General features: G+C 37.4%; 5 protein-coding genes, 2 long non-coding RNA genes and 1 pseudogene across 8 annotated transcripts in view; 3 read left to right on the top strand and 5 right to left on the bottom strand.

Annotated features, from left to right (window-relative positions):
• LOC132095466 (uncharacterized) overlaps nt 1-4,709 on the top strand; it is an 8,011-nt gene extending 3,302 nt beyond the window's left edge. Inside the window, exons 7-14 of the mRNA XM_059500501.1 lie at nt 1,317-1,497; nt 1,633-1,722; nt 2,871-2,948; nt 3,137-3,197; nt 3,572-3,610; nt 3,693-3,880; nt 3,997-4,181; nt 4,329-4,709. Coding sequence (XP_059356484.1) covers nt 1,317-1,497; nt 1,633-1,722; nt 2,871-2,948; nt 3,137-3,197; nt 3,572-3,610; nt 3,693-3,880; nt 3,997-4,181; nt 4,329-4,709 — 1,203 coding nt within the window. The remainder of the gene's footprint in view (nt 1-1,316; nt 1,498-1,632; nt 1,723-2,870; nt 2,949-3,136; nt 3,198-3,571; nt 3,611-3,692; nt 3,881-3,996; nt 4,182-4,328) is intronic.
• A 3,935-nt stretch (nt 4,710-8,644) lies between these two features.
• LOC132098011 (uncharacterized) lies at nt 8,645-10,807 on the bottom strand. The gene is made up of 3 exons (XR_009422818.1): nt 10,745-10,807; nt 9,532-9,600; nt 8,645-8,792 (listed from the first exon to the last, which is right to left on the bottom strand). It is a non-coding gene; the product is annotated as an uncharacterized LOC132098011 (long non-coding RNA).
• A 1,629-nt stretch (nt 10,808-12,436) lies between these two features.
• LOC132095462 (uncharacterized) lies at nt 12,437-13,869 on the bottom strand. The gene is made up of 5 exons (XM_059500485.1): nt 13,707-13,869; nt 13,139-13,292; nt 12,944-13,030; nt 12,520-12,690; nt 12,437-12,471 (listed from the first exon to the last, which is right to left on the bottom strand). Exons 1-5 carry the CDS (start codon nt 13,866-13,868, stop codon nt 12,437-12,439), a joined length of 609 nt encoding a protein of 202 aa, XP_059356468.1. The 5' UTR covers nt 13,869.
• A 7,745-nt stretch (nt 13,870-21,614) lies between these two features.
• LOC132098005 (uncharacterized) lies at nt 21,615-23,777 on the bottom strand. Its single transcript, XR_009422815.1, has 3 exons — nt 23,715-23,777; nt 22,502-22,570; nt 21,615-21,762 (listed from the first exon to the last, which is right to left on the bottom strand). It is a non-coding gene; the product is annotated as an uncharacterized LOC132098005 (long non-coding RNA).
• A 1,629-nt stretch (nt 23,778-25,406) lies between these two features.
• On the bottom strand, nt 25,407-26,839 carry LOC132095460 (uncharacterized). Its single transcript, XM_059500471.1, has 5 exons — nt 26,677-26,839; nt 26,109-26,262; nt 25,914-26,000; nt 25,490-25,660; nt 25,407-25,441 (listed from the first exon to the last, which is right to left on the bottom strand). Exons 1-5 carry the CDS (start codon nt 26,836-26,838, stop codon nt 25,407-25,409), a joined length of 609 nt encoding a protein of 202 aa, XP_059356454.1. The 5' UTR covers nt 26,839.
• A 57,363-nt stretch (nt 26,840-84,202) lies between these two features.
• Nucleotides 84,203-130,061, top strand: LOC132109476 (heat shock 70 kDa protein 12B-like; annotated as a pseudogene).
• LOC132109467 (uncharacterized) lies at nt 118,717-123,189 on the top strand. 2 transcript variants are annotated; one of them, XM_059515559.1, is made up of 2 exons: nt 118,717-119,956; nt 122,151-123,189. In XM_059515559.1, exons 1-2 carry the CDS (start codon nt 118,858-118,860, stop codon nt 122,675-122,677), a joined length of 1,626 nt encoding a protein of 541 aa, XP_059371542.1. In that variant the 5' UTR covers nt 118,717-118,857; the 3' UTR covers nt 122,678-123,189. The 2 variants fall into 2 exon arrangements, with proteins under 2 accessions (XP_059371542.1, XP_059371551.1); XM_059515568.1 differs by lacking the exon at nt 122,151-123,189 and adding an exon at nt 120,137-120,706.
• Nucleotides 130,062-131,350: 1,289 nt separating the features above from the next.
• On the bottom strand, nt 131,351-137,309 carry LOC132109460 (T-complex protein 1 subunit eta-like). The gene is made up of 11 exons (XM_059515545.1): nt 137,174-137,309; nt 136,045-136,198; nt 135,818-135,924; nt 134,749-134,927; nt 134,479-134,650; nt 133,981-134,145; nt 133,504-133,692; nt 132,795-132,892; nt 132,525-132,657; nt 132,075-132,281; nt 131,351-131,974 (listed from the first exon to the last, which is right to left on the bottom strand). Exons 1-11 carry the CDS (start codon nt 137,177-137,179, stop codon nt 131,741-131,743), a joined length of 1,644 nt encoding a protein of 547 aa, XP_059371528.1. The 5' UTR covers nt 137,180-137,309; the 3' UTR covers nt 131,351-131,740.
• Between the last annotated feature and the right edge of the window lie 6,870 nt (nt 137,310-144,179).

Below are 144,179 nucleotides of genomic sequence, written 5' to 3'. Positions count from 1 at the left end.
ATAGCATAACCCTAATTATTATAAGCCAAAGTATTATTATTATTATTCAGTCACCAAATATGAACCTCTTGGAATGTACAGTATATGGGAGATTCCAAACATTACAAAATTTTTACTTTACCACCCTTCCATAATCTTCACTATTATAATAAAATATGACAAAATTGATTAAAGTATTGAATTTGATGCTGGAGATTGTTTGTATAATTTTTTTCACTTTTCCTCAGCAAAAAGTGACATCATAATAATTTTATTTTTAAAATAGATTAGCCTATCCCCTGTATGTCATCGATGAGCTACTTCGAAGGTGTGAGGATAAGAACATATACCTGCGAGTGGTCTATGACATTGCCTGTGTTGTTGCCTCACATTTGCATGTAAGTACTTTCTTTTTTCTGTGTAAAACTAAATTATTGTTTTGATAAGACATTCAAAGATAAAATTTACTCAAAATTATGCCATACTGTGTTCTGTCAGAAATCGGGGGAGGGCATACCACACAACATCTCCTTGGCCATACCAGCATTTCATGTTTATGGACACAAATTGCCCTGCCAGGTAATTTATTTACTTTATAGAGACATCAGGACCTCATCATCACACATCATTCACTCCCTGTTTGGCCACCATTTCCTGTCTATCAACTGCACATCTGAAATTAAGTAGATGTGCCTAAAAGTAATCTTTAATCTAGCATTTTTCCTACCTGGTGTTTGTCTAAACTTGTTACAAAGATGCACTGTTTAGGACAGTACAGTGGAAAACAGATGATTGATATAACCAAATGTAATTTCTTTGTTTTATGCAGATTACTATCTAATTTGTACAATTCTTAAATTAATATAAAGTAATAAAATGTAATATAAAATAATTCAAGCTACACCTAGGCCCTCTCCTGCTGAATGGTTAAGGTGAAAGCATAACACTGCACTCACGTAATATAGAGTAGGTCTACCTGCTGCTTTGAGAGATCTGGGATGATACACCATAAAAGACAGCAGTGTGAGTAGAGGAAAATATCACATGACTCGTAACTGCGCATAGCAAGTGCGCGTACACACACACACACACACACACACACACACACACACACACACACACACACACCAAACACACACAATATGAACACAGTAAGTGGACTACTTGATTACTATAAACAAATTATTTTACACATTTCCAAAGGAATGATTCTGTCCCAAGCTTTTTGATTCATATAAGTGGTTGATCACTGTAACCGTGATCACTATGAGCACTTTCCACTGTAGTAGGATCATGCTCAGTGTCTGTGATATTCTACCACTTTCCTTTATTAACAGATCAAGTACAGCACTAGGCGGCTTGAAGGGTTTGGGCTCACAGACGGGGAAGGAATGGAAAGGCTGTGGTCATTTCTCCGAAGATTTGCCAGAGTCACAAAGGAGATGACTCCATCTCACCGCCTAGACCTGTTGACTGATGCCCTTTTGCATTATGGACGGAGAAAATCAACTGACCTAGGTTTGTTCACTGTCTGATGCATAACCTGTCAAAATTCTTTGCTGGTGGTTTACTGTTTATACATTTTATATTTTGTGGAGTGAAGCTGATCACTCACAAATTGGTCACTTTAAGTCTATTAAACTGTCTTTGCAGAGATGCAGCTCCTGCAAAGACTAGACAAAGCAGAGAAAATATCGATTCTCGCTCAAGAAGACATCTCATCTGTCATCAGAGAGGCACCAGGTAAACAATGCGCATAAGAAATGGGTAACAATAGTTGTAAATGGGTGAATTTTTGATTCCATTAAAGGGACACTCCACTTTTTTCGGAAATAGGCTCACTTTACAACTCCCCCAGAGTTAAACAGTTTACTTCAGTTTTATTGTGTTCTTATCCATTCAGCTGCTCTCCGGGTCTGGCAGTAGCATAGCTTAACATAGATCATTTAATCGGATTAGACCATAGCATCTCTCTCAAAAAAATGACCAGTTTCAATATTTTTCCTATTTAAAACTTGACTCTTCTGTAGTTACATCATGTACTAAGACTGACGGAAAATGAAAAGTTGCATTTTTCTAGGCCGATATGGCAAGGAACTATATTTTCACAAGGAACTGAGAAATTGCCAACAAATGCCCGAAATCACAGGCAAATCGCTGCTCGTTTACGTGAGTGACAATCACGCAGTATGAATGAGCAAAGACGCAATCTGAGAGAATCGCCGACGCCCGTGAGATATTTGGCATGCTAAATATCTGGAGCTGTCGGCGATTCACAATCCTGCTGTGTGAAAGTGTTCTGACTGAAAACTACATCGGCGATGACCAATATATGTATATAAGTTCCTGTTTGTTAGTTATCCCTCGTCGGTCAATGTCTGAGCATAGCTCACTGTTTCGTGTACCTTAGCTATTGGATTTAAACCACTTTGTATCTTCGAGTTCGTATAGGCCTAGAAAATAGCAACTTTTCATTTTCCGTCGGTCTTAGTACACAATGTATCGACAGAAGACTCAAGACAAGTGTATTATTTTTAATTTAATACTGTGAAGCTGCTTTGGGGCAATCTGCATTGTGAAAAGCGCTATACAAATATACTGGACTTGACAAGTTTTAAATAGGAAAAATTTAAACTCTTAGATCATTGTTTTGAAAGAGATGCTAATGGTCTAATCTAATCAAATGATATATGCTAAGCTATGCTAAAACTGGTACCAGTTGACCCGGAGATCGGCTGAAAGGATACAAAAATGGTCAAACTGAACTGTTTAACTGGGGGAGTTGTAAAGTGAGTCTATTTCTGAAAAAAGTGGAGTGTCCCTTTAAGCGCATTTTGCACAGTGCATGTACTATTGATGTTGTCTTGTTTTCTGTTATTTTTGTTTTCTAGTGTTGGTTTCTGAAGAAGACATGGAGAAATGGAAAAAAAGGGAGATGGAGCTAGCCCAACAGAAACAGAAACCAATAAGTAAACAACTGAAGTGAATGTGTGAATGTATTGAATACTGTATGAAGGTCATGAATATTTTTAAGAAAGAATATTGCAAATATTTTATACTTACCTTTCCGTGTACAGTAATGAAATACAGTAAATTACAATTACATGAAATAAAGCACTTTATTAGAGAAGTAGTAATGTCTTTATCTGTTCTCCAGACACTGTCTGTAAATGGAAAAGGGACTACATTATCAAACTGATTCAGTTCTACAAGTTCAAGTAAGAGTTTAATGTGTTTTTTGCAGCCTTTTTTTAGTGCCTAGGTGTGATCACAGTAACAGCATAGTTTTAAAGGAAACTCTCACAATGGTTATAAATTAAGAGATGAAATATAACTGCAGTAGTTTAATATGGTGTGATTTAGTAATCAATTATCACCAAGGCCTCCCTTATAGCGTATTATATATATATATATATATATATATATATATATATATATATATATATATATATATATATATATATATATATATATATATATATATAATAGTGTATGTAATAGTGTATATACTACTATTATAGTAATAGTACTATATTACAACCGTAATGCTTGGTAGCTACTGAATATTTGTGCTGTGTGTGTTTTTATATAGATCTGGGACTAGTGAGTCGTACATGGAGTGTGAAACAGAGTAAGCAAGCAGTAATCTGTAAGTTTTTTTCTGAGCAAGTGTCTAAATGACAATTAATTAGATTTATTTGCTGACATTGTAGAATTGAGGACTCTTTGCTGACCATGGAAAAAAAACACCGGATTGGGAGAAGATGGCAAGAATCTGATTCAGACTTCCAGGCTACCCTTAAAGATGTTGACTGTGAGCTCAGAGGCCAACTAATCTGCAAGGCTAGAACTGAATCAAGGGAGAGAGCTGTCCTCCTCCATCTGAAGAAAAGATATCCAGGTAAAGAACTGTGGATAACTAGAGACATAAAGATATTTTGATCAACTTTGAAAAGGACCATAATACAAACTAATAAATGTATTTCTCTGCATGCGTGTTTTCTAACTTTGCTACAGATGGGCAGGGCATTGCCATTAGACTGTCCAAGCAGGTAGCCAGCTCCAACAAGAGAATGAGACAGGCAATAAAAGAATACAACAGCATTCAGTGGCCACCGCAGATGAGCATCTTCCCTGCAGCAATTGATTTTCAGGAAGCATGCGATCCCTCTTGGCACGTCTACTTCTGCTTTGATGACACCGTAAGTATAGTTACCTAACCCTAGTAACCACACAGCAGTCAGTCTGTCAAATCTGACAACCACTTACTAACCATAGCTACCTGCCCATCATTTTTCTAAACCACCTGGTAACAAGACTTAGCACTTTTTATTTCTTTTGTCTTCCAGATTGAAGAAGATAATGTTTCGAAGAGTCTAAAAAGGCGAGGGATTGATGCCTTACATATGAAGACTCGAGCAGCTGAGGAAAAGTGCATGATATACCAGGAAATGAGAACTGTAACAAAATACCTCCATGCGCAGCATGCCTTTCTGTGCTCTGCCATCAAAGACACAGATCAGCCTGGTGCAAAAGCTGCTCTCACCCAACGTCTCCAACAGCTGGAAAGAAAACGACATCAAGCCACTGTGATGTTTCACCCACATGTACCAGACATTGTTCCTGTAGACAACCCTTACTTGTGTCAGACCCACCCCATGTCAAACATAGAGACACTGGTATACAATGATGAGGATGACACTGAGGATGATGATGATGATGATAACTAGGACTGTAAGCACTGGTATGACAGGACAGGGCCTTTATTTACAAAGTTTTCTCCTTCTCGGGAGAAAAAAAAAGTCCAAACTGGCCTAAAATCCTCAAGACTGTTATTAGGCTGATGTGTACAAGCACTTCATACACTTTTTAAATCCAAAGAAATAATCCTGATCTCTGTTAAAAGTCTATTTTTCACCTGGTGGTGCTGAGTTCAACCTTCCTGTGAACACAGGAGATTTACATTTCCAATGTTGTTTAATATCATTCTATTTTTTGAAAATAATATAAAACACCATATTGTGATATTACTTATTGAAATGTACAAATGTGTTCAATGTGTATGATTTTTTTTTTTTTAAATGACAAAGTATTGAATCTTCTGAAGCAACTATCTTTGTAAGACTAAAAGGGAACATGCAGGTGTATTGATTGACTCTACAAACAGCTTTCCCATAATGAGTAATAGCCATATTTTTAGCCATTGTCATAGCACTTATTCACTGCACATGTAAAGTCAATAGAAAAAATTAATTTACTTATTAAATTACTTACTGGTATGTATATGTAGCCTATATATTATTTATGTAGATATATGAGTTTAAATGTTGGTATGTATGTAGGTATATGTGCATATGAATATGGGAGATGGAACAGTTAATTTTTTTCATATTGTGTTAGTGTGTGTGTATATATATATATACTGTATATAGTGCATGTATATATTCTTTTACTTTTTTATTGCTCAAAATAAACTGCAATCAAAATCAAACAACAAATCATGTCATAATCCTCTAGACAGTGTGCCACATACAGTAGGTTTTTGATAACTCAACCATAAGATATGATCATGTTAAGGTTAACACTTCTAACAATTTCTCCTTCAATTCTGATAAATAGGGAACAGAACTGCATTGTGTTGTGGGCGGAGTTTACGGGTTTAATCCTGTTTCTGATCTTAAATCAACATATTTAAATTTTCTTAACCTAGGTAATCTAGATGTAGGGTAATTAATAGTTTAGCTGTACTAGATATTTGATATTTGATATGTTCAGTAGATATATCATTTTACAACCCAATTTGCAAGAAAGAAAACTACAACTGTAGTGCTGATTTGTATCAAGCTGCATTGCTTTCCTACAGGGAATTGTAGTTTTTAAAACATTAGTGTTTTTTTTTTTAGAATTGGAGGTTGTAAATAGTGAGTTGAGAGTACAGTGAAAAGTTTAGGGGTATTGTAAACACATCTATGTAAAAAAATTTAAATGTATAATTAATTGAACCTTTAAACATGCACCAATGTGTTGTTTAAAGGTCAGTATTTCAAAACAGGATCCATGTAGACTCTACAAACGTACATATGTTACTCTCCAGGTCAAGACCTTTCTAACAATGTATTTTGTTTAGCTCTACAACAAAGTTGTAATTTTCTCATTTCATGTACACAAGCTATGCCCGGGTGTAGTTACAGAGAGTACTTTGAAGGCTAAATAAGAGTAGCCCATATATAATGAAGATTTGTGTTTGTTTCTTACTGTGTAAACAAACGTACAACTCCACAACATGAGGAATACCTGCCCCCCCCCCCCCCCCCCCCACACACATTGTTGTACATCTATCTTCATGAGGACATTCATTGACACAATGTCCAGCCGCTTACCTTAACCTTAACTAAGTACCTAGCCCAAACCCGAACCCTAATCTTACCCATCACAACTAAGTGCTTAACCCTAACCTTACCCATCACAACTAAGTGCTTAACCCGAACCCTAATCTTACCCATAAGTGCTTAACCCTAACCCTAATCTTACCCATCAAAACTAAGTGCTTGACCCTAACCCTAATCTTACCCATCAAAACTAAGTGCTTAACCCGAACCCTAATCGTACCCATCAAAACTAAGTGCTTAACCCGAACCCTAATCTTACCCATCAAAACTAAGTGCTTAACCCGAACCCTAATCTTACCCATCACAAATAAGTGCCTAAACCGCGAACCCTAACTTTACCCATCAAAACTAAGCGCCTAACCCTAACTTTTACCCAAATCCTTACCCTAAACCTAATTGTAACTTTATCCCTACAACCAAGTTTTGACACTAAAACAGGCCTTTAAAGGGGTCTCAGACAAACTGGTCCTCAAAAACATAGTTTTACACACACACACACACACACACACACACACACACACAAAGATAGTTGTTGTACAAGCACACTCTCTCTCTCTCTGTGTGCATTTATATTCGGGACACACATGGCTTATATCAGTGGCGTACGTTTGATTTTGAATTGATGTAGGCCTACTGGCGCTCGTTGTATGTGTGCATGCAATGTATTTTTTCCCCTCGGGGCTTGCCGTAGATGCTGTCGCGGGATTTTGGAGTTAGTGATTGATGTGTGGTAATAAAGTGGAGAAGGGTTCAAACTGCTATCGTTTATTATTTTATTATTTCTGTTAGTATAATGTGAAACCTGTACGAACGTTTGGTTACATTAAAGATGATTAAAACCATATTAAAGTTAAAATCTATAAATATATTTTAAGTTCTCCTCTTAGGTTATTAACTATTAGTAGTATTACTTTAACCCTTGTATGGTGTTCGGGTCTGTTGGACTCGTTTTCATTTTTTATCAAAAGAAAAATGATACAATTAATTATTTTCTCAAACTGACTCATTGGCCTTGGCTCATTTTCTGTGAGAAATCAGAACACATTTTCAATGAAAACACACTGTACACCCCCCTACACATTTATATTACACACAGGATGTTCGGGTCCACTGGACCAGGGGCTAATACAAGTGTGGAAATTGTAGGTCCTGTGTACCTTTACTCCTCCTCCTGTCAGGGCCTGCTGTTAGTGTGTGTGTGTTCTTGTATATGGTTTATGAGGACACAAATGCGTATAATGACATGGGTATTACAACGTAAACATGGTTTATGATGACATCTGTGTCCTCATACTAAAACGTACTAAATGGTGTTTTTTGAAATTCAAAAAATGGCAAAAGTTTTCTGTGATTGGTAGGTTTATGGGTCGGGTTAGTGTAGGGGGATAGATTATACAGTTTGTACATTAGAAAAACCATTATGCCTATGGAGAGTGACCGTACACCACATATCCAAGTGTGTGTGTTGTGTGTGTGTGTCTGTATGTATGTGTGTGCATGAGTGTGTGTGTGTGTGCGTGTGAGAGAGAGATTGTGTGTAAGTGTGAAAGAGTGCAAGAGTGAGTTTTGTGTTTCTACTCCTGCCATTCCCACACGAGGTTGCAATTCTTAAATGTGATCTAACAAAGGTAAAGAGAAAATATTAACCATATATGCGGTTTATATTGCTTCTAATTGGGATGAAGTAAACATCTGTTGAGTATTTTAACATAACATTTTTGATTGTGTCGAATTAAAAACCCAAAAATGCAGCGGGTCCAACCAGACCCACGAACACCGGCTGAGTAACAAAAATATGAACACCACACAAGGGTTAAGTAGACTATTAGGCCTATTGTTAGTCAATTTGTTCAACATTGAATCTACACAAAATGGAAGCAATGCCAACTAGGTGGCTTCAGTGATAGCAACGTCCATAAACCATTTAAAACATGTTCAACTGTATACCAAAGTTTCCACAAATATCACAAACCATCTTTTCAATTTAATTTTTGCCAAGCATCTCCCAGTGACAGCAAGACTGTTAAACATGTAAAGTTATGATGAAGGTTAGGTCCTTGATAAAACTCAGCCCTACTGAACCAATGATGAAACATATATATATATATATAAAAAAAACAAGTAGACTCAATTCAGAACAATATAACTTTATTGGTCCCTTTATTTTTGTGTGTGTGTATGTGTGTGTGTGTGTGAATGGGTTGGGGCCGTCAAGACAGTAACTACTCAAACAAGTAACAAGTTATCTTCAGGGTGTTTGCATGGTGTTTTGACAGTGAAGGCACATGTTTTTTTTAAAGCTACATGCCGTGTGTGACCATGATTGGCACACTGTGCACTGGGACCATGAACGCCACTTCTTTTTAGCATTTTTCATCTTATCATCAAAATGGACACGGCAGATACAGCACAAATTGCCTCCATCTACCAAAGGAAAAACACAAATAACCAGTTAGTTGAAATCATACTCATCACAAACATCTCAAAGGCAGCTTGTTCATTTTTAACTGTTGCCAAAGGAATATGTGGGTATTGCACATCAATTAATCTCAGATCTTGCTGGTAATCAATCAAGATAAAAGCAGGTTTTCCTGGGTTCAATTTCAGAAAGCGGCTTTAGTATTTCGGGTTAGGCACCCTGAAATAAGGAAAACTCATGACACAGTTCTTCAGCTTCTTTCAGAGCTTAACATTGTTGCAGGTTTATGATTACTAATTGTAAGGTCATAACTGATACTGAAAAATTTGTTTTGTAAAAGAATATCCTAGGCAACATCCTTTGCACTCTCAATATATTTATACGTTACAGAGATTGGAATAAGGCTGTTAATTTCTTCTGTAAATTCTGCCTGCAATCTGACCCTTGAAAGACTTAAAAGTAAATCTAGTTAAATGCTGTTTCATCCTAAAAGGATTGGAGACCAATTTGTCACAGTCAAGTGTTTTTTTTCCCCCTTTTTAAAAGGTCTTAGTCCATGCTTCTGTTTCCATATCTATTCTTAATGTAGTATTGTAATCTGTTGAAACTGCCTCTTTTTGTAGATTCATAGATTATATAGATTCACTGCTAGTCTTGGCCAGGTCTACTACGAGGAAGAGCTCATTTGTCTCAATGGGACCGACTGTTAAATACAAATAAACACAATGTGGAAAGATACAGTACCTTTATCTGCAGTCATAACAATGGCTACAGTAGTGGCTGTTTCTAAGGACTCTTCCATCTGCTGTACACCTAAAGTACATAAAACACAACAACAACTTAATTACAAATTCATAATTCAACTTGTCAGCATTAATACTGTCAATAGTTAATTAGTAAATCATTGATTAAAAATACAGTTCCATTATTTGCATATCAATTCAATTCAGTCAATTCAAAGTGTAAAATTATCAGAATATCAACCTTATACTGTTTAATGTCACCTGGATAAATACTGTATTTATAAATTGTAATTTTCAAACAAGTGAGCTTTTCTCTTTGTGTCAAATGTCAACGGCAGACTTCTCAGAACAATAGGCCTTTATCACACTTCCTGCTTCCGGAACGCGGAGTAGGGATAAAGAACTTACGGTCAATAGTATTTCTCTATAAGGATTTAAATATTCAGCCTTAATGTCTAAACCATCCCAGGTAGCCTGACTACGAGCTATGAAGTTGTGAAACGAAGGTTTCTGCTCACTATAAGTTAGTATGAAATCGATCTTGTTTTAAGAAAAACAGGTTTTATCCGCAATCTTATGGAAAAAAACTACACTACCCACAATGCTAAGCGTAGCAGGAACATCTGCTGATTGGTCCAACTTGCTGTTACCATGGAAACGTTTACCTTACTGACGAACCAGGAACTGTCAGAGCGAGGCAGCGAGCTTGATACTTGATACTTTTGCCTTCTTGGCCGTTTTAAAAACTTTTTGTCGACTTGGTCCCAGACTTAAAACTCTTTATAAAATCAATTTGTAGGTCACGGTTTAGCTCTATTACAACAATGGCAGGCTACACACGCAGCTGTTGTAGTGTACCGGGTTGCTCTACATCAGGACGTAGACAGCCAAAACGTTACCTCAGCTTTCACGCTTTCCCGAAGGAGGAAACACTCCGCAAGTCTTGGGTTAGATGAATAAGTTTATTATTAGATTAACCACATCGTCATAGGTGACTTCAGGCAGGTTGCAGATAGACTTGGTCAGGCAGTAACTATCGGACTCCACCATTGTAAAACGCTAACCGGAAGAGTCGTATCCCTACTAAAAGACGTACTTCCGGTCTTCAATTGTTGCGTGACATAGGCCTATTGTTTTAACTAAGTTCGAACTTAAGCAATACCAAAAACTGATTTGTAGCATTTGGTAAAATGTCTAACAAATACAAAAAATACCATTTTCACACATGGCCTCTAAAATTTCCTCCACTGCCTTCGTCTGGATGCCATCTGCTGTGTTTGGTGATATGAAAACATTAAACCATCATACAAAGGTGAAAATTTAATCTTTTGATTTAATATTATTGAAATAATGTATACCATGGTTAAATGTGCTGTGCAATGGCCAGTTACATATCTAGTAAACTATGCTCCTTAAGCTTAATGTTATACATTTATTTAAAGATAAAATAAAAACAACTCAGCGTACCTTCTGCATCAACATGCTCGGACATTCCCTCTGCCATGTCAGTGGGGTTGCATTGTGCTGCAAAAATGCATATTTTGATTTAATATTACTACAGTAATGTATACATTGTTTAAATGTGCTGTGCAATGGCCAGTTACATATCTAGTAAACTATGCTCCTTAAGTTTAATGTTATACATTTATTTAAAGATAAAATAAAAAACAACTCAGCGTACCTTCTGCATCCACATGCTCGGACATTCCCTCTGCCATGTCAGTGGGGTTGCATTGTGCTGCATCTGATGTATATTTTTTAGGAAAAAACAAAACAAAAACAACTGTGTAATATGATCATAACAAATAATTAGACTTCCTACTGGAAAAAATAATAATCACACAGCAGTATCAATTAAGGAATATTATTTGCAGAAGTTATATTATACATAGAATTTAATTAGCATGAAAAAAAATGAAAACCATTGACAAGGGCCAGTCACTAGTCACATTTAACTAAAAAGCTATAGATATTCTGGAGATGTGCCTTTTTAGAAATTATGTTGCATTATAATGACAAAAATAGAAATAGTGTCACATCCTTTACTAACTGTCAAAGACACATACATATTCTGTAACCAGAATCATTTTTAATTCAATTTTAGTTATATAGCGCCAATTCATAATAAAAATTATCTCAAAGCACTTTTCAAGCAGAGTAGGTCTAGACCATACTCTTTATAATATTATTAACAAAGACTCAACAATTCCACTACTGTAGGGGTTAACTAATGTTAAAGCTGCCATCTGTAGGATTTTTTTTTTGATCATATTCAGTGAAACCGACACTATGCTCCAACAGAAAAACATAAATCAGCCGGTTATAGAAAAATACCCGCGCTTCCACCTCCACCTGGAGCCTGTTATTTGTTTAAAAAAAATACACTGCTCCCGGTTCTTCTAGTCCAATCAGCGCAGGGCTGTGTGAGAGCTGTCAATCACAGTTCATGCCCACGCCACAGATCCCCCCTCCCCTCTCGCGCACGTTACAATATCACATGCAGTCGCCTGAAGTTTGCTGGTGTGTTGGATTGTACGAAGCATGATGGCGGAGAGAAAATCTACTTACAAGCTTTCAATTCCTCGGTTAAGCTAGGAGCTAACCAAAGCTAGGAGGTCCAACAACCCAGGAAAAGAAAATTATGCTTCAATCTATGCTGAAGAGACAGGCGCGTTCACAGAAAACCAGGTACACACACCAGCACGAACTCCATGGGAGGGTGCTCATGGGAGTGGGGGAGGGGCATGAGAGTTGTTAACATTCAAAAACAATTCTATGTTCACTCAATCTTCCAGGGTTGCCGACTGCAGCTTTAACATGTAAACTTATCAATAAGAGCCCCATCTGATGATGCAGATGACCAAGCTGATTGATCAATGTTGCCAGTGCGACTCGACCAGAATGTATCAGATTTTCACCACTTTGTATAGAGCCAAATGGTCTGCCAAAACACAAGTGGAGAAAGACAAACACTGGTAATTTCACTTACCTATTTCAAACGTAATCTCCTCTGCTGCTTGCAATATTCCTACCAATTGGTTCCTTCCATAAAAGGAAGGCTTTTTCAGGGTAAGGCTATTGGGCAGTCCAGAAACTCTAATGACCAAGCCCTGATTCACTAGGGACTGGTAGGGGACCCTTCCAGTACCTCCGGCCTCCTCTTAAAGACATGGGCACACATATGTTAAACAATGTTACACAGTTGGACAATTGTGACCCTCCCTTCTAGTTGTTAGCCAGTGTAAAGGCTGCAGACAGTCATTTTGGTGAGGTGACAATCTAATGGTTGATGGGCAAACATTAGATAATTTATTTATTTGATAATAATACCATGGATTCATGAAGGTATAATAGGTTATCAAGATAAGCAGTTTCTTTACATCCTTTTTAAAAGTATTTGAAATTATGCTTACTGTATTTTTGGTTGAAGAGATCTTTTACTTTTCCCACCAAAACAGTGACGTGTTCTCTGGCACTGGGCATTGCGGCTGAGGAGCTGGCTACAGATGCAACAACAGACAACAATTAATTTCATAAAACTGTATTATGTAAATTTGCACTATTATGGGCCTGAGACGATTTCTGTGGATTTTAATATAAACCAATACCTTTGAAATGCAGTGCAAAGTTGTTCACTGTGTCAGATTTATCAAGGAAATCAGTGGCTCCTCTGCTGCTCATTTCAAAAACCTCTAATGAGGACTTTTGACGATCAAAGGACAAGATGGCTGTTTCCACACCCAACTCCTCAAGCTTGGACACCTTTTGGAAACAACTCATAACAGGGCTTGGCAATATATGAAAACAGTGTTGTCACACATGGCAAATAAGTGGTCAGGGACCACCAGGGTTACAATAACTATACATTAGCTGTGTTTTTATATGCAACTAATAATTTGACTCATAGACATTTGTGACTACTAATGCTTCAATTGACCACCTTGATCTGAATAGACTAGCCTGTGAGAATATTTGATGTTGAAAGCCTTGTAAACAAAAATCAGATGGAATATTAATTTGGAATAAACTCATTTGAAATTATGATAAAATCTACAGATAAACAATCCAGTTGTCTAAAACAATGTTCTGCACACATTACAATTGCTGTTGATCATCCTTCCATCTAATTATGTAAGAATATCACTAATGCTTAGTAAATGAATCCTCTTTCCAAACCTCTAACTTCATCTTCTTGAGGTGCATTTTTATCCGGGCATCCCTCATCTCAGGGCTTAGGTCCTGTGCCTCCCCATGTGCCCTCAGTGCTGCTGCCTCCTCAACATACTTCTTTTTTTCTTCTTCCCCCAATGTGGCCCACCTTCCCTTAATATCATTCATTGTTCCTGAGGAAAAAATAGATGCACAGAAAACTTAACACAAAGTCAGCATCTTCTTTTTAAAGTAAATTTACATGACGACAATAAGTCGAAAACACTGGTTTTGGGTTGTGAAAAACCTACTTCTCTGTAACAACTCTGTAAAAACAAAATAACGTTAAATAGATCAACTGATGATTCTTTTGCAACTTGCGTGAGTGAAGTACTTGCTAAATACTAAAATATGTTTCATGACCTTTCATAACCCTCATGAAACTGATTTCAACAGGTTGTACAAAAACAAACAATTTAGTATAAAAATTAAAAGCAGTCGTTAAAGATGCTATAAGCGATCTTGGTTGGCGTACCTCTTGTTGATGTTTGAGCTAACACACAAAACGGAGGCTAGCTAGACCCTCTCTCCTCATCCGTGCAATAACCCCCCAAACCCACCCCACAACATTCTTGTCGGTTATTGGCTGGAACAGTTTGTTATGTTTTGTGCTGCTGGTCACTCTGTATGTTGCTCAGTTTGTTTGTGCTGCAGTTTGTGGAGCCTGGGATGTCTGCAGAGACTGTTTTTTTTTTTTTAACAGTGTGTTCAGTGTGTTGCGATATGTGAAAAATAAAACGTTTCGGCCTAAAAAAACGTGCAAGATTGCTTATAGCACCTTTAAATTGTGTTTCTCACCTTTGTTTTTCAATATATCTCTACAAAAAAGATTATAAGGCGACAACTCTCGAATGTGAGTTTTGGCCTTTGATGGCCGGGGCTCAGATGAAGCATTATCCTTTTCTGACCTTTTGTAATTACCAATCCAGTTCTGAAAAACAAAAAACAGCAAAAGGGCATTACATCAATTAAACTGAATGTTAAAAAAACACTTAATTTATATATATATATATATATTTGACATGTTGTTTGTTAGTGTAGCACTAAAGTAAACCTTACTTCTACGACACTGGTGTCCAAACCAGTAGCCGATGCAGCTCTAGGAATTAATTCAGAACCAACTCGTGTCATTCCTTTTTCAAAGAATGACCTCAGGGTTTCCTTCTGAATTCCATTAATGGGAGTTCTCTCTTGTTAAATAATAATGAAGAAAGAAAAGGCTAATCAGTAATAAATCAGTAATAAAAAAAGACAGTGTTGCAGATCATACAATCGTTTTCAGACACTCTTGCCTAATGCTTCTAGATTAGCAACTGTAAGGCTTACCTCTCTGGGCCATCTTCAACCTAAAACATAAACATAGACTGGCACAAGACAGCTTTGTGGACAATGAATTCCAAACAGCCCAAAACCAAATTTTATATTGTTCAACAAAAACAGAGCATGCATGGTAGTAATAAAAACAAACTTACCACAGAAGTTCTTGTAAAATTAAATGTATGCTGTAAAGGGAGACAAAAAGTTAGGTAAATAGATATTAATGTGACACAGGCAGGCAGAAAAATGTTTAGACAGACCTGTGCATTTGGGTTTTATTTTTCAAGTTCAGTGTCGAGGACACCAATAAATGGGACACAGACACCACAGTATATTTAACGTTAACGTTACTTCTAATAAATTGTCAGTGTTCCTCTTTTGCATTAATTTGTAAGCTTCCTCGTGTGGGATCAAATAATGCAGCCAAGCTTTGTTCAAACCCACAGAACTTTATTTTACATTCTAGTCAATATTCCAAGGTTTCCAAACAGCCATAAAATACGTCTTGGGTTTGAATATTTCACTCAAGTCAGTATGGGTAACGTTGGGCCTATGATATGGCTTCAGTGAAGCGTTATCGAGCATACACAATATTTGGAATAAGCCTTACTGTCAGTGTGTAAAAAGCAATTTTTACAGTTTAACTTTGCGTTTAACTATAAACTAAATTCCCCCATTAGCTTCAGAAATAAAAATATGCTTATTAGCAAATTTAATGCTCACATACAGCATGTAAAGTAGAGACAGGCTAATAACGTAATATGGCCTAGCTATTACGTTTGCAGACACATATCGCAATGCGCGTATTTCATGCAAATGTAGTACTCAGAAATATGGAAAGATTATTAAAATTAAAAAACGAGTGCTGCAAAATGATGGCTCCATTGTCGTTTTCCTTACTCAAAACCAATATAATAAATGGCAAAGCAAATGCTAAGTACATTACATTATGCATTTCTCATCCCACATGTGGCATTTACAAACGCATCTGGGATATTAATCACATCTTCATTATGTAACATCGTATCTGATGTACAGTACTGATTAAGACGAATGCAATGCATAATTAATTTAACATACATGAAGGGTTTAAATTACCCAAATGCACACATTTCAGATAGGCCTATACTAAACTCTGAGACAACATTCTAAACACTCACTCAAATAATATTAACATACGACGATTTATAATGCTACCACTATTTGGTAGTATAATAATGGATAGGAATATTATAATACGATATAATATTATTATAATATATAATAATGTATATTATTATCAGCTTTTGTAATGCTACCATTTACCCATGCTAACCATGTGCGCTCAGGCAGACTACGTTAACGTTAAGTTTAAATTATGTCATGATATTCATATAGTAAAACAGACAGTATTGCATCAAACATAGTTTATACTAAAACGTAAGTTTGTTGTGTGCACTATGTGTTGCATTTACCTGGAAAGAAGTAACTTTTGAAAAAGATTATTTAAAGATTAATAAAAACGAGGGCCGCAAAATTATGTCTTCCTCTTCTTTGCTCAGAATGAAGCGCATGACGTCGGATGACGACATGACGCAAGTTTTCCCCAACTAATTCATATGCATACAACGTTCTTTTTTAACATAAACACAAATAAGAAATTAAACAGTATTTGAAAGTATTAGACAATTAACATTTTACTATATTATAAAGAAATGCACAAACATACACGGCTATGCCTAGGCTACTCATATTACATCAACAATCATGTCACGCTCACGCAATACGATTTGTATGTATTGTTTTCTCTTATTGGCTAATTAATTACAGCTTAAAGGCTTAGTTTAATCATTTTAATGTCTTACCTGAAGATATCAAGCTGGAAATGTCGCAACGTTACCGCGTCGTCCAGTAGATTATTTGTGAGTGATCAACCATGTGGATGGATAATAACAGCCTTCTGAGCCTTCTAGTAGTCCTGCTCTTGTATATTTGTGGGTGATTAAGCATGTGGATGGGTGATAACAGCCTTCTGAGCCTTCTAGTAGTCCTGCTCTTGTACATTTGTGGGTGATTAACCATGTGGATGGGTGATAACAGCCTTCTGAGCCTTCTAGTAGGCGGAGGAGCCCCCTTCTGGCCCATATATATCAGCTGATAACCGCTGATAACGCCCATTCAATCGTGTGATCACAATCGAATCGGGTGCAATGTTCAGTGCAAATCTTAACAAACTGAAAGATGCTTATGTCTTATGAAATACAATGTTTTTGCAATGCTGTAAGACAGTTTTTAATGTGTTAGAAGTGATATGCACAAAAACTTATGTTAGAGCTTCAATCCTCAAGATTGTCAGTTTTCAGGTTTCTGAGACCACTAATGTTGAAATAGTGCTTCTGTTCAAATGAAGTGAAATCTAGCCCAAATCTGCTCAAAAGCTGCTCTCTCAATTTGAGAAAGCTGCTTTATTCAATGTTCAGTGCAAATCTTGCCAAACTGAAAGATGCTTATGTCTTATGAAATACAATGTTTTTTGCAATGCTGTAAGACAGTTTTTAACGTGTTAGAAGTTATATGCACAAAAACTTATGTTAGAGCTTCAATGCTCAAGATTGTCAGTTTACAGGTTTCTGAGACCAATAATGTTGAAATAGTACTTCTGTTCAAATGACAGGGCCTTTATTTACAAAGTTTTCTCCTTCTCGGGAGAAAAAAAAAGTCCAAACTGGCCTAAAATCCTCAAGACTGTTATTAGGCTGATGTGTACAAGCACTTCATACACTTTTTAAATCCAAAGAAATAATCCTGATCTCTGTTAAAAGTCTATTTTTCACCTGGTGGTGCTGAGTTCAACCTTCCTGTGAACACAGGAGATTTACATTTCCAATGTTGTTTAATATCATTCTATTTTTTGAAAATAATATAAAACACCATATTGTGATATTACTTATTGAAATGTACAAATGTGTTCAATGTGTATGATTTTTTTTTTTTTAAATGACAAAGTATTGAATCTTCTGAAGCAACTATCTTTGTAAGACTAAAAGGGAACATGCAGGTGTATTGATTGACTCTACAAACAGCTTTCCCATAATGAGTAATAGCCATATTTTTAGCCATTGTCATAGCACTTATTCACTGCACATGTAAAGTCAATAGAAAAAATTAATTTACTTATTAAATTACTTACTGGTATGTATATGTAGCCTATATATTATTTATGTAGATATATGAGTTTAAATGTTGGTATGTATGTAGGTATATGTGCATATGAATATGGGAGATGGAACAGTTGATGTTTTTATATTGTGTTAGTGTGTGTGTATATATATATATACTGTATATAGTGCATGTATATATTCTTTTACTTTTTTATTGCTCAAAATAAACTGCAATCAAAATCAAACAACAAATCATGTCATAATCCTCTAGACAGTGTGCCACATACAGTAGGTTTTTGATAACTCAACCATAAGATATGATCATGTTAAGGTTAACACTTCTAACAATTTCTCCTTCAATTCTGATAAATAGGGAACAGAACTGCATTGTGTTGTGGGCGGAGTTTACGGGTTTAATCCTGTTTCTGATCTTAAATCAACATATTTAAATTTTCTTAACCTAGGTAATCTAGATGTAGGGTAATTAATAGTTTAGCTGTACTAGATATTTGATATTTGATATGTTCAGTAGATATATCATTTTACAACCCAATTTGCAAGAAAGAAAACTACAACTGTAGTGCTGATTTGTATCAAGCTGCATTGCTTTCCTACAGGGAATTGTAGTTTTTAAAACATTAGTGTTTTTTTTTTTAGAATTGGAGGTTGTAAATAGTGAGTTGAGAGTACAGTGAAAAGTTTAGGGGTATTGTAAACACATCTATGTAAAAAAATTTAAATGTATAATTAATTGAACCTTTAAACATGCACCAATGTGTTGTTTAAAGGTCAGTATTTCAAAACAGGATCCATGTAGACTCTACAAACGTACATATGTTACTCTCCAGGTCAAGACCTTTCTAACAATGTATTTTGTTTAGCTCTACAACAAAGTTGTAATTTTCTCATTTCATGTACACAAGCTATGCCCGGGTGTAGTTACAGAGAGTACTTTGAAGGCTAAATAAGAGTAGCCCATATATAATGAAGATTTGTGTTTGTTTCTTACTGTGTAAACAAACGTACAACTCCACAACATGAGGAATACCTGCCCCCCCCCCCCCCCCCCCACACACATTGTTGTACATCTATCTTCATGAGGACATTCATTGACACAATGTCCAGCCGCTTACCTTAACCTTAACTAAGTACCTAGCCCAAACCCGAACCCTAATCTTACCCATCACAACTAAGTGCTTAACCCTAACCTTACCCATCACAACTAAGTGCTTAACCCGAACCCTAATCTTACCCATAAGTGCTTAACCCTAACCCTAATCTTACCCATCAAAACTAAGTGCTTGACCCTAACCCTAATCTTACCCATCAAAACTAAGTGCTTAACCCGAACCCTAATCGTACCCATCAAAACTAAGTGCTTAACCCGAACCCTAATCTTACCCATCAAAACTAAGTGCTTAACCCGAACCCTAATCTTACCCATCACAAATAAGTGCCTAAACCGCGAACCCTAACTTTACCCATCAAAACTAAGCGCCTAACCCTAACTTTTACCCAAATCCTTACCCTAAACCTAATTGTAACTTTATCCCTACAACCAAGTTTTGACACTAAAACAGGCCTTTAAAGGGGTCTCAGACAAACTGGTCCTCAAAAACATAGTTTTACACACACACACACACACACACACACACACACACACAAAGATAGTTGTTGTACAAGCACACTCTCTCTCTCTCTGTGTGCATTTATATTCGGGACACACATGGCTTATATCAGTGGCGTACGTTTGATTTTGAATTGATGTAGGCCTACTGGCGCTCGTTGTATGTGTGCATGCAATGTATTTTTTCCCCTCGGGGCTTGCCGTAGATGCTGTCGCGGGATTTTGGAGTTAGTGATTGATGTGTGGTAATAAAGTGGAGAAGGGTTCAAACTGCTATCGTTTATTATTTTATTATTTCTGTTAGTATAATGTGAAACCTGTACGAACGTTTGGTTACATTAAAGATGATTAAAACCATATTAAAGTTAAAATCTATAAATATATTTTAAGTTCTCCTCTTAGGTTATTAACTATTAGTAGTATTACTTTAACCCTTGTATGGTGTTCGGGTCTGTTGGACTCGTTTTCATTTTTTATCAAAAGAAAAATGATACAATTAATTATTTTCTCAAACTGACTCATTGGCCTTGGCTCATTTTCTGTGAGAAATCAGAACACATTTTCAATGAAAACACACTGTACACCCCCCTACACATTTATATTACACACAGGATGTTCGGGTCCACTGGACCAGGGGCTAATACAAGTGTGGAAATTGTAGGTCCTGTGTACCTTTACTCCTCCTCCTGTCAGGGCCTGCTGTTAGTGTGTGTGTGTTCTTGTATATGGTTTATGAGGACACAAATGCGTATAATGACATGGGTATTACAACGTAAACATGGTTTATGATGACATCTGTGTCCTCATACTAAAACGTACTAAATGGTGTTTTTTGAAATTCAAAAAATGGCAAAAGTTTTCTGTGATTGGTAGGTTTATGGGTCGGGTTAGTGTAGGGGGATAGATTATACAGTTTGTACATTAGAAAAACCATTATGCCTATGGAGAGTGACCGTACACCACATATCCAAGTGTGTGTGTTGTGTGTGTGTGTCTGTATGTATGTGTGTGCATGAGTGTGTGTGTGTGTGCGTGTGAGAGAGAGATTGTGTGTAAGTGTGAAAGAGTGCAAGAGTGAGTTTTGTGTTTCTACTCCTGCCATTCCCACACGAGGTTGCAATTCTTAAATGTGATCTAACAAAGGTAAAGAGAAAATATTAACCATATATGCGGTTTATATTGCTTCTAATTGGGATGAAGTAAACATCTGTTGAGTATTTTAACATAACATTTTTGATTGTGTCGAATTAAAAACCCAAAAATGCAGCGGGTCCAACCAGACCCACGAACACCGGCTGAGTAACAAAAATATGAACACCACACAAGGGTTAAGTAGACTATTAGGCCTATTGTTAGTCAATTTGTTCAACATTGAATCTACACAAAATGGAAGCAATGCCAACTAGGTGGCTTCAGTGATAGCAACGTCCATAAACCATTTAAAACATGTTCAACTGTATACCAAAGTTTCCACAAATATCACAAACCATCTTTTCAATTTAATTTTTGCCAAGCATCTCCCAGTGACAGCAAGACTGTTAAACATGTAAAGTTATGATGAAGGTTAGGTCCTTGATAAAACTCAGCCCTACTGAACCAATGATGAAACATATATATATATATATAAAAAAAACAAGTAGACTCAATTCAGAACAATATAACTTTATTGGTCCCTTTATTTTTGTGTGTGTGTATGTGTGTGTGTGTGTGAATGGGTTGGGGCCGTCAAGACAGTAACTACTCAAACAAGTAACAAGTTATCTTCAGGGTGTTTGCATGGTGTTTTGACAGTGAAGGCACATGTTTTTTTTAAAGCTACATGCCGTGTGTGACCATGATTGGCACACTGTGCACTGGGACCATGAACGCCACTTCTTTTTAGCATTTTTCATCTTATCATCAAAATGGACACGGCAGATACAGCACAAATTGCCTCCATCTACCAAAGGAAAAACACAAATAACCAGTTAGTTGAAATCATACTCATCACAAACATCTCAAAGGCAGCTTGTTCATTTTTAACTGTTGCCAAAGGAATATGTGGGTATTGCACATCAATTAATCTCAGATCTTGCTGGTAATCAATCAAGATAAAAGCAGGTTTTCCTGGGTTCAATTTCAGAAAGCGGCTTTAGTATTTCGGGTTAGGCACCCTGAAATAAGGAAAACTCATGACACAGTTCTTCAGCTTCTTTCAGAGCTTAACATTGTTGCAGGTTTATGATTACTAATTGTAAGGTCATAACTGATACTGAAAAATTTGTTTTGTAAAAGAATATCCTAGGCAACATCCTTTGCACTCTCAATATATTTATACGTTACAGAGATTGGAATAAGGCTGTTAATTTCTTCTGTAAATTCTGCCTGCAATCTGACCCTTGAAAGACTTAAAAGTAAATCTAGTTAAATGCTGTTTCATCCTAAAAGGATTGGAGACCAATTTGTCACAGTCAAGTGTTTTTTTTCCCCCTTTTTAAAAGGTCTTAGTCCATGCTTCTGTTTCCATATCTATTCTTAATGTAGTATTGTAATCTGTTGAAACTGCCTCTTTTTGTAGATTCATAGATTATATAGATTCACTGCTAGTCTTGGCCAGGTCTACTACGAGGAAGAGCTCATTTGTCTCAATGGGACCGACTGTTAAATACAAATAAACACAATGTGGAAAGATACAGTACCTTTATCTGCAGTCATAACAATGGCTACAGTAGTGGCTGTTTCTAAGGACTCTTCCATCTGCTGTACACCTAAAGTACATAAAACACAACAACAACTTAATTACAAATTCATAATTCAACTTGTCAGCATTAATACTGTCAATAGTTAATTAGTAAATCATTGATTAAAAATACAGTTCCATTATTTGCATATCAATTCAATTCAGTCAATTCAAAGTGTAAAATTATCAGAATATCAACCTTATACTGTTTAATGTCACCTGGATAAATACTGTATTTATAAATTGTAATTTTCAAACAAGTGAGCTTTTCTCTTTGTGTCAAATGTCAACGGCAGACTTCTCAGAACAATAGGCCTTTATCACACTTCCTGCTTCCGGAACGCGGAGTAGGGATAAAGAACTTACGGTCAATAGTATTTCTCTATAAGGATTTAAATATTCAGCCTTAATGTCTAAACCATCCCAGGTAGCCTGACTACGAGCTATGAAGTTGTGAAACGAAGGTTTCTGCTCACTATAAGTTAGTATGAAATCGATCTTGTTTTAAGAAAAACAGGTTTTATCCGCAATCTTATGGAAAAAAACTACACTACCCACAATGCTAAGCGTAGCAGGAACATCTGCTGATTGGTCCAACTTGCTGTTACCATGGAAACGTTTACCTTACTGACGAACCAGGAACTGTCAGAGCGAGGCAGCGAGCTTGATACTTGATACTTTTGCCTTCTTGGCCGTTTTAAAAACTTTTTGTCGACTTGGTCCCAGACTTAAAACTCTTTATAAAATCAATTTGTAGGTCACGGTTTAGCTCTATTACAACAATGGCAGGCTACACACGCAGCTGTTGTAGTGTACCGGGTTGCTCTACATCAGGACGTAGACAGCCAAAACGTTACCTCAGCTTTCACGCTTTCCCGAAGGAGGAAACACTCCGCAAGTCTTGGGTTAGATGAATAAGTTTATTATTAGATTAACCACATCGTCATAGGTGACTTCAGGCAGGTTGCAGATAGACTTGGTCAGGCAGTAACTATCGGACTCCACCATTGTAAAACGCTAACCGGAAGAGTCGTATCCCTACTAAAAGACGTACTTCCGGTCTTCAATTGTTGCGTGACATAGGCCTATTGTTTTAACTAAGTTCGAACTTAAGCAATACCAAAAACTGATTTGTAGCATTTGGTAAAATGTCTAACAAATACAAAAAATACCATTTTCACACATGGCCTCTAAAATTTCCTCCACTGCCTTCGTCTGGATGCCATCTGCTGTGTTTGGTGATATGAAAACATTAAACCATCATACAAAGGTGAAAATTTAATCTTTTGATTTAATATTATTGAAATAATGTATACCATGGTTAAATGTGCTGTGCAATGGCCAGTTACATATCTAGTAAACTATGCTCCTTAAGCTTAATGTTATACATTTATTTAAAGATAAAATAAAAACAACTCAGCGTACCTTCTGCATCAACATGCTCGGACATTCCCTCTGCCATGTCAGTGGGGTTGCATTGTGCTGCAAAAATGCATATTTTGATTTAATATTACTACAGTAATGTATACATTGTTTAAATGTGCTGTGCAATGGCCAGTTACATATCTAGTAAACTATGCTCCTTAAGTTTAATGTTATACATTTATTTAAAGATAAAATAAAAAACAACTCAGCGTACCTTCTGCATCCACATGCTCGGACATTCCCTCTGCCATGTCAGTGGGGTTGCATTGTGCTGCATCTGATGTATATTTTTTAGGAAAAAACAAAACAAAAACAACTGTGTAATATGATCATAACAAATAATTAGACTTCCTACTGGAAAAAATAATAATCACACAGCAGTATCAATTAAGGAATATTATTTGCAGAAGTTATATTATACATAGAATTTAATTAGCATGAAAAAAAATGAAAACCATTGACAAGGGCCAGTCACTAGTCACATTTAACTAAAAAGCTATAGATATTCTGGAGATGTGCCTTTTTAGAAATTATGTTGCATTATAATGACAAAAATAGAAATAGTGTCACATCCTTTACTAACTGTCAAAGACACATACATATTCTGTAACCAGAATCATTTTTAATTCAATTTTAGTTATATAGCGCCAATTCATAATAAAAATTATCTCAAAGCACTTTTCAAGCAGAGTAGGTCTAGACCATACTCTTTATAATATTATTAACAAAGACTCAACAATTCCACTACTGTAGGGGTTAACTAATGTTAAAGCTGCCATCTGTAGGATTTTTTTTTTGATCATATTCAGTGAAACCGACACTATGCTCCAACAGAAAAACATAAATCAGCCGGTTATAGAAAAATACCCGCGCTTCCACCTCCACCTGGAGCCTGTTATTTGTTTAAAAAAAATACACTGCTCCCGGTTCTTCTAGTCCAATCAGCGCAGGGCTGTGTGAGAGCTGTCAATCACAGTTCATGCCCACGCCACAGATCCCCCCTCCCCTCTCGCGCACGTTACAATATCACATGCAGTCGCCTGAAGTTTGCTGGTGTGTTGGATTGTACGAAGCATGATGGCGGAGAGAAAATCTACTTACAAGCTTTCAATTCCTCGGTTAAGCTAGGAGCTAACCAGAGCTAGGAGGTCCAACAACCCAGGAAAAGAAAATTATGCTTCAATCTATGCTGAAGAGACAGGCGCGTTCACAGAAAACCAGGTACACACACCAGCACGAACTCCATGGGAGGGTGCTCATGGGAGTGGGGGAGGGGCATGAGAGTTGTTAACATTCAAAAACAATTCTATGTTCACTCAATCTTCCAGGGTTGCCGACTGCAGCTTTAACATGTAAACTTATCAATAAGAGCCCCATCTGATGATGCAGATGACCAAGCTGATTGATCAATGTTGCCAGTGCGACTCGACCAGAATGTATCAGATTTTCACCACTTTGTATAGAGCCAAATGGTCTGCCAAAACACAAGTGGAGAAAGACAAACACTGGTAATTTCACTTACCTATTTCAAACGTAATCTCCTCTGCTGCTTGCAATATTCCTACCAATTGGTTCCTTCCATAAAAGGAAGGCTTTTTCAGGGTAAGGCTATTGGGCAGTCCAGAAACTCTAATGACCAAGCCCTGATTCACTAGGGACTGGTAGGGGACCCTTCCAGTACCTCCGGCCTCCTCTTAAAGACATGGGCACACATATGTTAAACAATGTTACACAGTTGGACAATTGTGACCCTCCCTTCTAGTTGTTAGCCAGTGTAAAGGCTGCAGACAGTCATTTTGGTGAGGTGACAATCTAATGGTTGATGGGCAAACATTAGATAATTTATTTATTTGATAATAATACCATGGATTCATGAAGGTATAATAGGTTATCAAGATAAGCAGTTTCTTTACATCCTTTTTAAAAGTATTTGAAATTATGCTTACTGTATTTTTGGTTGAAGAGATCTTTTACTTTTCCCACCAAAACAGTGACGTGTTCTCTGGCACTGGGCATTGCGGCTGAGGAGCTGGCTACAGATGCAACAACAGACAACAATTAATTTCATAAAACTGTATTATGTAAATTTGCACTATTATGGGCCTGAGACGATTTCTGTGGATTTTAATATAAACCAATACCTTTGAAATGCAGTGCAAAGTTGTTCACTGTGTCAGATTTATCAAGGAAATCAGTGGCTCCTCTGCTGCTCATTTCAAAAACCTCTAATGAGGACTTTTGACGATCAAAGGACAAGATGGCTGTTTCCACACCCAACTCCTCAAGCTTGGACACCTTTTGGAAACAACTCATAACAGGGCTTGGCAATATATGAAAACAGTGTTGTCACACATGGCAAATAAGTGGTCAGGGACCACCAGGGTTACAATAACTATACATTAGCTGTGTTTTTATATGCAACTAATAATTTGACTCATAGACATTTGTGACTACTAATGCTTCAATTGACCACCTTGATCTGAATAGACTAGCCTGTGAGAATATTTGATGTTGAAAGCCTTGTAAACAAAAATCAGATGGAATATTAATTTGGAATAAACTCATTTGAAATTATGATAAAATCTACAGATAAACAATCCAGTTGTCTAAAACAATGTTCTGCACACATTACAATTGCTGTTGATCATCCTTCCATCTAATTATGTAAGAATATCACTAATGCTTAGTAAATGAATCCTCTTTCCAAACCTCTAACTTCATCTTCTTGAGGTGCATTTTTATCCGGGCATCCCTCATCTCAGGGCTTAGGTCCTGTGCCTCCCCATGTGCCCTCAGTGCTGCTGCCTCCTCAACATACTTCTTTTTTTCTTCTTCCCCCAATGTGGCCCACCTTCCCTTAATATCATTCATTGTTCCTGAGGAAAAAATAGATGCACAGAAAACTTAACACAAAGTCAGCATCTTCTTTTTAAAGTAAATTTACATGACGACAATAAGTCGAAAACACTGGTTTTGGGTTGTGAAAAACCTACTTCTCTGTAACAACTCTGTAAAAACAAAATAACGTTAAATAGATCAACTGATGATTCTTTTGCAACTTGCGTGAGTGAAGTACTTGCTAAATACTAAAATATGTTTCATGACCTTTCATAACCCTCATGAAACTGATTTCAACAGGTTGTACAAAAACAAACAATTTAGTATAAAAATTAAAAGCAGTCGTTAAAGATGCTATAAGCGATCTTGGTTGGCGTACCTCTTGTTGATGTTTGAGCTAACACACAAAACGGAGGCTAGCTAGACCCTCTCTCCTCATCCGTGCAATAACCCCCCAAACCCACCCCACAACATTCTTGTCGGTTATTGGCTGGAACAGTTTGTTATGTTTTGTGCTGCTGGTCACTCTGTATGTTGCTCAGTTTGTTTGTGCTGCAGTTTGTGGAGCCTGGGATGTCTGCAGAGACTGTTTTTTTTTTTTTAACAGTGTGTTCAGTGTGTTGCGATATGTGAAAAATAAAACGTTTCGGCCTAAAAAAACGTGCAAGATTGCTTATAGCACCTTTAAATTGTGTTTCTCACCTTTGTTTTTCAATATATCTCTACAAAAAAGATTATAAGGCGACAACTCTCGAATGTGAGTTTTGGCCTTTGATGGCCGGGGCTCAGATGAAGCATTATCCTTTTCTGACCTTTTGTAATTACCAATCCAGTTCTGAAAAACAAAAAACAGCAAAAGGGCATTACATCAATTAAACTGAATGTTAAAAAAACACTTAATTTATATATATATATATATATTTGACATGTTGTTTGTTAGTGTAGCACTAAAGTAAACCTTACTTCTACGACACTGGTGTCCAAACCAGTAGCCGATGCAGCTCTAGGAATTAATTCAGAACCAACTCGTGTCATTCCTTTTTCAAAGAATGACCTCAGGGTTTCCTTCTGAATTCCATTAATGGGAGTTCTCTCTTGTTAAATAATAATGAAGAAAGAAAAGGCTAATCAGTAATAAATCAGTAATAAAAAAAGACAGTGTTGCAGATCATACAATCGTTTTCAGACACTCTTGCCTAATGCTTCTAGATTAGCAACTGTAAGGCTTACCTCTCTGGGCCATCTTCAACCTAAAACATAAACATAGACTGGCACAAGACAGCTTTGTGGACAATGAATTCCAAACAGCCCAAAACCAAATTTTATATTGTTCAACAAAAACAGAGCATGCATGGTAGTAATAAAAACAAACTTACCACAGAAGTTCTTGTAAAATTAAATGTATGCTGTAAAGGGAGACAAAAAGTTAGGTAAATAGATATTAATGTGACACAGGCAGGCAGAAAAATGTTTAGACAGACCTGTGCATTTGGGTTTTATTTTTCAAGTTCAGTGTCGAGGACACCAATAAATGGGACACAGACACCACAGTATATTTAACGTTAACGTTACTTCTAATAAATTGTCAGTGTTCCTCTTTTGCATTAATTTGTAAGCTTCCTCGTGTGGGATCAAATAATGCAGCCAAGCTTTGTTCAAACCCACAGAACTTTATTTTACATTCTAGTCAATATTCCAAGGTTTCCAAACAGCCATAAAATACGTCTTGGGTTTGAATATTTCACTCAAGTCAGTATGGGTAACGTTGGGCCTATGATATGGCTTCAGTGAAGCGTTATCGAGCATACACAATATTTGGAATAAGCCTTACTGTCAGTGTGTAAAAAGCAATTTTTACAGTTTAACTTTGCGTTTAACTATAAACTAAATTCCCCCATTAGCTTCAGAAATAAAAATATGCTTATTAGCAAATTTAATGCTCACATACAGCATGTAAAGTAGAGACAGGCTAATAACGTAATATGGCCTAGCTATTACGTTTGCAGACACATATCGCAATGCGCGTATTTCATGCAAATGTAGTACTCAGAAATATGGAAAGATTATTAAAATTAAAAAACGAGTGCTGCAAAATGATGGCTCCATTGTCGTTTTCCTTACTCAAAACCAATATAATAAATGGCAAAGCAAATGCTAAGTACATTACATTATGCATTTCTCATCCCACATGTGGCATTTACAAACGCATCTGGGATATTAATCACATCTTCATTATGTAACATCGTATCTGATGTACAGTACTGATTAAGACGAATGCAATGCATAATTAATTTAACATACATGAAGGGTTTAAATTACCCAAATGCACACATTTCAGATAGGCCTATACTAAACTCTGAGACAACATTCTAAACACTCACTCAAATAATATTAACATACGACGATTTATAATGCTACCACTATTTGGTAGTATAATAATGGATAGGAATATTATAATACGATATAATATTATTATAATATATAATAATGTATATTATTATCAGCTTTTGTAATGCTACCATTTACCCATGCTAACCATGTGCGCTCAGGCAGACTACGTTAACGTTAAGTTTAAATTATGTCATGATATTCATATAGTAAAACAGACAGTATTGCATCAAACATAGTTTATACTAAAACGTAAGTTTGTTGTGTGCACTATGTGTTGCATTTACCTGGAAAGAAGTAACTTTTGAAAAAGATTATTTAAAGATTAATAAAAACGAGGGCCGCAAAATTATGTCTTCCTCTTCTTTGCTCAGAATGAAGCGCATGACGTCGGATGACGACATGACGCAAGTTTTCCCCAACTAATTCATATGCATACAACGTTCTTTTTTAACATAAACACAAATAAGAAATTAAACAGTATTTGAAAGTATTAGACAATTAACATTTTACTATATTATAAAGAAATGCACAAACATACACGGCTATGCCTAGGCTACTCATATTACATCAACAATCATGTCACGCTCACGCAATACGATTTGTATGTATTGTTTTCTCTTATTGGCTAATTAATTACAGCTTAAAGGCTTAGTTTAATCATTTTAATGTCTTACCTGAAGATATCAAGCTGGAAATGTCGCAACGTTACCGCGTCGTCCAGTAGATTATTTGTGAGTGATCAACCATGTGGATGGATAATAACAGCCTTCTGAGCCTTCTAGTAGTCCTGCTCTTGTATATTTGTGGGTGATTAAGCATGTGGATGGGTGATAACAGCCTTCTGAGCCTTCTAGTAGTCCTGCTCTTGTACATTTGTGGGTGATTAACCATGTGGATGGGTGATAACAGCCTTCTGAGCCTTCTAGTAGGCGGAGGAGCCCCCTTCTGGCCCATATATATCAGCTGATAACCGCTGATAACGCCCATTCAATCGTGTGATCACAATCGAATCGGGTGCAATGTTCAGTGCAAATCTTAACAAACTGAAAGATGCTTATGTCTTATGAAATACAATGTTTTTGCAATGCTGTAAGACAGTTTTTAATGTGTTAGAAGTGATATGCACAAAAACTTATGTTAGAGCTTCAATCCTCAAGATTGTCAGTTTTCAGGTTTCTGAGACCACTAATGTTGAAATAGTGCTTCTGTTCAAATGAAGTGAAATCTAGCCCAAATCTGCTCAAAAGCTGCTCTCTCAATTTGAGAAAGCTGCTTTATTCAATGTTCAGTGCAAATCTTGCCAAACTGAAAGATGCTTATGTCTTATGAAATACAATGTTTTTTGCAATGCTGTAAGACAGTTTTTAACGTGTTAGAAGTTATATGCACAAAAACTTATGTTAGAGCTTCAATGCTCAAGATTGTCAGTTTACAGGTTTCTGAGACCAATAATGTTGAAATAGTACTTCTGTTCAAATGAAGTTAAAACTAGCCCAAATCTGCTCAAAAGCTGCTCTCTCAATGTGAGAAAGCTGCTACATTCAATGTTCAGTGCAAATCTTAACAAACTGAAAGATGCTTATGTCTTATGAAATACAATGTTTTTGCAATGCTGTAAGACAGTTTTTAATGTGTTAGAAGTTATATGCACAAAAACCTATGTTAGAGCTTCAATGCTCTAGATTGTCAGTTTACAGGTTTCTGAGACCAATAATGTTGAAATAGTACTTCTGTTCAAATGAAGTTAAAACTAGCCCAAATCTGCTCAAAAGCTGCTCTCTCAATGTGAGAAAGCTGCTTCATTCAATGTTCAGTGCAAATCTTAACAAACTGAAAGATGCTTATGTGTTATGAAATACAATGTTTTTGCAATGCTGTAAGACAGTTTTTAATGTGTTAGAAGTTATATGCACAAAAACCTATGTTAGAGCTTCAATGCTCTAGATTGTCAGTTTACAGGTTTCTGAGACCAATAATGTTGAAATAGTGCTTCTGTTCAAATGAAGTTAAAACAAGCCCAAATCTGCTCAAAAGCTGCTCTCTCAATGTGAGAAAGCTGCTTCATTCAATGTTTAGTGCAAAACTTGCCAAACTGAAAGATGCTTATGTGTCATGAAATACAATGATTTTGCAATGCTGTAAGACAGTTTTTAATGTGTTAGATGTGATATGCACAAAAACTTATGTTAGAGCTTCAATCCTCAAGATTGTGAGTTTTCAGGTTTCTGTGACCACTAATGTTGAAATAGTGCTTCTGTTCAAATGAAGTGAAATCTAGCCCAAATCTGCTCAAAAGCTGCTCTCTCAATGTGAGAAAGCTGCTTCATTCAATGTTTAGTGCAAAACTTGCCAAACTGAAAGATGCTTATGTGTCATGAAATACAATGATTTTGCAATGCTGTAAGACAGTTTTTAATGTGTTAGATGTGATATGCACAAAAACTTATGTTAGAGCTTCAATCCTCAAGATTGTCAGTTTTCAGGTTTCTGTGACCACTAATGTTGAAATAGTGCTTCTGTTCAAATGAAGTGAAATCTAGCCCAAATCTGCTCAAAAGCTGCTCTCTCAATTTGAGAAAGCTGCTTTATTCAATGTTCAGTGCAAATCTTGCCAAACTGAAAGATGCTTATGTCTTATGAAATACAATGTTTTTGCAATGCTGTAAGACAGTTTTTAACGTGTTAGAAGTTATATGCACAAAAACTTATGTTAGAGCTTCAATGCTCAAGATTGTCAGTTTACAGGTTTCTGAGACCAATAATGTTGAAATAGTACTTCTGTTTAAATGAAGTTAAAACTAGCCCAAATCTGCTCAAAAGCTGCTCTCTCAATGTGAGAAAGCTGCTACATTCAATGTTCAGTGCAAATCTTAACAAACTGAAAGATGCTTATGTCTTATGAAATACAATGTTTTTGCAATGCTGTAAGACAGTTTTTAATGTGTTAGAAGTTATATGCACAAAAACCTATGTTAGAGCTTCAATGCTCTAGATTGTCAGTTTACAGGTTTCTGAGACCAATAATGTTGAAATAGTACTTCTGTTCAAATGAAGTTAAAACTAGCCCAAATCTGCTCAAAAGCTGCTCTCTCAAAGTGAGAAAGCTGCTTCATTCAATGTTCAGTGCAAATCTTAACAAACTGAAAGATGCTTATGTGCTATGAAATACAATGTTTTTGCAATGCTGTAAGACAGTTTTTAATGTGTTAGAAGTTATATGCACAAAAACCTATGTTAGAGCTTCAATGCTCTAGATTGTCAGTTTACAGGTTTCTGAGACCAATAATGTTGAAATAGTGCTTCTGTTCAAATGAAGTTAAAACAAGCCCAAATCTGCTCAAAAGCTGCTCTCTCAATGTGAGAAAGCTGCTTCATTCAATGTTTAGTGCAAAACTTGCCAAACTGAAAGATGCTTATGTGTCATGAAATACAATGATTTTGCAATGCTGTAAGACAGTTTTTAATGTGTTAGAAGTTATATGCACAAAAACCTATGTTAGAGCTTCAATGCTCTAGATTGTCAGTTTACAGGTTTCTGAGACCAATAATGTTGAAATAGTACTTCTGTTCAAATGAAGTTAAAACTAGCCCAAATCTGCTCAAAAGCTGCTCTCTCAATGTGAGAAAGCTGCTTCATTCAATGTTTAGTGCAAAACTTGCCAAACTGAAAGATGCTTATGTGTCATGAAATACAATGATTTTGCAATGCTGTAAGACAGTTTTTAATGTGTTAGAAGTGATATGCACAAAAACTTATGTTAGAGCTTCAATCCTCAAGATTGTCAGTTTTCAGGTTTCTGAGACCACTAATGTTGAAATAGTGCTTCTGTTCAAATGAAGTGAAATCTAGCCCAAATCTGCTCAAAAGCTGCTCTCTCAATTTGAGAAAGCTGCTTTATTCAATGTTCAGTGCAAATCTTGCCAAACTGAAAGATGCTTATGTCTTATGAAATACAATGTTTTTTGCAATGCTGTAAGACAGTTTTTAATGTGTTAGAAGTGTCATGCACAAAAACTTATGTTAGAGCTTCAATGCTCTAGATTGTCAGTTTACAGGTTTCTGAGACCAATAATGTTGAAATAATGCTTCTGTTCAAATGAAGTTAAAAAAGCCCAAATCTGCTCAAAAGCTGCTCTCTCAATGTGAGAAAGCTGCTTCATTCAATGTTCACTTCAAATCTTGCCAAACTGAAAGATGCTTATGTCTTATTAAATACAATGTTTTTTGCAATGCTGTAAAAGAGTTTTAAATGTGTTAGAAGTTATATGCATAAAAACTTATGTTAGAGCTTCAATGCTCTAAATTGTCAGTTTACAGGTTTCTGAGACCAAAAATGATGAAATAGTGATTTTTTTTCAAATGAAGTTAAAACTAGCCCAAATCTGCTTAAAAGCTGCTCTCTCAATGTGAGAAAGCTGCTTCATTCAATGTTCAGTGCAAATCTTAACAAACTGAAAGATGCTTATGTGTTATGAAATACAATGTTTTTGTAATGCTGTAAGACAGTTTTTAATGTGTTAGAAGTGTTATGCACAAAAACTTATGTTAGAGCTTCAATGCTCTAGATTGTCAGTTTACAGGTTTCTGAGACCAATAATGTTGAAATAGTGCTTCTGTTCAAATGAAGTTAAAACAAGCCCAAATCTGCTCAAAAGCTGCTCTCTCAATGTGAGAAAGCTGCTTCATTCAATGTTCACTTCAAATCTTGCCAAACTGAAAGATGCTTATGTCTTATTAAATACAATGTTTTTTGCAATGCTGTAAAAGAGTTTTAAATGTGTTAGAAGTTATATGCACAAAAACTTATGTTAGAGCTTCAATGCTCTAGATTGTCAGTTTACAGGTTTCTGAGACCAATAATGTTGAAATAGTACTTCTGTTCAAATGAAGTTAAAACTAGCCCAAATCTGCTCAAAAGCTGCTCTCTCAATGTGAGAAAGCTGCTTCATTCAATGTTTAGTGCAAAACTTGCCAAACTGAAAGATGCTTATGTGTCATGAAATACAATAATTTTGCAATGCTGTAAGACAGTTTTTAATGTGTTAGAAGTGATATGCACAAAAACTTATGTTAGAGCTTCAATCCTCAAGATTGTCAGTTTTCAGGTTTCTGAGACCACTAATGTTGAAATAGTGCTTCTGTTCAAATGAAGTGAAATCTAGCCCAAATCTGCTCAAAAGCTGCTCTCTCAATGTGAGAAAGCTGCTTTATTCAATGTTCAGTGCAAATCTTGCCAAACTGAAAGATGCTTATGTCTTATGAAATACAATGTTTTTGCAATGCTGTAAGACAGTTTTTAATGTGTTAGAAGTTATATGCACAAAAACCTATGTTAGAGCTTCAATGCTCTAGATTGTCAGTTTACAGGTTTCTGAGACCAATAATGTTGAAATAGTACTTCTGTTCAAATGAAGTTAAAACTAGCCCAAATCTGCTCAAAAGCTGCTCTCTCAATGTGAGAAAGCTGCTTCATTCAATGTTCAGTGCAAATCTTAACAAACTGAAAGATGCTTATGTGTTATGAAATACAATGTTTTTGCAATGCTGTAAGACAGTTTTTAATGTGTTAGAAGTTATATGCACAAAAACCTATGTTAGAGCTTCAATGCTCTAGATTGTCAGTTTACAGGTTTCTGAGACCAATAATGTTGAAATAGTACTTCTGTTCAAATGAAGTTAAAACTAGCCCAAATCTGCTCAAAAGCTGCTCTCTCAATGTGAGAAAGCTGCTTCATTCAATGTTCAGTGCAAATCTTGCCAAACTGAAAGATGCTTATGTCTTGTGAAATACAATGTTTTTTGCAATGCTGTAAGACAGTTTTTAATGTGTTAGAAGTTATATGCACAAAAACTTATGTTAGAGCTTCAATGCTCTAGATTGTCAGTTTACAGGTTTCTGAGACCAATAATGTTGAAATAGTACTTCTGTTCAAATGAAGTTAAAACTAGCCCAAATCTGCTCAAAAGCTGCTCTCTCAATGTGAGAAAGCTGTTTCATTCAATGTTTAGTGCAGAACTTGCCAAACTGAAAGATGCTTATGTGTCATGAAATACAATAATTTTGCAATGCTGTAAGACAGTTTTTAATGTGTTAGAAGTGATATGCACAAAAACTTATGTTAGAGCTTCAATCCTCAAGATTGTCAGTTTTCAGGTTTCTGAGACCACTAATGTTGAAATAGTGCTTCTGTTCAAATGAAGTGAAATCTAGCCCAAATCTGCTCAAAAGCTGCTCTCTCAATTTGAGAAAGCTGCTTTATTCAATGTTCAGTGCAAATCTTGCCAAACTGAAAGATGCTTATGTCTTATGAAATACAATGTTTTTTGCAATGCTGTAAGACAGTTTTTAACGTGTTACAAGTTATATGCACAAAAACTTATGTTAGAGCTTCAATGCTCAAGATTGTCAGTTTACAGGTTTCTGAGACCAATAATGTTGAAATAGTACTTCTGTTCAAATGAAGTTAAAACTAGCCCAAATCTGCTCAAAAGCTGCTCTCTCAATGTGAGAAAGCTGCTACATTCAATGTTCAGTGCAAATCTTAACAAACTGAAAGATGCTTATGTCTTATGAAATACAATGTTTTTGCAATGCTGTAAGACAGTTTTTAATGTGTTAGAAGTGATATGCACAAAAACTTATGTTAGAGCTTCAATCCTCAAGATTGTCAGTTTTCAGGTTTCTGAGACCACTAATGTTGAAATAGTGCTTCTGTTCAAATGAAGTGAAATCTAGCCCAAATCTGCTCAAAAGCTGCTCTCTCAATTTGAGAAAGCTGCTTTATTCAATGTTCAGTGCAAATCTTGCCAAACTGAAAGATGCTTATGTCTTATGAAATACAATGTTTTTTGCAATGCTGTAAGACAGTTTTTAACGTGTTAGAAGTTATATGCACAAAAACTTATGTTAGAGCTTCAATGCTCAAGATTGTCAGTTTACAGGTTTCTGAGACCAATAATGTTGAAATAGTACTTCTGTTCAAATGAAGTTAAAACTAGCCCAAATCTGCTCAAAAGCTGCTCTCTCAATGTGAGAAAGCTGCTACATTCAATGTTCAGTGCAAATCTTAACAAACTGAAAGATGCTTATGTCTTATGAAATACAATGTTTTTGCAATGCTGTAAGACAGTTTTTAATGTGTTAGAAGTTATATGCACAAAAACCTATGTTAGAGCTTCAATGCTCTAGATTGTCAGTTTACAGGTTTCTGAGACCAATAATGTTGAAATAGTACTTCTGTTCAAATGAAGTTAAAACTAGCCCAAATCTGCTCAAAAGCTGCTCTCTCAATGTGAGAAAGCTGCTTCATTCAATGTTCAGTGCAAATCTTAACAAACTGAAAGATGCTTATGTGTTATGAAATACAATGTTTTTGCAATGCTGTAAGACAGTTTTTAATGTGTTAAAAGTTATATGCACAAAAACCTATGTTAGAGCTTCAATGCTCTAGATTGTCAGTTTACAGGTTTCTGAGACCAATAATGTTGAAATAGTGCTTCTGTTCAAATGAAGTTAAAACAAGCCCAAATCTGCTCAAAAGCTGCTCTCTCAATGTGAGAAAGCTGCTTCATTCAATGTTTAGTGCAAAACTTGCCAAACTGAAAGATGCTTATGTGTCATGAAATACAATGATTTTGCAATGCTGTAAGACAGTTTTTAATGTGTTAGATGTGATATGCACAAAAACTTATGTTAGAGCTTCAATCCTCAAGATTGTCAGTTTTCAGGTTTCTGTGACCACTAATGTTGAAATAGTGCTTCTGTTCAAATGAAGTGAAATCTAGCCCAAATCTGCTCAAAAGCTGCTCTCTCAATTTGAGAAAGCTGCTTTATTCAATGTTCAGTGCAAATCTTGCCAAACTGAAAGATGCTTATGTCTTATGAAATACAATGTTTTTTGCAATGCTGTAAGACAGTTTTTAACGTGTTAGAAGTTATATGCACAAAAACTTATGTTAGAGCTTCAATGCTCAAGATTGTCAGTTTACAGGTTTCTGAGACCAATAATGTTGAAATAGTACTTCTGTTCAAACGAAGTTAAAACTAGCCCAAATCTGCTCAAAAGCTGCTCTCTCAATGTGAGAAAGCTGCTACATTCAATGTTCAGTGCAAATCTTAACAAACTGAAAGATGCTTATGTCTTATGAAATACAATGTTTTTGCAATGCTGTAAGACAGTTTTTAATGTGTTAGAAGTTATATGCACAAAAACCTATGTTAGAGCTTCAATGCTCTAGATTGTCAGTTTACAGGTTTCTGAGACCAATAATGTTGAAATAGTACTTCTGTTCAAATGAAGTTAAAACTAGCCCAAATCTGCTCAAAAGCTGCTCTCTCAATGTGAGAAAGCTGCTTCATTCAATGTTCAGTGCAAATCTTAACAAACTGAAAGATGCTTATGTGTTATGAAATACAATGTTTTTGCAATGCTGTAAGACAGTTTTTAATGTGTTAGAAGTTATATGCACAAAAACCTATGTTAGAGCTTCAATGCTCTAGATTGTCAGTTTACAGGTTTCTGAGACCAATAATGTTGAAATAGTGCTTCTGTTCAAATGAAGTTAAAACAAGCCCAAATCTGCTCAAAAGCTGCTCTCTCAATGTGAGAAAGCTGCTTCATTCAATGTTTAGTGCAAAACTTGCCAAACTGAAAGATGCTTATGTGTCATGAAATACAATGATTTTGCAATGCTGTAAGACAGTTTTTAATGTGTTAGATGTGATATGCACAAAAACTTATGTTAGAGCTTCAATCCTCAAGATTGTCAGTTTTCAGGTTTCTGTGACCACTAATGTTGAAATAGTGCTTCTGTTCAAATGAAGTTAAAACAAGCCCAAATCTGCTCAAAAGCTGCTCTCTCAATGTGAGAAAGCTGCTTCATTCAATGTTCACTTCAAATCTTGCCAAACTGAAAGATGCTTATGTCTTATTAAATACAATGTTTTTTGCAATGCTGTAAAAGAGTTTTAAATGTGTTAGAAGTTATATGCACAAAAACTTATGTTAGAGCTTCAATCCTCAAGATTGTCAGTTTTCAGGTTTCTGAGACCACTAATGTTGAAATAGTGCTTCTGTTCAAATGAAGTGAAATCTAGCCCAAATCTGCTCAAAAGCTGCTCTCTCAATTTGAGAAAGCTGCTTTATTCAATGTTCAGTGCAAATCTTGCCAAACTGAAAGATGCTTATGTCTTATGAAATACAATGTTTTTTGCAATGCTGTAAGACAGTTTTTAACGTGTTAGAAGTTATATGCACAAAAACTTATGTTAGAGCTTTAATGCTCAAGATTGTCAGTTTACAGGTTTCTGAGACCAATAATGTTGAAATAGTACTTCTGTTCAAATGAAGTTAAAACTAGCCCAAATCTGCTCAAAAGCTGCTCTCTCAATGTGAGAAAGCTGCTTCATTCAATGTTCAGTGCAAATCTTAACAAACTGAAAGATGCTTATGTCTTATGAAATACAATGTTTTTGCAATGCTGTAAGACAGTTTTTAATGTGTTAGAAGTTATATGCACAAAAACCTATGTTAGAGCTTCAATGCTCTAGATTGTCAGTTTACAGGTTTCTGAGACCAATAATGTTGAAATAGTACTTCTGTTCAAATGAAGTTAAAACTAGCCCAAATCTGCTCAAAAGCTGCTCTCTCAATGTGAGAAAGCTGCTTCATTCAATGTTCAGTGCAAATCTTAACAAACTGAAAGATGCTTATGTGTTATGAAATACAATGTTTTTGCAATGCTGTAAGACAGTTTTTAATGTGTTAGAAGTTATATGCACAAAAACCTATGTTAGAGCTTCAATGCTCTAGATTGTCAGTTTACAGGTTTCTGAGACCAATAATGTTGAAATAGTGCTTCTGTTCAAATGAAGTTAAAACAAGCCCAAATCTGCTCAAAAGCTGCTCTCTCAATGTGAGAAAGCTGCTTCATTCAATGTTTAGTGCAAAACTTGCCAAACTGAAAGATGCTTATGTGTCATGAAATACAATGATTTTGCAATGCTGTAAGACAGTTTTTAATGTGTTAGATGTGATATGCACAAAAACTTATGTTAGAGCTTCAATCCTCAAGATTGTCAGTTTTCAGGTTTCTGAGACCACTAATGTTGAAATAGTGCTTCTGTTCAAATGAAGTGAAATCTAGCCCAAATCTGCTCAAAAGCTGCTCTCTCAATTTGAGAAAGCTGCTTTATTCAATGTTCAGTGCAAATCTTGCCAAACTGAAAGATGCTTATGTCTTATGAAATACAATGTTTTTTGCAATGCTGTAAGACAGTTTTTAACGTGTTAGAAGTTATATGCACAAAAACTTATGTTAGAGCTTCAATGCTCAAGATTGTCAGTTTACAGGTTTCTGAGACCACTAATGTTGAAATAGTGCTTCTGTTCAAATGAAGTGAAATCTAGCCCAAATCTGCTCAAAAGCTGCTCTCTCAATTTGAGAAAGCTGCTTTATTCAATGTTCAGTGCAAATCTTGCCAAACTGAAAGATGCTTATGTCTTATGAAATACAATGTTTTTTGCAATGCTGTAAGACAGTTTTTAATGTGTTAGAAGTGTCATGCACAAAAACTTATGTTAGAGCTTCAATGCTCTAGATTGTCAGTTTACAGGTTTCTGAGACCAATAATGTTGAAATAATGCTTCTGTTCAAATGAAGTTAAAAAAGCCCAAATCTGCTCAAAAGCTGCTCTCTCAGTGTGAGAAAGCTGCTTCATTCAATGTTCACTTCAAATCTTGCCAAACTGAAAGATGCTTATGTCTTATTAAATACAATGTTTTTTGCAATGCTGTAAAAGAGTTTTAAATGTGTTAGAAGTTATATGCATAAAAACTTATGTTAGCGCTTCAATGCTCTAGATTGTCAGTTTACAGGTTTCTGAGACCAAAAATGATGAAATAGTGATTTTTTTTCAAATGAAGTTAAAACTAGCCCAAATCTGCTTAAAAGCTGCTCTCTCAATGTGAGAAAGCTGCTTCATTCAATGTTCAGTGCAAATCTTAACAAACTGAAAGATGCTTATGTGTTATGAAATACAATGTTTTTGTAATGCTGTAAGACAGTTTTTAATGTGTTAGAAGTGTTATGCACAAAAACTTATGTTAGAGCTTCAATGCTCTAGATTGTCAGTTTACAGGTTTCTGAGACCAATAATGTTGAAATAGTGCTTCTGTTCAAATGAAGTTAAAACAAGCCCAAATCTGCTCAAAAGCTGCTCTCTCAATGTGAGAAAGCTGCTTCATTCAATGTTCACTTCAAATCTTGCCAAACTGAAAGATGCTTATGTCTTATTAAATACAATGTTTTTTGCAATGCTGTAAAAGAGTTTTAAATGTGTTAGAAGTTATATGCACAAAAACTTATGTTAGAGCTTCAATGCTCTAGATTGTCAGTTTACAGGTTTCTGAGACCAATAATGTTGAAATAGTACTTCTGTTCAAATGAAGTTAAAACAAGCCCAAATCTGCTCAAAAGTTGCTCTCTCAATGTGAGAAAGCTGCTTCATTCAATGTTTAGTGCAAAACTTGCCAAACTGAAAGATGCTTATGTGTCATGAAATACAATGATTTTGCAATGCTGTAAGACAGTTTTTAATGTGTTAGAAGTGATATGCACAAAAACTTATGTTAGAGCTTCAATCCTCAAGATTGTCAGTTTTCAGGTTTCTGAGACCACTAATGTTGAAATAGTGCTTCTGTTCAAATGAAGTGAAATCTAGCCCAAATCTGCTCAAAAGCTGCTCTCTCAATGTGAGAAAGCTGCTTTATTCAATGTTCAGTGCAAATCTTGCCAAACTGAAAGATGCTTATGTCTTATGAAATACAATGTTTTTGCAATGCTGTAAGACAGTTTTTAATGTGTTAGAAGTTATATGCACAAAAACCTATGTTAGAGCTTCAATGCTCTAGATTGTCAGTTTACAGGTTTCTGAGACCAATAATGTTGAAATAGTACTTCTGTTCAAATGAAGTTAAAACTAGCCCAAATCTGCTCAAAAGCTGCTCTCTCAATGTGAGAAAGCTGCTTCATTCAATGTTCAGTGCAAATCTTAACAAACTGAAAGATGCTTATGTGTTATGAAATACAATGTTTTTGTAATGCTGTAAGACAGTTTTTAATGTGTTAGAAGTGTTATGCACAAAAACTTATGTTAGAGCTTCAATGCTCTAGATTGTCAGTTTACAGGTTTCTGAGACCAATAATGTTGAAATAGTGCTTCTGTTCAAATGAAGTTAAAACAAGCCCAAATCTGCTCAAAAGCTGCTCTCTCAATGTGAGAAAGCTGCTTCATTCAATGTTCACTTCAAATCTTGCCAAACTGAAAGATGCTTATGTCTTATTAAATACAATGTTTTTTGCAATGCTGTAAAAGAGTTTTAAATGTGTTAGAAGTTATATGCACAAAAACTTATGTTAGAGCTTCAATGCTCTAGATTGTCAGTTTACAGGTTTCTGAGACCAATAATGTTGAAATAGTACTTCTTTTCAAATGAAGTTACAACAAGCCCAAATCTGCTCAAAAGTTGCTCTCTCAATGTGAGAAAGCTGCTTCATTCAATGTTTAGTGCAAAACTTGCCAAACTGAAAGATGCTTATGTGTCATTAAATACAATGATTTTGCAATGCTGTAAGACAGTTTTTAATGTGTTAGAAGTGATATGCACAAAAACTTATGTTAGAGCTTCAATCCTCAAGATTGTCAGTTTTCAGGTTTCTGAGACCACTAATGTTGAAATAGTGCTTCTGTTCAAATGAAGTGAAATCTAGCCCAAATCTGCTCAAAAGCTGCTCTCTCAATGTGAGAAAGCTGCTTTATTCAATGTTCAGTGCAAATCTTGCCAAACTGAAAGATGCTTATGTCTTATGAAATACAATGTTTTTGCAATGCTGTAAGACAGTTTTTAATGTGTTAGAAGTTATATGCACAAAAACCTATGTTAGAGCTTCAATGCTCTAGATTGTCAGTTTACAGGTTTCTGAGACCAATAATGTTGAAATAGTACTTCTGTTCAAATGAAGTTAAAACTAGCCCAAATCTGCTCAAAAGCTGCTCTCTCAATGTGAGAAAGCTGCTTCATTCAATGTTCAGTGCAAATCTTAACAAACTGAAAGATGCTTATGTGTTATGAAATACAATGTTTTTGTAATGCTGTAAGACAGTTTTTAATGTGTTAGAAGTGTTATGCACAAAAACTTATGTTAGAGCTTCAATGCTCTAGATTGTCAGTTTACAGGTTTCTGAGACCAATAATGTTGAAATAGTGCTTCTGTTCAAATGAAGTTAAAACAAGCCCAAATCTGCTCAAAAGCTGCTCTCTCAATGTGAGAAAGCTGCTTCATTCAATGTTCACTTCAAATCTTGCCAAACTGAAAGATGCTTATGTCTTATTAAATACAATGTTTTTTGCAATGCTGTAAAAGAGTTTTAAATGTGTTAGAAGTTATATGCACAAAAACTTATGTTAGAGCTTCAATGCTCTAGATTGTCAGTTTACAGGTTTCTGAGACCAATAATGTTGAAATAGTACTTCTGTTCAAATGAAGTTAAAACAAGCCCAAATCTGCTCAAAAGCTGCTCTCTCAATGTGAGAAAGCTGCTTCATTCAATGTTTAGTGCAAAACTTGTCAAACTGAAAGATGCTTATGTGTCATGAAATACAATGATTTTGCAATGCTGTAAGACAGTTTTTAATGTGTTAGAAGTGATATGCACAAAAACTTATGTTAGAGCTTCAATCCTAAAGATTGTCAGTTTTCAGGTTTCTGAGACCACTAATGTTGAAATAGTGCTTCTGTTCAAATGAAGTGAAATCTAGCCCAAATCTGCTCAAAAGCTGCTCTCTCAATGTGAGAAAGCTGCTTTATTCAATGTTCAGTGCAAATCTTGCCAAACTGAAAGATGCTTATGTCTTATGAAATACAATGTTTTTTGCAATGCTGTAAGACAGTTTTTAACGTGTTAGAAGTTATATGCACAAAAACTTATGTTAGAGCTTCAATGCTCTAGATTGTCAGTTTACAGGTTTCTGAGACCAATAATGTTGAAATAGTGCTTCTGTTCAAATGAAGTTAAAACAAGCCCAAATCTGCTCAAAAGCTGCTCTCTCAATGTGAGAAAGCTGCTTCATTCAATGTTCAGTGCAAATCTTGCCAAACTGAAAGATGCTTATGTCTTATGAAATACAATGTTTTTTGCAATGCTGTAAGACAGTTTTTAATGTGTTAGAAGTTATATGCACAAAAACTTATGTTAGAGCTTCAATGCTCTAGATTGTCAGTTTACAGGTTTCTGAGACCAATAATGTTGAAATAGTACTTCTGTTCAAATGAAGTTAAAACTAGCCCAAATCTGCTCAAAAGCTGCTCTCTCAATGTGAGAAAGCTGCTTCATTCAATGTTCAGTGCAAATCTTAACAAACGGAAAGATGCTTATGTGTTATGAAATACAATGTTTTTGCAATGCTGTAAGACAGTTTTTAATGTGTTAGAAGTTATATGCACAAAAACCTATGTTAGAGCTTCAATGCTCTAGATTGTCAGTTTACAGGTTTCTGAGACCAATAATGTTGAAATAGTACTTCTGTTCAAATGAAGTTAAAACTAGCCCAAATCTGCTCAAAAGCTGCTCTCTCAATGTGAGAAAGCTGCTTCATTCAATGTTCAGTGCAAATCTTAACAAATTGAAAGATGCTTATGTGTTATGAAATACAATGTTTTTGCAATGCTGTAAGACAGTTTTTAATGTGTTAGAAGTTATATGCACAAAAACCTATGTTAGAGCTTCAATGCTCAAAATTGTCAGTTTACAGGTTTCTGAGACCAATAATGTTGAAATAGTGCTTCTGTTCAAATGAAGTTAAAACAAGCCCAAATCTGCTCAAAAGCTGCTCTCTCAATGTGAGAAACCTGCTTCATTCAATGTTCAGTGCAAATATTAACAAACTGAAAGATGCTTATGTGTTGTGAAATACAATGTTTTTGTAATGCTGTAAGACAGTTTTTAATGTGTTAGAAGTTATATGCTCAAATACTTATGTTAGAGCCTCATAGCTCTAGATTGTCAGTTTACAGTTTTCTGAGACCAAAAATGATGAAATTGTGATTTTTTTCAAATGAAGTTAAAACTAGCCCAAATCTGCTCAAAAGCTGCTCTCTCAATGTGAGAAAGCTGCATCATTCAATGTTTAGTGCAAAACTTGCCAAACTGAAAGATGCTTATGTGTTATGAAATACAATGTTTTTGCAATGCTGTAAGACAGTCTTTATGTGTTAGAAGTTATATGCACAAAAACTTATGTTAGAGCTTCAATGCTCTAGATTGTCAGTTTACAGGTTTCTGAGACCAATAATGTTGAAATAGTACTTCTGTTCAAATGAAGTTAAAACTAGCCCAAATCTGCTCAAAAGGTGCTCTGTCAATGTGAGAAAGCTGCTTCATTTAATGTTCAGTGCAAATATTAACAAACTGAAAGATGCTTATGTGTTATGAAATACAATGTTTTTTGCAATGCTGTAAACGAGTTTTAAATGTGTTAGAAGTTATATGCACAAAAACTTATGTTAGAGCTTCAATGCTCTAGATTGTCAGTTTACAGGTTTCTGAGACCAATAATGTTGAAATAGTGCTTCTGTTCAAATGAAGTTAAAACAAGCCCAAATCTGCTCAAAAGCTGCTCTCTCAATGTGAGAAAGCTGCTTCATTCAATGTTCAGTGCAAATCTTGCCAAACTGAAAGATGCTTATGTCTTATGAAATACAATGTTTTTTGCAATGCTGTAAGACAGTTTTTAATGTGTTAGAAGTTATATGCACAAAAACTTATGTTAGAGCTTCAATGCTCTAGATTGTCAGTTTACAGGTTTCTGAGACCAATAATGTAGAAATAGTACTTCTGTTCAAATGAAGTTAAAACAAGCCCAAATCTGCTAAAAAGCTGCTCTCTCAATGTGAGAAAGCTGCTTCATTCAATGTTCAGTGCAAATCTTAACAAACTGAAAGATGCTTATATGTTATGAAATACAATGTTTTTGTAATGCTGTAAGACAGTTTTTAATGTGTTAGAAGTGTTATGCACAAAAACTTATGTTAGAGCTTCAATGCTCTAGATTGTCAGTTTACAGGTTTCTGAGACCAATAATGTTGAAATAGTACTTCTGTTCAAATGAAGTTAAAACAAGCCCAAATCTGCTCAAAAGGTGCTCTGTCAATGTGAGAAAGCTGCTTCATTTAATGTTCAGTGCAAATATTAACAAACTGAAAGATGCTTATGTGTTATGAAATACAATGTGTTTGCAATGCTGTAAGACAGTTTTTAATGTGTTAGAAGTTATATGCAATAAAACTTATTTTAGAGCTTCAATGCTCAAGATTGTCAGTTTACAGGTTTCTGAGACCAATAATGTTGAAATAGTGCTTCTGTTTAATGAAGTTAAAACAAAACCAAATCTGCTCAAAAGCTGCTCTCTCAATGTGAGAAAGCTGCTTTATTCAATGTTCAGTGCAAATCTTGCCAAACTGAAAGATGCTTATGTCTTCTGAAATACAATGTTTTTTGCAATGCTGTAAGACAGTTTTTAATGTGTTAGAAGTTATATGCACAAAAACTTATGTTAGAGCTTCAATGCTCAAGATTGTCAGTTTACAGGTTTCTGAGACCAATAATGTTGAAATAGTGCTTCTGTTCAAATGAATTTAAAACAAGTCCAAATCTGCTAAAAAGCTGCTCTCTCAATGTGAGAAAGCTGCTTCATTCAATGTTCAGTGCAAATCTTAACAAACTGAAAGATGCTTATATGTTATGAAATACAATGTTTTTGTAATGCTGTAAGACAGTTTTTAATGTGTTAGAAGTGTTATGCACAAAAACTTATGTTAGAGCTTCAATGCTCTAGATTGTCAGTTTACAGGTTTCTGAGACCAATAATGTTGAAATAGTACTTCTGTTCAAATGAAGTTAAAACAAGCCCAAATCTGCTCAAAAGGTGCTCTGTCAATGTGAGAAAGCTGCTTCATTTAATGTTCAGTGCAAATATTAACAAACTGAAAGATGCTTATGTGTTATGAAATACAATGTGTTTGCAATGCTGTAAGACAGTTTTTAATGTGTTAGAAGTTATATGCAATAAAACTTATTTTAGAGCTTCAATGCTCAAGATTGTCAGTTTACAGGTTTCTGAGACCAATAATGTTGAAATAGTGCTTCTGTTTAATGAAGTTAAAACAAAACCAAATCTGCTCAAAAGCTGCTCTCTCAATGTGAGAAAGCTGCTTTATTCAATGTTCAGTGCAAATCTTGCCAAACTGAAAGATGCTTATGTCTTCTGAAATACAATGTTTTTTGCAATGCTGTAAGACAGTTTTTAATGTGTTAGAAGTTATATGCACAAAAACTTATGTTAGAGCTTCAATGCTCAAGATTGTCAGTTTACAGGTTTCTGAGACCAATAATGTTGAAATAGTGCTTCTGTTCAAATGAAGTTAAAACAAGTCCAAATCTGCTAAAAAGCTGCTCTCTCAATGTGAGAAAGCTGCTTCATTCAATGTTCAGTGCAAATATTAACAAACTGAAAGATGCTTATGTGTTATGAAATACAATGTTTTTGTAATGCTGTAAGACAGTTTTTAATGTGTTAGAAGTTATATGCACAAAAACTTATGTTAGAGCTTCAATGCTCTAGAATTTCAGTATACAGGTTTCTGAGACCAATAATTTTGAAATAGTGCTTTTGTTCAAATGAAGTTAAAACTAGCCCAAATCTGCTCAAAAACTGCTGTCTCAATGTGAGAAAGCTGCTTCATTCAAATGTTTAGTGCAAAACTTGCCAAACTGAAAGATGCTTATGAGTTATGAAATACAATGTTTTTGCAATGCTGTAAGACAGTTTTTTATGTGTTAGAAGTTATATGCACAAAAACTTATGTTAGAGCTTCAATGCTCTAGATTGTCAGTTTACAGGTTTCTGAGAGCTATAATGTTGAAATAGTGCTTTTGTTCAAATGAAGTTAAAACTAGCCCAAATCTGCTCAAAAGCTGCTCTCTCAATGTGAGAAACCTGCTTCATTCAATGTTTAGTGTAAAACTTGCCAAACTGAAAGATGCTTATGTCTTCTGAAATACAATGTTTTTTGCAATGCTGTAAGACAGTTTTTAATGTGTTAGAAGTTATATGCACAAAAACATATATTAGAGCTTCAATGCTCTAGATTGTCAGTTTACAGGTTTCTGAGACCAATAATGTTGAAATAGTACTTCTGTTCAAATGAAGTTAAAACAAGCCCAAATCTGCTCTAAAGGTGCTCTGTCAATGTGAGAAAGCTGCTTCATTTAATGTTCCGTGCAAATATTAACAAACTGAAAGATGCTTATGTGTTATGAAATAAAATGTGTTTGCAATGCTGTAAGACAGTTTTTAATGTGTTAGAAGTTATATGCAATAAAACTTATTTTAGAGCTTCAATGCTCAAGATTGTTAGTTTTCAGGTTTCTGAGACCAAAAATGATTAAATAGTGATTTTTTTTAAATGAAGTTAAAACTAGCCCAAATCTGCTCAAAAGCTGCTGTCTCAATGTGAGAAAGCTGCTTCATTCAAATGTTTAGTGCAAAACTTGCCAAACTGAAAGATGCTTATGAGTTATGAAATACAATGTTTTTGCAATGCTGTAAGACAGTTTTTTATGTGTTAGAAGTTATATGCACAAAAACTTATGTTAGAGCTTCAATGCTCTAGATTGTCAGTTTACAGGTTTCTGAGACCAATAATGTTGAAATAGTGCTTTTGTTCAAATGAAGTTAAAACTAGCCCAAATCTGCTCAAAAGCTGCTCTCTCAATGTGAGAAACCTGCTTCATTCAATGTTTAGTGTAAAACTTGCCAAACTGAAAGATGCTTATGTCTTCTGAAATACAATGTTTTTTGCAATGCTGTAAGACAGTTTTTAATGTGTTAGAAGTTATATGCACAAAAACTTATATTAGAGATTCAATGCTCTAGATTGTCAGTTTACAGGTTTCTGAGACCAATAATGTTGAAATAGTACTTCTGTTCAAATGAAGTTAAAACAAGCCCAAATCTGCTCAAAAGGTGCTCTGTCAATGTGAGAAAGCTGCTTCATTTAATGTTCAGTGCAAATATTAACAAACTGAAAGATGCTTATGTGTTATGAAATACAATGTGTTTGCAATGCTGTAAGACAGTTTTTAATGTGTTAGAAGTTATATGCAATAAAACTTATTTTAGAGCTTCAATGCTCAAGATTGTTAGTTTTCAGGTTTCTGAGACCAATAATGTTGAAATAGTGCTTCTGTTCAAATGAAGTTAAAACAAGCCCAAATCTGCTCAAAAGCTGCTCTCTCAATGTGAGAAAGCTGCTTCATTCAATGTTCAGTTCAAATCTTGCCAAACTGAAAGATGCTTATGTCTTATTAAATACAATGTTTTTTGCAATGCTGTAAAAGAGTTTTAAATGTGTTAAAAGTTATATGCACAAAAACTTATGTTAGAGCTTCAATGCTCTAGATTGTCAGTTTACAGGTTTCTGAGACCAATAATGTTGAAATAGTACTTCTGTTCAAATGAAGTTAAAACAAGCCCAAATCTGCTCAAAAGCTGCTCTCTCAATGTGAGAAAGCTGCTTCATTCAATGTTCAGTGCAAAACTTGCCAAACTGAAAGATGCTTATATGTTATGAAATACAATGTTTTTGCAATGCTGTAAGACAGTTTTTAATGTGTTAGAAGTTATATGCACAAAAACTTATGTTAGAGCTTCAATGCTCAAGATTGTCAGTTTACAGGTTTCTGAGACCAATAATGTTGAAATAGTGCTTCTGTTCAAATGAAGTTAAAACAAGTCCAAATCTGCTAAAAAGCTGCTCTCTCAATGTGAGAAAGCTGCTTCATTCAATGTTCAGTGCAAATATTAACAAACTGAAAGATGCTTATGTGTTATGAAATACAATGTTTTTGTAATGCTGTAAGACAGTTTTTAATGTGTTAGAAGTTATATGCACAAAAACTTATGTTAGAGCTTCAATGCTCTAGAATTTCAGTATACAGGTTTCTGAGACCAATAATTTTGAAATAGTGCTTTTGTTCAAATGAAGTTAAAACTAGCCCAAATCTGCTCAAAAGCTGCCGTCTCAATGTGAGAAAGCTGCTTCATTCAATGTTCAGTGCAAATCTTAACAAATTGAAAGATGCTTATGTGTTATGAAATACAATGTTTTTGCAATGCTGTAAGACAGTTTTTAATGTGTTAGAAGTTATATGCACAAAAACCTATGTTAGAGCTTCAATGCTCAAAAATGTCAGTTTACAGGTTTCTGAGACCAATAATGTTGAGATAGTGCTTCTGTTCAAATGAAGTTAAAACAAGCCCAAATCTGCTCAAAAGCTGCTCTCTCAATGTGAGAAACCTGCTTCATTCAATGTTCAGTGCAAATATTAACAAACTGAAAGATGCTTATGTGTTGTGAAATACAATGTTTTTGTAATGCTGTAAGACAGTTTTTAATGTGTTAGAAGATATATGCACAAATACTTATGTTAGAGCCTCATAGCTTCTAGATTGTCAGTTTACAGTTTTCTGAGACCAAAAATGATGAAATAGTGATTTTTTTTCAAATGAAGTTAAAACTAGCCCAAATCTGCTCAAAAGCTGCTCTCTCAATGTGAGAAAGCTGCATCATTCAATGTTTAGTGCAAAACTTGCCAAACTGAAAGATGCTTATGTCTTATGAAATACAATGTTTTTTGCAATGCTGTAAGACAGTTTTTAATGTGTTAGAAGTTATATGCACAAAAACTTATGTTAGAGCTTCAATGCTCTAGATTGTCAGTTTACAGGTTTCTGAGACCAATAATGTTGAAATAGTACTTCTGTTCAAATGAAGTTAAAACAAGCCCAAATCTGCTCAAAAGGTGCTCTGTCAATGTGAGAAAGCTGCTTCATTTAATGTTCAGTGCAAATATTAACAAACTGAAAGATGCTTATGTGTTATGAAATACAATGTGTTTGCAATGCTGTAAGACAGTTTTTAATGTGTTAGAAGTTATATGCAATAAAACTTATTTTAGAGCTTCAATGCTCAAGATTGTCAGTTTTCAGGTTTCTGAGACCAAAAATGATTAAATAGTGATTTTTTTCAAATGAAGTTAAAACTAGCCCAAATCTGCTCAAAAGCTGCTCTCTCAATGTGAGAAACCTGCTTCATTCAATGTTTAGTGTAAAACTTGCCAAACTGAAAGATGCTTATGTCTTCTGAAATACAATGTTTTTTGCAATGCTGTAAGACAGTTTTTAATGTGTTAGAAGTTATATGCACAAAAACTTATGTTAGAGCTTCAATGCTCTAGATTGTCAGTTTACAGGTTTCTGAGACCAATAATGTTGAAATAGTGCTTCTGTTCAAATGAAGTTAAAACAAGCCCAAATCTGCTCAAAAGCTGCTCTCTCAATGTGAGAAAGCTGCTTCTTTCAATGTTCAGTTCAAATCTTGCCAAACTGAAAGATGCTTATGTCTTATGAAATACAATGTTTTTGCAATGCTGTAAGACAGTTTTTAATGTGTTAGAAGTTATATGCACAAAAACCTATGTTAGAGCTTCAATGCTCTAGATTGTCAGTTTACAGGTTTCTGAGACCAATAATGTTGAAATAGTACTTCTGTTCAAATGAAGTTAAAACTAGCCCAAATCTGCTCAAAAGCTGCTCTCTCAATGTGAGAAAGCTGCTACATTCAATGTTCAGTGCAAATCTTAACAAACTGAAAGATGCTTATGTCTTATGAAATACAATGTTTTTGCAATGCTGTAAGACAGTTTTTAATGTGTTAGAAGTGATATGCACAAAAACTTATGTTAGAGCTTCAATCCTCAAGATTGTCAGTTTTCAGGTTTCTGAGACCACTAATGTTGAAATAGTGCTTCTGTTCAAATGAAGTGAAATCTAGCCCAAATCTGCTCAAAAGCTGCTCTCTCAATTTGAGAAAGCTGCTTTATTCAATGTTCAGTGCAAATCTTGCCAAACTGAAAGATGCTTATGTCTTATGAAATACAATGTTTTTTGCAATGCTGTAAGACAGTTTTTAACGTGTTAGAAGTTATATGCACAAAAACTTATGTTAGAGCTTCAATGCTCAAGATTGTCAGTTTACAGGTTTCTGAGACCAATAATGTTGAAATAGTACTTCTGTTCAAATGAAGTTAAAACTAGCCCAAATCTGCTCAAAAGCTGCTCTCTCAATGTGAGAAAGCTGCTACATTCAATGTTCAGTGCAAATCTTAACAAACTGAAAGATGCTTATGTCTTATGAAATACAATGTTTTTGCAATGCTGTAAGACAGTTTTTAATGTGTTAGAAGTTATATGCACAAAAACCTATGTTAGAGCTTCAATGCTCTAGATTGTCAGTTTACAGGTTTCTGAGACCAATAATGTTGAAATAGTACTTCTGTTCAAATGAAGTTAAAACTAGCCCAAATCTGCTCAAAAGCTGCTCTCTCAATGTGAGAAAGCTGCTTCATTCAATGTTCAGTGCAAATCTTAACAAACTGAAAGATGCTTATGTGTTATGAAATACAATGTTTTTGCAATGCTGTAAGACAGTTTTTAATGTGTTAAAAGTTATATGCACAAAAACCTATGTTAGAGCTTCAATGCTCTAGATTGTCAGTTTACAGGTTTCTGAGACCAATAATGTTGAAATAGTGCTTCTGTTCAAATGAAGTTAAAACAAGCCCAAATCTGCTCAAAAGCTGCTCTCTCAATGTGAGAAAGCTGCTTCATTCAATGTTTAGTGCAAAACTTGCCAAACTGAAAGATGCTTATGTGTCATGAAATACAATGATTTTGCAATGCTGTAAGACAGTTTTTAATGTGTTAGATGTGATATGCACAAAAACTTATGTTAGAGCTTCAATCCTCAAGATTGTCAGTTTTCAGGTTTCTGTGACCACTAATGTTGAAATAGTGCTTCTGTTCAAATGAAGTGAAAACTAGCCCAAATCTGCTCAAAAGCTGCTCTCTCAATTTGAGAAAGCTGCTTTATTCAATGTTCAGTGCAAATCTTGCCAAACTGAAAGATGCTTATGTCTTATGAAATACAATGTTTTTTGCAATGCTGTAAGACAGTTTTTAACGTGTTAGAAGTTATATGCACAAAAACTTATGTTAGAGCTTCAATGCTCAAGATTGTCAGTTTACAGGTTTCTGAGACCAATAATGTTGAAATAGTACTTCTGTTCAAACGAAGTTAAAACTAGCCCAAATCTGCTCAAAAGCTGCTCTCTCAATGTGAGAAAGCTGCTACATTCAATGTTCAGTGCAAATCTTAACAAACTGAAAGATGCTTATGTCTTATGAAATACAATGTTTTTGCAATGCTGTAAGACAGTTTTTAATGTGTTAGAAGTTATATGCACAAAAACCTATGTTAGAGCTTCAATGCTCTAGATTGTCAGTTTACAGGTTTCTGAGACCAATAATGTTGAAATAGTACTTCTGTTCAAATGAAGTTAAAACTAGCCCAAATCTGCTCAAAAGCTGCTCTCTCAATGTGAGAAAGCTGCTTCATTCAATGTTCAGTGCAAATCTTAACAAACTGAAAGATGCTTATGTGTTATGAAATACAATGTTTTTGCAATGCTGTAAGACAGTTTTTAATGTGTTAGAAGTTATATGCACAAAAACCTATGTTAGAGCTTCAATGCTCTAGATTGTCAGTTTACAGGTTTCTGAGACCAATAATGTTGAAATAGTGCTTCTGTTCAAATGAAGTTAAAACAAGCCCAAATCTGCTCAAAAGCTGCTCTCTCAATGTGAGAAAGCTGCTTCATTCAATGTTTAGTGCAAAACTTGCCAAACTGAAAGATGCTTATGTGTCATGAAATACAATGATTTTGCAATGCTGTAAGACAGTTTTTAATGTGTTAGATGTGATATGCACAAAAACTTATGTTAGAGCTTCAATCCTCAAGATTGTCAGTTTTCAGGTTTCTGTGACCACTAATGTTGAAATAGTGCTTCTGTTCAAATGAAGTTAAAACAAGCCCAAATCTGCTCAAAAGCTGCTCTCTCAATGTGAGAAAGCTGCTTCATTCAATGTTCACTTCAAATCTTGCCAAACTGAAAGATGCTTATGTCTTATTAAATACAATGTTTTTTGCAATGCTGTAAAAGAGTTTTAAATGTGTTAGAAGTTATATGCACAAAAACTTATGTTAGAGCTTCAATCCTCAAGATTGTCAGTTTTCAGGTTTCTGAGACCACTAATGTTGAAATAGTGCTTCTGTTCAAATGAAGTGAAATCTAGCCCAAATCTGCTCAAAAGCTGCTCTCTCAATTTGAGAAAGCTGCTTTATTCAATGTTCAGTGCAAATCTTGCCAAACTGAAAGATGCTTATGTCTTATGAAATACAATGTTTTTTGCAATGCTGTAAGACAGTTTTTAACGTGTTAGAAGTTATATGCACAAAAACTTATGTTAGAGCTTCAATGCTCAAGATTGTCAGTTTACAGGTTTCTGAGACCAATAATGTTGAAATAGTACTTCTGTTCAAATGAAGTTAAAACTAGCCCAAATCTGCTCAAAAGCTGCTCTCTCAATGTGAGAAAGCTGCTTCATTCAATGTTCAGTGCAAATCTTAACAAACTGAAAGATGCTTATGTCTTATGAAATACAATGTTTTTGCAATGCTGTAAGACAGTTTTTAATGTGTTAGAAGTTATATGCACAAAAACCTATGTTAGAGCTTCAATGCTCTAGATTGTCAGTTTACAGGTTTCTGAGACCAATAATGTTGAAATAGTACTTCTGTTCAAATGAAGTTAAAACTAGCCCAAATCTGCTCAAAAGCTGCTCTCTCAATGTGAGAAAGCTGCTTCATTCAATGTTCAGTGCAAATCTTAACAAACTGAAAGATGCTTATGTGTTATGAAATACAATGTTTTTGCAATGCTGTAAGACAGTTTTTAATGTGTTAGAAGTTATATGCACAAAAACCTATGTTAGAGCTTCAATGCTCTAGATTGTCAGTTTACAGGTTTCTGAGACCAATAATGTTGAAATAGTGCTTCTGTTCAAATGAAGTTAAAACAAGCCCAAATCTGCTCAAAAGCTGCTCTCTCAATGTGAGAAAGCTGCTTCATTCAATGTTTAGTGCAAAACTTGCCAAACTGAAAGATGCTTATGTGTCATGAAATACAATGATTTTGCAATGCTGTAAGACAGTTTTTAATGTGTTAGATGTGATATGCACAAAAACTTATGTTAGAGCTTCAATCCTCAAGATTGTCAGTTTTCAGGTTTCTGAGACCACTAATGTTGAAATAGTGCTTCTGTTCAAATGAAGTGAAATCTAGCCCAAATCTGCTCAAAAGCTGCTCTCTCAATTTGAGAAAGCTGCTTTATTCAATGTTCAGTGCAAATCTTGCCAAACTGAAAGATGCTTATGTCTTATGAAATACAATGTTTTTTGCAATGCTGTAAGACAGTTTTTAACGTGTTAGAAGTTATATGCACAAAAACTTATGTTAGAGCTTCAATGCTCAAGATTGTCAGTTTACAGGTTTCTGAGACCACTAATGTTGAAATAGTGCTTCTGTTCAAATGAAGTGAAATCTAGCCCAAATCTGCTCAAAAGCTGCTCTCTCAATTTGAGAAAGCTGCTTTATTCAATGTTCAGTGCAAATCTTGCCAAACTGAAAGATGCTTATGTCTTATGAAATACAATGTTTTTTGCAATGCTGTAAGACAGTTTTTAATGTGTTAGAAGTGTCATGCACAAAAACTTATGTTAGAGCTTCAATGCTCTAGATTGTCAGTTTACAGGTTTCTGAGACCAATAATGTTGAAATAATGCTTCTGTTCAAATGAAGTTAAAAAAGCCCAAATCTGCTCAAAAGCTGCTCTCTCAATGTGAGAAAGCTGCTTCATTCAATGTTCACTTCAAATCTTGCCAAACTGAAAGATGCTTATGTCTTATTAAATACAATGTTTTTTGCAATGCTGTAAAAGAGTTTTAAATGTGTTAGAAGTTATATGCATAAAAACTTATGTTAGCGCTTCAATGCTCTAGATTGTCAGTTTACAGGTTTCTGAGACCAAAAATGATGAAATAGTGATTTTTTTTCAAATGAAGTTAAAACTAGCCCAAATCTGCTTAAAAGCTGCTCTCTCAATGTGAGAAAGCTGCTTCATTCAATGTTCAGTGCAAATCTTAACAAACTGAAAGATGCTTATGTGTTATGAAATACAATGTTTTTGTAATGCTGTAAGACAGTTTTTAATGTGTTAGAAGTGTTATGCACAAAAACTTATGTTAGAGCTTCAATGCTCTAGATTGTCAGTTTACAGGTTTCTGAGACCAATAATGTTGAAATAGTGCTTCTGTTCAAATGAAGTTAAAACAAGCCCAAATCTGCTCAAAAGCTGCTCTCTCAATGTGAGAAAGCTGCTTCATTCAATGTTCACTTCAAATCTTGCCAAACTGAAAGATGCTTATGTCTTATTAAATACAATGTTTTTTGCAATGCTGTAAAAGAGTTTTAAATGTGTTAGAAGTTATATGCACAAAAACTTATGTTAGAGCTTCAATGCTCTAGATTGTCAGTTTACAGGTTTCTGAGACCAATAATGTTGAAATAGTACTTCTGTTCAAATGAAGTTAAAACAAGCCCAAATCTGCTCAAAAGTTGCTCTCTCAATGTGAGAAAGCTGCTTCATTCAATGTTTAGTGCAAAACTTGCCAAACTGAAAGATGCTTATGTGTCATGAAATACAATGATTTTGCAATGCTGTAAGACAGTTTTTAATGTGTTAGAAGTGATATGCACAAAAACTTATGTTAGAGCTTCAATCCTCAAGATTGTCAGTTTTCAGGTTTCTGAGACCACTAATGTTGAAATAGTGCTTCTGTTCAAATGAAGTGAAATCTAGCCCAAATCTGCTCAAAAGCTGCTCTCTCAATGTGAGAAAGCTGCTTTATTCAATGTTCAGTGCAAATCTTGCCAAACTGAAAGATGCTTATGTCTTATGAAATACAATGTTTTTGCAATGCTGTAAGACAGTTTTTAATGTGTTAGAAGTTATATGCACAAAAACCTATGTTAGAGCTTCAATGCTCTAGATTGTCAGTTTACAGGTTTCTGAGACCAATAATGTTGAAATAGTACTTCTGTTCAAATGAAGTTAAAACTAGCCCAAATCTGCTCAAAAGCTGCTCTCTCGATGTGAGAAAGCTGCTTCATTCAATGTTCAGTGCAAATCTTAACAAACTGAAAGATGCTTATGTGTTATGAAATACAATGTTTTTGTAATGCTGTAAGACAGTTTTTAATGTGTTAGAAGTGTTATGCACAAAAACTTATGTTAGAGCTTCAATGCTCTAGATTGTCAGTTTACAGGTTTCTGAGACCAATAATGTTGAAATAGTGCTTCTGTTCAAATGAAGTTAAAACAAGCCCAAATCTGCTCAAAAGCTGCTCTCTCAATGTGAGAAAGCTGCTTCATTCAATGTTCACTTCAAATCTTGCCAAACTGAAAGATGCTTATGTCTTATTAAATACAATGTTTTTTGCAATGCTGTAAAAGAGTTTTAAATGTGTTAGAAGTTATATGCACAAAAACTTATGTTAGAGCTTCAATGCTCTAGATTGTCAGTTTACAGGTTTCTGAGACCAATAATGTTGAAATAGTACTTCTTTTCAAATGAAGTTAAAACAAGCCCAAATCTGCTCAAAAGTTGCTCTCTCAATGTGAGAAAGCTGCTTCATTCAATGTTTAGTGCAAAACTTGCCAAACTGAAAGATGCTTATGTGTCATTAAATACAATGATTTTGCAATGCTGTAAGACAGTTTTTAATGTGTTAGAAGTGATATGCACAAAAACTTATGTTAGAGCTTCAATCCTCAAGATTGTCAGTTTTCAGGTTTCTGAGACCACTAATGTTGAAATAGTGCTTCTGTTCAAATGAAGTGAAATCTAGCCCAAATCTGCTCAAAAGCTGCTCTCTCAATGTGAGAAAGCTGCTTTATTCAATGTTCAGTGCAAATCTTGCCAAACTGAAAGATGCTTATGTCTTATGAAATACAATGTTTTTGCAATGCTGTAAGACAGTTTTTAATGTGTTAGAAGTTATATGCACAAAAACCTATGTTAGAGCTTCAATGCTCTAGATTGTCAGTTTACAGGTTTCTGAGACCAATAATGTTGAAATAGTACTTCTGTTCAAATGAAGTTAAAACTAGCCCAAATCTGCTCAAAAGCTGCTCTCCAATGTGAGAAAGCTGCTTCATTCAATGTTCAGTGCAAATCTTAACAAACTGAAAGATGCTTATGTGTTATGAAATACAATGTTTTTGTAATGCTGTAAGACAGTTTTTAATGTGTTAGAAGTGTTATGCACAAAAACCTATGTTAGAGCTTCAATGCTCTAGATTGTCAGTTTACAGGTTTCTGAGACCAATAATGTTGAAATAGTGCTTCTGTTCAAATGAAGTTAAAACAAGCCCAAATCTGCTCAAAAGCTGCTCTCTCAATGTGAGAAAGCTGCTTCATTCAATGTTCACTTCAAATCTTGCCAAACTGAAAGATGCTTATGTGTTGTGAAATACAATGTTTTTGTAATGCTGTAAGACAGTTTTTAATGTGTTAGAAGTTATATGCTCAAATACTTATGTTAGAGCCTCATAGCTCTAGATTGTCAGTTTACAGTTTTCTGAGACCAAAAATGATGAAATTGTGATTTTTTTCAAATGAAGTTAAAACTAGCCCAAATCTGCTCAAAAGCTGCTCTCTCAATGTGAGAAAGCTGCATCATTCAATGTTTAGTGCAAAACTTGCCAAACTGAAAGATGCTTATGTGTTATGAAATACAATGTTTTTGCAATGCTGTAAGACAGTCTTTATGTGTTAGAAGTTATATGCACAAAAACTTATGTTAGAGCTTCAATGCTCTAGATTGTCAGTTTACAGGTTTCTGAGACCAATAATGTTGAAATAGTACTTCTGTTCAAATGAAGTTAAAACTAGCCCAAATCTGCTCAAAAGGTGCTCTGTCAATGTGAGAAAGCTGCTTCATTTAATGTTCAGTGCAAATATTAACAAACTGAAAGATGCTTATGTGTTATGAAATACAATGTTTTTTGCAATGCTGTAAACGAGTTTTAAATGTGTTAGAAGTTATATGCACAAAAACTTATGTTAGAGCTTCAATGCTCTAGATTGTCAGTTTACAGGTTTCTGAGACCAATAATGTTGAAATAGTGCTTCTGTTCAAATGAAGTTAAAACAAGCCCAAATCTGCTCAAAAGCTGCTCTCTCAATGTGAGAAAGCTGCTTCATTCAATGTTCAGTGCAAATCTTGCCAAACTGAAAGATGCTTATGTCTTATGAAATACAATGTTTTTTGCAATGCTGTAAGACAGTTTTTAATGTGTTAGAAGTTATATGCACAAAAACTTATGTTAGAGCTTCAATGCTCTAGATTGTCAGTTTACAGGTTTCTGAGACCAATAATGTAGAAATAGTACTTCTGTTCAAATGAAGTTAAAACAAGCCCAAATCTGCTAAAAAGCTGCTCTCTCAATGTGAGAAAGCTGCTTCATTCAATGTTCAGTGCAAATCTTAACAAACTGAAAGATGCTTATATGTTATGAAATACAATGTTTTTGTAATGCTGTAAGACAGTTTTTAATGTGTTAGAAGTGTTATGCACAAAAACTTATGTTAGAGCTTCAATGCTCTAGATTGTCAGTTTACAGGTTTCTGAGACCAATAATGTTGAAATAGTACTTCTGTTCAAATGAAGTTAAAACAAGCCCAAATCTGCTCAAAAGGTGCTCTGTCAATGTGAGAAAGCTGCTTCATTTAATGTTCAGTGCAAATATTAACAAACTGAAAGATGCTTATGTGTTATGAAATACAATGTGTTTGCAATGCTGTAAGACAGTTTTTAATGTGTTAGAAGTTATATGCAATAAAACTTATTTTAGAGCTTCAATGCTCAAGATTGTCAGTTTACAGGTTTCTGAGACCAATAATGTTGAAATAGTGCTTCTGTTTAATGAAGTTAAAACAAAACCAAATCTGCTCAAAAGCTGCTCTCTCAATGTGAGAAAGCTGCTTTATTCAATGTTCAGTGCAAATCTTGCCAAACTGAAAGATGCTTATGTCTTCTGAAATACAATGTTTTTTGCAATGCTGTAAGACAGTTTTTAATGTGTTAGAAGTTATATGCACAAAAACTTATGTTAGAGCTTCAATGCTCAAGATTGTCAGTTTACAGGTTTCTGAGACCAATAATGTTGAAATAGTGCTTCTGTTCAAATGAATTTAAAACAAGTCCAAATCTGCTAAAAAGCTGCTCTCTCAATGTGAGAAAGCTGCTTCATTCAATGTTCAGTGCAAATCTTAACAAACTGAAAGATGCTTATATGTTATGAAATACAATGTTTTTGTAATGCTGTAAGACAGTTTTTAATGTGTTAGAAGTGTTATGCACAAAAACTTATGTTAGAGCTTCAATGCTCTAGATTGTCAGTTTACAGGTTTCTGAGACCAATAATGTTGAAATAGTACTTCTGTTCAAATGAAGTTAAAACAAGCCCAAATCTGCTCAAAAGGTGCTCTGTCAATGTGAGAAAGCTGCTTCATTTAATGTTCAGTGCAAATATTAACAAACTGAAAGATGCTTATGTGTTATGAAATACAATGTGTTTGCAATGCTGTAAGACAGTTTTTAATGTGTTAGAAGTTATATGCAATAAAACTTATTTTAGAGCTTCAATGCTCAAGATTGTCAGTTTACAGGTTTCTGAGACCAATAATGTTGAAATAGTGCTTCTGTTTAATGAAGTTAAAACAAAACCAAATCTGCTCAAAAGCTGCTCTCTCAATGTGAGAAAGCTGCTTTATTCAATGTTCAGTGCAAATCTTGCCAAACTGAAAGATGCTTATGTCTTCTGAAATACAATGTTTTTTGCAATGCTGTAAGACAGTTTTTAATGTGTTAGAAGTTATATGCACAAAAACTTATGTTAGAGCTTCAATGCTCAAGATTGTCAGTTTACAGGTTTCTGAGACCAATAATGTTGAAATAGTGCTTCTGTTCAAATGAAGTTAAAACAAGTCCAAATCTGCTAAAAAGCTGCTCTCTCAATGTGAGAAAGCTGCTTCATTCAATGTTCAGTGCAAATATTAACAAACTGAAAGATGCTTATGTGTTATGAAATACAATGTTTTTGTAATGCTGTAAGACAGTTTTTAATGTGTTAGAAGTTATATGCACAAAAACTTATGTTAGAGCTTCAATGCTCTAGAATTTCAGTATACAGGTTTCTGAGACCAATAATTTTGAAATAGTGCTTTTGTTCAAATGAAGTTAAAACTAGCCCAAATCTGCTCAAAAACTGCTGTCTCAATGTGAGAAAGCTGCTTCATTCAAATGTTTAGTGCAAAACTTGCCAAACTGAAAGATGCTTATGAGTTATGAAATACAATGTTTTTGCAATGCTGTAAGACAGTTTTTTATGTGTTAGAAGTTATATGCACAAAAACTTATGTTAGAGCTTCAATGCTCTAGATTGTCAGTTTACAGGTTTCTGAGAGCTATAATGTTGAAATAGTGCTTTTGTTCAAATGAAGTTAAAACTAGCCCAAATCTGCTCAAAAGCTGCTCTCTCAATGTGAGAAACCTGCTTCATTCAATGTTTAGTGTAAAACTTGCCAAACTGAAAGATGCTTATGTCTTCTGAAATACAATGTTTTTTGCAATGCTGTAAGACAGTTTTTAATGTGTTAGAAGTTATATGCACAAAAACATATATTAGAGCTTCAATGCTCTAGATTGTCAGTTTACAGGTTTCTGAGACCAATAATGTTGAAATAGTACTTCTGTTCAAATGAAGTTAAAACAAGCCCAAATCTGCTCTAAAGGTGCTCTGTCAATGTGAGAAAGCTGCTTCATTTAATGTTCAGTGCAAATATTAACAAACTGAAAGATGCTTATGTGTTATGAAATAAAATGTGTTTGCAATGCTGTAAGACAGTTTTTAATGTGTTAGAAGTTATATGCAATAAAACTTATTTTAGAGCTTCAATGCTCAAGATTGTTAGTTTTCAGGTTTCTGAGACCAAAAATGATTAAATAGTGATTTTTTTTTAATGAAGTTAAAACTAGCCCAAATCTGCTCAAAAGCTGCTGTCTCAATGTGAGAAAGCTGCTTCATTCAAATGTTTAGTGCAAAACTTGCCAAACTGAAAGATGCTTATGAGTTATGAAATACAATGTTTTTGCAATGCTGTAAGACAGTTTTTTATGTGTTAGAAGTTATATGCACAAAAACTTATGTTAGAGCTTCAATGCTCTAGATTGTCAGTTTACAGGTTTCTGAGACCAATAATGTTGAAATAGTGCTTTTGTTCAAATGAAGTTAAAACTAGCCCAAATCTGCTCAAAAGCTGCTCTCTCAATGTGAGAAACCTGCTTCATTCAATGTTTAGTGTAAAACTTGCCAAACTGAAAGATGCTTATGTCTTCTGAAATACAATGTTTTTTGCAATGCTGTAAGACAGTTTTTAATGTGTTAGAAGTTATATGCACAAAAACTTATATTAGAGATTCAATGCTCTAGATTGTCAGTTTACAGGTTTCTGAGACCAATAATGTTGAAATAGTACTTCTGTTCAAATGAAGTTAAAACAAGCCCAAATCTGCTCAAAAGGTGCTCTGTCAATGTGAGAAAGCTGCTTCATTTAATGTTCAGTGCAAATATTAACAAACTGAAAGATGCTTATGTGTTATGAAATACAATGTGTTTGCAATGCTGTAAGACAGTTTTTAATGTGTTAGAAGTTATATGCAATAAAACTTATTTTAGAGCTTCAATGCTCAAGATTGTTAGTTTTCAGGTTTCTGAGACCAATAATGTTGAAATAGTGCTTCTGTTCAAATGAAGTTAAAACAAGCCCAAATCTGCTCAAAAGCTGCTCTCTCAATGTGAGAAAGCTGCTTCATTCAATGTTCAGTTCAAATCTTGCCAAACTGAAAGATGCTTATGTCTTATTAAATACAATGTTTTTTGCAATGCTGTAAAAGAGTTTTAAATGTGTTAAAAGTTATATGCACAAAAACTTATGTTAGAGCTTCAATGCTCTAGATTGTCAGTTTACAGGTTTCTGAGACCAATAATGTTGAAATAGTACTTCTGTTCAAATGAAGTTAAAACAAGCCCAAATCTGCTCAAAAGCTGCTCTCTCAATGTGAGAAAGCTGCTTCATTCAATGTTCAGTGCAAAACTTGCCAAACTGAAAGATGCTTATATGTTATGAAATACAATGTTTTTGCAATGCTGTAAGACAGTTTTTAATGTGTTAGAAGTTATATGCACAAAAACTTATGTTAGAGCTTCAATGCTCAAGATTGTCAGTTTACAGGTTTCTGAGACCAATAATGTTGAAATAGTGCTTCTGTTCAAATGAAGTTAAAACAAGTCCAAATCTGCTAAAAAGCTGCTCTCTCAATGTGAGAAAGCTGCTTCATTCAATGTTCAGTGCAAATATTAACAAACTGAAAGATGCTTATGTGTTATGAAATACAATGTTTTTGTAATGCTGTAAGACAGTTTTTAATGTGTTAGAAGTTATATGCACAAAAACTTATGTTAGAGCTTCAATGCTCTAGAATTTCAGTATACAGGTTTCTGAGACCAATAATTTTGAAATAGTGCTTTTGTTCAAATGAAGTTAAAACTAGCCCAAATCTGCTCAAAAGCTGCTCTCTCAATGTGAGAAACCTGCTTTATTCAAATGTTTAGTGTAAAACTTGCCAAACTGAAAGATGCTTATGTCTTCTGAAATACAATGTTTTTTGCAATGCTGTAAGACAGTTTTTAATGTGTTAGAAGTTATATGCACAAAAACTTATGTTAGAGCTTCAATGCTCTAGATTGTCAGTTTACAGGTTTCTGAGACCAATAATGTTGAAATAGTGCTTCTGTTTAATGAAGTTAAAACAAAACCAAATCTGCTCAAAAGCTGCTCTCTCAATGTGAGAAAGCTGCTTCATTCAATGTTCAGTGCAAATCTTGCCAAACTGAAAGATGCTTATGTCTTATTAAATACAATGTTTTTTGCAATGCTGTAAAAGAGTTTTAAATGTGTTAAAAGTTATATGCACAAAAACTTATGTTAGAGCTTCAATGCTCTAGATTGTCAGTTTACAGGTTTCTGAGACCAATAATGTTGAAATAGTACTTCTGTTCAAATGAAGTTAAAACAAGCCCAAATCTGCTCAAAAGCTGCTCTCTCAATGTGAGAAAGCTGCTTCATTCAATGTTCAGTGCAAAACTTGCCAAACTGAAAGATGCTTATATGTTATGAAATACAATGTTTTTGCAATGCTGTAAGACAGTTTTTAATGTGTTAGAAGTTATATGCACAAAAACTTATGTTAGAGCTTCAATGCTCAAGATTGTCAGTTTACAGGTTTCTGAGACCAATAATGTTGAAATAGTGCTTTTGTTCAAATGAAGTTAAAACAAGTCCAAATCTGCTAAAAAGCTGCTCTCTCAACGTGAGAAAGCTGCTTCATTCAATGTTCAGTGCAAATATTAACAAACTGAAAGATGCTTATGTGTTATGAAATACAATGTTTTTGTAATGCTGTAAGACAGTTTTTAATGTGTTAGAAGTTATATGCACAAAAACTTATGTTAGAGCTTCAATGCTCTAGAATTTCAGTATACAGGTTTCTGAGACCAATAATTTTGAAATAGTGCTTTTGTTCAAATGAAGTTAAAACTAGCCCAAATCTGTTCAAAAGCTGCTGTCTCAATGTGAGAAAGCTGCTTCATTCAAATGTTTAGTGCAAAACTTGCCAAACTGAAAGATGCTTATGAGTTATGAAATACAATGTTTTTGCAATGCTTTAAGACAGTTTTTAATGTGTTAGAAGTTATATGCACAAAAACTTATGTTAGAGCTCCAATGCTCTAGATTGTCAGTTTACAGGTTTCTGAGACCAATAATGTTGAAATAGTGCTTCTGTTCAAATGAAGTTAAAACAAGCCCAAATCTGCTCAAAAGCTGCTCTCTCAATGTGAGAAAGCTGCTTCATTCAATGTTCAGTGCAAATCTTGCCAAACTGAAAGATGCTTATGTCTTATGAAATACAATGTTTTTTGCAATGCTGTAAAAGAGTTTTAAATGTGTTAGAAGTTATATGCACAAAAACTTATGTCAGAGCTTCAATGCTCTAGATTGTCCGTTTACAGGTTTCTGAGACCAATAATGTTGAATAGTACTTCTGTTCAAATGAAGTTAAAACAAGCCCAAATCTGCTCAAAAGCTGCTCTCTCAATGTGAGAAAGCTGCTTCATTCAATGTTCAGTGCAAAACTTGCCAAACTGAAAGATGCTTATATGTTATGAAATACAATGTTTTTGCAATGCTGTAAGACAGTTTTTAATGTGTTAGAAGTTATATGCCCAAAAACTTTTGTTAGAGCTTCAATGCTCAAGATTGTCAGTTTACAGGTTTCTGAGACCAATAATGTTGAAATAGTGCTTCTGTTCAAATGAAGTTAAAACAAGTCCAAATCTGCTAAAAAGCTGCTCTCTCAATGTGAGAAAGCTGCTTCATTCAATGTTCAGTGCAAATATTAACAAACTGAAAGATGCTTATGTGTTATGAAATACAATGTTTTTGTAATGCTGTAAGACAGTTTTTAATGTGTTAGAAGTTATATGCACAAAAACTTATGTTAGAGCTTCAATGCTCTAGAATTTCAGTATACAGGTTTCTGAGACCAATAATTTTGAAATAGTGCTTTTGTTCAAATGAAGTTAAAACTAGCCCAAATCTGCTCAAAAGCTGCTCTCTCAATGTGAGAAACCTGCTTTATTCAAATGTTTAGTGTAAAACTTGCCAAACTGAAAGATGCTTATGTCTTCTGAAATACAATGTTTTTTGCAATGCTGTAAGACAGTTTTTAATGTGTTAGAAGTTATATGCACAAAAACTTATGTTAGAGCTTCAATGCTCTAGATTGTCAGTTTACAGGTTTCTGAGACCAATAATGTTGAAATAGTGCTTCTGTTTAATGAAGTTAAAACAAAACCAAATCTGCTCAAAAGCTGCTCTCTCAATGTGAGAAAGCTGCTTCATTCAATGTTCAGTGCAAATCTTGCCAAACTGAAAGATGCTTATGTCTTATTAAATACAATGTTTTTTGCAATGCTGTAAAAGAGTTTTAAATGTGTTAAAAGTTATATGCACAAAAACTTATGTTAGAGCTTCAATGCTCTAGATTGTCAGTTTACAGGTTTCTGAGACCAATAATGTTGAAATAGTACTTCTGTTCAAATGAAGTTAAAACAAGCCCAAATCTGCTCAAAAGCTGCTCTCTCAATGTGAGAAAGCTGCTTCATTCAATGTTCAGTGCAAAACTTGCCAAACTGAAAGATGCTTATATGTTATGAAATACAATGTTTTTGCAATGCTGTAAGACAGTTTTTAATGTGTTAGAAGTTATATGCACAAAAACTTATGTTAGAGCTTCAATGCTCAAGATTGTCAGTTTACAGGTTTCTGAGACCAATAATGTTGAAATAGTGCTTTTGTTCAAATGAAGTTAAAACAAGTCCAAATCTGCTAAAAAGCTGCTCTCTCAACGTGAGAAAGCTGCTTCATTCAATGTTCAGTGCAAATATTAACAAACTGAAAGATGCTTATGTGTTATGAAATACAATGTTTTTGTAATGCTGTAAGACAGTTTTTAATGTGTTAGAAGTTATATGCACAAAAACTTATGTTAGAGCTTCAATGCTCTAGAATTTCAGTATACAGGTTTCTGAGACCAATAATTTTGAAATAGTGCTTTTGTTCAAATGAAGTTAAAACTAGCCCAAATCTGTTCAAAAGCTGCTGTCTCAATGTGAGAAAGCTGCTTCATTCAAATGTTTAGTGCAAAACTTGCCAAACTGAAAGATGCTTATGAGTTATGAAATACAATGTTTTTGCAATGCTTTAAGACAGTTTTTAATGTGTTAGAAGTTATATGCACAAAAACTTATGTTAGAGCTCCAATGCTCTAGATTGTCAGTTTACAGGTTTCTGAGACCAATAATGTTGAAATAGTGCTTCTGTTCAAATGAAGTTAAAACAAGCCCAAATCTGCTCAAAAGCTGCTCTCTCAATGTGAGAAAGCTGCTTCATTCAATGTTCAGTGCAAATCTTGCCAAACTGAAAGATGCTTATGTCTTATGAAATACAATGTTTTTTGCAATGCTGTAAAAGAGTTTTAAGTGTGTTAGAAGTTATATGCACAAAAACTTATGTCAGAGCTTCAATGCTCTAGATTGTCAGTTTACAGGTTTCTGAGACCAATAATGTTGAAATAGTACTTCTGTTCAAATGAAGTTAAAACAAGCCCAAATCTGCTCAAAAGGTGCTCTGTCAATGTGAGAAAGCTGCTTCATTTAATGTTCAGTGCAAATATTAACAAACTGAAAGATGCTTATGTGTTATGAAATACAATGTGTTTGCAATGCTGTAAGACAGTTTTTAATGTGTTAGAAGTTATATGCAATAAAACTTATTTTAGAGCTTCAATGCTCAAGATTGTCAGTTTTCAGGTTTCTGAGACCAAAAATGATTAAATAGTGATTTTTTTTCAAATGAAGTTAAAACTAGCCCAAATCTGCTCAAAAGCTGCTCTCTCAATGTGAGAAACCTGCTTCATTCAATGTTTAGTGTAAAACTTGCCAAACTGAAAGATGCTTATGTCTTCTGAAATACAATGTTTTTTGCAATGCTGTAAGACAGTTTTTAATGTGTTAGAAGTTATATGCACAAAAACTTATGTTAGAGCTTCAATGCTCAAGATTGTCAGTTTACAGGTTTCTGAGACCAATAATGTTGAAATAGTGCTTCTGTTCAAATGAAGTTAAAACAAGCCCAAATCTGCTCAAAAGCTGCTCTCTCAATGTGAGAAAGCTGCTTCATTCAATGTTCAGTTCAAATCTTGCCAAACTGAAAGATGCTTATGTCTTATTAAATACAATGTTTTTTGCAATGCTGTAAAAGAGTTTTAAATGTGTTAAAAGTTATATGCACAAAAACTTATGTTAGAGCTTCAATGCTCTAGATTGTCAGTTTACAGGTTTCTGAGACCAATAATGTTGAAATAGTACATCTGTTCAAATGAAGTTAAAACAAGCCCAAATCTGCTCAAAAGCTGCTCTCTCAATGTGAGAAAGCTGCTTCATTCAATGTTCAGTTCAAATCTTGCCAAACTGAAAGATGCTTATGTCTTATGAAATACAATGTTTTTTGCAATGTTGTAAAAGAGTTTTAAATGTGTTAGAAGTTATATGCACAAAAACTTATGTTAGAGCTTCAATGCTCAAGATTGTCAGTTTTCAGGTTTCTGAGACCAAAAATGATGAAATAGTGATTTTTTTTCAAATGAAGTTAAAACTAACCCAAATCTGCTCAAAAGCTGCTCTATCAATGTGAGAAAGCTGCTTCATTCAATGTTTAGTGCAAAACTTGCCAAACTGAAAGATGCTTATGTGTCATGAAATACAATGATTTTGCAATGCTGTAAGACAGTTTTTAATGTGTTAGAAGTGATATGCACAAAAACTTATGTTAGAGCTTCAATCCTCAAGATTGTCAGTTTTCAGGTTTCTGAGACCACTAATGTTGAAATAGTGCTTCTGTTCAAATGAAGTGAAATCTAGCCCAAATCTGCTCAAAAGCTGCTCTCTCAATGTGAGAAAGCTGCTTCATTCAATGTTCAGTGCAAATCTTGCCAAACTGAAAGATGCTTATGTCTTATGAAATACAATGTTTTTTGCAATGCTGTAAGACAGTTTTTAATGTGTTAGAAGTTATATGCACAAAAACTTATGTTAGAGCTTCAATGCTCTAGATTGTCAGTTTACAGGTTTCTGAGACCAATAATGTTGAAATAGTGCTTCTGTTCAAATGAAGTTAAAACAAGCCCAAATCTGCTCAAAAGCTGCTCTCTCAATGTGAGAAAGCTGCTTCATTCAATGTTCAGTTCAAATCTTGCCAAACTGAAAGATGCTTATGTCTTCTGAAATACAATGTTTTTTGCAATGCTGTAAAAGAGTTTTAAATGTGTTAAAAGTTATATGCACAAAAACTTATGTTAGAGCTTCAATGCTCTAGATTGTCAGTTTACAGGTTTCTGAGACCAATAATGTTGAAATAGTACTTCTGTTCAAATGAAGTTAAAACAAGCCCAAATCTGCTAAAAAGCTGCTCTCTCAATGTGAGAAAGCTGCTTCATTCAATGTTCAGTGCAAATCTTAACAAACTGAAAGATGCTTATGTGTTATGAAATACAATGTTTTTGTAATGCTGTAAGACAGTTTTTAATGTGTTAGAAGTGTTATGCACAAAAACTTATGTTAGAGCTTTAATGCTCTAGATTGTCAGTTTACAGGTTTCTGAGACCAATAATGTTGAAATAGTGCTTTTGTTCAAATTAAGTTAAAACTAGCCCAAATCTGCTCAAAAGCTGCTCTCTCAATGTGAGAAAGCTGCTTCATTCAATGTTCAGTGCAAATCTTAACAAATTGAAAGATGTTTGTGTTATGAAATACAATGTTTTTGCAATGCTGTAAGACAGTCTTTATGTGTTAGAAGTTATATGCACAAAAACTTATGTTAGAGCTTCAATGCTCAAGATTGTCAGTTTACAGGTTTCTGAGACCAATAATGTTGAAGTAGTGCTTCTGTTCAAATGAAGTTAAAACAAGCCCAAATCTGCTCAAAAGGTGCTCTGTCAATGTGAGAAAGCTGCTTCATTTGATGTTCAGTGCAAATATTAACAAACTGAAAGATGCTTATGTGTTATGAAATACAATGTGTTTGCAATGCTGTAAGGCAGTTTTTAATGTGTTAGAAGTTATATGCAATAAAACTTATTTTAGAGCTTCAATGCTCAAGATTGTCAGTTTTCAGGTTTCTGAGACCAAAAATGATGAAATAGTGATTTTTTTTCAAATGAAGTTAAAACTAACCCAAATCTGCTCAAAAGCTGCTCTATCAATGTGAGAAAGCTCCTTCATTCAATGTTTAGTGCAAAACTTGCCAAACTGAAAGATGCTTATGTGTCATGAAATACAATGATTTTGCAATGCTGTAAGACAGTTTTTAATGTGTTAGAAGTGATATGCACAAAAACTTATGTTAGAGCTTCAATCCTCAAGATTGTCAGTTTTCAGGTTTCTGAGACCACTAATGTTGAAATAGTGCTTCTGTTCAAATGAAGTGAAATCTAGCCCAAATCTGCTCAAAAGCTGCTCTCTCAATGTGAGAAAGCTGCTTCATTCAATGTTCAGTGCAAATCTTGCCAAACTGAAAGATGCTTATGTCTTATGAAATACAATGTTTTTTGCAATGCTGTAAGACAGTTTTTAATGTGTTAGAAGTTATATGCACAAAAACTTATGTTAGAGCTTCAATGCTCTAGTTGTCAGTTTACAGGTTTCTGAGACCAATAATGTTGAAATAGTGCTTCTGTTCAAATGAAGTTAAAACAAGCCCAAATCTGCTCAAAAGCTGCTCTCTCAATGTGAGAAAGCTGCTTCATTCAATGTTCAGTTCAAATCTTGCCAAACTGAAAGATGCTTATGTCTTATTAAATACAATGTTTTTTGCAATGCTGTAAAAGAGTTTTAAATGTGTTAAAAGTTATATGCACAAAAACTTATGTTAGAGCTTCAATGCTCTAGATTGTCAGTTTACAGGTTTCTGAGACCAATAATGTTGAAATAGTACTTCTGTTCAAATGAAGTTAAAACAAGCCCAAATCTGCTCAAAAGCTGCTCTCTCAATGTGAGAAAGCTGCTTCATTCAATGTTCAGTGCAAAACTTGCCAAACTGAAAGATGCTTATATGTTATGAAATACAATGTTTTTGCAATGCTGTAAGACAGTTTTTAATGTGTTAGAAGTTATATGAACAAAAACTTATGTTAGAGCTTCAATGCTCAAGATTGTCAGTTTACAGGTTTCTGAGACCAATAATGTTGAAATAGTGCTTCTGTTCAAATGAAGTTAAAACAAGTCCAAATCTGCTAAAAAGCTGCTCTCTCAATGTGAGAAAGCTGCTTCATTCAATGTTCAGTGCAAATATTAACAAATTGAAAGATGCTTATGCGTTATGAAATACAATGTTTTTGTAATGCTGTAAGACAGTTTTTAATGTGTTAGAAGTTATATGCACAAAAACTTATGTTAGAGCTTCAATGCTCTAGAATTTCAGTATACAGGTTTCTGAGACCAATAATTTTGAAATAGTGCTTTTGTTCAAATGAAGTTAAAACTAGCCCAAATCTGCTCAAAAGCTGATGTCTCAATGTGAGAAAGCTGCTTCATTCAAATGTTTAGTGCAAAACTTGCCAAACTGAAAGATGCTTATGCGTTATGAAATACAATGTTTTTGCAATGCTGTAAGACAGTTTTTTATGTGTTAGAAGTTATATGCACAAAAACTTATGTTAGAGCTTCAATGCTCTAGATTGTCAGTTTACAGGTTTCTGAGACCAATAATGTTGAAATAGTACTTTTGTTCAAATGAAGTTAAAACTAGCCCAAATCTGCTCAAAAGCTGCTCTCTCAATGTGAGAAAGCTGCTTCATTCAATGTTCAGTGCAAATCTTAACAAATTGAAAGATGCTTATGTGTTATGAAATACAATGTTTTTGCAATGCTGTAAGACAGTTTTTAATGTGTTAGAAGTTAGTGAATAGTGAATAGTGAAGTGACATTCAGCCAAGTATGGTGACCCATACTCAGAATTTGTGCTCTGCATTTAACCCATCCGAAATGCACACACACAGAGCAGTGAACACACACACACACACACACACACACACACTGTGAGCACACACCCAGAGCAGTGGGCAGCCATTTATGCTGCGGCGCCCGGGGAGCAGTTGGGGGTTCGATGCCTTGCTCAAGGGCACCTAAGTCGTGGTATTGAAAGTGGAGAGAGAACTGTACATGCACTCCCCCCACCCACAATTCCTGCCGGCCCGGGACTCGAACCCACAACCTTTCGATTGGGAGGCCGACTCTCTAACCATTAGGCCACGACTTCCCAAAGTTATATGCACAAAAACCTATGTTAGAGCTTCAATGCTCAAAATTGTCAGTTTACAGGTTTCTGAGACCAATAATGTTGAAATAGTGCTTCTGTTCAAATGAAGTTAAAACAAGCCCAAATCTGCTCAAAAGCTGCTCTCTCAATGTGAGAAACCTGCTTCATTCAATGTTCAGTGCAAATATTAACAAACTGAAAGATGCTTATGTGTTGTGAAATACAATGTTTTTGTAATGCTGTAAGACAGTTTTTAATGTGTTAGAAGTTATATGCACAAATACTTATGTTAGAGCCTCATAGCTCTAGATTGTCAGTTTACAGTTTTCTGAGACCAAAAATGATGAAATAGTGATTTTTTTCAAATGAAGTTAAAACTAGCCCAAATCTGCTCAAAAGCTGCTCTCTCAATGTGAGAAAGCTGCATCATTCAATGTTTAGTGCAAAACTTGCCAAACTGAAAGATGCTTATGTGTTATGAAATACAATTTTTTTGCAATGCTGTAAGACAGTCTTTATGTGTTAGAAGTTATATGCACAAAAACTTATGTTAGAGCTTCAATGCTCAAGATTGTCAGTTTACAGGTTTCTGAGACCAATAATGTTGAAGTAGTGCTTCTGTTCAAATGAAGTTAAAACTAGCCCAAATCTGCTCAAAAGCTGCTCTATCAATGTGAGAAAGCTGCTTCATTCAATGTTCAGTGCAAATCTTAACAAACTGAAAGATGCTTATGTGTTATGAAATACAATGTTTTTTGCAATGCTGTAAACGAGTTTTAAATGTGTTAGAAGTTATATGCACAAAAACTTATGTTAGAGCTTCAATGCTCTAGATTGTCAGTTTACAGGTTTCTGAGACCAATAATGTTGAAATAGTGCTTCTGTTCAAATGAAGTTAAAACAAGCCCAAATCTGCTCAAAAGCTGCTCTCTCAATGTGAGAAAGCTGCTTCATTCAATGTTCAGTGCAAATCTTGCCAAACTGAAAGATGCTTATGTCTTATGAAATACAATGTTTTTTGCAATGCTGTAAGACAGTTTTTAATGTGTTAGAAGTTATATGCACAAAAACTTATTTTAGAGCTTCAATGCTCTAGATTGTCAGTTTACAGGTTTCTGAGACCAATAATGTAGAAATAGTACTTCTGTTCAAATGAAGTTAAAACAAGCCCAAATCTGCTCAAAAGCTGCTGTCTCAAAGTGAGAAAGCTGCTTCATTCAATGTTTAGTGTAAAACTTGCCAAACTGAAAGATGCTTATGTCTTCTGAAATACAATGTTTTTTGCAATGCTGTAAGACAGTTTTTAATGTGTTAGAAGTTATATGCACAAAAACTTATGTTAGAGCTTCAATGCTCTAGATTGTCAGTTTACAGGTTTCTGAGACCAATAATGTTGAAATAGTGCTTATGTTTAATGAAGTTAAAACAAACCCAAATCTGCTCAAAAGCTGCTCTCTCAATGTGAGAAAGCTGCTTCATTCAATGTTCAGTGCAAATCTTGCCAAACTGAAAGATGCTTATGTCTTATTAAATACAATGTTTTTTGCAATGCTGTAAAAGAGTTTTAAATGTGTTAAAAGTTATATGCACAAAAACTTATGTTAGAGCTTCAATGCTCTAGATTGTCAGTTTACAGGTTTCTGAGACCAATAATGTTGAAATAGTACTTCTGTTCAAATGAAGTTAAAACAAGCCCAAATCTGCTCAAAAGCTGCTCTCTCAATGTGAGAAAGCTGCTTCATTCAATGTTCAGTGCAAAAAGTGCCAAACTGAAAGATGCTTATATGTTATGAAATACAATGTTTTTGCAATGCTGTAAGACAGTTTTTAATGTGTTAGAAGTTATATGCACAAAAACTTATGTTAGAGCTTCAATGCTCAAGATTGTCAGTTTACAGGTTTCTGAGACCAATAATGTTGAAATAGTGCTTCTGTTCAAATGAAGTTAAAACAAGCCCAAATCTGCTCAAAAGGTGCTCTGTCAATGTGAGAAAGCTGCTTCATTTAATGTTCAGTGCAAATATTAACAAACTGAAAGATGCTTATGTGTTATGAAATACAATGTGTTTGCAATGCTGTAAGACAGTTTTTAATGTGTTAGAAGTTATATGCAATAAAACTTATTTTAGAGCTTCAATGCTCAAGATTGTCAGTTTTCAGGTTTCTGAGACCAAAAATGATTAAATAGTGATTTTTTTCAAATGAAGTTAAAACTAGCCCAAATCTGCTCAAAAGCTGCTCTCTCAATGTGAGAAAGCTGCTTCATTCAATGTTCAGTGCAAATATTAACAAACTGAAAGATGCTTATGTGTTATGAAATACAATGTTTTTGTAATGCTGTAAGACAGTTTTCAATGTGTTAGAAGTTATATGCACAAAAACTTATGTTAGAGCTTCAATGCTCTAGAATTTCAGTATACAGGTTTCTGAGACCAATAATTTTGAAATAGTGGTTTTGTTCAAATGAAGTTAAAACTAGCCCAAATCTGTTCAAAAGCTGCTCTCTCAATGTGAGAAAGCTGCTTCATTCAAATGTTTAGTTCAAAACTTGCCAAACTGAAAGATGCTTATGAGTTATGAAATACAATGTTTTTGCAATGCTTTAAGACAGTTTTTAATGTGTTAGAAGTTATATGCACAAAAACTTATGTTAGAGCTTCAATGCTCTAGATTGTCAGTTTACAGGTTTCTGAGACCAATAATGTTGAAATAGTGCTTCTGTTCAAATGAAGTTAAAACAAGCCCAAATCTGCTCAAAAGCTGCTCTCTCAATGTGAGAAAGCTGCTTCATTCAATGTTCAGTGCAAATCTTGCCAAACTGAAAGATGCTTATGTCTTATGAAATACAATGTTTTTTGCAATGCTGTAAAAGAGTTTTAAATGTGTTAGAAGTTATATGCACAAAAACTTATGTCAGAGCTTCAATGCTCTAGATTGTCAGTTTACAGGTTTCTGAGACCAATAATGTTGAATAGTACTTCTGTTCAAATGAAGTTAAAACAAGCCCAAATCTGCTCAAAAGGGGCTCTGTCAATGTGAGAAAGCTGCTTCATTTAATGTTCAGTGCAAATATTAACAAACTGAAAGATGCTTATGTGTTATGAAATACAATGTGTTTGCAATGCTGTAAGACAGTTTTTAATGTGTTAGAAGTTATATGCAATAAAACCTTTTTTAGAGCTTCAATGCTCAAGATTGTCAGTTTTCAGGTTTCTGAGACCAAAAATGATTAAATAGTGATTTTTTTCAAATGAAGTTAAAACTAGCCCAAATCTGCTCAAAAGCTGCTCTCTCAATGTGAGGAACCTGCTTCATTCAATGTTTAGTGTAAAACTTGCCAAACTGAAAGATGCTTATGTCTTCTGAAATACAATGTTTTTTGCAATGCTGTAAGACAGTTTTTAATGTGTTAGAAGTTATATGCACAAAAACTTATGTTAGAGCTTCAATGCTCAAGATTGTCAGTTTACAGGTTTCTGAGACCAATAATGTTGAAATAGTGCTTCTGTTCAAATGAAGTTAAAACAAGCCCAAATCTGCTCAAAAGCTGCTCTCTCAATGTGAGAAAGCTGCTTCATTCAATGTTCAGTTCAAATCTTGCCAAACTGAAAGATGCTTATGTCTTATTAAATACAATGTTTTTTGCAATGCTGTAAAAGAGTTTTAAATGTGTTAAAAGTTATATGCACAAAAACTTATGTTAGAGCTTCAATGCTCTAGATTGTCAGTTTACAGGTTTCTGAGACCAATAATGTTGAAATAGTACTTCTGTTCAAATGAAGTTAAAACAAGCCCAAATCTGCTCAAAAGCTGCTCTCTCAATGTGAGAAAGCTGCTTCATTCAATGTTCAGTTCAAATCTTGCCAAACTGAAAGATGCTTATGTCTTATGAAATACAATGTTTTTTGCAATGTTGTAAAAGAGTTTTAAATGTGTTAGAAGTTATATGCACAAAAACTTATGTTAGAGCTTCAATGCTCTAGATTGTCAGTTTACAGGTTTCTGAGACCAATAATGTTGAAATAGTGCTTCTGTTCAAATGAAGTTAAAACAAGCCCAAATCTGCTCAAAAGGTGCTCTGTCAATGTGAGAAAGCTGCTTCATTTAATGTTCAGTGCAAATATTAACAAACTGAAAGATGCTTATGTGTTATGAAATACAATGTGTTTGCAATGCTGTAAGGCAGTTTTTAATGTGTTAGAAGTTATATGCACAAAAACTTATGTTAGAGCTTCAATGCTCTAGATTGTCAGTTTACAGGTTTCTGAGACCAATAATGTTGAAATAGTGCTTCTGTTCAAATGAAGTTAAAACAAGCCCAAATCTGCTCAAAAGGTGCTCTGTCAATGTGAGAAAGCTGCTTCATTTAATGTTCAGTGCAAATATTAACAAACTGAAAGATGCTTATGTGTTATGAAATACAATGATTTTGCAATGCTGTAAGACAGTTTTTAATGTGTTAGAAGTGATATGCACAAAAACTTATGTTAGAGCTTCAATCCTCAAGATTGTCAGTTTTCAGGTTTCTGAGACCACTAATGTTGAAATAGTGCTTCTGTTCAAATGAAGTGAAATCTAGCCCAAATCTGCTCAAAAGCTGCTCTCTCAATGTGAGAAAGCTGCTTCATTCAATGTTCAGTGCAAATCTTGCCAAACTGAAAGATGCTTATGTCTTATGAAATACAATGTTTTTTGCAATGCTGTAAGACAGTTTTTAATGTGTTAGAAGTTATATGCACAAAAACTTATGTTAGAGCTTCAATGCTCTAGATTGTCAGTTTACAGGTTTCTGAGACCAATAATGTTTAAAGAGTGCTTTTGTTCAAATGAAGTTAAAACAAGCCCAAATCTGCTCAAAAGCTGCTCTCTCAATGTGAGAAAGCTGCTTCATTCAATGTTCAGTGCAAATCTTGCCAAACTGAAAGATGCTTATGTCTTATGAAATACAATGTTTTTTGCAATGCTGTAAGACAGTTTTTAATGTGTTAGAAGTTATATGCACAAAAACTTATGTTAGAGCTTCAATGCTCTAGATTGTCAGTTTACAGGTTTCTGAGACCAATAATGTTGAAATAGTGCTTCTGTTCAAATGAAGTTAAAACAAGCCCAAATCTGCTCAAAAGCTGCTCTCTCAATGTGAGAAACCTGCTTCATTCCAATGTTTAGTGTAAAACTTGCCAAACTGAAAGATGCTTATGTCTTCTGAAATACAATGTTTTTTGCAATGCTGTAAGAAAGTTTTTAATGTGTTAGAAGTTATATGCACAAAAACTTATGTTAGAGCTTCAATGCTCTAGATTGTCAGTTTACAGGTTTCTGAGACCAATAATGTTGAAATAGTACTTCTGTTCAAATGAAGTTAAAACTAGCCCAAATCTGCTCAAAAGCTGCTCTCTCAATGTGAGAAACCTGCTTCATTCCAATGTTTAGTGTAAAACTTGCCAAACTGAAAGATGCTTATGTCTTATGAAATACAATGTTTTTTGCAATGCTGTAAAAGAGTTTTAAATGTGTTAGAAGTTATATGCACAAAAACTTATGTCAGAGCTTCAATGCTCTAGATTGTCAGTTTACAGGTTTCTGAGACCAATAATGTTGAATAGTACTTCTGTTCAAATGAAGTTAAAACAAGCCCAAATCTGCTCAAAAGGGGCTCTGTCAATGTGAGAAAGCTGCTTCATTTAATGTTCAGTGCAAATATTAACAAACTGAAAGATGCTTATGTGTTATGAAATACAATGTGTTTGCAATGCTGTAAGACAGTTTTTAATGTGTTAGAAGTTATATGCAATAAAACCTTTTTTAGAGCTTCAATGCTCAAGATTGTCAGTTTTCAGGTTTCTGAGACCAAAAATGATTAAATAGTGATTTTTTTCAAATGAAGTTAAAACTAGCCCAAATCTGCTCAAAAGCTGCTCTCTCAATGTGAGGAACCTGCTTCATTCAATGTTTAGTGTAAAACTTGCCAAACTGAAAGATGCTTATGTCTTCTGAAATACAATGTTTTTTGCAATGCTGTAAGACAGTTTTTAATGTGTTAGAAGTTATATGCACAAAAACTTATGTTAGAGCTTCAATGCTCAAGATTGTCAGTTTACAGGTTTCTGAGACCAATAATGTTGAAATAGTGCTTCTGTTCAAATGAAGTTAAAACAAGCCCAAATCTGCTCAAAAGCTGCTCTCTCAATGTGAGAAAGCTGCTTCATTCAATGTTCACTTCAAATCTTGCCAAACTGAAAGATGCTTATGTCTTATTAAATACAATGTTTTTTGCAATGCTGTAAAAGAGTTTTAAATGTGTTAAAAGTTATATGCACAAAAACTTATGTTAGAGCTTCAATGCTCTAGATTGTCAGTTTACAGGTTTCTGAGACCAATAATGTTGAAATAGTACTTCTGTTCAAATGAAGTTAAAACAAGCCCAAATCTGCTCAAAAGCTGCTCTCTCAATGTGAGAAAGCTGCTTCATTCAATGTTCAGTTCAAATCTTGCCAAACTGAAAGATGCTTATGTCTTATGAAATACAATGTTTTTTGCAATGTTGTAAAAGAGTTTTAAATGTGTTAGAAGTTATATGCACAAAAACTTATGTTAGAGCTTCAATGCTCTAGATTGTCAGTTTACAGGTTTCTGAGACCAATAATGTTGAAATAGTGCTTCTGTTCAAATGAAGTTAAAACAAGCCCAAATCTGCTCAAAAGGTGCTCTGTCAATGTGAGAAAGCTGCTTCATTTAATGTTCAGTGCAAATATTAACAAACTGAAAGATGCTTATGTGTTATGAAATACAATGTGTTTGCAATGCTGTAAGGCAGTTTTTAATGTGTTAGAAGTTATATGCACAAAAACTTATGTTAGAGCTTCAATGCTCTAGATTGTCAGTTTACAGGTTTCTGAGACCAATAATGTTGAAATAGTGCTTCTGTTCAAATGAAGTTAAAACAAGCCCAAATCTGCTCAAAAGGTGCTCTGTCAATGTGAGAAAGCTGCTTCATTTAATGTTCAGTGCAAATATTAACAAACTGAAAGATGCTTATGTGTTATGAAATACAATGATTTTGCAATGCTGTAAGACAGTTTTTAATGTGTTAGAAGTGATATGCACAAAAACTTATGTTAGAGCTTCAATCCTCAAGATTGTCAGTTTTCAGGTTTCTGAGACCACTAATGTTGAAATAGTGCTTCTGTTCAAATGAAGTGAAATCTAGCCCAAATCTGCTCAAAAGCTGCTCTCTCAATGTGAGAAAGCTGCTTCATTCAATGTTCAGTGCAAATCTTGCCAAACTGAAAGATGCTTATGTCTTATGAAATACAATGTTTTTTGCAATGCTGTAAGACAGTTTTTAATGTGTTAGAAGTTATATGCACAAAAACTTATGTTAGAGCTTCAATGCTCTAGATTGTCAGTTTACAGGTTTCTGAGACCAATAATGTTTAAAGAGTGCTTTTGTTCAAATGAAGTTAAAACAAGCCCAAATCTGCTCAAAAGCTGCTCTCTCAATGTGAGAAAGCTGCTTCATTCAATGTTCAGTGCAAATCTTGCCAAACTGAAAGATGCTTATGTCTTATGAAATACAATGTTTTTTGCAATGCTGTAAGACAGTTTTTAATGTGTTAGAAGTTATATGCACAAAAACTTATGTTAGAGCTTCAATGCTCTAGATTGTCAGTTTACAGGTTTCTGAGACCAATAATGTTGAAATAGTGCTTCTGTTCAAATGAAGTTAAAACAAGCCCAAATCTGCTCAAAAGCTGCTCTCTCAATGTGAGAAACCTGCTTCATTCCAATGTTTAGTGTAAAACTTGCCAAACTGAAAGATGCTTATGTCTTCTGAAATACAATGTTTTTTGCAATGCTGTAAGAAAGTTTTTAATGTGTTAGAAGTTATATGCACAAAAACTTATGTTAGAGCTTCAATGCTCTAGATTGTCAGTTTACAGGTTTCTGAGACCAATAATGTTGAAATAGTACTTCTGTTCAAATGAAGTTAAAACTAGCCCAAATCTGCTCAAAAGCTGCTCTCTCAATGTGAGAAACCTGCTTCATTCCAATGTTTAGTGTAAAACTTGCCAAACTGAAAGATGCTTATGTCTTCTGAAATACAATGTTTTTTGCAATGCTGTAAGACAGTTTTTAATGTGTTAGAAGTTATATGCACAAAAACTTATGTTAGAGCTTCAATGCTCAAGATTGTAAGTTGACAGGTTTCTGAGACCAATAATTTTGAAATAGTGCTTTTGTTCAAATGAAGTTAAAACTAGCCCAAATCTGCTCAAAAGCTGCTGTCTCAATGTGAGAAAGCTGCTTCATTCAAATGTTTAGTGCAAAACTTGCCAAACTGAAAGATGCTTATGAGTTATGAAATACAATGTTTTTGCAATGCTGTAAGACAGTTTTTTATGTGTTAGAAGTTATATGCACAAAAACTTATGTTAGAGCTTCAATGCTCTAGATTGTCAGTTTACAGGTTTCTGAGACCAATAATGTTGAAATAGTACTTCTGTTCAAATGAAGTTAAAACTAGCCCAAATCTGCTCAAAAGCTGCTCTCTCAATGTGAGAAAGCTGCTTCATTCAATGTTCAGTGCAAATCTTAACAAATTGAAAGATGCTTGTGTTATGAAATACAATGTTTTTGCAATGCTGTAAGACAGTTTTTAATGTGTTAGAAGTTATATGCACAAAAACCTGTTAGAGCTTCAATGCTCAAAATTGTCAGTTTACAGGTTTCTGAGACCAATAATGTTGAAATAGTGCTTCTGTTCAAATGAACTGCAAACTAGCCCAAATCTGCTTAAAACCTTCTTTCTCAATGAGAGAAAGCTGCTTCTTTCAATGTTCAGTGCAAAACATGCCAAAATGAAAGATGCTTTTGTGTTATGAAAAAAAATGTTTTTTTTTTTACAATGCAGTAAAACAGTTTTTTAATATTTTAGAAGTTATATGCACAAAAACTTATGTTAGATCTTCAATGCTCAAGATTTTCAGTTTACAGGTTTCTGAGAACTCTAAAGTTTAAATAGTGCTTCTGTTCAAATGAACTGCAAACTAGCCCAAATCTGCTCAAAAGCTTCTCTCTCAGTGAAAGAAAGCTGCTTCATTCAATGTTCAGTGCAAAACTTACCAAACTGAAAGATGCTTATGTCTTATGTAATACAATGTTTTTGCAATGCTGTAAGACAATTTTTAATGTGTTAGAAGATATATGCACAAAAACCTATGTTAGAGCTTCAATGCACAAGATTGTCAGTTTACAGGTTTCTGAGAACACTAAAGTTGACATAGTGCTTCTGTTCAAATGAACTGCAAACTAGGCCAAATCTGCTCAAAAGCTTCTCTCTCAGTGAGAGAAAGCTGCTTCATTCAATGTTCAGTGCAAAACTTGCCAAACTGAAAGATGCTTATGTCTTATGAAATAAAATGTTTATTGCAATGCAGTAAGACAGTTTTCAATGTGTTAGAGGTTATATGCACAAAAACATGTTAGAGCTTCAATGCACAAAATTGTCAGTTTACAGGTTTCTGAGACCACTAATGTTGAAATAGTGCTTCAGTTCAAATGAACTGCAAACTAGCCCAAATCTGATCAAAAGCTTCTCTCTCAGTGAGAGAAAGCTGCTTCAATCAATGTTCAGTGCAAAACTTGCCAAACTGAAAGATGCTTATGTCTTATGAAATAAAATGTTTTTTGCAATCCAGTGAGACAGTTTTTAATGTGTTAGAGCTTATATGCACAAAAACTTATGTTAGAGCTTCAATGCTCAAGGTTGTCAGTTTACAGGTTTCTGAGACCACTAATGTTGAAATAGTGCTTCTGTTCAAATGAACTCCAAACTAGCCCAAATCTGATCAAAAGCTTCTCTCTCAGAGAGAAAAAGCTGCTTCATTCAATGTCATCCCAATTTGAAAGATGCTTATGTCTTATGAAATAAAATGTTTTTTGCAATGCAAAATGATAGTTAAAGGCAGTTCATCACTGAATTCAGTGATGTCATCTCTGTTCAGTTAAATAGTGTCTGTGCATTTATTTGCAATCAAGTCAACGATATCACTGTAGATGAAGTGACCCCTACTAAGCAAGCCAGAGGCGACAGCGGCAAGGAACCGAAACTCCATCGGTGACAGATTGGAGAAAAAAATCTTGGGAGAAACCAGGCTCAGTTGGGGGGCCAGTTCTCCTCTGACCAGACGAAACCAGTAGTTCAGTTCCAGGCTGCCGCAAAGTCAGATTGAGCAGAAGAATCATCTGTTTCCTGTGGTCTTGTCCTGGTGGTCATCTGAGACAAGGTCTTTACAGGGGATCTGTATCTGGGACTCTAGTTGTCCTGGTCTCCGCTGTCTTTCAGGGCAGTAGAGGTCCTTTCTAGCTGCTGATCCACCATCTGGTCTGGATACGTACTGGATCCGGGTGACTGCAGTGACCCTCTGATCTGGATACAGACTGGATCTGGTTGCTACGGTGACCTCGGAATAAGAGAGAAACAGACAAATATTAGCATTGATGCCATTCTTCTAATGATGTAGCAAGTACATAGGGTGTTATGGGAAGTGTTCCCGGTTCCGGTTTACCTAATTAATGCAGCCTAAAAATCCTTTAACGGATTTGGATATTAAAAGCATATTAGTATGTTATGTGTAAGCCAGGTTAAAGAGATGGGTCTTTAATCTAGATTTAAACTGCAAGAGAACACTAGAACATCCTAAACAAAAGGGTGAGTACAAATGTGACATACTAAAACAGTCAAATGTTTAATGGGACCAGCATCAGGTGCAGTGCTTTGTCTTCTGTGCTGATTACTGACAGGAGTGGGATTGATGAAGGCTTTAGGTGACTTAAGGATTTTTAGTTTGACATAAAGAGACAAATGGGATTTTAGTGAACACTTGGACATTAAAATATGACTGCATATCCTTAAAATGACTATAATTGTAATGTAGTAGGAAAGGGGTTAGTCCTTCATCGTACTTGTCCTCTTTCTGCAAATATTACTGTGTCGCTGTGTCACATGTAGCTCTTGAATGAAAATTATAGGGAGGATTTTACTAGAAAACATTTTGAGAAAACAGGGTGTGTGTTTGTGGTTTCAACAAACCGAGGTACAAGTTGAAATCATTTTTGGTGGCAGTCGACAATATGCCACAGATGCTGATGAATGGTGGAATATAAAGAGGGACTGATGTACATTACTAGACATTTTAATATCATTGATAACTATTACAGATGTTTTTAATATTTTCAATTAGATTTTATTTTTATCTTTTCATTTTGAATATTTTATTTGAATATTTAAGTTATCAATTATTTTATGTAGTTTATTGTTTTCGTTTATTAATAGGTTTGGTACTAAAACTATTTTATTTTATTTTTTTGTTAATTTTTATTTTGTTTCAAGCAATGAAAATGTTTTTTTTATTGTTTTAGTTTTAGTTAACAATAATAACCCTGCTTAGACTTCATTTTACAGTGACTATATCCCCGATTGTATATTTCTTTGTTTAAACGACTCATTCGGACTCCCATATGGAGAGGCAGTGATAATTCATTACCATCTGAAATCAATCAAGTTCAATGGGCTTGTGTCATTTTAAGTTTTGGCTTTTTAAATTTGCAAGTCTGTTTCTGCCTTTTCTGCCAAATCCACTAAATATTCACCTGCAGAAAGGGAAGTGCTCAAAATGTGGTACCATGTTCTACTGTAGTGTAAGAACAGCACAGATATGAGCATTTGGAGAGTGTATTTCAGTCAGATCCATTTACTAAACAAGCATTGTGGGAGGCCCTCACCTCTCCCTCTTCACCTTTTTCCTTTTCCAAACCCATTTTTCTCTCATGGGCAATATGCACACACACACACACACACACACACACACACACACACACACACACACACACACACACACACACACACACACACACACACACTGTCAAGGGAATGCTGCTTTCCTCATACCCTACATCTCCAAGCACAAAGAAAGTTGTGTAGTTAACAGTGGAAGAAAAGGAAAATGGAAAAGTGTCCGAATAAAAGATTATGGCAAGAGAGGTGGGGAAAATAAAGGGGAATGAAACACATTGGGAGGTGGGGGCATGAATTTCAAAAAGGACCACATTTTCCCTTTTGTGTTCATCGGATTAAAGAAAAAACTGTAAATCCAATATTTTGTAACTTAACACATAATAAAACTTGTATGATATCAGACTAGTTTAACAGCATTTACTTAACGCATGTCAGTGTTTTTTTGTGTTTCTCTCCAGATTCAGATCATTTGATCTGGAAAACAGTGCCCAACAAGAGCTTTGGGAATCAATGTGAGACGGTATGACTAATACATTATACACACACAAGCATCATGTCATGATTTTGTTGTTGCAGATGAGGTGACCTAATATGATGTTTGAGGAAGAAGAAATAAAATGCAATAAAATAAAACATAAAATAGAGATTTGCAACGAAGTTAAGAGCATTTATTCTGAATGTGTAATATGTCTGTTATGTATAGAGGTCAATGCCAAAATCCTTTAAATTTGCTTCAAAACGTGTACATTCTTAGGCTGATGATACACGGGTCAACTTTTTTGAGCACTGTTGATTGGGAACTTTCCCATTGAGAATGGATAACAAATTTGTCTGGATACCTAATATTGGTCGTGGCTCCTGTGTCACACCTGGCTGCTCGATGATGGCAACTCTGCCCAAAGTTGCCCATCAACATTGCTCAAAAAGTTTTCTTGAGTTTGAACCATTTGACACCAAAAGTATACAGATGTTTTCTTTTTCAATTTTAATAAAAAACACAAATAGGTTTCACAGGTTATTATTATTTTTTCCCCTCCTAGGCCAAATAAGTCCTGTGACCTCTACAATGGCAGATGTCCTGCAGCTCAATACCAACAGTCTACAAGTGCCAGGTAACATTTAATTAAACTTATTCTTTGGGATTTGGTACTGTAACTCATCATGACTATTTACATCTACTTCTACAGTATATAACCAGAATTTATATACAGAAGACATGTAAAACAAAATGTCTCATGTACAGGCACATTAAATCAACCTTTGTGGAAGGGTCATTACAAGTTGATAAAGTATTTGCCATGGAATTCATTTTGATCTGGAAAATGTATGTAAATTTGTCCACGTTAGGAATTATGGAAAATTCAGTTTAATGCTGAGTATGACACATCATGACACTGTCGTGAAGAACACTGAATACTTCTTTTAACTTCTATGTTATAAAGTTGGCGAGAAATGAAAATTAACTGTATAATCATCTATTTTCTAAACGCATGTTATTGATTGATTTTTTTTTTTTTACTTTGTTATTTTTAAATGCCATAACTTGATTCTCCAGTGACTTCTGAGGAGTGAAGTCCTCAGTTGACTGCAAGCTGTCATTCAGTTCTGCCTCCATTGTTAAGTGCAATTCCCATATCTCAAAATCCAATTCATATTCAATGGATATAACCAAGTTCCTTTTTGATGAGCCATTGTGTACATCACAAAAGAGAGGAAAATATCTGTTGATGCTTTTACTAGTTTTACCAAAGAAAACCATCTGCTGGAAATTCTGAAACTGGTAAACACATGCCAGTTTGGCTTAAATGCCCAGGCAACCAATATGGAATTTTCCAGAAATTCTTGATTTCTCTTAGTAACTCATTCACAATTAAGAGTCATGAACTTGTGTTTTCCAGAACAATACATGAATGAGCAGATTAAGTTAAAGACTTAGGATTTCTTCCTTTCCTTCTAATTCCTTCTTTTTCATCTTGTCTTCTTTAGATGAAGATAGATCAGCCTCTACATCTCCATCTGGTTCTCCATCTCCTTCCAGAAATGAGTGCAGTATCACTCCTCTTAATCCCTCCCCCTGTCCAGTAAGATCCCAACAGAGACAGTGCTCTACCATGCACCCTCTGTAGCGCTTTAAATTATAAGAATTGTCCTCAGAACTGGATTAAATGCCAAATCAGATGCTTTAATCTACAGTAATGTTGAAACAGGAAGTGGTTTTGTTTGAAAGCCAACGTACTCCTCATTTAAAGGCAGTGTTGGGGGAGTAAATAGTTATTTGTAGCCTATTACATTTCCAAAGTTACCTTTCCAACAGTGCTTCAAACTATTTAAGTTTTTCAAACATTCAATCGTTCTACCATTGGTTGGACAACACATAGTCCCAAACTCATGCCATTGGTTTAACAAATAGCCATCTCATAGGTATTTCACATCATAAAAATGTGTTTTATATTCCACTGTGCTGCTCTTCCATTGTTTTGATGTCTTCAAACACTGCACTCATGTCTCATATCTTTTTAGGCTCTCACGAATGACATGCCATTCTAAAAACATGGCTGTCAAGTTGAAAAAAGTTTAACTCTTAAAAAATGTGTCTTGGGAGCTTGTTTTTGACCCATTCTAATGCCTGCGTCTTGCGTTTTTCTATGCAAAACGACCCCTTAGGAGTCATTCACACAGAATGGCATTTTGCACCCCAGTTCCCTCCTTTTACATTGTTTTTCTATTTGGATATACACTGTAGATGTGTTTCACTTCTGCGGTTGTGTATTTTGAACTGTATTGCACAGAACACAGCAATCAAAAAAAAAATGTTTGAGTTAAAGAATTTCAGCTTTTAAAAATTTATTCAGCCTTTAACAAGGGACCTTGCTTTTCTTTTCCATTCCAGTGCTGTGTCTCTTTAAATGTCATCTTATTTTTTGCGTTTCCACTGTGCTACATTTACTTTGTGTCTTATGCAGCTTCTTGTGCATGAAACATATACTTTTAAAATATTTATACCTTGCATTGTCCTGCATCTCGCATTTCATACACAAAAACATAGGTACTGTAATGATGAGACGGAGATGTTCGGATTCATATGCAGAACTTTAATTATGAGAATGGTCAGACAGGCAATGATCAGTAACGGCATCAGGTATGTTAGGGATAACCAGAATTGATAACAGAAACAAGCAGATGTCGGGGCAGGCAGCAGAGAATCAGAGTCGGTATAAACAATCCAAAAGGTCAGGTACACAAGGAACAAACACAAGGAAAAACGCTCGGAAATGTCAGACTGGCTAAACAAGACTTCGCAATGTGGCTGTGTGTGAGTGCTGTTTATATGTGTTTGTAAATGAGGTGCAGGTGTGGCAAGGTGATTGTGATGCAGAGACTCATGGGAGATGTAGTTCGGGTGTGGTGCAACAGTATGAGAGGTGCTAGTGTCCAAGTGATGATATGGTGACATCCGGTGGTTGATGGGTGGAATGGTACTGAGTGGAGTGCCCTCTACTAAAGTTCGTGGGCACTCCAGCTAATGATCGTGACATAGACCCTTCCTGGACCTAACTCGGGAAACAAGAGCCCGCCGTGGGCCTAACTCGGAAACAGGGGCCCGCCGTGGGACTAACTCTGAAACAGGGGCCCGCCGTGGGACTAACTCTGAAACAGGGGCCCGCCGTGGGACTAACCCGGAAACAAGGGTCCACCAAGGCAGAGCAGGTGGCTTGGGAGCCCACCAGAGCGGAGCAGGTGGAGCTGGAGCCCACCAGGGCGGAGTAGAGAACCATCACAGTAGAGAAGATGGGACAGAAACCCACCAGGGCGGAGCAAAGGACCACCACAGACGAGAAGACAGGACAGAAGCCCACCAGGGCGGAGCAGAGGACCACCACAGTGGAGTCGATGGCACAGGAGAGTGGCACAGTGATGAGATGGTAGCTGGCCTCCGTGGCCGTGACAGGGCAGGCAGTGAGTTCATGGAGGACCTCCGTGACAGGACAGACAGAGAGTTGGTGGATGGCCTCCGTAGCCATGTCCGGAACGAATGAGAGCTCATAGACGGCCTCCATGGCTGTGACAGGATAGGACGAGAGCTCTGGAAGTTCGGCTGAGATGTGACGAGGCTCTGGTAGACCCGTGGTGATTTGACTGGGTTCCGGAAGATCAACTGTGACTTGACTTGGCTCATGAAGATGAACGGTGACTTGACTTGGCTCATGAAGATCAATGGTGACTTGACTCATGAAGACCAACTGTTGTTTTACTTGACTTTTGGGTGTTAGTAGTGACTTGACCCAACTCTGGACGGTCAGCGGTGAACTGACTAGACTCTGGGAAATCAACGGGGACCTGACTAGTCACTAGGAAATCAACGGGGACCTGACTTGAATCATGAAGTTTAACTGTTGTTTTACCTGACTTTTGGGTGTTAGTAGTGACTTGACCTGACTCTTGACAGTCAACGGTGAACTTACTAGACTCTGGGATATCAACGGGGACCTGATCAACGGTGACCTGACTAGACTCTGGGAAATAAACGGAGACCTGACTTGACTCTGGAAAGTCGATGGGGCTGGCAGCCATCTTGTGCAGGGGTGCTGGGCTGGCGGCCATCTTGTGCAGGGGTGCTGGGCTGGCGGCCATCTTGTGCAGTGGCGCTGGGCTGGCGGCCATCTTGTACAGAGGCGCTGGGCTGGCGGCCATCTTGTACAGAGGCGCTGGGCTGGCGGCCATAACAGAACAAGGCTCAGGAGTGGTGGATACTGCAAAAGTGCGGTGTTCCTCCTCCACAACACCCACAGTATATGCAGAGCTACTCAGTTGGAGTGCCAGATCAATATAATATTGCAGTCCAGTGAGGATCATGCAAAGGCATGAGTGAGCCGAGCGGCTCAGATAGGCCACCACGAAAAAAATATCATCAGGCATATCTCGTCCATGATAGATAAATGGGGCAACTCAATAAAATTCTTCACATAGTCCTCGATGGGCCTAATTCCCTGACGTAAACACATAAGTTTGCTTACTGGATTCATGACCAGTGTTTGGAATAACGGCGTTTAAAAGAACGGCGTTAGGTAACGACGTTATTTTTTCAGTAACGGGGTAATCTAACTAATTACTTTTCTCGTCGTTACAACGCCGTTAACGTTACTGAACGTTAAATGCGGTGCGTTACTATGCATTGATTTAATATGCAATCCGAACGCACCCCTGGCTCACACAGCGAGTGAGCAGGTGGGTTAATAACCAGATAAGCGATTATGATTGGCTAAGGCAGAGTCATGTGTTTCATGGTAGCCAATCAGAGCCAGTGTTTTTACACACACGCGCCAGCGGCGCCAAACACACACGCAACAGCTAGAGATTCGCAGCAGCAGGAGAAATGGCGAGTCAGGAGCAATCCGATGAAAAGTTGGCATTTTCAAGGTGGAGATATAAGCACTACTTCAAATTCATTGTAGTCAAAGGCAAGAACGTGCATGTAATGTGTGATACACGCATCTACAAAGCTAGTGGCCAAAAACACTTTTCTTACAAAGAGTGCAGGATAAAACTCTTGCTGTCTGTTGACGTGCAATAAATCTCGAAAGTTATGTACGAACACCGGTCTGTTCTACTTATTTCAACTGACTTGTGAAAACTGCTAAAAAAAAATAATAATTCTTTGACATAGCAACTTTTTTTTTTTTTTTTTTTTACAGTAACGCAAATAGTTACTTTCCCTGGTAACGAGTTACTTTTATTATAGAGTAATTCAGTTACTAACTCAGTTACTTTTTGGAACAAGTAGTGAGTAACTATAACTAATTACTTTTTTAAAGTAACGTTCCCAACACTGTTCATGACTGACCTGGATTTACTCCTTAAGGCTGCTGGATCCTGGTTTGGTGAAGTCTTCTGTAATGATGAGACAGAGACGTTCGGATCCATATGCAGAACTTTAATTATGAGAATGGTCAGACAGGCAATGATCAGTAATGGCATCAGGTATGTTAGGGATAACCAGAATCGATAACAGAAACAAGCAGATGTCGGGGCAGGCAGCAGAGAATCAGAGTCGGTATAAACATTCCAAAGATCAAGTACAGAAGGAACAAACACAAGGAAAAATGCTCGGAAATGTCAGACTGGCTAAACAAGACTTCGCAATGTGGCTGTGTGTGAGTGCTGCTTATATGTGTGTGTAAATGAGGTGCAGGTGTGGCAAGGAAATTGGCTGCTGAATGAGGTGCAGGTGTGTCAAGGTGATTGTGATGCAGAGACTCATGGGAGATGTAGTTTGGGTGTGGTGCAACAGTATGAGAGGTGCTAGTGTCCAAGTGATGATATGGTGACATCCGGTGGTTGATGGGTGGAATGGTACTGAGTTGAGTGCCCTCTACTAAAGTTCATGGGCACTCCAGCTAATGATCGTGACAAGTACAAATCAGCTTTACATGACTAAAAAAATAGTGATATGACCATAACCTGAAAATAATATATGAAACACTCCCCTCTGAGGTAGTCAGTATAACATTCAAGTCAGGGAAATTATCTAGAGACAAGAGAAGAGAGGGAGAAGGTGTCGTCAGCTACTCTCCATACCAGGGGAAATTTTTGTAAAGCCACCTCTTTGAAAAAGAGATTAAGGCAATAGATTTATTTTCTTTCTGTCTACCTTGTTTTACCTCTGTAGCGTACAGAGGTTAGACGGTATGTGGCTTGTACATTTTCTGTGGTTGTTGATAAATTGGTAAAATAAATTTTGGCACCACCTCCAGTGGCTATGCATTCAGTTTCACAGAAGATCCTGAGACCATTCACATGAGGTATGACATCAGCACAAAAACATTCTCTAACCTGAAGTTATTAAAACTCCCCCATCCATGTCTTACCCTACATTTCTCCAAGGTTTTTTTTTTTCTTTTTTTCTTGGTGACCCTGGTGAAGCCCGTCAGAAGAGTCCAACCTATCTGCTGCTGACCCCTGACCTCCGGTTCCACAGTTTTGGCTTTGTAGCTCGAGACAGGGGGAACGCAGCTCCCATTATAACTCCATGACCCATTGGGGCAGTTAACCGATACTTTCACAGTGTGCAGATACCCTTTCTTCTGTAACTTTGGTTACCTTGCTACCAGTTGTGCTTATTTTTTTCATGTGGTTTATTCTGAAAAAAAACCTGTCAGTATGAGTGAATCATTGAATTGCTCACTCAACCAATTCATTCAAAACACTGATTCATTCAGGAAGCTATCATGACCTTGACCCTGAGGAAGCCAGGCATTGGCTCTACTTGGACAAATTCAAAATGAAAATCCACAGCACTAGTGTAAGCAGAGCATCTATTGTATTTTGATGTATATTTTTGTTCAGGTAGAGTAATTGCTCAGCTTGGGGGGAATAAAGCATGGTTGCATCACAACACTTACCGGTATATATCTACTGTCAGTCTGCAGCAGAGCATAAGGGTATTATTTATGTCACATCTCTGTAAGCATTTCTGCAGCAGACTATTTTATTTGCAATAGGATCTCGCTATGGAGACCGAGCTGGAGGCTGTTAGTGGAAGAAGAGTTCAGGCTATTGAGGTGTTTGCTCATGCCTTGAGGTTCTTCAGAGAACATGTTTTAAAGGTGAACGTAAACACAAAATAGAAAAAGAAAATTAAACACATTTGCTCATGCAGTTAAATACAGACACACATATATATTTTATATTTACCTTGTATATATATTTCATATAAGCTAGTTAACAATAGCACGAGTCAAGCACACCACCAAAGAGACTACCACTGTGTTGAAGAGTGCACACCCATTACATTTTAAATAAAACAACTTATAGTCTTAATTGCGTTCGGCCAATCACCACCCTAACCACATGGCACAGGCACAATGGTAACTCCAAAACCTCAGGCATACCAGAAACCCTTTTAAATTCCAATATAATCGAACATTAAACACTAGCTGAATCCCCCCTATAATAATATTGAGCAAAAACACACAAAATAACATTTAATTTACTCTCCTTTAATAGTTAGAAACAAAGCATGCTGGGAACTAGGAATCTGCTATAACTCATTCACTTCAAGAAACCTACCTGCAAAGCTACAATAATGTGAAATGTTTTAAGCACTTGTGTATAAATGGTGAGGATGCATTCAAAATTAATGTCATAAATATATTCTATTAACTAAATCAAACCAACATTTGGTGTGACCAAGCTTTGTGTTTAAAACAGCTTAGGTGCACTTGCACATAGTTTTTCAGATAGGTTTCTTGAAGTGAGACATTGCCACAGTTATTCTGGATTTAGTCTGTCTCAGTTTTTCTGTTTCTTTATGTAATTCCATACAAGACTGGATGATGGTGAGATCAGATCTCGGTGTGGAGCACTGGCTGCTTTCAGACTCCTTGTGCATACAAAAAGCCTTATTTATTCTAATTAATGGCAAAATAATTGTTTAGGAATGTAAACTGATATTCCGTACTGACACACTACAGCAAAAGATAGAAATAACTGACTTAAAACTATTTTTATTGGTGAAAATACCAGTGACCTAAGACTTTTTCAATTATTATTTGATTATATAATTATTTGAACATTTGTGAAAAAAATAAATAAAGTCTGTTTGTCTTGATTATTCCTTTATTTATTTAGCATTTGATGTTTATTTTATTTGTGCAACTTAAGTTTCCCTCCAGGTCCAGAACGAACATGAACAACCAGTAGCCTATAATGTAGAGCAGTGCTGTGGCTTTGCTCCAGATATCTCAGGATGCACGTTTCCTTCACTCAAACAAGATCACATCCAGTTTAGGTGAAGAGTGGGGGTTGAGGTGGAGGTTCTGGGCCAATCTGTCGTCAGACTTGGCTGGACCCAAACCTACTTCTTCTTATTTCTTCCTGGAGCCCCTGGAGGCTTATGGGAAAACATTAACATGGAGATTTAACTCGAACCTTTGTGTGGTGTTTTTTAGGAGGTGAAGGATCACTCTTCCTCTGTGCCGGAAGGTAATGAAGTGCGGTGGGTCATCAATGTGTCTGCGTTGTGGCGGCAGCCAACCAAGCAATTCATGCGAGAAGCTGCATATTTGGTAATGTTGGATAACTGATCTGAGAAAACTGAAAAATTACACATTCAAATACAAACACTTTCTTTCTCTTGCTCTTTCTCTTTTTTCTTCCTTCTTTTTTATTTCTCTTTTTTTTGTGGAAGATTTTTATTAATGAGATTTGTATCAGTCAAGTATAATCACGTTAAACCTAGTCACATATATGTATATATGTCTGATTCCATTATAAACATATAGCTTGGGTAGAATGTGCCTGTCTGCAGGAAAAACATCCTGACAGGAAACATCTGGAAAATACATACAATGGGTTTTTCTTTATGAATAGGTCTCAACTCTCTAGGGAGTAACTAAAATGTATACGTAAGGAAAAGTTTGACTATGTGGAACCGCCCCATATAGTGTATATAAGGAGATGCCAAATAACATTCGGGAGATTCCTTGCAAGGACTCTCGGCTTTGTTTTCCATAAAATAAAGTCCTTTCTTCTGAGAGAAAACCCCTGACTGAGTGTGATTCTTCTGAAAACTGGTAGACGACCCCACAAATTTGGCACCCCAGATGGGACTGGAAAAGAGCAGCAGAGTGGACAACCGCTTTTGAGCTGACCGATGATCAACACAACCGGGTGGCAACCATAAAATAAGGTAAGCATTTTTGCTTATAAAATTCGTTTGTGTTGGTCGAGGTCAGTTCTGAGTGGTAAGGACACTTAAAATCTGCTCTTCCAAATTTAGAAACATAATAGGATATCTAAATTAAAAAAAAGGGGTTTTACTCCAGAAGAAATAACTGCATGCACATATTTGGTTTATTAATAGGAAAGCCTTGGAAGGTAACCTTAATTTAAAACAAAGATGGTGTAGGCAGAAAGACATTGTATGCAATGGTCTGTGTTTATTGGAGAACTGGGCCTAGGAAGGACAGTAATAAACGGAGAAGCAGATTAGTTAAGGAATCGCGAGGAAAAGCCCCACGGATACCGCTTTGAGAAAGTATAAAGTTCAGAACGGGTGGGGCCTTAAGGACGCTCTAGGAAGAGCGGTGTTTTGTTGTGTGGATGTAACTGTGTCCGGACGAATGAATGTGTGAACGATGATGAATGTATGAACAAAAATAAATTCCGTATTGGGTGGGTAAAAGTTGAGCACCGTTCCTGGACCGTCCCTTTAGTGGGACCTGGCAGAATTGGACTCAACTAGTATCCACTTGAGAGGGATGAATGTATGATGAGCCTTGATAATAAAAGGACAATTAATGACTGATTATCCCTTAGATAAAGGGAAAAAGTATGCACGAATAAGCACTCTGGCTCAATAAAGAGTGTAGAAAGTGTGAATGAGTTTAGGAAAAAAGTATCAATAAAGTTTGAATCAAGATCTATAATAGGTTTTTGCATTTTGGATGTTTGTGTGAAAGGGGAGAAAATTCTCTGAGCCCAGTGCAGTGGGAGTGGGAGCAAGGGATGAAGTGTCTACATTAAAGTTGTATTACATGGGTGGACAAAAAAGGAAAGAGAAGTAAAAAATAAAGAATTATTGTTAGAAATTGTTATCTAAAAAGTGATAATAAAATAGAGGAAATAAAATAGACAGTCAAATAATAATATAAATAAAAAAGTGTAAATGCATGAGACAAAATAAAAAACTAAATTCAAAGAGGTATGATACATAGTAAAGATTAAAAAGTAGGGTGAAATTGGTAAAGAAAAAATAGTTAAATTAAGTGAAAGGGAAAGAAGAGATTGTAACCAAGTTACTATATAGAACTAAACAGTTGATTTTGGGTGGTAATAATATAAATAAAGATATGGCAGCCACACCCGTGGAATTAATTGGATTAAAATATCCACTGTGTAAAGAGCAAATAAACAAAATCTCAAAAAAATGGCAGAAGAGAACAAAAAATATGATGACAAAATGGCCAAAGGAAGGGACATATGATGTAGCATTGTGTGAGGAAATGGGAACTCTGATAAAAAACTATAAAACTAAAAGCATCAATATGAAAAGAGAAAAAAGAGAAACAAAGAGGGAAAAAGAAGGTGAGGATATGTTGAAGAGTCTTAAACAGGCTAGGAAAATCCTGAAGGGGGCAGAGAAAGATAACATGAGAAAAGAAAAGTTATTTTCAGACCCTCCCCCTATTTGCCAGTACAAGGAGAATTCCCAATACTCAAGGGAACAGTGGAAGTAACAGGAGAACTAGAGTTAGAAGGGCAGATAGAGATGGATGATAGAGAGGAACAAGCTGTAAAAACACAGAGGCAACCCAGAAAGGAAATTGCAGAAAGTTTGCATCTTGATTGTTACAGGCAAGCACGTACAGCTTTAGAAAAAATGAAAGCTAATCAGGTAGATAAAACTTGGTTTGAGGAAGGATTAGAAAAAAAGAGGAGGAAAGATAGCGATATTGTAGCACAAGTACAAGCTATGGAAGAAGAAATGGAAGAGAAAATTAGAGAATCAGGGAAAAAGATACAAGAGGTAAATAAGTTGGAGAGAGGTAAGAGTAAGTTGTTCTATGGTAGTGAGGATGAGAATCAGGCAGAGGAGTTATTTGATAACGGTAAATGGGAACAGGGCAGAGAAAAAGGGACACTTAGACCACTGGCCGCACAGCTCCCAATTTTAATCAAGGGTGAGCAGGGACAGTATATCCCCTGGGCTTCACAGGACCTTGAGGGGCTTGTCACTCGCCTTCCTGATATTCATGAGGGGGCGGGGAAATTTATTCGAATGTTTGAGGAGGAAACAATGGGAAAGCTATTGTCCGTAGGCGATGTTAAAGCTCTACTGGCTAAAATTATTGGAGGGACAAAGATGGATGAAATTCTCCTTACAACGACTCTAAACAGAGCAGTGAACTCTCATAATATGGATGGGATTGTTTTTTATGCATTCCGCCCAGCAGTATGGCAGGCATTGCGTGCGGAGTATCCGATCAGACTGAATCCTAAATCACTGAAGGGAGAAGGAATCGGGGACTCAGAGAATCCAACCACATATGTACAGAAACAGTTGAAAAGGTGGAAACAAGAAACTGAGGGGGATCCCGAGGGAGACCCGTTAATGGCAACATTGTTTAGACAAGCTGTGATTGATGCTATGCCGCCAGCGGTAAAAAGCAAGCTGGAGGAAGTGGTCGGTTTAACTTCTAAAACACACAAAGAGTTTTGTGACCATGTGTCTCATGCAGTGGAACAACACAGAAAAAATTAACAAAAACTCAAAAGTCAAGAGAAAGAGTTACAATGTAAACTAACTCAATTACAGCTTGAAGAATTCACAAAGAAAAATAAGAAAAATATTCAAGCTTCAGTAACCAATGCAGCAGCCGAACAAATGACTATAATGCCTCCAGTAATTGCTCCACAACCAACTCTTCAGTCAAGCCCACTTACAGCAGTCCCTCCAAATGAACACTTGAACTCTGTGCCCATAATAAATGTTTATACTCAACAGCCAGGACAGATGGGATGGAGAAAAAATCCAGCAAGGTCAAAGAGGCAGAGGCAGAGGCCTCCAAGTCTGTGCTGGGGCTGTGGACAGCCCGGGAACAATAAAGCTGACTGTCCAACTCGTCAATGGCCACAGCAACCTCAAGGTGGAAGGGAGGTGAGCTGGCAACAGCCTAATCAGGGTCCAGTGCAGGGTCCAGTAAACCCTTGGGGAGGTCCCAATCCAGGCTATTAGGGGTGCCCAGAGAATCCTAAAGGGGTGAGTCAGCTTCCAATTTTATCAACAAAAACTGATCAAGAGCCTATTATGCAGATTAAAATTGAGGGAAAAGATACTCCGATGATGATTGATACAGGTGCAAATCTAACTTGCATTAATTTGAAATATGCTTCACATCTCCCCTTGTCTGGAAAATATGCAAAGACGATAGGATTCTCGGGAAAAATGCAATTGATTCAACAGCAGATGCAACAGCTCCAGTGTGTCTACAAACAAAAGATCAAAGTATAACAATGCCCATTCTGGTATCAAATCAAACTCCTATTCATTTGTTAGGAAGAGATGCATTATGTAAATTAGGACTACAAATTTGGTGTTCTCCAGAAGGAATATATATTGATGCAATAGGAACAGAAACACAAATGATGGTTGCAGAGCCAAAAGCAAATGTTTATTGGATAGGACAGATAGAACAAGATGTGAGACAGACAGTCAATAAATGGGGAAAGTTTATTGAAGCACAGATACCTGAAGCACAGCTATCAAAGTCTGAATTTCATTGCACAATGATGTATGATCAAGAAAGGGATGAAAATATAGAACAGAAATGGCAAAAAGAAACAAAAGGACAGCGGATTGAAATAGTCTCCCAGTACATTATCATAGGTAAACAGGGAGCAGCTTTAAACATACCAGAAGGTGAATTTGTCAAAAAATGGTTCAATGTAAATAACTCTGTCCCACATATTGCAGTATATGTAGGAAAAAGTTGGGAAGCAAAAGATTTAGGACCAATGATGAAAAGGGCAGAACAAAGCAAATGGGAATCAACAGAAAACCCATTCATTTTACATTCAGCTGACAAAAATTACATCAAAATTTTGTGTGCAACCAGTTTACTGGGAATTCCACAGGAAGTAGTTATCAGCCAAAAGAAAGTGACACAGATGACTACAGCATCTGATTTAATAAACACAACTGAGACTGAATTATTTAAGGAAATGGAGTGTCAGGTACCAACTGAACTATGGTCTCGACATGACACAGATATTGGATTAATAAAATCAGCAAATCCAGTAAGAGTTCAACTTAAACCAAATGCACGTCTACCTAGAAAAGCACAATATCCTTTACGGGCAGATGCTGAAGCAGGAATAAAGGACACAATTGAAGGCTTAGTGAAGGCAGGAGTATTGATAGAAACTACTAGTTACTGTAACACTCCAATTATGCCTGTAATCAAATCAGACAAAAACAGATGGCGACTTGTTCACGATTTACGAACAATAAATGAAATAACGGAAGATATGCCAGCTGAAGTACCAAACCCGCACACTTTACTGACAAATGTCCCTCCTGATGCCAAATACTTTACTGTAATAGATCTTTGTTCTGCCTACTTCAGTGTACCGCTTGCAGAAGAGAGTAGATATCTATTTGCATTTACATTTGCAAATAAACAATATACATATTCTAGAATTCCTCAGGGATATAAACATTCACCACATATATTCAACAAGATTCTTAAGGCTGATTTAGAAGACCTCGTAATAGACGGTACACTATTACAATACATGGATGATTTAATTATCTGTTCTACCTCACTAGAACAATGTCACAAAGATTCAATTAAGGTGTTGACAAAATTAGCACAAGGAGGACACAAGGTGTCTAAAAACAAATTGCAGTATTGCCAGCCTCAAGTGGAATACTTGGGAAGATTAATTGCATTTGGCACACGAGCTATAGCTCCAGCTCAGTTAGAAGGTATAAGTAAAACACCGTTACCTCAGACAGTAGGACAAATGATGACTTTTCTAGGAATGACTGGCTTTAGTGCCGACTGGATAGAAGACTATGCAGTAAAAACAGGGCCTTTGAGAGAAATGATGAAACAAGCAGGATTACAACATTTAAGCAATCCATTAAAATGGAACACAGATGACTTACTAGCATTTGAAGCAATAAAAAAAGAATTACAACAGGCCCCTGCCCTGGGACTGGCAGAATATGATAAAATGTTTCATCTATATGTGGCAAACAGAGTTGATGGTTATGCATCAGCTGTATTGATGCAAGAGACCTGTAGTGGAAGGAAAAAACAGCCTATAGCATACTACAGCACAAAGTTAGACAATGTAGCCCAGGGATACCCACCATGTTACCAACAGGGTTTAGCTGCAGTGTATTAAGCTTATGAAAAAGCATCCACAATAACTATGGGGTACCCAGTGACTATATATACCCATCACAAAGTTGTGGAATTAATAGAACAAGGGAAATTTGTTCTGACACAAGCTCGAATTCTAGCCTATTCCTCATTACTCACATATCCAGATGTTACCATTAAAAGATGCCAGACAGTTAATCCAGCTGAATTAATTCCTTTGGCTTTTGAAGGAGAACCTCATGAGTGTGTGAATGAGTCCTTGGCATTTACTAGATTACGACCAGATCTTGAATCAACACCTATTTCTGAAGCAGAAGTTACTTACTTCGTAGATGGTTCTAGCTTTAGGGATCACAAAGGAAATCATACAGGATATTCAGTAGTGAAGAAAAACAAAAAAGAATATGAATCTGTAATATCACAACATTGTGTACAGCCATGCTCTGCTCAATTAGCAGATTTAAAAGCTCTCACAACTGCATGTCAGTTAGCAAAAGGACAAACTGCTAACATTTTTACAGATTCAGCGTATGCTCATGGTGTATGTCATCTATTCGGAGCAGTGTGGAAACAAAGAGGTTTCAAAAAGAGTGATGGGACTCCCATCCAACATAGTGAACAAATAGGGCAATTGATTTCTGCTATGATGCTACCAAAACGACTAGCAATAATCAAATGTCAAGCACACAAGAAGGGAAATGACTATGTCATTAAAGGAAACAATGCAGCAGATTTAGAAGCTAAAAAAGCTTCAGGGTGTCAGGTAGCAGTATTAGCACCTGTTGTACTTATCGAACCTCATCCTCAATTGGATGACATTATTCGAATTCAACAACAAGCAGGCCCCTATGAACAATCAATGTGGCATCAAAGGGGAGCTAAAAAAGACTCACAGGACATCTGGCGTACACATGAAGGACACATTGTTGCACCTACTTCACTGTTGAATATTCTTATTACAGATGCACATGGTTTTGACCATTGTGCAAGGGGAGAAGTAGTAAGAAAAATTAAACAGCAAGGATATTGGTCTCCTTATTTATATGCAATGGTGGATGAATTTTTGTCCACATGTGAAGTATGTGCTAAATACAATGTAAGAAAAGGCATAGTGACACCAATAGGTCATATTCCAACACCTGAAGGCCCCTTTAAACATCTTGTATGCGATTATGTGGATATGATAAAGCGTGTACAAGGCAAAAGATACATGCTTGTTATCATAGACCGGTTTAGCAGATGGGTGGAGGCGGTACCATCCGCACATCTAGGAGCAGAATCAGAATCAGAATCAGAATCAGAAAGAGCTTTATTGCCAAGTATGCTTGCGCATACAAGGAATTTGTTTTAGTGACATAAGCTTCCAGTAAACAGAGACAACAACACACAGACAAAAAAAAAAAAAAAAAAAAAAAAAAATTTACAGGAGATTTACAAATTGGCAAATAAATAAGTGTATAAACAATTGTGCTATAAATGATAATGGAATAGGATTGAGTGAGATGCAGGAATGTTCTAGGATGGAGGGGTAACAAATAAATATAAGGATATTGCACATTTTTACATAAGTTTAAGTGGGAAACATTTAACTGTTCATGAGGTAGATTGCCTGGGGGAAGAAACTATTCTTGTGCCTTGCTGTTCTTGTATTTGCGGCTCTGAGGCGCCGGCCAGATGGCAAAAGTTCAAAGATGGGGTGACTTGGATGTGAGGGATCCAGAGTGATTTTCTGAGTCCTTTTCCTCACTCTGGATGTGTACAGTTCTTGGAGGGTGGGCAGGGGAGCACCAATAATCCTTTCAGCAGTCCGAACAGTTCTCTGTAGTCTTCTGATATCTGATTTTGTTGCTGAACCAAACCAGACAGTAATTGAAGTACACAGGACTGACTCAATGACGGCTGAGTAGAACTGTTTCAGCAGCTCCTGTGGCAGGTTAAACTTCCTCAGCTGGCGAAGGAAGTACAACCTTTGTTGGGCTTTTTTCACAATGGAGCCAATGTGATTGTCCCACTTCAGGTCCTGAGAGATGGTGGTTCCCAGGAATCTGAATGACTCCACTGCAGTCACAGTGCTGTTCATGATGGTGAGTGGGGAAAGTGCAGGGGGGTTTCTCCTAAAGTCCACAGTCATCTCCACTGTTTTGAGCGTGTTCAGCTCCAGGTTGTTAAGACTGCACCAGACAGCCAGCTGCTCAACCTCCTGTCTGTAAGCAGACTCGTCACCGTCCTGGATGAGGCCGATGACTGTAGTGTCGTCTGCAAACTTCAGGAGCTTGACAGAGGGGTCTTTAGAGGTGCAGTCGTTGGTGTACAGGGAGAAGAGCAGAGGGGAGAGAACACATCCCTGAGGGGCACCAGTGTTGGTGGAGCAGCTGTTTGACATGAATTTCCCCAGTCTCACTAACTGTTGCCTATCTGTCAGAAAGCTGGTGATCCACTGACAGATAGAGCTAGGAACAGAGAGCTGGGTCAGTTTGGTCTGGAGGGTTGTTGGGATGATGGTGTTGAAAGCCGAACTAAAGTCCACAAACAGGATCCTCACATAAGTCCCTGTTTTGTCCAGATGTTGCAGGATGAAGTGCAATGCCATGTTGATTGCATCATCCACGGACCTGTTTGGTCGGTACGCAAACTGCAGGGGGTCCAGTAAGGGTCCAGTGATGTCCTTCAGATAAGCCAGAACCAGTTTTTCAAACGACTTCATGACGACAGACGTTAGAGCCACAGGTCTGTAGTCGTTAAGTCCTGTTATCTTGGGTTTCTTTGGAATGGGGATTATGGTTGAGCGTTTGAAGCAGGAAGGCACTTCACACAACTCCAGAGATCTGTTGAAGATCTGTGAAAAGATGGGGGCCAGCTGGTCAGCACAGGTTTTCAGACAGGCTGGTGTAACGCCATCTGGGCCTGGTGCTTTTCTTCTTTTGTTTTTCTTGAAGACCTGGCGCACATCATCTTCACAGATTTGAAGAGCAGGAGGTATGGAGAGGGGGATTGCAGGAGGTGTTAATGGTTGTGTAGGGAGATGGTCAGAGTGGGTGTTGGGGGTTTCAAATCTACAATAAAACTCATTCAGGTCGTTAGCAAGTCGTTGATTAGCCTCAGTGCAAGGGGATGGTGTCTTGTAGTTTGTGATGGCTCTCAGTCCTCTCCAAACTGAAGTAGAGTCGTTGGAAGTAAACTGGTCTTCCAACTTTTTAGCGTAGGTCTTTTTAGCCGCTCTAATCTCTTTGTTCAGTGTGTTCCTGGCCTGATTGTACAAGACCCTGTCCCCATTTCTGTAGGCATCCTCTTTGGCCTGACGAAGGTGTCTGAGTTTTACTGTAAACCATGGCTTATCATTGTTGAATGTTAAATAAGTCCTGGTAGGAATGCATATATCCTCACAGAAACTAATATAGGATGTTACGGTCTCTGTGAGTTCGTCCAGATTGGTGGTAGCAGCTTCAAAAACGCTCCAGTCTGTGATGTCAAAACAAGATTGTAAATCCTGCTCTGTTTCGCTGGTCCATCTCTTCACAGTCTTTACTACAGGTTTAGCAGATTTAAGTTTCTGCTTGTAGGTCGGTATAAGATGAACCAGACAGTGATCAGAACGTCCCAAAGCTGCTCGTGGAACAGAGTGATATGCATCCTTTATTGTGGTGTAACAGTGATCCAGTATATTACTGTCTCTGGTGGGACAGGTAACATGCTGTCTGTATTTTGCCAGTTCACGGGAGAGATTGGCTTTATTAAAGTCCCCAAGAATGATTAAAACAGAGTCCGGGTGTTGTTGTTCTGTTTCTGTGATCTGATCAGCGAGTTTCTGTAAAGCCAGACTTACTTGTGCTTGAGGAGGGATGTAAACACTAACCAGAATGAACGAGTGAAACTCCCGCGGCGAATAGAACGGCTTGCAGTTGATAAACTGCGTTTCTAGATCAGGACAGCACATCTTCTTTAATACAGTTACATCTGTACACCACCGTTCATTGATGTAAAAGCATGTCCCGCCGCCGCGCGATTTCCCCGTTAATTCTGCTTCGCGGTCCGCTCTGAACAGCTGAAAGCCCGGCAGATGGAGTGCGCTGTCCGGTATGGCGTCATTCAGCCAGGTTTCCGTGAAACACAGAGCAGCAGAGTGAGAGAAATCCTTATTTGTCCGAGAGAGCAGAAGGAGTTCGTCCGTTTTGTTGGGTAGAGAGCGGAGATTTGCGAGATGGATGCTAGGCAACGGCGTTCGAAATCCACGCTTCCTGAGTCTGACGAGCGCTCCCGCTCGCTTTCCCCGTCTGCGCGTCCTGAAGCGCTTGATCAGCGCCGCTGCTCCTCCGATAACAATGTTCAGTAAAACGTCTGTATAATAGAAATCCGGAAAAATATCATGTGGTGTGTTCTGCCGAATGTTCAGCAGTTCATCCCTGGTGAAACTGATCGTGTTTGTTAAACAAAAAACAGGAAAAACGAACAAAAACAGTACAAACACTGGAGAGCCAAGCACTGAAGCAGCCATGTGCGGCGCCATCTTTGCAGGAACGGTAATTAAATTTCTAACAAGAGAGGTAATTCCTAGATTTGGAATTCCATCAGAAATAAGTTCAGATAATGGGTCGGCATTCAAGTATTGCAACAATTAAGAATAAAACAGAGACTAGGATGTGTTTATAGACCTCAATCACAAGGGTCAGTGGAGAGGGTTAATGGAGTTATCAAGGCCAAAATAAACAAAATATGTGAAAGTACTAAACTTAATTGGATTGATGCATTACCGCTCGCACTAATGAGCTATCGCATGCAAACTAACAGGAACACGCATTTAACACCGCATGAAATGCTTACGGGTCGATCCATGCCTGTGCCATATTGTAGAGGTCCCTATAAAGGACCGCCTTTAGAACAATTACAAATGGAACTTCGTTCTTATATGAAGAAATTAACTGCCATACATAAAGCTATCTATTTACAGGAAAAAAGAAAAGAGCCCAGAGAGGAATCGGAGACTGCCTGTCCAGTTGTTCCAGGGGACCAAGTTTATCTGAGGGTATTCCGGAGAAAATGGAATGAGCCCAGGAGAGAAGGACCCTACACAGTGGTGAGAGCTACTCCAACAGCAGTCCAAGTGGAGGGAAGCACAACCTGGTATCATCTAAACCACTGTACTAGAGTTCCCACAGGAAAGGCAGAAAGAAAGGAAAACAGACAACCAGACAATGCAGGAGAGAGCAATGAGGAAAAATAAGAGACACATGATGAAGTGCAAACTGACGAGAGCTCCCCAAAAGATACACAAGGAGCTTCTTTCCTCCTGTCAGACAAACTGGAGAGGGCAGAGAATGAGTCTGACAACATGTTTGAAGACCATCCTATGCCTAATGCATCTCATAATGCAGACTCAAACTCAACCAATAGAAAGCAACCTGACTTCCCTTCAATTGACTTTTCAACCTTTGAACAAAAGTGACAATGTTATCAACTCAAGAGAACCAATGATAATCAAAAATCGTAGAGACATTGATTATGATGTTCAAGGTGATGAAGACATTAGTCAAATTGATGCATTATGGGATACAGCCCAAAATAATGAATGGTATAAATGGGCAGCCTTTACAGCTAAAGAAACAGGAAAAGAAAATTGCTTGCTGTGCTCCAAATCTCCGTTAAACAAATTAATAGCCATACCAAATCCATATGACTACCGAAAATGTGCCCAATTTGGGAGAAACTTTTGTCATTTAACAGATTTTACCAGGCCATATTGTATTGCGGAATGCCTAGGATTCTTAGGAAATCCCAAATTAACCGATTATTTCTTCACACCACTCTGGGGATCTTGGTGTCAGTATTCAGATATCGGTCAAAATATAAAAATTGAAAAACAAAAAGTAGAGATTCCAAAATGGTATAGCATAGATTATAAACAAGAATATGAGTGTTTCCATAAACCAAAAGGAACCCAAGATGTGGGCAAATTCAAAGGAAGATGTGCTATTATTTGGTATATAGATAAGAAAAATTCTTGGAAATCAGGAGTTCCTTCTAGAGCTCCAGAACTTTTAGCATTCGGAACAACTAAAGGAAGTAAGATAGCACCTGAAAAATGTGAAAATCAAACTATAGCCTTACCTCCAATAGAAATTTATGAAGACCAATCATTAATAATAGCAGATTTCTTTTGGATCTGTGGAAGTGAAATATTATTGTCTTCTTTACCAGTTGGATGGAAAGGTATATGTGTAAGAGTACGACTACTTCAAGAAGTTAACATGGCACAATGGGGAACAGAACAGAACACAAACAAGGAAGACAATAGAATTAAAAGAGGATACGAGCCAGACCCCAATGTATATTTAGACTCAATTGGACAGCCAAGAGGAATTCCTAATAAATTCAAGGCCAGAAATGAAATAAAAGGAGGTTTTGAGTCAATCCTGGTTTGGATCACACCAAACAAAAATACAGAGTGGATTAATTATATTTATTACAATCAACAAAGATTCATTAATTATACCGATGAGGCGTTAACCTTATTAGGCGACCAAGTGCATGCAACAAGTAATAAGGGAGGAGTTTGTGTTATGTTTGGAGATCAATGTTGTACATTTATCCCAAATAACACTGCCCCTGGAGGAGCTTTCAGTGAAGTTATGACAAAAATTAAAAAATTAAGAAATGAAATTACAACAAATGCCGGAAGAGACCAACACATTTGGGATTGGCTTGATGTGAAATTTGGAGCATGGGGAGCATGGTTCACTAAACTGGGAATGTTTTTAGGAGTTGCCATTTTAATAGGAGGATTATTATTTTGCTGTGTATTACCTTTATTAAGATCATTAATCGTCAATGCTACTGTTAAGCAAATGGAAGTGATAAAAGTCCCAAATAATCGACAAAAGATCACTGAAAGGAGTCTGGAGGAATATTATGAAGGATGGCTAAACAAACTGAACTTAAATGAGCAAACTTTTGATGATAGTTCTATTGACTCTAACGAGGATGATGAAGATGTCTAAAGGTGAACCATTCCCTGGATATAAGTGCCAGTTTAACTTCGGCCCAGGGAGGCTCTCTACGATACATAAGGTATCTGAGCTGAAGATCAACTTTTATAATCTTGTGATATTCAATTATTGATGTAATCTATGTATTTTATACATAACTGTGATAACCACAGGCAAATGCTGAACCAATTGTATGGAAGTAAAATAATGACTTATGTCTTTGAAACAAAAAAGAATGCTGAATAGCACTAACTGAAAAATAATGCATTGCATTAACAGTACTTGCATTTTAATGCCTTGAATTTCCAGGGCTTGCATCGTTAGGTCCTGAAATTTTATATAGTTGTTCATTTAAGCTGTGAATATTTCAATTGAAAATATTTCACACACCTTTTCATAATTAAAAAAATCAATAATTCATATTCACGTTCCAGAATTCACTTCCAAATATTAAATCGGTTAAAAAATATGATGTATAATATTCGACAGGCAAATTTCGGTCCATTTTATTTTACTTTCCAAATTCGCTTCCAAAAATTCAGTGGTTAAAATTCGGCAGATAATTCGCCCTTTCACATCCGGGAGCTGCAGGAATAGCAGTAGAGCACAGAGGCATAATCTCCAACTGCTGTCAATTGCTCACCAGCAGGTGGTGCAAGCGGCTTCTAATGAAGACCAAAGCAACAGGTGGATTAAGTAATACAGTTACAAAAACTGATTTGCAGAAATTAAGCAAGCGCTAAGTAGAAGTTTTGATTATCGGGGCATGTGGAAAAGCTGATTGTGCGTATGTTTATTTCAACCTCTTTGCTGTTACCAAGTAAGCAGCATTCAAAGGAGATTATAATGGTTTTTACCCAACGCTGAATTACAGAACTAACATTACATCTAAGGAAGACACATATTGCTTTCGGTTGTTTAGTTTCCGTAACTTTGTGTCATGGCTTTTGCGTCGCTGAGCTGTAATACTGGGGATCCCCTCACGTCACACTCCAGGATTCCCCAATGACGAGTAACGCTTCTCAGTCAAATAATACTGTGATATAAGACCTCAGATCTCAGAATAGATTTTATTGATGATTATGCAAACTATATACAGGCAAGCAAATTGGGTCAAAAAGAATCCAATGCGCTGCATTTTCTTTATAATTGATTTCCATTACCGCTGATCTATAAAGTCGACAGTCACACAAAGATATCAATACCATGATTAGTTTTAACAATATGCAACCAATTTATATTAACATAAAAAAATGAGTTAAAAACAATCTAGGTATATTCTGAAAATTTAAACTGAAGAAATTATTGACGTGCTACCGCACCCAAGGGACCGTCTGACAATTCCACTGACTGGGTTAAAAGGTCCAATGTGTTTTAATTAAAATTTTAAATAACACAGTCAAATTCTTAATCTTGTATTTCTCATAGTGATTTTCTACAGGTGAGATTTTGCCAATACCTCCCTTCATATATTTACAGTATACAATTATTTACATATTAAAGATCCCTGGAAAGGGTTTTCATGTTCCAACAGTTGTAGTACATTGCTAGATACAAGACTGACTAACTAGGGATGGACGTTTTCCACAAATATCGCATTCGAATATTTGAGCTCACAAAAAAAAAGAATATTCGAATATTCGTTTATTTAAATTAAGTTTAATGAGTCAGACGTTATTTTTCAGCAACATTTGTTTTCATCATTTTGAACAAGCTTACACACAATAAGCTTGAACATTACACATCGTGTTTTGTAGCTGAAAACCTTTAACAATGCGTGCAAACAAATAAAAGTACAAATTAAAAGCAAAAATATAATAATAATAAGTGAACAAAGAAAAAACGTAAAGCAGCCTGCAGCAATTAGGCTATATTGTACACTTAACTTTTAAACTGTCAGCAAATCTTTTTTGCTTTTTTTTCTATTGTTTTACATGTTCTTGTTAAGAAATATGGGCATGAAAACATGATCAGGGGAAAGTCGGCTCCTTTGTCTGTTAACAATAAGGCCGGCCGCGGAGAAAACATGCTCTGACGGCACAGACGATGTCGGGACTCACAAATAATGGTGTGCTAAGCGAATAATTTTTGTGAAGCGCTTCGTGTTTTCGTTTCACCACTAAATGGGATCCTCATCTGGTGGAATACATGGAATACATGGCTCCAGCAAGAAATGTTCCCACTCGTCTCGGCTGGACTCTCTGTAATCATCGCTGGAGAACTGGCTCAGCCTTTTCCAACGAGTGGGCATTGCATCTTCTTCATCGTGGCGGCTGCATCCGCACCACTGGCATCAAGGAAAATGTTCTGATAATGTTCAAAAAAAGTGTTTTTTTTCTTACTTCTCTCATGTTTTCATCGAGAAACCTGAGATGTTTGTGCCGAGGGTCTAGGGCAGACACGAGAAGAGGAGTTTTCACTGCATTCTCCAAGTTAGCCGTGTTTATTCGTTGCTTGAGAGATGCCGCAACAATGTTCTTGAATTCGGTCACTTTCTGTGATTCTCCACGGCATATTTGAAGTAGAAGACCGCAGTTCTTAGGGGGCGTTCACATATCGCGTCTTTTGCATGCTCCAGTTCGTTATTTCCAATGTAGGCGCGCGGTATGCGCGCTCATAATGGAAGCGACGCGCACGCGGTGCGACGCGCCCGTTTTTTCCAGACGTGTCCGCACTGCATCGAGTTAAAAACATCTCATCTTTCAGAATGGCGCAAGCGCACCGCGGGTCATGTGACAAGCACTAAACATTCAGCTTCATCCTTTCCCGTAAACGTTGAAAGCTCAGCCAAGATGAAGGAACTGCTGATCATAGCTGTATATGGATTGCCATTTTGAAATAAATTTAGTAGCAGAGCTACTGAAAGCGATTTTTTTTCTTTTGTGCTGCAAACCCATTTATCCTTTGCTGAAATTTCCGCGTCTTCATGGAGAGAGCAGGTCATTGTTGCTTAGCCTCAGGAGAGCTTCTGCCCGAGCGCTTTGGAAAAAAGGAGAAAGCGGCGCGCATAGCCTTTTCCATGCATTATTAGGCGCGATACGTGAATGGCCCCTTATTCATTCATTAATTATTTTTTAAATAAATTAAATAAATTATTTTATATATATATAACATGCACTTTTTCTTGTTCCGTAACTTGCATTCATATCCTCATCAGTCTGTATATAGTTTGCATCATCAGTAAGATGTGAGTTTTGTCTTTTAATCGCTGTCACTGTTTTCTTTTCTTTAACAGATTTCTGAGGGAAACCGCGTGAAACCTTGAGCGTTCGTTCATATTTTACATCTGCTTAACTGTCTATATAGTTTGCATAATCATCAATAAAATGTATTCTGAGGTCTTATATCGCAGTAGCCTATTAGCTGATTGAGAAGCGTTACTCGTCATTGGGGAATCCTGGAGTGTGACGTGAGGGGATCCCCAGTATTAGGCTACAGCACAGCGACGCACAAGCCATGACACAAAGTTACGGAAACTAAACAACCGAAAGCAATATGTGTCTTCCTTAGATGTAATGTTAGTTCTGTAATTCAAGCGTTGGGTAAAACACCATTATAATCTCCTTTGAATGCTGCTTACTTGGTAACAGCAAAGAGGTTGAAATAAACATACGCACAATCAGCTTTTCCACATGCCCCGATAATCAAAACTTCTACTTAGCGCTTGCTTAATTTCTGCAGATCAGTTTTTGTAACTGTATTACTTAATCCACCTGTTGCTTTGGTCTTCATCAGAAGCCGCTTGCACCACCTGCTGGTGAGCAATTGACAGCAGTTGGAGATTATGCCTCTGTGCTCTACTGCTATTCCTGCAGCTCCCGGATGTGAAAGGGCGAATTATCTGCCGAATTTTAACCACTGAATTTGTGGAAGCGAATTTGGAAAGTGAAATAAAATGGACCGAAATTTGCCTGTCGAATATTATACATCATATTTTTTAACCGATTTAATATTTTGGAAGTGAATTCTGGAACGTGAATATGAATTAGTGATTTTTTAATTATGAAAAAGTGTGTGAAATATTTTTAATTGAAATATTCACAGCTTAAACGAACAACTATATTAAATTTCAGGACCTAAAGATGCAAGCCCTGGAAATACAAGGCATTAAAATGCAAGTACTGTTAATTCAATGCATTATTTTTTCAGATAGTGCTATTCAGCATGCTTTTTTGTTTCAAAGACATAAGTCATTATTTTACTTCCATACAATTGCACGCTCACGCTTATAACATTGTGTACTATTAAAGAAGGAACCAGGGAGACTGGATCTTTTACTCCCTCCTCGTCAAATAAGGAGAGAGATGTTTGGTCCAGTAATCCCTCAGAGTGGAATTTCATAATCTAGTCACTGGTGATAATACAATGTGACTCATTTAGTCACTAGGTAGTGTAACTAATATGACTGGATTATGGAGTAGCACTCTGGATAAGAATAATCAAATGTGAGACTTACTAAGTCTCAAAGGGGAGAATATGTGGAAGATTTTTATTAATGAGATTTGTATCAGTCAAGTATAATCACGTTAAACCTAGTCACATATATGTATATATGTCTGATTCCATTATAAACATATAGCTTGGGTAGAATGTGCCTGTCTGCAGGAAAAACATCCTGACAGGAAACATCTGGAAAATACATACAATGGGTTTTTCTTTACGAATAGGTCTCAACTCTCTAGGGAGTAACTAAAATGTATACGTTAGGAAAAGTTTGACTATGTGGAACCGCCCCATATAGTGTATATAAGGAAATGCCAAATAACATTCGGGAGATTCCTTGCAAGGACTCTCGGCTTTGTTTTCCATAAAATAAAGTCCTTTCTTCTGAGAGAAACCCCTGACTGAGTGTGATTCTTCTGAGAACCGGTAGACGACACCACATTTTCTCCTTCACTCTTTTTTTCTGTCATGTGTCATACACAAATGTATACTCCCACATTGAACATAATGTCCTGCAGCCCCCCCCAGTGAAGTTCAGGAAATGTGTGTATATGAAAAAGAATGCAAAAGTCACTGTACACATACAGTAAATGGGAATGTTGAAAGATTTAGTATGCACATGAGAGGTATAGAGTGCCAGGAGGGCACTACAACCTAATATCCATCATGTGTGTGTTTGCCTGTGTGAAATATACTGTACTGCAGAGCTGTACATTTCCCTATGAGCAAAACACTAAGAAATCATTCACACAGATAATTTTTGGTACAATATGTAAATATCAGGCCATACAGCAATCAACAGTGCAGGAGTTGTCATTAAAGAATAAAATATTGTTGATTCAATCACTAACAGCTGCGCGGACTCTGAGACCACTGAAATCTCCCTTCATTATACCCAAAACAGCCAACAGATCTACACATTAAACAGGATCATTTCAGAAAAGTATTTGTTCTAGATCTTTATTTCTCTCTACCTTACTAGAGATAAGGCAGACTGAGGTTAATTTTTTCCATGCAGTGTCACAGAGGTATGTATGAGACAAGCACACAAACACAGGAAACCATTCCTGTCCTGCCAAGCAAGAGAGGGGGAACAATGCAGCTCCCATTATAACTCCATGACCCATTGGGGCAGTTAACCGATACTTTCACAGTGTGCAGATACCCTTTCTTCTGTAACTTTGGTTACCTTGCTACCAGTTGTGCTTATTTTTTTCATGTGGTTTATTCTGAAAAAAAAAACCTGTCAGTATGAGTGAATCACTGAATTGCTCACTCAACCAATTCATTCAAAACACTGATTCATTCAGGAACCAAAAAATCTGTCTGTCTGAATGAGTGTATCATCAAATCATTCACTTAACTGACTTGTTCAAAACACTGATTCATTTAGAAAAACACACCCTTGGAAACACTTGATACTGAGCAATTGATTAGTGCAAGTTACTACATTTTAATTCAAACCCTACTAAGACTCGTGTTTTTTATCCTATGATAGGCAGGTTTGGTGGCTTCAGATAGTCAAGTCAAGTCACCTTTATTTATATAGCGCTTTAAACAAAATACATTGCGTCAAAGCAACTGAACAACATTCATTAGGAAAACAGTGTGTCAATAATGCAAAATGACAGTTAAAGGCAGTTCATCATTGAATTCAGTGATGTCATCTTTGTTCAGTTAAATAGTGTCTGTGCATTTATTTGCAATCAAGTCAACGATATCGCTGTAGATGAAGTGACCCCAACTAAGCAAGCCAGAGGCGACAGCGGCAAGGAACCGAAACTCCATCGGTGACAGAATGGAGAAAAAAACCTTGGGAGAAACCAGGCTCGGTTGGGGGGCCAGTTCTCCTCTGACCAGATGAAACCAGTAGTTCAATTCCAGGCTGCAGCAAAGTCAGATTGTTGTTTCCTGTGGTCTTGTCCTGGTGGTCCTCTGAGACAAGGTCTTTACAGGGGATCTTTATCTGGGGCTCTAGTTGTCCTTGTCTCTGCTGTCTTTCAGGGACGTAGAGGTCCTTTCTAGGTGCTGATCCACCATCTGGTCTGGATACGTACTGGATCCGGGTGACTGCAGTGACCCTCTGATCTGGATACAGACTGGATCTGGTGGCTACGGTGACCTCGGAATAAGAGAGAAACAGACAAATATTAGCGTAGATGCTATTCTTCTAATGATGTAGCAAGTACATAGGGTGTTATGGGAAGTGTTCCTGGTTCCGGTTTACCTAATTAATGCAGCCTAAAAATCCTTTAACGGATTTGGATATTAAAAGCATATTAGTATGTTATGTGTAAGCCAGGTTAAAGAGATGGGTCTTTAATCTAGATTTAAACTGCAAGAGTGTGTCTGCCTCCCGAACAATGTTAGGTAGGTTATTCCAGAGTTTAGGCGCCAAATAGGAAAAGCATCTGCCGCCCGCAGTTGATTTTGTTATTCTAGGTATTATCAAATTAGTCTAGTAGCCAGCCCATAGAGCTCCATTATGAACCCGGAAATGTTGAGTACACCAAAGTTTTATTGCAGAAATGTGAAGTATGGGTCCCCAGCATACAGAAACTGCCGGATGCTAATTTGCATATGTTGAGCAATTTGGATAATTAGCATAATTAGCATTATTAGCTTAATAGTCCTTTTTGACCACATATTTTGCACTGTATGGCCAATTTCTACAATATGTGTGGGTTTTAGAGGTTTTAGAGGCTGCTGATTTCATTTCTGGCTTTTTCAGACTTCAAAATGGTAATTCTATAACAAATTTGGATAAATTTAGACACATTTTTTATTAATTTCGGACAAAATTTTAGGCTATTTTCATGGTAAACAATATTCTCACATTTCAGAATCACAAGAACTCTTGCTCTTTGATGTGAATGTTGATAACCTCAATTTGTTTACATTTCTTGAGGTCCAGTCATGTTTTTTTGCAAATAAGCTGTTGTAGTTATAATAAGTATGTTGTAAAGCAAGGGAGCAAATTCACCTTGCAAATTTTTTTATATTCTTATATCGCCTTAATATTCGTACAAAAGTCAGTCAAGGGATTTAATGTTGACATTTTAATGTTGAAATTACTTATGTTTTCACATTAAGATAAAAGGTGGTCAGAGTTCTAATGACAGTATTGTTCAGTACATTGTGAATTTCTATTCAGATCAATTTTGTGGGTGAATCTGGTGTTCTAAAATTAGTTACCATAATTTAAAATTTTTGTATTCTTCTTTTTTAAAAATTCAGACTTCTTGTGATTTGTGAAGATTTGTGAAGAAAAAGACTCTAAAAATCCTAACAGGTGGAATCCAGTTAAAAAATGTCAGACTTTAGATAGGTCAGGCCTTCCATCCTTCAAAGATGTGATTTTGTCTAAATGTGATGAACGGCAGGAGGATTGGGCAGAAGTTGTGAAGCTACGGGTGAATGGCATCATGGACCTACCTGCAGCTGATGCTCAGTATCACTCCTAGTGTTACAATGCTTTCAGGAAGGTACCTATTGACTCAAGTGCAACTGCTAGTAAACCAGTTGACAGCTGCCTAGCTTCGGTCATAGACCACATGAGTGCAAACAAGTCAGTGACTTGGACCGTCTCCGAGTTACATGATGTTTTTGTAGCTAATTCTGGGAATTTGTGCCGGAAGCAAATGGTGATGCCGTTATTGTACTGAGAGTTGAAGGATGCCAGACGATTGTTGGCTTTAGGCAGTACATAGGTAAATCACTCAAATTAGTAGGACAAACTGGCCTCTTCAATCACGACGATGATGATGTCAACAAGGTTGTCAGAAAAGTGCGGGCAGAGGTCCAGAATATTCCATTGCCTCGTGAACACGACCTTGGCAGCTTTACGCATGAAAGGGTCATTCAAGATACAAGTCCAACTCTCCTAAGACTTGTCTCCAGTCTTGTGTCCAGGGAAGAAACGGTGACCAAACCAGCACTCACACTCACACGCTCAATGCATCCAGCAGCACATCAGTAAAAGCTGGAATCAGACAACTTTGGGGCTAGCTGTAAAACTTCATCATAAGTATGGTAGTTCAGAACTGGTTCGGAAACTAAATGAGCATGGTCTTGTTGTAACCTATGATGAGGTCCTCCGGTTCCGGAAGTCAGCTGCCAAATATGCCTCAGATGATGCAGATAAGTACCTGCGGGTATTAGGACTGGAGAGTTGCATTGGCCCTATTCACAGTTGGGGTGATAATTTTGATCTTGTAGTCTTCACACCCAATGGTTGCCGCACAACACATGCCATGGCCAGTCAGTTTGTGCAAAATCCTGCAGGGATCCTGTTCCCTGGAGTGACGACTCCAGACGGTGGGATTACATCACTAAAAGTACCCCGTCTGACAAAGCTCCAAGCTGAGAAATTCTGTCCGGTAGCTAACAGCAGTCTTGCCATTGAACATTATACAGGTCCTAAGAAGCTGACTCCACCTGCTCTGAAAGAAATGCCAAGAACAGCTACTGTCCAAGAGAGCATCCAAAAGAGGGTTTCTAGAGCACAGAGGAGGGATGCTGCTTGGCTCTGTCAGCTCCATTCTACTCCTCTTCCCCTGGACTGGTCGGCCTACAACGTTGTGCAAGATCGTCACAGTGATGAAGGTGTGTCTAAAATGAAGACTATAAGTGTCTTTAGACCATTGCTCGTCCTGCTCATCCTGATACAGTGCTCCGTACCATTACATACCTGGACACATCTCTCAAGCGGCTTGGCATGAGCTACAGTCATATAACATTTGACATGCAGCTGTACAAGATTGCTTGCCAGATCAAATGGGGTGACCCACAGAGATGGGCATCAGTGGTGCTCAGCCCTGGAATGATGCACACCCTGATGTCATCCATTGGCTCAATTGGGGAGCTGATGAATTCAACAGGCCTTGAGGAGCTGGTAGGTGCATCATTTGGCGGCCTGGCATCTATCTTCAATGGAAAGGCCTGGCCAAAGGCCATGCGAGCCTTCCGTATGGTTATGTGTGCTCTGCTTCATGAATTCTTAAAGGAGGGAGAATAGAGTCATCAGCAGATACTGGAATTCCTGGAAAAGGCAAGACAGCACCCAACAGGCCGATTATGGGTGGATTGCTTTATCACTCCAACCTTAATTGCACATAGATTCTGGCGAGCAGAGAGGGAGGGTGACTGGCTGCTGCAACAACACTGCCTTGAAGAGATACTACCCTATTTTTTTGCTGCTGGTCATCACCACTATGCTAGATGGATCACTTGGCATTTACGTGAAATGCAGCACCTTCCTTCCTTTTTAAAAGATGACCTTCTTGCCGGAAGTCATGTGTGCCGCCATGCAGATGGTGCACCTGCAGTGAGTGCCGATATGTTTGGGAAGCAGACATACATCAGACAAGGGAAGGGAGCAGGGGGCATGAAGGGTATTTCAACCAACCCTGAGCAGGTTGCAGTTTGGATCAAATCATTTGGCATATGTTCACATCTCTCTCAGTCATTGGATGATATGTACAGTGATACTGTAGCATCAGAGAAGACTGTGTCCAAAAGACACAAAGAGGAGGATGAAGCAAGACGGCAGTTGGATGCTGAGGACCACTCTAAAATTGTGAGGATGCTTTGGGAAAACACAAATCCACTCATGACAGAGAGCACTTTGCTCTACCATATCATAAATGGACAGGTGGCTGATGAAAAAGTGAATGTGCAAGAAGCTGAAGATTGGCCAGGCTATGTGTGAAAAGTTTTCTTCATCACTTCCGGGGGCATTTCATACACCCATCTCTAACAAGGAAGTGACTATGAAGTTCCAGAAAAAGGGGAATAAAGGTCAGTGGGAGGGTTGTTTGTTACCTTGAGTCATTATTTGCTCGACTGTTGGTGGTGGGAGGCCAGAGAAAAATGGAGCTCTCTTCTCTCTTCAAATATGAGCTTAGCCCAGTCCCCTTGTCTATCATTGATGACAATGGATGCCTCCGAAAGGGCAATAAGTCAGTGCTTGTCCAGCAGCTCGGAATTCCAGTCTGCAATCCCCAGCCACCAGATGTTGTCATTGTGGATGCATCCCAGCTCATTTATCACGTAGTTTGGCCATCATCTGGGACAGTGGCAGATCTTGCAGCCAGCATGGGACGTCGGCTTAATTGTTACGACACCCAAACTTTTGTCATCTTTGACAGATATTTGCAGGTGTCTGCCAAGGACCATGAGAGACATAGAAGAGCAGGAGAGAGCTCCACAGAGTACAAGCTCTCATTGACTACACCTCTACCTAGTCGAGACAAAGTCTTGAAAAACAAGCACAACAAACAAAGGCTGAGCGAACTCCTGTGTACTTTCAATGTAGGAAGTAAGATCATGATGGTCAGTAAAGCTGACAGCATTGACACTCATGATGAGGCCGATATATCACTTATATCTTACATGTTAGATGCTGTCAGACATGGTGCTTCAACTGTTCACATTCTTAGTGATGACACAGATGTCTTTGTGCTTATGGTTTATTGGTGTTGGAAGGCTGGTATCACAACTAACCTACAGATGGAAAAATGGAATGGCACTGTTCTCAGCATAAATGCAACTGCAGAGAATCTGGGTGACCAATGTGGTTCCATGGCCATGCATGCTCTTTCGGGATGTGATACCACCTCATATCCTGTCGGGAAGGGGAAGGTGTGTGCACTCAAGGCCATGAGAGTCATACCTGGTAAGCTTCTCAACTGTATTGGAGAGGCAGAAGCCACAGATTTACAGATCACAAAAGCAACAAGGGCTTTCTTTCTGGCTCTGTACAATCAGAGGAACTCTGTAACCTTGGATGAAATTTCCCGAAAGCGCAAAAGGCCCCCAGCACTGAAGGCACTACCTCCTACAAAGCGCAATATGCGCCTTCATGGAAGACGTGCCCACCTACAGGTGCTGCTATGGAAAGCAGCAGACCAGCCTGATCCACCGGCTGTGGATATCACCTTGTTTGGATGGGACAAGAAGATGGGTCTAAAGGAAGGAGAGAAACTGATTATGCCCACCCAGGATTCAAGTCCAGTTGCTCCTCCTGCTTTGTTAGATGTTGTCAGCTGTGGTTGCAAAGCCGGGTTGAAACCTTGCACATCAGCAAAGTGCAGCTCTGCAGCTGCAGGTCTGGCCTGTACCAGTTATTGTTCCTGCAAAGGCAATGATGCTATATGCTGCAACATACTTACACAACACCAAGAACACAAAGAGAGGGATGAAGGGTCTGGAGAAGATGATGACAGAACAGAAGAGGATAGTAAAGATGATGAGGCTGCCTTTTGTTAATTAATTGTGAGGCATAGCAGTTTGCCTGAAGGTGGTAGCCTGTGTGTGCTTTGTGTGGTGCGGAGGTGAGGCCCTCTTGGTTAGCCTTGCGGGCTGACCCGGGTTGCCCAGACTCAGTTTTAACTCTTGCATTTGGCGGAGTTTTAATGGGGTCCTCATTGGATCTTGCGACTTGCGGACCAACCTGGACATCTCTTCTGCCATTCTGGCATGGCCCTAGCGACTTGCGGGGCCTGTCTTGTATGGTATGTATATACTGAATATTTACATGTTTGGTTCATTGTTTATCCAAAAAGCAATTTTGAATCTTCAAAAGTGTCAGGAGGGGATTCAGCTTCTCTACACCCTGAAAACAATGCATCAACATTCACAAGAGCACTCATGATTCTGAAATGTTAGATTATTTTGTTTACCATAAAAATAACCTAAAATTATGACTGAAAGTAATCAAAATTTGCCTAAATAAATCAAAATATGTACTAAAATTAGCTCTTTGAAATCTGAAAATGCCAGAAATGAAATCGGCATTCTCTAAAACCACTCACATATTGTAGAAATTGGCCATTCAGTGCAAAATATGTGGTCAAAATGGACGATTAAGCTAATAATGCTAATTATGCTAATTATGCAAATTGCTCAACATATGCAAATTAGCATCCGGTAGTTTCTGTATGCTGGGGACCCATACTTCACATTTCTGCAATAAAACTTTGGTGTACTCAACATTTCCGGGTTCACCTAGTTGGCTACTAGACTAAATTGCCGTGTTTACTAAGCGTGCAGAACAACCACCCAATAAAGCATTACAATAATCTAACCTTGAGGTCATAAATGCATGGATTAACATTTCTGCATTTGACATTGAGAGCATAGGCAGTAATTTAGATATATTTTTGAGATGGAAAAATGCGGTTTTACAAATAGAAACATTTACAGCTAGAAACATGGCTTTCTAAGGAAAGATTGCGATCAAATAGAACACCTAGGTTCCTAACTGATGACGAAGAATTGACAGAGCAACCATCAAGTCTTAGACAGTGTTCTAGGTTATTACAAGCAGAGTTTTTAGGTCCTATAATTAACACCTCTGTTTTTTTTCAGAATTTAGCAGTAAGAAATTACTCGTCATCCAGTTTTTTATATCGACTATGCATTCCATTAGTTTTTCAAACTGGTGTGTTTCAGCGGGCCGCGAAGAAATATAGAGCTGAGTATCATCAGCATAACAGTGAAAGCTAACACCATGTTTCCTGATTATATCTCCTGAGCAGCTCTTCATTGCTCTCGAACCAGAGGCTGCATCTCTTTACTGCAGGAAGCTCTGTCTACACCAGGTCATTGACCTTAGTCAACGACCAGTAATCAATGGTTTAGATGTGTTTCGATTCCAGTTTTAGGCAAAGTAAAAAAAAAAATTCTATTTCTGAACTAATTATCATTCTACAAAAAGAAGTCCAGATCTCTTGCTTTTAGTGTATAATGTTTCTCTATAAACATTAAATGGGAACCATGCTCAAAACATGGTGGAATTTTTCATCCCTTGAAAATAGAGTACTGTTTTTGTTTTCTGTGGGTATGTGTGAGTTTACGTATGGAGGATGGCTAGATCAGGGCCAGACTGATTCAGAACCAAGTGGGTCTTAGTGAGTATAAGAGCATGTGGTTTGGGTTAAAATAGAAAAAGAGCAAAAGATGACTTTTTCTATAAGGTTATCCCCTGAGGTCTAACTCTTTGAATGACTGACACTGTCCTTCAAAACTCAAAACTCAAGCAATTTGATAATACCTAAAATATCAAAATCAGCTGTGGGCAGCAGATCCTTTTCCTATTTGGTGCCTAAACTCTGGAATAACCTACCTGACATTGTTCGGTAGGCAGCAGGGGCAGACTGGGACCAAAAAGTGGCCCTGGACTTTCTGGCCCACAGCAGCCCATGACATCATAACGCATCTGCCTCTGTTTTGATGTCATTTAATGAGGTTTTATTAACAAGTTCGGGAGGAGCACGTGCAGATAATTAACACAGGTGGAGAGCACTCAGCAATCAATGGTAAGAGGTATATATACAGCAGTCTCACCGCAATTCATTTGACAGTCTCGCAGCAGTTAGTAGCTTTTTGGTCTCAGCTCTGCTACCATGTCTAAATTAAGCTCTTCATCCGATGAGGACGTAAACATCACCAAGGATGCACCTTCGCATTCCGCCGGTCCCACGACCATCCCTCCAATGACGGACGTCGCACCTGAGCCCCAGGCTTCTTCACGCGGCCGCACACCGGCCCGAACAGCCCTACGCTCACCAAGACGCAGAGGCCAGTCTTCACCGCCCCCGGCAAGGCTTCCACCTTCTTCCCCGGCCTCCTCCTACCGCTCGGCCGTCCCGACGATCCCACCTATCGGGAAATGGACCGTAGCTGGATTGAGGGAAGTGCTGGGCAACTCAGACATACAGGCTTTGCGAAAAATGAACAAAGCGGAGCTGTATGATCTGTATGTTTCCCTACAGTCAACTCCCAAAATGACCCACAGGCAGAGCAAAGCCCGCAGGGCCCAAAATTCGCCTGCCCAGCTACCACCGTCGAGTTCCCGCACAGGATCCGGCTCGCTTCGCCCATCGAGCCACAGCAACAGGCCTTCAGCGAGCCTGGGAACCCCAGATTCCGCCATGGCAGGTCCACACCCACCTCTCGATGAGAACCAGCCCTCCACCACGGTTTCTGTTGCCGCAGTGCCGCATGCAGCCGGGCCCAGCGGCCTCCCCACAACCACTCAGTTTTATACTCCTGCTGTTCATAACCCTTTTTCTTTTCAGTGGCCTACAGCCCCTGTTGGAGACACTAGCGCAAGGCCATCGCTGCTAGCAGCACAGGCCCAAGAATATCAACAATTCTATCCACCAGGTTATAACCCTGCCCACTTCCAGTGGCCTGCGGCTCCAGTAGCTCAAACAAGCGCAGGCCCGCCTCCGCTTGCAGCTCAATCCCACACTTCATCCTATAATCCTTCCTTTTCGTCATACCCTCCAACTAACTTTCCTTTTCAAGCCACAGTGGGTCATCTAAGCGTGAGGCCGCCACCAACACTCGCAGCCCCGGATTATACCCTTCCCAGCTCTCTCATACAAAATAAATCACCATATTCTCTCTTCACAGCAACTCCGATGCCTGTTCCGTCCAACGCAGTCGCCATGGAACCACCACCAGTATCCCAAAGTATCCGCGCACAGATCCTATCAGGTGCGGATGTAGACCTTTCCTCTCTTCTCCCTCTACTCCCCGCAGCGGAACCAGACCGCCGAATAGATTGCGGTGATTTCTCAGTTACCCTGAAAAACACAAACACTCACTTATCTCGTGTTCTTTCATTTTCTGAATTTGCAATTGCTTTTTCCCGTTTCACTGAAATCATCTGTTCAGCTTTCCCCCACAGGCGGCGCGAAGTGAACGATTATCAAGCAATCATAGCCGAGCTCGCGCTGTCCTATGGGGGTGGGCACTTCTACATGTACCATAAACTTTTTTCAGCAAAAAGTGCAGTGCGAGTCGCACAGTGGAATCAGCGCACATACTGGGGTGCACTTGACTCAGATCTCCACAGCAGAGTGTTTTTAGGTTGCAAAAACATTACTTGCGCAGTTTGCAGGTCAGTGACGCACTCATCTGCATCGTGCCCGCAGGTTAACCCTTCCTCTCTTCCCTACGCGGGAACAAACACCGCTAAATCCACCAGCTATGTGCCTCGGGCAGCGACCACCCACGCAAACCAGGACTCTCCTTTCGACGAAAGCCGACAGCCCTGTAATAATTTTAACAACGGTAAATGTAACAGAGCGCACTGCCGGTTTATGCACATCTGTAGTTTCTGTGGCGGCGCTCATGCCCGCATCGTATGTCCAGTTTATAAATCTGTGAAAAAAAAAATCTAAAAATTATTTGGCGACTCCTGTAAATATTTCGCGCATGCACTTCGAACTAGCTCATCATCCGGAAGCTGGATTTACTCATTATCTGCTGTCAGGCCTAAAAAACGGCTTTAAACCCGGGAGTGCCCACTCTCCCAAAACATCACACAAAATAATCTTCAATCTGCCCTCATAGAACCTGAAGTCGTAAACAAACTGATCAAAAAAGAAGTTGAGTCAGACTTCATGATCGGCCTTTTGACAATCCTCCATTTGATCTGTTTCGTATTAGCCCCATTGTAGTGGCTCCAAGAAAATTCTCGGGTAAAAAACGCCTAATAATCGATCTGTCAGCCCCGCACAATTCCCCGTTCCCAAGCATAAACAGCTTGATCCCTCTCGATGAATTTTCGTTTAAATACCACGACATAGATCAGGCTATCGACATAATCAAACTCGTAGGTCGGGGCGCTTGGCTTGCAAAAATTGAAATTACATCTGCTTTCAAAATAATGCCCATCCATCCAGATTCATGGCATCTAATTGGAGTTCGCTGGCTCGGAAAATATTATTTTGCAGTGCGTTTAACTTTCGGATGCAAAAGCAGCCCTAAAATTTTCGACATGCTATCAGAAGCCGTCTGCTGGATTTTGGCGAACAACTACGCCATTCAACACCTCATTCACTTGCTAGACGATTTTTTTATAATCTCGCCTCCCAATGCCATCCCAGCCGCGCACATCCTCACAGTCCAAAAAGTTTTTTCCGAGCTAGGAATTCCTATCGCAGAGGAAAAAACCATGGGCCCGGCTACATCCATTGAGTTCCTAGGAATTAATTTGGATTCAGACAAATTCCAAGCATCCCTGCCCAAAGAGAAAATTGACCGAATTATTCTCGTCTCTTCTGCTTTCCTTGAAAAACTAAATTGTTCAAAACGCGAACTCCTATCCCTGCTCGGACATTTAAACTTCGCAATGCACATCATTCCCTTCATATCACATCTCCTCTCACTCGCGTCCTCCGTTCACTTACTAGAGGAACTCATTTCCATAACTCAAGCATGTCGCGACGAACTCAGGCTATGGCTAACATTTCTAAACCAGTGGAACGGCCTATCCTTTTTCTATAACAACTTGGTTTCGTCCCCAACCGATTTCCAACTGTACACAGACGCCGCCCCCTGAATCGGTATCGGGGGATTTTTTCAAGGTCGTTGGTTCGCGGCTCCGTGGCCACCGCAGCTCCAGGACATATCTCAATCCTCAGCTCATTTTCAGCTCTACCCTCTCGTAGTAGCAGCTTTTCTGTGGGGGAAAGAATGGGCCGCTAGTAGCATTTCAGTGCATTGCAACAACGACGCAACAGTGCATTGCAATAACAAAGGCCGTTCCGATTCACCTGCTCTGATGCCACTGTTAAGGCGTCTCACCTGGAATTCAGCTTGCGACCAATTCATCATAATTGCTAAACACATCCCTGGGTCAGAAAACCAAATCTCTGACTCCCTGTCTCGTTTTCTGTATCAGAAATTCAGGACGCTGGCTCCAGAGGCGGATCAATTCCCAACTCCAGTACCTCGCTATTCAAAACTAAAATTCCTGTAACCCACCCGTTAAAACCCCTGCTTGACGCATCGCTTGACACTATCCTCCAAGCAGTTTCTCCCAGAACCCTCCAATCCTATGTGACTGCTTGGAGATGTTTTAAAACATTCCATGTCTCTTATAACATGCCTTTCCCTGATTTTTCTCTTCTTTCAGTCACCTCTTTTATTTCCTACCTTAATAGCATTAAGGGCCTTCAAGTCGGGTCCATCAAAGGTTACTTGAGTGGCATCCAGTTTTTCCATAAATTGATGTACAGTGCTCCTTCCCCTGAGATAAACAACTCACAAACCTCCCTCCTGATCAAAGGGATTCAAAGATCCCAGCCCACCCATCCCGACGCTAGACAACCCATAACGCTAGACATTCTCACCAAATGTATTTGCGCCCTCGCACAGGCTACCAGCCCATCAGTACCGCTCGCACACTCGACGCCATGTTTATCCTAGCCTTTTTTGGCTTTCTCAGATGCTTGGAACTCGCCATCACTTCCAAATTCGATGCAAAAATCCACCCCACCATCTCAGACTTATCAGTAATAGATGGTGAATTTGATTAAACAAAGTAAGACCGACCAAACCAAAAAAGGTCATTTCATATACATTTTTAATCTCTCATCGCCAATCCAACCATACCAGTCAATTCTGGCATATTCGCAATGGAGAAGCTCTCAGGCCAAATCTCCTCTGGAACCCCTATTCATAGACGAATCCAAAAAACCTGTGACATGTTTTTGGTTCCAGAAACACCTCAAAGCCGTTCTCCAACAGTCAGGCATTCCAGTAAAGAATTTTTAAGTCACTCATTCCGTATTGGGGCAGCAACTTCAGCAGCCCAAAAAGGCCTCTCCCAACAGCAGATCCAAGCCCTTGGGAGATGGTCCTCAGATGCTTTCCATAGCTATATAAGGACCAACCGATTCCACATTAAAAAAGCTCACCAAACCCTTATTGAATGAGAAGGGGGAGAAGAAAAAGAAAAAAAATCTTTCGTCCAGTGAGCATTGGGTCTCACAGCGGACGCAGCGAGAACTTTCCCGGTAGAGCACTTACGTTTTCTCTTTTGTCCAGCGAGCATTGGGTCTCACAGCGGACGCAGTGTGAGAAAATCTCCCGGTCAAGCTCTCATTTTCCTCTTTTCTGTTTTCTCTTTCTGTCCAGCGAGCATTTGGTCTCACAGCGGTCGCAGCGAGAACTTTCCCGGTAGAGCACTTACGTTTTCTCTTTCGTCCAGCGAGCATTGGGTCTCAAAACGGACGCAGTGTGAGAAAATCTCCCGGTCAAGCTCTCATTTCCTCTTTCCTGTTTTCTCTTTTTTGTCCAGCGAGCATTTGGTCCCACAGCGGACGCAGTGAGAACTTTCCCGGTAGAGCACTTACCTTTTCTCTTCCGTCCAGGGAGCATTGGGTCTCACAGCGGACGCAGTGTGAGAAAATCTCCCGGTCAAGCTCTCATTTTCCTCTTTCCTGTTTTCTCTTTCTGTCCAGCGAGCATTGGTCTCACAGCGGAGAAAGGCACAAACTCGCCTGATCGGTCACTCCAAATTACAATTGCTCCCCGTTGCCGCCATCACGGGCCCACTGGCCAAACATTCAGACCCTTTCTCAAGATGCCAGCCCACCAAACGCGGCACTCATTTGGGGGGGTCTTTAGTTCGGCGGCTGTCCTCTGCTCTTTAGCTTTTGGGGGGAGTACTCTGGGTTCGGGCCGAACTCCGAGCTCGGATCCCTCCCTCCGGACAGCACGCCAAATACGCATTAAACTTTACCCCCTCAATTGTATGTAAGTGTGAACTCGTGAAATGAGGTTTTATTAACAAGTTCGGGAAGAGCACCTGCAGATAATTAATACAGGTGGAGAGCACTCAGCAATCAATGGTAAGAGGTATATATACAGCAGTCTCACCGCAATTCATTTGACAGTCTCGCAGCATCCCCCCACCAACCTTCTCCACACTTCTAGTCCTAAACCACTTACATAGGGGGGAGTACTCTGGGTTCGGGCCGAACTCCGAGCTCGGAGCCCTCCCTCCGAACAGCACGCCAAATATGCATTAAACTTTACCCCCTCAATTGTATGTAAGTGTGAACTTGTGAATTAATTTAATATTTAAGTAAACAGTTTGGTGTTTTTTTAACCAATAGGGCAACTGATCCTCCGTTGAAACAAACAAAAAAAAACCTGCATCCAGCAGCTGTACATCTCATCACGACACAAACATTCTCCTAGAACTCACACTTTGCATTCAGTTAACAGATCCATACGAATCATGTATGAAATAAAAGATTATAAACTCAAACGATAGCTTTATGTGCTTTACAGATGAACTTGAAGTCTTTATTCATTCAAGATGTTCAATAATCTTTGGCTCGGTAATGCAAGTTCATGAACAGATGATTCTTTTTAGTCAATCTTTTCAAATAATCATTTATTTTGTTGAACAAATGTGCTGGGGTGCAGGGCTCCTAAAATCGCTAGCCTGATGTATCAGGGTTATTGTGTTTTCCAGTCAGGCTCCAAAATACATCACCCCCTGCCCAATGGGCTATCTTCATGTAAAATTCCTAAATTGATTCACATTGTTCACTCGCTTGAAGGGGTGAAACGGATCATAGTTGATCATTTCTAAATCTTGACGATTCAAGCGTTTTAAACCATTCGCGCGCATTCGGAGCTTGCGCGCACTCGTTCAAAGCACTCGCTAAGAGATGCATTTCAGACATTGGCATACACAGAATTAATTCATCTTTTGCGTATCGTAATTTCTGAATGAACATATACACACAAAATTATCTCAAAATAATTGTCTCTGCAAGTATTCTCGTAAACACAGTCGGTTATGTTTTAAGTGAACGTATACAGTGGCCTGCTGCTCAGAGAAATTTGCTGTACCGGATAAATCTGTCTCTCTCACTGTAAATTAGATGATGTGAAAGGGGGCATGTTTCAAGATACACAATGGAGTAGACCAAACTAAACAGAGAGGGAGGGCAAAACACTTACATGCAAACAAAACACACTCCTTGTCGCACGATCGCACTCACTCATCCATTTGCGTAGAAAAGAGATGTAATATTATGATTTCTGTCATTTAAAAAACATATATATATATATATATATATATATTTGTGTACCGGGTGGGCCAGCCCACATTGGCCAGCGGCCCACCGGGAAAAGTCCCGGTGCTCCAGATGGCCAGTCCGCCCCTGGGAGGCAGACACACTCTTGCAGTTTAAATCTAGATTAAATACCCATCTCTTTAACCTGTCTTACACATAACATACTAATATGCTTTTAATATCCAAATCCATTAAAGGATTTTTAGGCTGCATTAATTAGGTAAACCGGAACCGGGTACACTTCCCATAACACCCGATGTACTTGCTACATCATTAGAAGAATGGCATCTACGCTAATATTAGTCTGTTTCTCTCTTATTCCGAGGTCACCAGATCCAGTCTGTATCCAGATCAGAGGCTCACTGCAGTCACCCGGATCCAGTACGTATCCAGACCAGATGGTGGATCGGCACCTAGAAAGGACCTCTACATCCCTGAAAGACAGCAGAGACCAGGACAACTAGAGCCCCAGATACAGATCCCCTGTAAAGACCTTGTCTCAGGCCCCGTCCACACGGAGATGCGTTTCTGTGAATACGCTCACATTTTTTATCGGATAGGCGTTTCGTCCACACGGATCCGGCGTTTTGGAAGAGTGAAACCGAAACCGGGTCCCAGAGTGGATAAATTTGAAAACGCCGTCTTTGCGTTTTCGTGTGGACGGCGAATCCGTATATTTTCTGAAATTATGGCGTCATCAGCCCACATCTCACCCCTAGTCAGACACCTCTACGTCACGTAACAGCAACAAAAACATGAACAAACACTGAACGATTGTCTTTTTATTAACTTATAATGACACAGATTAATAAATGTATCGTTCCATGTTCGTTTGTGTACCACGCGCAAGGTTTATGAGCATAGTCCATGTCTTCTTCTCCGTTTTATGTGTATCTCTGTGGCAGAATTACAGCGCTACATGCTGGTCTGGCATGTATCCTACATCGTTTTGTGGTTTCGTGTGGACGCGGATATTTCTTGAGACGAGGGAAAAAAAAGATCGGATTGGGGTAAGCTCCGTCTCCGTGTGGACGGGGCCTCAGATGACCACCGGAAACAGATGATTCTTCTGCACAATCTGACTTTACTGCAGCCTGGAATTGAACTGCTGGTTTCGTCTGGTCAGAGGAGAACTGGCCCCCCAACTGAGCCTAGTTTCTCCCAAGGTTTTTTTCTCCATTCTGTCACCGATGGAGTTTCGGTTCCTTGCCGCTGTCGCCTCTGGCTTGCTTAGTTGGGGTCACTTCATCTACAGCGATATCGTTGACTTGATTGCAAATAAATGCACAGACACCATTTAAACTGAACAGAGATGACATCACTGAATTCAATGATGAACTGCCTTTAACTGTCATTTTGCATTATTGACACACTGTTTTCCTATTGAATGTTGTTCAGTTGCTTTGATGCAATGTATTTTGTTTAAAGCGTTATATTTTTTAAGTGAACGTATACAGTGGCCTGCTGCTCAGAGAAATTTGTGTCCATTTCTTTTACTGTCTATGGTTTCTTCCTACTCTTCCACTTCTTCTTCTCCTTACTTGGCGGCCACGGCCAATGCAGCTGGTTAGTGGGGGAAAAAACAGGTGATGACTGCTGCGTGGCGGGTGGTGGGCCGGCCTACCGGCCATCCTGGAGTACCAGCCATTCTTTGATTCTCCAGATCACACAGATGGCCAGTCTGCCACTGTGTATGTTTCAAAATTTAGTCTTCAAATTATGTTTTATAACTGGAAAACATTTACTGGCACAGGAAATCAAGGGACACAAACATAGCTCCAGCTTCGGCACCTTTATCTCCCAAGGTATTTTGAGTCACTTTTCTTTTCTTTTCTTTTCTTTTCTTTTCTTTTCTTTTCTTTTCGTTGTAATGGGTTCCAGGTTGTCCCAAATGTGTGGTTAAGTTTTCTATTCTCTGTGTGTTTGTTGCAATTTGTGAGAATGTAAGGCAGAATGTCCTCCAGTGTTCACAGACTGAACCTGAAAGGAAATGTTTGAAGTAATGCAGTCCATAAAAAGAGTTCCTCAGGAAATATTCCATCCAGTATATAGCCTTAGTAACCCCAAAAGTAAGTGATTATTCTTAGTTTAGCAGGTCATTACTCACTATATTCTACTCGCATATCAACATCATGTTTTATAAACAAAGGCTTTAGGTTCATTAAATCAGGGTGTTTAGCGGGCTGCTTTATTATTAAACCAGTGAACTGCAATCTCTCCCCTTCTCTAATGTGATAAGGTTTTAATTAAAGTTGCCCATGTGTGAGTGATTCACAGAATAAAGGAGGCCAATCTGTCTTTCAGCCCGCGAGCAGTTCTGCAGAGCCAGTCATAGCCAAACTTTTCTGGTGGAGAGTACTGGGGCAGACTGGTACTGGTACTGGAGAATTGTGGTCTGAGATGCAGACAGGTAAGAGATGGAGACAAACACTCATCTAGCTTTCATACAATAGACTTCTATACATATTCAGCTAAAATCTATGGATAATAATGTTGTTATCAGATATAGTGTTTTTAAAACAGACATCTTGATGCCTGTAGTCCACATAGAGTATCTATACTGTGACAAATTATACATGAAGATGCTTTAATAAAGAGACATGAATATTTTTTTTATTTGTGATATTGTCAAGATTTCAAACAGGCATGCAAAACTGAAAAAAAAAACACTTTCAAAATTAATTTCCAGAGTATTGTTTATATTACACGTTTGAATCTTGAAATAAGATTTCCCTCATCACACTTTCTTGTCCCTTATGTGCATATTATATTGTTTATATGACTCTAATTGCTCTTCATATGTGTAAGAGACTCTCATTATCATTGGTATCATTGGTAACAATAATTGGTATGTCATTACTGGCTGCACAGTCTGAGCGCATGGCTGTGTGTGCAGTGTTCCCTGCATGACTGGCACAATGACAAGGTGCAGGGTCAAAATAATCAGATCTTTAGCTACAGATGTTTCCTGGAGAGAAAGAGGGATTGAGAGGGAGAGTTTATAGCAGACAAACTCACAATACTGAAAATACATATCTCCTTTGCTTTCTCATATGCATTATCTCAGACTGTATCATAAATGTCTGAAGGCTGTTTGGGAGAAGATCTTCCTGACTGCAGCAGGTCAGAGAGAGAGAAGAACAAGGTTGTTATTTAAACAAGTCTTGTTGTTTCAAAAATCTGGTAACAGTTACTAAACAGGAAACAGATGACTTGCTATGGTTAACTGTGTGTATTCTCAAAGGTGACCGGTACATTGTGGCAGACTGTGGTGGCGGGACAGTGGATCTGACGGTGCATCAAATTGAGCAGCCACAGGGCACTCTGAAGGAGCTTTACAAAGCCTCAGGTCAGTTGAGAACCAAATCTAACTCCTTCATGCACATACAATACAACTATCTCCCTGCCAATAAGAAAGACTTTCACTTCACAAATCTTCAGGACTGAAGTGAAATGATGCATGGCTGAAGTAAACAGTTGCCCATACATATACATGCTTCAATTTCAGGGGGTCCTTATGGAGCAGTTGGTGTGGATCTTGCCTTAGAGGCCATGTTGTGTCAGTTTTTGGGGCTGACTTCATTGAGAGTTTCAAGGCTAAAGTCCAGCTGCTTGGGTAGACCTTACCATTGCATTTGAAGCCCGAAAGCACACAGCAGCTCCTGGCCAGGCCAACTCATTAAACATCTCCCTGCCCTTTTCCTTCATCGACTTCTACAAGCGACACCGGGGGCAGAGTGTGGAGACTGCTCTGCGCAAGAGCAAGTACATCTGAATCACTGAGGGCTTTATTTGCTAAACTATCTATTTGAAAGTGTGAGTATGTCTCTAATAATGTATAATGTTTTTGTCAGTATGAATTTTATAAAGTGGTCATCTCAAGGGATGCTGAGGCTGTCTGCGGAAGCCATGAATCAGCTTTTCCAGCCAACCATCAAGAACATCATAAAGCATGTTGGTAAGACACATTGTCTCTCAAACAAACATTTAACCTTGGATTGGTGAAAAATTATCTAAAGTCTTATCGATCCCTCTCACTCTAATAGAGAACCTGATGCGGAAGGAGGAAGTAAAGGATGTGCGTTTTCTCTTATTGGTTGGCGGATTTGCAGAGTCACCCATGCTTCATTGTGCAGCACAAAATGCACTAAAACGGAACTGCCGTATCATAATTCCACACGACGTAGGTCTAACCATCCTGAAGGGTGCAGTCCTGTTTGGTCTAGACCCCACTGTTGTTCATGTACGCCGTTGCCCATAAACTTACGGTGTTGGGTTTTTGAACCGCTTTGTGGAAGGCCGACACCCTCATAATAAGCTTCTAATCAAAGATGGCAGAGAATGGTGCACTGATATCCTGGACCGCTTTGTAAGCGTTGATCAATCGGTGGCTTTGGGAGAGTTGGTGAGACGGAGCTACACTCCAGCAAGAATGGGACAAAGGAAGATCATCATCAACATCTATTGCAGCGACACTTTAGACATAACCTACATTACTGACCCAGGGGTGAGGAAGTGTGGTATCATCACACTAGACCTGCTTGAGACAGGGGCAGTGGCAGCAAGCACTGGCGATAACGATAAAGGATCAGCATTTGAATGCAGGGAGATTCGCACAACAATGCAGTTTGGAGACACTGAGATTAAAGTCACAGCTGTTGATGTGCCAACCGGACAAACTGGTGCGGGCATCAATTGACTTCCTGTCCAACTGATCCTATTATGCTGTTTCTGGAGAGAACTGGAATGTGAATGTGATGGACATTTAACAGGAGTTAATCTCATTAATTATTGGCTTAAATAATAGCTTTGAGGTTGAAGATCTGGTTATCCAAGGATTGCTGATATAAAAAATGCAAGGCTGAACGATAAACTGGAGCATTACTCGGATTCCCTTTTATTGTGCAAAGCTCCAGCTCTGAGTAGTGTCTCCTATACTAAGTGTACTGTAAGCTTTGGATAAGAAAGATTCTAAATGATAAGAAACGAGGCAAAAAATGTACTCGATCTTTGGATGTTAATGACATTATCAAATAATCTTACATTTTAGTCATAAGGTCTGTAAATGCGTTTCCTATTAGTTTATTAACATTGGAACTTCAGTTTCAGTTCAGTTACTCATTGTGGTGATCCTCATTTGCAGTGAGTAGACATTATATTCCTTTTAAGTTTGCAGACACTTTAAATTGAATTTAAATTGCTTTATCAATTAAAGCCACTTAAGTTTTATTTTTGTAAACATGAATCTATACATGAATCATTTGAAAAATGTTAGTTTTAAATTATGGTTGGAGGTAGAAAGAGGAAGGGATCAATCAGAATGACATTAAGAGGACTGTTAACAGAGAAATAAAGTTAAAATTTTCTGATTTCCAACATAGGTACAAAACAGGTAGTAACATTACGAAATGCAATTTGTAAACTTTTTTTTTTTGGCCTGGTTTTGTAGTTTTACTTATTTGCTCCTCAAAGACTTTGAGGCATTGTTTTTTCATGTTATGTAGGCACAATTAAAATGGCTAAAGCTTATGAAACACTACCTCTCAAGACTTTAAATTATACCTGATCTAAACTCAGTTATTATAACATTTATCTTTTGAACTATTAGTCTTTTGTCTGTCTTGTATAAGCATTATTGTTGTCCTTTTTTTATCTTACTTGGAGCTAGAGAACAGTTGTTAATTTTATTAGAAACCTGCTTCAAGGATGTTGGTAATATTACGATTAAATATGCTGGACATCAGTCTGACATAGGGGAATCAAGCTAGGGGTTAAATCACATCACACTGTTGGCCTATAATCCTGAAAGTCAAATTTTAGTTTTATACATTCTATGAAACTGTTTGAATACTGAATCACAATGCATCAAAATAAAATATATTATTCTTTAAATGTTATGATGTAAAACATTTAAATTCTAATGTCTAATATATATACAGTATCTTACGACTCATGACTAAAAGGTTAAATCACAAAAAATAATTTTAAAAAAATCACACAAATGTTGAGAAGCAAAAGTACAGATTTTAATGGTCCAATAAATAGTTCCACCGAGTGACCAATACAGGAACGTATCTCAGTGCCTGCATATCAGTGCTTATCCAGATCTACAAACTGATCACTCTTTGAGTGTCTGTATGGTTTGTGTTCTCAGAATTTCACAAAACAACACTGACATCAACTATCCAACAGATGATTAAATCTCCATCAATCCGGAACAATTAGCAAAGATGAAATTTTATTCTGCTTCAGCCTTTTGTCAACACAAAGAAATGCTTCGATTTAGTGGGACCAGAGAGTAACAAAATGGGTCACAAAAACAAGTCAAGGACCAATAAGTGGCCAGCATTTGTCCAGAAGATCTGCCCAAGACACTAGTGGGGATGGGTGTAGATTAGTGGGTGTGTTGGGGTCTACCACGACCTCTTCCTCTGCCAGCAGGTGCCACTGGGCCGTCAGCAGTAGAGCGAGGGTTCTTGATGGTCTCATCCACTGAGAGGATGAGACATGCAGCTTCAGAAGCAGCGGTCAGGGCATTGATACGCACAACAGAGGGCTCCCATACACATCCCTGGAAGTTATCTGATATATCTTCATTACTCACATCCACTCCATACCATATACCACCCTAAGGAAAATGGATATTAATTATATTATTTAGAAAACTGACATTTTAATTTAGATGATTTAATGAAAAAAATAGAAACAGCCATGAATTGTGTCTGTACCTGTGCATGCTTGGCCCTCAGTTTGTTTAGGATATTGGTAGCATCAAAGCCTGCGTTGTCACACAGCTGTCTGGGAATAATCTCCAGGGCTTTGGCATAGGCTCCGATCAGCAGCTGCTGCTTCCCTGGAATTGTTCTAGAGTAATCCCTCAGGTACTTCGACAACTCCATCTCTATAGCACCACCTCCAGCAACTATAGAGTCATTCTGTCATGGGGAAATACGAGTATGTTTGGTAACAATTATTTTTGTAAAACAAGCTTAAGAAATGCGTCTCCCCCTGCTGACGTTTCTTAAAAGATTCAGAAATCAGGCCTACAGTACTACTTTCCATGTCATTCGGCTCCCTGTACAAGTTTTCAGTCTTTACCCACAAGAAATACTGACTAAAGGAAATCAAGGATAAAATAAATTGCAATCATTTGTAGCAAGAGATGAAGCTTTCCCCACCTTGATTGCTCTGCGTACAATCATGATTGCATCGTGCAGTGAGCGGTCTGTTTCCTCCATGAACTGCTCCGCACCACCCCTCAGAATGATGGTGCAGGTCTTGGCCTTCGGGCAGCCTTTGAAGAAGTTGTATCTGTAATGCAACACACACATAGTTACTTAGCATGTATTGAAAATGTTTACATGAAATCACTTATTAAAATCTACAGTTTCATGGACATAATTACATTCTGTATTAACATAATAATAATAATAATAAAAAAAACATACCTCTCTCCTCCAACCTGCACTTCTTCAAAGAGCTCACACTGTCCAAGCACATCATCAGTCAGGGAACCGACACTGGTCTGAATAGAGCCACCACAGGCCTGGAAGAGACATCTACAACTGCTTTAACTGCTATATGGTCAACAACACATTACCACAACCAAAACATTATTACATATGCATAAGGGAAGAGATATCTGCCATTAAATTACTCATGCCAGCTTCCAACGCTAAAAGAAAACTGGACTTTACTACCGTTGTTAACTGACAAGCTGTGGATTTGTAGTAAATGCTGCTCTTTGTGAAATCACACACGTGATGGAAGTCGTGGCCTAGTGGTTAGAGAGTTTGTCTCCTAACCCTAGGGTTGTGGGTTTGAGTCTTGGGCCGGCAATACCACGACATAGGTACCCTTGAGCAAGGCACCGAACCCCCAACTGCTCCCCGGGTGCCGCAGCATAAATGGCTGCCCACTGCTCTGGGTGTGTGTTCACGGTTTGTGTGTATTCACTGCTGTGTGTGTGCACTTTGGATGGGTCAAATGCAGAGCATGAATTCTGAGTATGGGTCACCATACTTGGCTGTATGTCACGTCACTTTCACTTTTTCCACATATTTATCGTGCACCACCATTTACTACAATATAAAAACTGACTGGAACTAAATCCTCCAAAGTACTGATGTACAGGATGAACACAGGATAGCATCATACCATCATAGTTCTCTTAAGATCTTCCTCCACAACACGCCCTGCACAGAACAGATCTCTGTCTGCAAAGTACTGTGTGGCCACATCTCCGATGGGAAGCTTTGACAGCACCACTTTAGCGCCGGATTTGTAGATCTTCTCAAGTTTATCGTATAGGATGTTCCATTCAGCATCGACGATGGCCTGATAGTCCTTTAAACAGCAGACACAAGTTTGTTTATATGAGTCATGATGGATTACGGACATGAGAATATAATATGAATTTGCAGACTTTGGGATTAGTTAGTATCACTGCAATAAAATCCCTTGTAGAAGCTACAGAAAGCAGATAATACTAAAAGGCATTCACTTCTGCCGAATCAACAATCAATTTAAAATGACAACTACACCTTCAGTTTCCTGACTGTCTTGTGGCCCAGTCCTTTTAACATTAGGCCTTAATCAAAGAGACAACCTGTGACGGTTAAGAGCAGTACTGACCTCCACCGAGTTGACACGGACTTCTGCATTGTCCTTCTCTGCCTTCAACTCCAGCTCAATGTTGAGCAGTGCGATTTTTGGGTTCACATAGCATTTGGGCTGCATTTCAAAGCCAGCATAGGAGAAGGTCTTCTTGAATGCCACACCAGCTACAAGCTGAGAGTCCTGATAGACAGAAACAAAAACAAAGGACCGTAAGTTTAAAATCGAAATCTGATAATTTTGCTGCGATTCAAGAGACAAAACTTTTCCCCCCATTCTGCATATCAGTGACTCTGGGTAGATCCACACTGATCAGCTATTCCACAGTAATGATCCTGACTGTAAAGGGCTTTGTTCAGACTGGCGGCATATATCTGTTTTTTAAATATAAAGATTTCAATACTTGAAAAATGACAGAGAAAGTCAGTCCAAAAGATTTGTGTGCAATGTGAACAAAAATGTTAAAGAAATAAATTATATAGTAATACTTTGGAATCTAGAACATTGCTCCCTGACCTCCAGAGCTCCACCCTGCACCTTCTTCATTCCAATCATCTTCAGAGGAAGTAGATCATCCAGCATCATCACTGCATCCACCACCATCTTGGAAAAGAACCCCTTCTGTCCTGCAATCAGCTTGGAGTTCAGAGCCGTAGCAGCACACTTCTCCAACAACCTCCTCTGTTCTCTGTGGCAGAAACAGAGGACAAATGATCACCTCTGTGGCATTTATATGACAATAACACATTATTATAACATATAATAGCACACAGTGACTAGACTCACTGCTTATCATCCTTTTTGATGGTAACAGCGATTTCTTTGATCTTTTTGACAGCGAGCTGTGTGGCTGTGCGGAATGCTCTGATGATGGTCTGGGGGTGAAGCCCCTCCTCTACGTATGGCTTTAACTGCTTCAGAAACTCGGCAGCAAGCAGAGTCACTGAGGTGGTGCCATCACCAACCTAAACAAACACATAGAATGAAGATGATATATTCTAGTGGATTTAACTAGCTATAAGACTATGCAATTTGAGCCCAACTTGCTCAAAATTACATTTCTTATAAAGAAACAGACATGCAGCTGCTTTAGGCCCAATCCCAATTCTATTTTATACCCCTTCCCTAATTACTTTACGTTAAAATCTTTATTTATGCCAAAAAAGCTTACATTTATGTGTCTTTTTGTTCGCTGTAGCAGCCATGTTGCCGAGATAATTCATACCCTTTCGTTTGAAGGGCTATCTGGCCCTTCCCCTTACCCCTCCAACCAAAAGAGAATCGAGGCACCCCTACCCCTTCACATGAACACGTGAAATGGAGGGGTAGGGGAAAGGGCTAAGGGGTAGAATTGGGATTGGGCCTAAGTCATGTTTACATTCAAAATACTGTCTTTAGCATAGCTGTAACATTATTTCACTAGCTAGGACCACGTCATAAACAAGCTATTAAACTGGGGAAAGAGTAGAAAGAGGATGGAGGGGTCGAGGGAATGGGATGATGGTCAGGTTGATCAGGCCATCTTGAATTGATGGCTCAGGGAGACTCAGGGTGGGGGTCTCTAGCATATATTAGGCCAGACAATGAGGACCCCCTTATACAACCTGATAGAAATATAATGTGGGATAAGGTTGGCTGAATAGATGAGAAAGGGAGGGAAGGGTGGGTTTGAAAGAACGAGACTAGCAGAGCGGTATGAGGTGGCACGGCATATATGGAGGTTTTAGAAGTCAGGAAACATTAGTTAATATCAATTAACTCCATATTGTCAATCAATCAACCAGAGAACCAAAACAATCTGCCTAACTACCTTTTGAAGCAGTAGAAATATACAGACAGAATGCGGGAATCTTACCTCAGCATCCTGAGATCTGGCAATGTCTACCAGAGTCTTGGCCGCAGGGTGTACAACTTCCAAAAGCTTCAGAATTGTGGCTCCATCATTAGAAATAGTGGCTTTGCCTGCAAAATAATGTAATGTAAATCACAACACAACAAAAAACAGAGCACCTTGTTAATGATACTAAGAAATATGCCAGCCCTTCCCAATAAAACAGCACTTCTACAGAAATTTAGCCTTACCTCTGTTGTCTACCACAAGCTTGTCCATGCCACGGGGGCCGAGGGTGGTCCGCACAGCCTCTGCCACAACCTGGCATGCATTGATGTTACTGATGAGCTGTGGGATCCCCTGAGAGGAGTCTGTGCCCTCCTTCAGGAGGATGACTGGAGTGGGCTGAGGGGAGATGTTCAGGAATCACTATAATATATCATATCTACACCCTCTTTTAAAATAAATTTAAAGTTTTTTTTTTTTTTTTTTTTTATATTTTTCAAATGCAGATAAAACAAGAAAAAATCCTATTATTTACAATAGATATGTTCACAACATTTTTAAATTGTGCTAATTTCCATGACTTTTCCAAGCCTGCAAATCACAATTTTTAAATGCACTGATCTTTAAGGTTTTCCATGAGTATGGGAGGCTTTTGACAGTTGTTTTGTAGACAGTGTATTGGCCATTTATGTAGATTAATTAATAAACTGCTATGATCTTTACTTAAACATTTACATGACCCCCATGCCTCTCTCTCTCTCGATATATATACGCAGAGAGAAACATTACAATACGTACAAATGACAGTAAAGACCGTTTAGTTTTTGAAGTTGAAAAAATACATGCGGTCATGCACAAAAGAGATGTCATAAATATCTCTGTATTTGTGCATCCCTACGTGCTAAAAAATAAGGGCCTTTATTAGGGTGGAAAATCTTTCATAAAGTCACAGATTTATCATAGTAACTGAAGAGACAAACAATACTGAAGACTGTAACCGGTTCATTCGTCCTTTCTGCATTACCGAAATAATGCTAAACTAAAGTGTCTTAGCATCATTTAACAACCACACGGATCCAAAACATTGAGTGTAATAAAAAAGTTATATGTGAACTTTTGCACATCGCGTCGTTATGCAAATCTCTAAATTCTGCCTGTCACTTTCATACAGAAGAATTAATCGTTAGCCACCGAGCTAACTAGCATGAATGTAAATATGCAGGCGTGTTATCCAATTTAAAAAATAAATAATCTCGCAAACATGTTCTTATGTCTTTATTCTCGCTGGATGTTTATCTCCCAACACTAGGAAATGCGCCGACCGGTCGGATGACACTGGATTTGAAGGTAAAAGAGGCATGAAAGAGCACTCACCATCATGTTTGAATGCTAGAGAAGGACGCTGCCGGGTGAGGTACCCACAATGCTTAGAACTCTCTAGAACACGAGACGCGTCGCAAGCTGATGATGACCATCAGAGGGCGCTATTACTAAAGTTTTCGTGTCTGCTGCTCTGCAACCTGCAAAGAGGATTAAAAAAAAACATTTTTACATAATCAGCTAGTCATTAATTGTTATCGAAAGAAAGAAAGAAAGAAAAAGATAAAGTTTAGCATTATGGAAGGTTTCCACCAGGAAGTATATTTGGTCAAGTGATTTTTTTACATACTAAAAGAGTAGGCTAAACAAACAAACAAACAATACATATAGTTTTGCATTATGGTAGGTAAACTGGGCTTTCCACAAGGAATATACTATAAATAAATACATAAATAGATACATTTACTTAATCAAATTAATACACCAATGCCTGCTAGATGCTGTATGTAAAATAGTAATTAAATGTTTAAAAAAGGAAAAAAAAGAAAAAAAAGATAATAATCAATAAATGTTTGTAATAATATATTTCCACCAGTAATACATTTGGCATTTCTATTTTATCCTAACTATTGTTTGACAAGTTTTCACAAATTATTATTATTTTTTACATAAACAAACAAACAAGCAAACAGACTAACTCTATAGTAATGAGATTATGGAGGAATAACATTCAGTAGAGCTTATCTACAGGTTGTATGAAGATTACAGACCTCACTCTTTATTTTACCCCCATTTCTCCATTTTCACTCTTACTTATATTCTGTATAGACCTATATATATATATATATATAGATATATATATAGATATATATATATATATACAGTAAATATACAGGGATGGACTGGGAGTGAAAAACGGCCCTGGTATTTTTTCCAAAATAGGCTCACCAAAACCATCAACTTTTAACCATTAAAACCATTAAATAATTGTATCATGTAGTGTGTTTTTTTGGGACATATTACATTATGATTTAATGGTTTTAACAAAAGCCACCAACAGAAGGAGACCAACTAACAGTAAAGGCCAATAGGCACCATTACAGTTTCCATTAAAACCAATACAATTTCATTATAACCAGTAAAACCATTACAAATTATGTGATGGTTTCTATTTTTTTTTCTCTGTAGGGGATTGAAATAAATGTATTATTGTATAAACTAAAATACTTAAAATCAATCGTAAAAGAGCAGAATGCTAAATATATGCTAAATTTCCTTTTATCAAAGGAAATTAAAGAATAATTAATGTAATTTTTTTTTTTTTAAAGATTTTATTTTATTAAGATTAACTATAAAACTTGTGCAGTTTGGTTAATTCAGAAGAGAAACTTTGTTGTCAGTTGACAGCAATATCACCCAAACAAATAAACATCTCAATTACATTTTTTATTTGTAAAACATTTCAAATTTGTAAATTTGCAACAGACAAGTGTACATAGGTCCTATTTTTATTTATTTAGTACAGAACATAATCAAAACTACATAAGAGGAAAGTTAAAAAGGGCTTATAAAGAATAAATAAATAGTTATTGCAAATGGTAGCATAAAATAACCGGGTAACTGCCTAATTTATGCACTGTATCTTTCTCTATATTTAAGATGTCTCAGATGTAACAGTATATGTACAGTATACTTTTTTTTTAAACCCAGTGTAACTACAGGCTTAGGCTGCTGTGGTTTACAAGTGATTCTGGATAGTGAGGGTGGCACATGTTTCTTTCTGTGATGATTTTGTAGTCTGTGGCTGAACTCAAAACTCTCAGGGTTCCCTTTTTTAGTCACATGTAATTATCAGATGTTATAAACACACACCCTGCCTCACTCTTATGTAGGGTACCTTTTAAATGGGATAATTCTGGCATCTATGGCAGCTGACCCACCCATCTGTGAGACTGCACAAAATGAAGACCCAGCGTTATGCAAAATGCTCTAGGCCCCATCCAGATACACTGAGATGTATATACAGAATAACCTCCCTTGCTGAAGACCAAAGTCTTTACTGGACTAGCAAAGCTCTCTGAATGATTTGATTTGATTTGAACTCAGGGCCATTTCTACCCACTATGACAACCGTTTACATTGGTTGTCATAGTAATGACACTAATGTGTGGAGATTCGGCTCATTGTGAGTTCCACAAATCTGAACGCATTACCGTATTTTCCGGACTATAAGTGACACTTTTTTTCATAGTTTGGCTGGTCCTGCGACTTATAGTCAGGTGCAACTTTTTTATCAAAATTAATTTGACATGAACCAAGAGAAAACATTACCGTCTACAGCCGCGAGAGGGTGCTCTAACCCCCAATTTCCACCAGATGCGTAACGGCTGCGGAACGGCTCCGCTGCGTGACAGCTCCGTGTTCCGTCGTCCGTCAATACCCACCAGGTCCAGATTTGTTGCGGAACGGCTGCGGTCATGACTGACAGCTGACGTCACGAGGCCTCATGTAATCTCGCGAATTCTGGTGTGATCGCGAGATATGTAGTTTCTATAAACAGAACTACCAAACCAGGAACAGTTTTCCATCCAGTTTTCCAGCCTGTCTCCGCCCATTATGACGTTTTCAAGGTGTAGTGTAGGGAAATATGAGCGCGGTGTATTTTATTTTGAAAATTAAACGGATCTTTTATTTTGTTTCTGGCTGTTCTGTTTTGTCACTCGACTTCCTGTCCTGCGTACTCTGCCCTGTAGCGCTGCGGAGCGCTCCGGCATCCGGCAAAAATAGAAGCTCTGCGTATCTGCTACGGAGGGCTGCGGATCGCCGGAGTCGGAACGTAACTGTACCGCATTCAGTGGAAATACACTCATTGACTTTAATGGAAACCTATTGACTCCGCCGCCGTGCCGGAGCCATAACGCAGCCGGTGGAAATTGGGGGTAATGCTGCTCAGTGCTCCTGTAGTCTACACTGAGCAGCATAGAGCGCCCTCTCACGGCTGGAGACGGTAATGTTTTCTCTTGGTTCTTTTTTCTAAATAAATTCGACTTATAGTCCGGTGCGACTTATATATGTTTTTTTTCCTCATCATGGCGTATTTTTGGCCTGATGCGACTTATACTCAGGTGCGACTTATAGTCCGAAAAATACGGTATTTGTAAATTGCCAAAAGATATAAATTTTGCACCATTTATTATCTGTAATACCACTGTGTAGCTGCTAGATTCCTGCATAGCCTTACATAAAATATATTTATACTACGGGGCCATTGAATGCTTGAATCTGATTGGCTGCTGAATGTTCTGAGGTGTGCAATTATTTTCTGGGAAATGGACGGCGAAGGTAGTTCAAGCAGCTCTCTTGACCACATTACAGTTCCATATAACTTTGCATAGTTAACAGTAATAACGGTCACACAGTTTGCACAAAAAGGTGTTGACAGCGCTGCCCTGACGATTTTATCAGTTAGCATATATAGTGTAGCAAATAAAAGGCTACACATGACATTTCTCACTAGCGAGGTAGTAACAGTGCTGTTTAGAGATGCACAGAGATAGCCTAATTTACACAAGCTCTCTCTCTTTCTGTCTCTTAAAATGCTATCAACGGCTCAAGCCTCCCATTACCAGCTTTAAAATTATGTTTTGGAACTAGCAAAAAATCCTACTCACAATAGCGATTTAAGAACAAAAACCGGAAAATCCCTTTAAATATATCATCAGATCAATTTTGAGGTGTGGTAGCTGTAGTATAAGTGGAATAATTGACTCTGGGCCATTGAATTATTAGAAAAATAATTCACACTGAGGTGTAACGGCCACGACGCGATGGGTGTGCATTATATTTCTAATTATTCAACGGCCCATCGTCAATTGTTCCTTACATAAACAGGTTTGTGCAATCCCTAGGTGCTAAGTTATTGTCATCACACATAAAGCAATTTTAATAAATTTAGATTTTGATACGTTTAATTATTATCAATGGCTACATTTTGCCTTTATCTAGTATTGCTGTTTGAAACGTTGATTTAAAGTGTCTGTGTGACGAGTGGGACGGGGCCGAGAGATGTGGGAACAGGAGCGAGGCCGGTGGAGTGATTGGAAATGAGCGACAACTGCTCGACCCACCGGTCTCGAGTCCCACGGAGGAGATGGAGGGATATAAAACCAGAGCGATGACAGTGACGGACGAGAGAGGACGAGGCCTGGACTTTATTTTGTATTTGGTTTTTACTTGTGCGTGTCAGTCGTCCGTGAGGGGCGTTTTGTCTTTATTTTGTCATTAAAGTTTGATTTGATTGTCTGCCAGTTCCCGCCTCCTTCTTCCCGTGATCATGGAGTTTTAATTTGCTACAGTTTGTTTTTGCACTATTATTTCAGTCAAACTTATAAAACCCTTTATTACCCCAAACTACATAACAGTCATGGCCAAAAGTTTTGAGAATTACATAAATATTAGTTTTCAAAAAGTTTGCTGCTAAACTGCTTTTAGATCTTTGTTTCAGTTGTTTCTGTGATGTACTGAAATATAATTACAAGCACTTCATACGTTTCAAAGGCTTTTATCGACAATTACATGACATTTATGCAAAGAGTCAGTATTTGCAGTGTTGGCCCTTCTTTTTCAGGACCTCTGCAATTCGACTGGGCATGCTCTCAATCAACTTCTGGGCCAAATCCTGACTGATAGCAACCCATTCTTTCATAATCACTTCTTGGAGTTTGTCAGAATTAGTGGGTTTTTGTTTGTCCACCCGCCTCTTGAGGATTGACCACAAGTTCTCAATGGGATTAAGATCTTGGGAGTTTCCAGGCCATTTCAACATTCTGGTTCCCGAGCCACTTAGTTATCACTTTTGCCTTATGTCACGGTGCTCCATCGTGCTGGAAAATGCATTGTTCTTCACCAAACTGTTGTTGGATTGTTGGAAGAAGTTGCTATTGGAGAGTGTTTTGGTACCATTTTTTATTCATAGCTGTGTTTTTGGGCAGAATTGTGAGTGAGCCCACTCCCTTGGATGAGAAGCAACCCCACACATGAATGTTTTCAGGATGCTTTACTGTTTGCATGACACAGGACTGATGGTAGCGCTCACCTTTTCTTCTCCGGACAAGCCTTTTTCCAGATGCCCCAAACAATCGGAAAGGGGCTTCATCGGAGAATATGACTTTGCCCCAGTCCTCTGCAGTCCATTCACTATACTTTCTGCAGAAGATCAATCTGTCCCTGATGTTTTTTTTTTGGAGAGAAGTGGCTTCTTTGCTGCCCTTCTTGACACCAGGCCATCTTCCAAAAGTCTTCGCCTCACTGTGCGTGCAGATGCGCTCACACCTGCCTGCTGCCACTCCTGAGCAAGCTCAGCTATGGTGGCACTCCGATCCCACAGCTGAATCCTCTTTAGGAGACGATCCTGGCGCTTGCTGGACTTTCTTGGACGCCCTCACTGACAATCTTTACAAACCTTTGAACTAGATCTCAAGCACGCCACCTTAGCACTCAAAAGAGACCCACCATAGATCTCATTCACCTTTATGCCCTCTCTCTTTCTCTTCACTGTCATTATCAACCATCTTTCTAATTTCTCCTCCTTTACTGTACCCTATAATGTGGCCATGCAACTCTATATGTGTCCTTTGTGTGATAGAGCTCAGGCTGTAATTACTAACACCAGTAGCCGTGTTTCCACTGTCGGGCCAGTGCGAGCCAGGGCTTAAAACGGGCCAAACGGGGCTAATAGCCTCGGGCCAGTAGCACTGAGGCCAGAATAGCGCAGGGTTTCCACTGTCGGTCCTGAAGCACCGTTTTACGCCACTAAAACAAGCCCTTTACACCCCTCTCAGGAACAACATCACGAAACCCCATGATTTCACCAACAAAAAGAAGTTATCAGAAAACTAAGAAATAAGTCACTGGAACTAGCGCGATCACAAAACGAACATGATAAAAGTGGTCGTTTGTTTGCATGCTTTGTTAAATATTTAAATTCAAAAGCATCAATGTTTTATTATAGAATAGAGATACATTGATCATAATGAATTAATTTATCAGGACTTAAAATTAATCACAAAGAAATTAATTTATTTCTATTTTATTTATTTATTTATTTTTAACGCTTAAGCGTTATGAAAATAGCCTGCTTATTCAGTCTGTTTCTTTTTATTTGTAACCTATAAGTCACCTTTAGAATGAATGATAATATCTCTATTTTTATAAAAGCTTCAGAACAGAAAAACATTATTATATTTTTATGACAGGTTACGTGGAGCTAAACTCTCGAGACGAGACTTAAGACAAATAAAATATGTTACTAAATAAATTCAAGATTGTGAAAGAGAATAAGAAGCTGACGTCTGATTTCTCCAAGTGGTTGCATTTACCATATTTACTATGGTAACGTTAATGTTTAGCGTGCATACACTTTTGCATCACTTATAAATGTTTCTGCCTTGTTTAGTGATTATAATCCACATCGGATCAAGTTATTTCAAACACACGCTGATGACTGAAAGTGAGTTTTGAGCTCAACTTATTTTAAAAAGTCTGTAATATTGGTGTTAAAACTGTTATCTTTCTGAAATGATCCATGGTGCTGACGCTCTCCAGACGCGGAGAAACCAGCTGGCCCGCTTTGGCCCAAGGTTTTCGTCGGGCCAAAAAACCCCGGGCCATTGGCCACTTTCAAGCCCCGGAAGTGACAGTGGAAACACGACTGGCCCTGGCATGCACTAGCACGCCCGCCTTTAGCCCGACAGCGGAAACGCGGCTAGTGATGAATGGGAACTGCTGGTGGCTTTTGGCACTGACAAACTTTTCCACTTCTCTTCTTTCCAGTCTATTATATGGGGGCCTCTTGTGGACTTGATGATTCCAACTAGCACAGAAGTGCATAGATTGGAGAGATAAGGCTGAGTAGTTCCGAATAGTTCCATTTTAAGAATACTGCAAACTGTAATTTAAACATGACACAACATTCAGGGACATGTATAGAGTTCACACATCTTTAAGTCAAAGTCAAAGTCAAAGTCAAGACTGAATCAGTTAATAGGGCTCAGTATTTAAT

This window comes from Carassius carassius, chromosome 2, assembly GCF_963082965.1.
Source record: "Carassius carassius chromosome 2, fCarCar2.1, whole genome shotgun sequence".
Lineage (NCBI taxonomy): Eukaryota > Metazoa > Chordata > Actinopteri > Cypriniformes > Cyprinidae > Carassius > Carassius carassius.
The sequence above is the reverse complement of the archived record's forward strand: the minus strand, read 5'-3'. Positions and strand labels throughout refer to the sequence as shown.

Bases quoted from the DNA above. Each gene is read 5' to 3' on its own strand.
- LOC132095462 (XM_059500485.1), bottom strand. From the start codon at position 13,868: ATGAATGATATTAAGGGAAGGTGGGCCACATTGGGGGAAGAAGAAAAA. The intron at 13,031-13,138 runs GTATTGGTTTAT...TTGCATCTGTAG, and splicing joins CTTTGCACTGCATTTCAAAG to CCAGCTCCTCAGCCGCAATG. The intron at 12,691-12,943 runs GTAAGCATAATT...CATGTCTTTAAG, and splicing joins TCTCTTCAACCAAAAATACA to AGGAGGCCGGAGGTACTGGA.
- LOC132095460 (XM_059500471.1), bottom strand. From the start codon at position 26,838: ATGAATGATATTAAGGGAAGGTGGGCCACATTGGGGGAAGAAGAAAAA. The intron at 26,263-26,676 runs GTTTGGAAAGAG...TGTTTCCAAAAG, and splicing joins TCAAGAAGATGAAGTTAGAG to GTGTCCAAGCTTGAGGAGTT. The intron at 25,661-25,913 runs GTAAGCATAATT...CATGTCTTTAAG, and splicing joins TCTCTTCAACCAAAAATACA to AGGAGGCCGGAGGTACTGGA.
- LOC132109460 (XM_059515545.1), bottom strand. The intron at 132,658-132,794 runs GTATGTTTTTTT...GTTGCATTACAG, and splicing joins GTGCAGGTTGGAGGAGAGAG to ATACAACTTCTTCAAAGGCT. The intron at 132,282-132,524 runs GTGGGGAAAGCT...TCCCCATGACAG, and splicing joins TTGTACGCAGAGCAATCAAG to AATGACTCTATAGTTGCTGG.
- LOC132109467 (XM_059515559.1), top strand. From the start codon at position 118,858: ATGTCTAAATTAAGCTCTTCATCCGATGAGGACGTAAACATCACCAAG. The intron at 119,957-122,150 runs GTGCGGATGTAG...TTTCTGTATCAG, and splicing joins CCGCGCACAGATCCTATCAG to AAATTCAGGACGCTGGCTCC.